A 124,657-nucleotide genomic window follows, 5' to 3' on the forward strand; every position below is an offset into this window, starting at 1 on the left:
CACCAGAACTCCTGGAACCAGTACCTGGGTTGGGCCGAGTACGCACAGAACTCCCTCCGTCAAGCCACAACTGGACTAACACCCTTCCAGTGCGTACTCGGCTACCAACCCCCGCTGTTCCCCTTGGATGGGGAACCCTCCAACGTCCCTGCAGTCGACTACTGGTTACGGGAGAGCGAGAGGGTATGGGACTCAGCTCACCACCAACTGCAGAGAGCCCTGCGCAGACGCAAGAGGACAGCCGACCTTCGGCGCTCCGACGCTCCAGTCTATCAACCGGGGCAGAAGGTCTGGCTGTCCACCAGGGACATCAGGATGCGTCTGCCCTGCAAGAAGCTGAGTCCCCGCTTCATTGGCCCGTTCACCATCCTTCGGCAGATCAACCCCGTCACTTACCGTCTCCAACTCCCAGCACAGTATAGTAGAATTCATCCCACTTTCCACGTTTCTCTACTAAAACCTCACCACCCTTCTGTTGTTCCCTCCACAGAACCTGACGTGGCAGCCGCCGAGCCCCCCTTCCACTCATCCTGGAGGACGGCACAGCTTACGTGGATCATGAGATCCTGGATTCCCGGCGCCGTGGTGGTCAGCTCGAATACCTCGTTGACTGGGAAGGTTATGGCCCCGAGGAACGCTCATGGGTACCCAAGAATGATATCCTTGATCCTATCCTATTACAGAACTTCCACGCCAATCACCCGGACAGACCTGCCCCACGACCTAGAGGACGACCACCACGGCGTCGAGGTCCGCGGCCCTCAGGAGCGGACCGTGGGAGGGGGGGTACTGTCACAGACACGTCAGGTTCCACCTCACTGCAGTACCCACGCACTCAATCACCAGCCTTCTAATCACCGCCACCTGCACGTCATTAACCCTGCAATCACCAGCACCATAAAGCCACCACACTCACACACACTCACTGTCCGGTCTCGTTCGCACTACGACATATGTCTGCTTACCTTAAGGACTCCCAAACGACTTACCTACCTGCTCCAGCGATCTCCTTCGTCTCCTGGTCTCCCCGTGTGCAAACCTACCTGTGTGTGTGAGTGTCTCCATCGTCTTCCTCCATTGCATCTCTCATCCTGCATCTGCAAGTTGAAAAGGACAGTATTATATCCCATTCATCTCTCATCATGCTATATCTGCTTGTTATCACTCTGTGCTCTACTACTTGTGAATAAATACTTAACTGGATTGCTTCTACTTCAGTCTCCGTGTCTCTGTTGTAACAATAATCAGACCATGAACCCAAATACTCAAATGATCTATTTGACAAGTAAGACTTGAACCACTTGATGCCAGTGTTATTGTTTTGTCTCAAGACGCACACAGTAATGTTTTTTTTCTAGGGTACGTTTATAAAAGCTACTTAAATACCCTAATTGAACTAAGACCTAATCCTGACTTAGTCTAAGCCCTGTCTGTTGAATCCGGGCCGAAGTATAGCATTCTAAATATAGGGTGCATTATTTCAAAAAAATGAAAATATGAAAAACTACTAGATTTGCGATGCTAGTAGCTGTAGAAATTCAGCTCAATCCAGTCTTTGAAAATGGTCTATTGCAGTCTTTTAAAATAGTCTGAATGTATGCTGTACCTGCCTTAAATAAATGTAACTATGTTAAACATATTTAATTAGGGTCAGTTTAAGTTTAAGACATCATTTTCAACTAAAAACGGAAAACTTTTTATGCGTTTTGTCCGTTCATTTACACAACAACAGTAGTCTGGGTAAACCCAGCCTGATCTGCCGGCGATTTGATTTCGCTCTGCAACTCAGTCTGGAAACCCGTACATTCACTTCTGCTGCGCTGTTACACTTTTGCGGGAACCAGTCACAGACTGGCTTATCCACCTTGCTCGCTATTGGCGGGTATAACACGATGACGATAGAGAAGCGACAGCAAGCAGCTTTCAAACTCTATCTGATCTACCCGTCACTCCAATATAACAATGCACAATCACAGTGACGCCGATTGAGTTAAGCATTTACCTTATCTGAGAGAAATGTAGCAGAGCGTTGATCCGACAGTCTCTTCATAGGAAGATTACAAACGGCGAAAGCCAATTGATGACACACAACGATTCTCTGCTGTTATTTTGGTGGTTTGCTTCACGATGTGAGTACAGGAGTCTTACTTCAATGCCCCTTGATTGTAGACAATATTTGTATTATTTGCTCTATATGTTTCGTCTCCCTGCTTCTTGAATCTCGCACCGCCTGAGCTGACTGGAATTCTTTTTGGTTGTCATGACAATGACGTAGATTAGGGCGGCTATATTCCACGTTCATTTACACTGAACCAGAACAGTATCAGAGTCGCCTTTTAACCTCTCGATGATGCTGAATGACTTATTTAGTTAGCAAACAAATTGCTCGAGTGGGTGTAAATACCGATCACTTTCATGTTTTTTTGCACAACCTGCAAAAATCGCTCGATGCCATTGCTGCTTCTGCAAACCGCGGATCAATGCTACAAACCAATACAAACTAACCCTGCGTCTCAATCAGCTCCCTAGTTCCCTAGGTCGTGAATCAGTATATCATGCAAGTGAATGTGGCTGATACCCTGATCAGTGCCCTGACTACTGAACTAGGGAGCTGATTGAGACACACGGTAAACCTGTCTGGAGTTTTCGCATCGCTCTGCAAAGTACGTCACCGGGATCGTTGATCTGATTGGTTGAAGGACTATCCAATTGCGTGACTAATGCTCGTTGATCACGCCTCTTGTGCAGTAGGAAATACATAGAAAACTCCCCAGACCAATGTTCAATTTTAAATTGAGCTTGGTCTGGTGACAGCCACACTACAACAACAGCTTTTGGTGGCCTGAAAATGCAAGATTTTGAAAACAGGTTTCAAAGTGCAAGTTTTTGAAAATGGTCTCTGTCAAACAAGTTCTCTGTCTACAATCATTTGTATGATGGATTGGCCACATATGATTGTTTGATAAATCACACATGAATGATTTCTGTCATGAACTGCATTGTTTTATTGCTTAGTAATGTTTCCTGCACTTAAAATGTTAGTATGCTTTTTACATCAAAATTTGTCATCATTTAGAAATAAAATGCTTATTTTGCAACCCTGATTTTAGCCCTCTGATTTGAACACTCTGTTTCAAGGGGCGTGTCTGTGAGACTTCAGTGTAAACGCCCACTGCTATCATCTTTTCATTTGAAATAGCCAAGTATTACTGTCTCTTTTAGCACATTTTCACTATTACAGCTCTTATGGTTAAAGGATTAGTTCACTTTCAAATGAAAATTCGCCCAAGCTTTACTCACCCTCAAGCCATCCTAGGTGTATATTGCTTTGTTCTTTGTGATGATCACAGTTGAAAATACATTAATAAATATCCTGACACATCTGAGCTTTATAATGGCAGTGAAACGAACCATCAAGTATGAAGCTGAAGAAAGTGATCTAATCCTTTAACTAATTGTAAAAGGTGTTGATTATAGCACTATATTTAGATCTATGGCATTATATTTAGATAGTGGCATGAAAGGTTGCATGATGAGTTCAGAACTCATTCATTGATAAACTAGCGCTGTTTGATTGACAGCTCCAGCGATTGTAAAGGGAGCGTTCTTTGATCGTTTTCTATATATAATTTAATCACTGTTTAAATAACAGATTATTGGAAACACTTTATTTTAGGTTCTTTTAACTAGTTGCTTATTAGCATGCATATTACTAGAATATTGGCTATTTATTAGTACTTATTAAGCACATATTAATGCATGCCTTATTCTGCACGACCTTATTCTACATTCTTAATCCTACCCAATACCTAAACTTAACAACTACCTTACTAACTATTAATAAGCAGTAAATTAGGATGCTGGTGAGCAATTTTCAGTGGCTGCTTGGGGTATGTCCATCATAGCCTGGTGGATAGTAATATTGTCACGGTGGCTCACACACGAAGACGAGAGACAGATCCAAGTGCAGGTGTTTTTATTAGGGTAATCCAAAATCGTAGTCCACAAACAAGCATGGGTCAAAAGCCAGGTAATCAGTCCATCAAAAAACAAGAACAAAACACGGGAACAGGAAACAACACAGACCGGGGAATGTGAACTGAAAACTCCAGGATGTGAACAGAAACAGACAGGGTTTAAATAGACAGACACTGATTACATAATACATGACAGCTGGTTGTAATGATGTGATAAAGGGATAATGAGTCCGGCAGTGCGTTATGGGTAATGTAGTGAATGCCATGGGTGGAAATGAGAGTCCGGAATGGAGTGCCCTCTAGTGGCTGAAAGGGCACTCTCACTGGTGATCATGACATTACCCCCCCTCAAAGGAGCGGCTACCAGACGCTCCACCAGACAAAACACAAAAAACTCAGGAGGGAGGTGGACCGGAGGAGGATCAGGGGGAGGATGGTGGGCCAGATCCAGGGCGCCCCACTGAAAGCCAGGGTGGTGCTGGAGGAACTGACCAGGCTGGTTCCAGAGGGTCTGGAATCCTGGCTGATTGCCAGGGTGGCGCTGGAGGAACTGACCAGGCTGGTTCCAGCGGGTCTGGAGTCCTGGCTGATTGCCAGGGTGGTGCCGGAGGAACTGACCAGGCTGGTTCCAACGGTTCAGATGGCCTGGGCAGTGGCGGCAGGGCAGAAAGCCTGGGCGGCGGCGGCAGGGCAGAAGGCTTGGATGACGGCGGCAGGACAGAAGATCTGGGCGGTGGCGGCAGGGCAGAAGGCTTGGACGGCGGCAGGGCAGAAGGTTTGGACGGCGGCAGGGCAGTAGGCTTGGACGGCGGCGGCAGGGCAGAAGATCTGGGTGGCAGCGGCGGCGGCAGGGCTGACCAAGGGTGCTCCATGGCCGTATCAGGGAGAGCGGGCAGCTCGGTGACGGTTTCCGTGGCCGGCTCTGGCTGCTAAGGAAGCAGGGCATGGCGCTTAGTTAGCGCCGGCGGGGAAAGGCGCTTAGTTGGCGCCGGCGGGGAAAGGCGCTTAGTTGGCGCCGGCGGGGAAAGGCGCTTCGGTGACGCCGTCAGGGCAAGGCGCTTCGGTGGCGCCGGCAGGGCAAGGTGCTTGGAGAACCCACGAACAACCACTAGAGTGGTCTCCAGGCCTTGTAGGACGGAGGAAGCCCTTTTCCTCCTTCTCCTCCGCTTATGAGGGTGAGGCAGTGGCTCACCCAAAATGGACTCACTGGCTGGAGCGGACTTACTGACCGGAGCGGGCTCTGGAGCAGGCTCACTGGTTAGAGCGAGCTCACTGGTTGGAGCGGGCTCTGAAGTGGACTCACTGGCTGGAGCGGGCTCTGGAGTGGACTCACTGGCTGGAGCGGGCTCTGGAGTGGACTCACTGGCTGGAGCGGACTTACTGACCGGAGCGGGCTCTGGAGCAGGCTCACTGGTTAGAGCGGGCTCACTGGTTGGAGTGGGCTCTGAAGTGGACTCACTGGCTGGAGCGGACTTACTGACCGGAGCGGGCTCTGGAGCAGGCTCACTGGTTGGAGCGGGCTCTGGAGTGGACTCACTGGCTGGAGCGGACTTACTGACCGGAGCGGGCTCTGGAGCAGGCTCACTGGTTAGAGCGGGCTCACTGGTTGGAGCGGGCTCTGAAGTGGACTCACTGGTTAGAGCGGGCTCACTGGTTGGAGCGGGCTCTGAAGTGGACTCACTGGCTGGAGCGGGCTCTGGAGTGGACTCACTGGCTGGAGCGGACTCACTGACTGAAGCGGGCTCTGGAGCGGGCTCTGGACCTTGGGGGAAGAAGGGAACCTTCCTCCTTCTCCTCCTCCTCCTCCTTTTACCAGGGTTAAGCAGAAGCTCAGTGCCTACCTCCCCTGTGACTTCTGGAACGGATTCATGGGCTGGAGCATGTACACTGCCTGGTAGATTAGGTTGGGTCCCCTTACCCCGATCTTCGAGGTAGTAGACGAACCCCCAAAAATCCATGTCACCCAATCCATCTATCTCCCTCGACGGCAACGGGTCATCCAGACAACCGTTGAAAAGGTCAATCAGACACGCATCATTGTAACCTAGCCCTGCCGCCAAGGTCCAAAACATTTGTGCCAATCCACCGACCTGATGACCCTGTTGCCGCAGGGTGATTAGATTGCTCCGGCGAGCCATCCGTTCCCTCACAGTGGTAGGAGGAGTGATGTGGATCCCCATCCTGCTGGATAGTTAGATGCTGGAGTTTTCAGATGCTGGCTGAAAGGGCACTCTCACTGGTGATCATGACAAATATATTATATTTATATTTTACACCTCTTGCATTTATATTTTTTCCATGTTGTACAGTTTATTATTAGCTATGCATTGTTGAAATAATGTAACAATTGTAATTTCATAAAACATTTATTGAAAATCATATCTCTGACTTAATAAAATGCAAATCTTATACAAATATCAAATCTTGAAATCATTAGATTTAAAAAAAAAAAAAAAAAGTTAACTCTTTAAATTAAGGTACACATATTTACTATTAACGAGTTGCTTATTAGACATGATGTTACTAGCATATTGGGTGTTTATTCTGACATATATTTTAATTTTTCAGTGCATTTGTGTGATTGTAAACAGGACTTTTATTTTAGTCTAATGGTGTGACGTCATAAGGCTGCGTCGCGCTCGTGCATCTGTTGTGATTCGGCTGAAGAAAGGTTTGTGTTTTAAGTGTTTAACTTTTAAACCTGTAGAAACAGTTCAATTGTCTTCCACGTTTCATAAACGACGCAGAATGAATGATGTGTTTTAAATGTAGCACTGCATTGCTTTATCTAACATTTATTAACGTTATGTGAGTAGTGAGTAACAGAATGAAAACACGAGTAACATTAAAGACTCGTCTCATTTCCATTCTTGAGATAAAGGACAAAACGTGTCCTACACACAAAAGCTCTCTTTATGTTAAAAATAAATACATTCATAAAAATAAAAATGCTTAAAATGTTACATCTAAAGGAAATCTGGATACTTCCAGACCAAATTCATTGCTTTTATTTAAAAAAAAAAAAAAATGTGTTAGTGTTATTTTTAATACATGATCTATACTTGGAAAACATATGTAATTATTTTGTCTTTAGCATGAGGTAAAATTGCCAAACAAAGTGTTTAATGCAACAAATTAAAAATATATACATTTAAATTGAAAGACCTGTAATATATCAAACAATAAAATAAGTCTTGAATTCTATTTTTCCCATAAATGCCTATCAAAGTTGTGTTCTCATTTTGCATCAACGCTCTCAGGATTTGTTATAATTCTATTTTTTATATTTTATACAATGTTGAAGTCTCTGCAGTAACAGCTTTAACATGTCAACTCCTTCATCCTGGTGTAACAGTTTCTGTAAACAGTTGTGGGATAAATCTGGGCATTTTTGATCTGTTTATTAAGGCCGCTACAACTGAGAAAGAAAACTAAATTGCTCCACTGTACAACATGTGGTTAAGGTGGAAGAAAAATCAGTTTTGTCAGTCAGGTAAAACTTTATGTCTGATGGTTGACAAGTGCTCTCAAAAAGTCTATATAATGTGATTTAATATGGGAATTCTTCTAATGTTGTTTCATGATTTTATTCACATATACTGTATATGTGGCTGCAGCTGGACCTTTGTCAACACCGTCAGTGATGCTGCCTTCACCCACTCTCGGGATTATCGTAAATACGAATTTCTGAGGTAAAAATTGCACATGAACGCCCTCCCATTTCAAAACTTGAATGCAATGAGCTCGTAATCACGACTTCAGAAGTGGGAATTATTACATTTCCGATAGCATGTGAACAACAATTTTTTTCAATTCACTGTGTTAAAATATTAAAACATAAACTGAACTACATGATATCATGTCTTATTCACCTAAGAACATTGATTATATATGTTTAATATTAAAGTAGGGTAGAGAATTAAGGAATTTAGGAACTGAATTGTTCATAATAACCATAACCCAAGGGGAAAAAAATGATAATTTTTCACTTAGCTGCTTTACTGAACACCAATATTGCATAAGTGATTGTATTGGATTGGATTGGATGGCTCAAATTAAAATTTGCTTTTTTAATGCGTCTGATGGAGTTGACACGTTTTGTCTCTTATCTCAAGAATCAGTGTAAAGGCCTGTACACACCAGGACAAATATCGCACATGTTTTTCGAGACGTTTTTTGTGTTCATACCCAAGCGATTTTCACTGGCGATGCGCAGAGTGAACGTGCAAATTCACTCCCTGACAGTATGTGGCGCTTGTGCTTAACGGTAGTGCAAATAAACATATTTATGACATTAATAACATTAAAGATAAAAATGCAAATATTAAATGGCATATATAAGACATATGAGAGATGGTAGTCAGAAACGCTAGTGCAAATAAACATATTTATGAAATTGACATTCTCAACTATATTTCTTGAATTAAAAAAAACAAACAAAAAACAATCAAACAAACAGTAAAAATACAGAAATAATACACATCTATTGGTGTGGCCAAGAACTGGCAGGGCACTGATCAGGGAGTCGGCCACATTAATTTAAATGGTATACTGATACACGACCTAGGAAGCTAGGGAGCTGTTTGAGACGCAGGGATAGTTTGTAGGGGTCTTCCTCGTCTACTTACTTTCTCTTTGTCGTCTTGGTATCAATGTGTGCTCAGCAAGACCGTTTTGTGCTTGAGCGCCACCAAGTCGTGTTTTACTGTAACTTCAGCATCTCCAGGCACGTGAACAAAAGCACCACTCTCATTGGTCTGCCAGTTTTTAACGCGGCGCGTCAAACCAAAAAAACGAACCCGAGGCGTTTTTAAAAAAATGACGCTTTTACGCCTCGTGTTTTTCGTGTTGGTGTGCACACTCACATTGGCGCCATTTGTTTAGTCACAAGGCATTAAACGTTGGCGATAATCGCGCGTGATATTCGTCCTGGTGTGTACAGGCCTTTAGTCTATATAGTTTGTGTTCTTCTATTAGTTTGTAGTGCTAGTTTTGAGTGTTTTTGGTATAATCAGATCATTGAAGTCTACACTCAGAGATGTAATTTGGATTCATTTTCCTTTCTGTTAAATATTCTCATCTTATACATGATAGAGTGTCCAAAAACTCCTGGTGAAGTGACTGACATACATTATAAAGATGGAGTTTATTAAACTGGAAAGTGAAGATATGAAGATTGAAGAAGTATTCAGTTTGAAACATGAAGATACTAAGGAACAAACAAAGATGGAGTTTATTAAAGAGGAGAGTGAAGATATGAAGATTGAAGAAACATTCAGAGTGAAAAAAGAAGAAACTGAGGAACAAACAGGTTGGTTTTCATTCTCAAAGCTGAACTCAGTCATTTGATCCTTATTAACATGTCCAGCTCTACAGAAATTGATATTTTTGAAGAACGTCATACGCAATTCCCAGGGGGGAACTTTTTTAAAATACCCCCTTCATTTTTGCTTAGTTTCTGACACAACACAAAGTTTTATGTAAGCTGTGTAAAAATTCAAATTTACAGTCTCCGCATAAATGGGGGAAAAAAAAAATGAGAGAGGCACGACCCTTTCCCAAGTGTGGATATCTGCATGTTGGAGTAAACTTGTTCACCTTTCAGTGATATTTTGCAGTTTAAAACTTAAAATACTGAGTTCTGCACGCTCAATCCTCTCAAAATAACAAGCTATTTTGATAATTTTCACAATTTTAATGCCCCCAAAATATTTTGTTGTATGAATATCTGAACATGCAGTATATCAAAAGAAAGAACAGACCTTCTGCTTTTAATTTCTCCCTGAATCCCCTCAGAACACATGATCCACAGACTCAACTTTAATGCTGTAAACGCTGCACAATGTTTTAGCTCTTTACAACGTCGGACACTATGCTAATTGTTCAAAATAGAGGTTTAAACCCTTTGCCGTCTACGCCCTCTGCTGGCATTTGAAACTGAGGGCTTAAATACAAAAATGGTAACGAGAAGCTAAACACTGCCCAGGCAGGCCCAGTGGATAAGGGATGTTGGACAGGGGGAGCATGAGTGAGTGGTTCATTCTAGGGTGTGTAGAATCATGGTTTCCACCTGGTATTAAGATGCGTTTTGGTCAATCGGATTACAAGTGCACTATGCTAAATACAGGTGTAGTCTATTTTCGACCATTTCCATAGGTAGTTGAAATGCCTATTCAACCGGATTGTTTTCGTAGTGGAAGTGCTTGTGTTTGAACAGCTGCAAAAGACCGTCTACTGACCTAATGTTTAAACATTATGGGAAGCGCATGCTAGCCAAACATGATTTAAACTTTGTCAGCTAAAGACCCAAGTTTGACACAGTGGTTAGCGTGGTACTGCAGCTATCAGCAGAAACGAAAGCTAATGCTCTCTGTACATTTTTTCGTTGTCTCAGGGCGTTCATATGTACATTGCGTGAGCTTATTTTGTCCATTGGATCGAAAGATCTGGGGGAAAAAAACACATTCACCTGCCCATAGACCCTCCCCTCGAAGAAATCAGAACAGAAGTGGTTGAAAGAGGACAAAAGAGATGGATTAAAGTACCAGGTGTGTACGGGAATGTGTCTACGATCGACCTAAACACATCTTAATACTAGGTGGAAACAGGGCCCATGACTGCTAGCTCTGTAACCACCAGATTTGGGAGCTCCTGGACCAGAGGACTTAGGTCAAGGGGTTCTGGAAGTGTAGTAGTGGACACTAGAGTCCCCAAACTTGTGACTCCAATATGCAGCATGAATAATACAGAAGTTCACACAACAAATATAACTCTCAAAATGGATTATTACAAACTGTTTGTGATGAATAGATCATGAAGGTATGGCATGTATTTTGTGGATGTTTGCTAACATTCGATGAATGAGTTTGATAGCGTGCTGCAAGGCTAACGGGGCTAAAGCTACACTCTGTTAGAGAGGCTCAATAAGAATAAAGATGCATTTATGAATTTTACAGACTACAAGTGTTTTCAGGTTAAAAATTAAAATAATGACATGGCTCTGATCTCCGTGAATACAGTAAGAAAAAATTGTAACTTTAACTGCATTTAATAGTACATTAGCAACATGCCGACGAAACACATTCAGAAAGACATTATGCAAACATCACAAAATATATCATGGATCATTAACAGTTGGTATCGACCATTTTCGCTATTGTCCTAGCTTGCTTCTTGACAATACCAGCAGAACTTCTGATGAACTTCCACATTAATACTGCCTGGCCTTGAACATGGGCTGGCATATGCAAATTTTAGGGGGTATAAATATTAATGATCCCCGCTGCAACATCACAGCCGGTGTTATGTTGGGATTCTCCCCTTTTTCAGTGGTCTTTTGCATGTACAAGATTTATATATGAAGGAGGAAACAATGGTGTTTGAGGCTGTCATTTCCATGTACAGAACTCTTATTACTCAACTATGCCAAGGTAAATACAGTTTTCCATTCTATGGCAACTTTAATAAATGATGGTGCTAAAATCCTGATTGAAATTGTACACAAGTACCATAGCATAGTGAGGGGGACTCTATTTCCTAATATTTTAGGGCTGAATGGCATATTCAGGACTGGTCTATAATAACAACCCAGTTTTGTTGCATAATGTTGGTTTTGATGTATTTATACATTTGATGTCTGTTGCTTTGAAGCATTAAACTGTCATTAACATGTATTTGTCTTGTTTTCGCTTTAGACCTGATGGGACTGAAAGAGGATCAAGAACTGAAAGAAACAGACGAGAAGGATCAATATAGGAGACATGATTTCATGGATGTAGAAAAATCCACACAGACTGAAACAACTTCATCACAAAATAAAAATCAGAAAACCAAATCTAACAGTGACTTCGCTTTCACCTGCTCTCGCTGTGGAAAGAGTTTTACTCAAAAACCTAACCTTAAAATCCACATGAGAACTCACACTAAAGAGAAGCCTTACACATGCCAACAGTGTGGAATGAGTTTCAGTCAGAAAGCAAACCTTAATTCCCACATGAAAATTCACACTGGAGAGAAGCCGTTCACATGTGATCAGTGTGGAAAGAGTTTCCGACTTAAATCAACCCGTAATTCACACATGAAGATTCACACTGGAGAGAAGCCTTTCACATGTCAACAGTGTGGACTGAGTTTCACTAAAAAAGGAAACCTTAAACAACACATGAAAATTCACACTGGAGAGAAGCCGTTCACATGTCAACAGTGTGGAACGAGTTTCAGACTTAAATCAACCCGTGATTCACACATGAAAATTCACACTGGAGAGAAGCCTTTCAGATGTGATCAGTGTGGAAAGAGTTTCAAACATGAAGTAACCCTTAGTTTCCACATGAACATTCACACTGGAGAGAAGCCATTGCATATGATCATTGTGGAAAGAGTTTCCTACATAAAGTAACCCTTAATTTCCACACAAAGACAAAACACTCAGGTGAGAACTGTTTTGTGTGTCATTAGTGTGGAAAGAGTTTCAGTTGTGAAGCAACCCGCGATTCATACATGAAGTTAGAATTGCATTCCACACATAAATCCACAGAAATGCATTATTCAGTACTGTAAAGTGACATGACTGGGGGATTTTTTTCCATGCACTGCATGCAAACGTGATTTATAAACAACAATAATTAATTGGTGGTGTGTCATAGAGGGAAGGTATGTTCCATCTAGATGGTTGCAGCATGGGGACTACAAACCAAGATGGCCAACCCATCTGGGGACTACACTTGCCAGGTTCCTTGGCGGTGGAAGCACTGTTGCAAGCGAAGGAGAAAAGTTGAGAACAGAGAGACGTTCCCTGCGTTCCATGCCTATGCCCTAATCCCTTGAAAGGGTTTACCCTCCGGAGTGAGAGCTTCGAAGGGATGAAGGGTGTAGGGGTCAAAAACTCTTTTTTTTTGGAACGCACTTCTGCGTCATCTTAACGAGACAATCAAGGAGGGGCCTTCGTCTTTTTTCCCCTGGTTTACCCTTTGTATTAAAACACATTCATTTACTGTAGTAACATTATAAGCTACTGCCGGTCTTTTATGTTAAATTTAATGTATATTGTGTGTATGTATTTGAAACGTTTGAATGGACTAATAAAGGGAGCTGTAAAGTATTTTTGTTGAAGTACAATGTTGTTTTGAGCACAATAATGTACCAAATCTAACTCGTATAAATATTACAGTAGTATAGAAAAATACTATACATATTTATAGGTAAAATCGAACTCTGTATCTCCTGTACCTATTCTGTGATGTCAAACAACTTCCCTGTGCAAAGGATCATGGGGGCCCAAAGTGTCTATCAATTGTACCCTTCGAAATCCTTCATTCCCAAGAGCCCTTTTAAGTGGCCAGTTTTGACCTTCATGTCTTCAATATAGCGGCCATGATTGTTTTCACTCCAAAGTGCCCTTTGGAGGGCGATATATCCCGTTTGGAACACACCCTATGTGTGTCTGGATACAGAGAGAAGCTGAAATAGTATTTTTTATTTTCTGTGTACAGTCTGAAGTTTAAGTTTAAGTTTATTAAAAAAAGAAACCAGTTGCTTGATCTCTGCCTGGACTTGATTTGTGAAACACACTTTGGTGATACCCTACCCCTCCTGATGCCACAGTGATTATCTATTATCAGTTGGTTGATACAGCCACAAAATCAACTATACTCTCCCCTAACTTAGACAGTTGTGCAGTTTCATCGTGTTGTGAGGAAATGTAAATCCAAGTTTTATTGTCAAAACATTTACAATTAATCATTTAACAGACGCTTTTATCCAAAGCCACTTACAAATCAGGAGAGCAGTAGAAGAAATTAAACTGACAAAAGGGCAACAATATGCAAGTGCTGTGACCAGTCCCAAGTTAGTCCAGCACAGTACATGTAGCACTTTTTTAAAAATAGATATAGAAAACATAGTGAACTCTAATGGTAATGTCCCTCAGGGACAGCATATATTAGGAGAAAAGCAGAAGATCTAATACTGGGCTCTGTTGCACTCCATACTTGTGTTTTAAGATGTCTGTTTGTTTACACAAAATATTAGCATTTGGATAAATCTGTGAGAGAGCTTTATTCACAGAGGAAAGCTTAATTCCCAGATGAGAATTCACCGTTTTCATGTGAACGCTGTGGAAAGAGTTTGAAACATAAAGAAACCCTTAATTCCCACATGCAGAGAGAACAGAGTAAGCCTCAACACTCAGAACCCTTTCACCTGCAAACAGTGTAGGAAGAGATTCACATATAATAAAACACGTATGCAAACTGTGTGGGAAGGGTTGCTCAGACAAAGGAAATCTTACGGCTCACATGAAAACACACAGCAGAGAAGCCATTTGTGTGTCTAGAGTGGAAAATGTTTTACATGTGAAATAACCCTTACCTATCACATGTGGCATCAGAGAGAACTGTTTTAATTGTCAGCAGTGTGGAATGAGTTTCCCAGACAAGAGACGTCTTAACTGGCACTTAAAAATGAACTCCCAAGAGACGTTTTTCATGTGCCATGACTGTAGAAAGATTTTCAGATTTAAAGGAAACCTTAAGACTCACATGAGAGTTCACACCGGAGAGAAACCTTACACTTGCACTCACTGTGAAAAGAGTTTCAGTCAGAAAACACACCTCCAGCTCCAACTACACCGTGTGACTCAAGCCTGTAACCTTCATGTTATCAGTCTGACTCTCTTACCAGTAGGTCACGACTGACCCAGGGTTCTTGGGGATTTGCATTCTCTTCATGGTTGGTGACATTAACATCTCCAGCTTCAATTACGTCACCATTGGCAAAGCACATGTCACAGCAGGTCACTATAGTGGGAACAAAGTTGGGGTTCACCTCCAGAGCTTTAAAAAAATTGACCTCCAGCGTGCCTTTAGCATGCCAAAATCCTGATTAACAACACATCTTGCCCTGGAGTGATGCCTGTTGTAGTGAGCTTCAGCAGGGGTAGCAACAGGCTCACAACAGGGGCTCATAATGCATATTGGGGATATCAGGCAGGGAAACCCCCATCTCCTAGGATGCACCAGTCCTCAGGTGGGTACAGTTGTTTGCAATAAATTGCGCTGTGTTTCAGGAACCATGCATTGTGCACAGAGCCAAGAAAGCCTATGCAGCCTCCAAGAATTTTCCTCAGTTGTCAGACACAGCCTGAAACTTCAGTTTCCTGTTGAAGTAACAGGCAGCGTTGACTGATGGGGGCTTTATAAGAATATGTCAGCCGACAATGGCTTCGACTGCCACTCTGAAAACAGGACAGCCTGCCAGCCTGGCAAATCTAGCATTCACATCTTGCTCTTCAGCAAGCCTTTTGGATGTCAAAGGCTGAACCACCCTGTAGGATGCAGAATGTGCCAGCCAGTAGATGAACAATAGCACATCCATTTCTTTTGAGCACCCCTGTTGAACCTCATATGAGGTGCAGGATGGATGCAGATCAGGGCGGAGTTCAGACTCCCCATCAAAATACAGCCTCAGGATCGGGACTGTGCCATTAATTTGAGAGTAGCATGTCGGGTTTCCACTCTACAAAATGATCAATAAACAATATAGTGTCATGCAAGTGTCCTCTATTTTTTCCTGATGTACAATATTTAATTAAAATTGTGAAATATTTCTGCTTACATCTGTCGTAAAGCCAACACTGAAACTTTATTTAGTGTCATTTCATTTCACTGATGTTAGTTTTTTCAACTGCTTACATACATTTTCAAAAGTTTGCCTCTTTTTTTTCAAAACTTTACACACAAATCCAAGAATTGCACACACAAAATGCCTCACACATCTCTCTCTCTCTCTCTATGTGTATTATATATATATATATATATATATATATATATATATATATATATATATATATATATATATATACACGCAGTCAACTCACCTATGTTTCTCGACAGTTCCGCCTGGTTACTTTCCTAACCAGAAATACAGGGGGAGTACTCAGGGTTCGGGCCAAATACCGAGCTCAGAGCCCTATCCTTGGACAGCACACAGATTATTTGTAACTGTGAACTCGTGAAATGACAAATAGGTATGTTAGGGTGTACTCACACTAGGCACGGTTGCCTTGAACCGAGCCCGAGAGCGATTGTCCCCACTCCCCCGGTGGCCCAAGCGGGCCAGGGCTGACTAAACGAACAGCACCAGGGCACTGAACGGAGCACTCACACGTGTCAAACGAACCAGGCTTTGAGGGTCAAACATGCTCGGGCACGGTTCAGAGCGCCTAGTGTGAGTACACCCTAAGTTTTCTTAAACGTAACAAGATAACACTAATGCTGTGCGCTCAAGTGTAAACCACATCCTGTAAAGATGAAAGATGACGCATGTTGCATTGTGTGTGTGTGGGTGGACATGGGTTCTGGGAGCTATATTGTTGTGTGTAACAGTTAGGAAATAAATGTCTAGTTAAGTAAAAATCTGACAAAATGTACAATAAAAAATGTGTGAATTACTAAAGCCATTGAGGCAAACAGGAAATTCATCAATGCAAGTAAAAAAAGGGTGATGGACACAAGTAACATAGCGTTTGACGCATGCAGGTAATATGTTAATGCAAGTAGAAGCCACATGTGTGTAAATAAAGAGATAATGTGCGTCAGAAGTGAATATAAAAACAGGGGCCCTTAGAGCTCTCTGATATGTGTAGAAGATCTGTTGAAGAGAGAAAGAGCTTACAAGCAAGCAGCAAGCGGAAGCCGGTGCCAGACCACAGCCCTCAGAAGATCAAAGGAGACACATGATTTGCTTAGAGAGAACATATACTGAATAGAGAAGAGGGTAAGCTTTAAAATGTAATTATTTATCTGGCCCAAGGAACTTCCAGCCTAGCTGGCATAGAGTGGTGTATTTAGCTTTTGCCTTTGCAAGAAATAATAAAGAGGACTGCCCTCAAACTCTGATAGTATTGTCTCAGTCTGTTTATTGTTTGTAGAGCAGTGGTCTCAAACTCAATTCCTTGAGGGCCGCAGCTCTGCACAGTTTTGCTCCAACCCTAATCAAACATACCTGAGCCAGCTAATCAAGGACTTCAGGATTACTAGACATTTCCAAGCAGGTGTGAGTTGAGTATTGTAGGAAAACATATTTCTGGCCTATGTGAATGTGGGAGTCTTGAAACAGTAAGGCATGTTTTTCCTGGAATGTAGAAAATATAGGGTAGAAAGAAATATAGTATTTGTTAAACTAGCAGGACTTGGAGTTTAGCCTTTTTCTGTTTTATCTTTGTTTGGACAAGCATAAACTGATTACCAAGGAAATTCTAGAGAATTCAAAGAATTTAGTTTAAATTTTGACCTGTGGAGGACAGTAGTACACTTAGCAGTGTCTACACTGCCGGAATCCTACAAGAAGAAGAAGAGTTTGAGCTGGTTGGAGGTAAACTGTGCAGAGCTGTGGCTCCTCCAGGAATTCAGTTTGAGACCACTGTTGTAGAGTGAGAATCCATTTGGGGTATCAGAAGTTGACTGTCCGAAAAAGATAGATTTTTATAAAGATATCCCAACGGACTCTACAAAGTCAGTCAAGGTTGCCAACCAGTCACAACAGAGTGGGCCATGGGAGTGCATTAGCAGGCATAGCTGTCCTCTGAGGGCGAAGAGCCAGCTGTGGTGCACTGAACGGAAGGCTTATGCTGCGTTTCAGGCGGGTTTTTGAGCCCGTAAGTCACGACTTCAAACTACCACTCACGACTTTGTAGCGTTCCAGGCAAGTCACGCCAAACTGCCTGAGTGTAAACAAACCAGCATGGCTGACCGTACAGGGCTTAAGGTCATTTACAATCATTTCTATCACCAAAGGTGCTTACTCCTTGCTTATTTGAGGGAAATGGAGGAGGAAAAATGGCACATAAAGCAAGAGAAGCTGTTATACCTTTTACTTTACATTATTTTACCGTGCACTTGAATAAACACCGCATCCGTAGGGGCTGCCATTGTTGTTTCGCGGGCTATGTGACGTCAGAGCGAGGAAATGGGAGTACATCGATCTAGTACGAGTTCACGGGTGGGAAGTCATGGGTTTGACTGCCGTTCCAGTGCACTTTCACGGGTAGAAGGTTGGAAAAACACGGGTTACGGGTTGCCTGGAACGCGGCATAACCCACCCCAACCAGGAAGGCTTGGTTGATATCTGAACCGTAGGCCTAGGAGGTACGGTAGTGATCAGAAGTAGACCCTGAGATAATATAATCTAAGAAGATAATATTATACGCCTAGCTGACTCCTCCTGAATCTATAAAGGTAAACCTTGAGTAATATGAATAGAGGAAGTGGCTTGTGACCAAGATAGAGTTATGTGGTCGCGGTAGAAACCACCCAGGGGGTGACGCGGCACACCAGTGAGCAGCAGACCAAAGACAGCACAAGCAGAAATATCTCCTTTAATCTAAAGGTGTATATAATACTGATACAATACAGTGAACACAACAGATTACCAATATGAGGTCAATATGTAGTAGCTAATCTACTTTTGGCAAGGCTATAAACAAATGTACTGCAGTGTGTATAAAACAGAAAACTGTATAAAACTGTATGACAGAACTATTTAGTGTGCACTAAATGATCCCAATTATAAAACATACGCATGACATTATTGCACATTTTCAACATTTCACACTTCTAGTACAACATGACAGAACTGAACAAATTAGCATTTTAATACTTCATCAACAAGGGAAGAAGTTGGCCTCTAGATGTCATGTCCTCTATTACAGCCTTTTTATCAGAGCTAATGTGGATTGCACACTTTTTCAGAAGAAGACAGCAGGGTCTCATTCGTAGGATCAAACATCAGGCTTTTGAAGGTTTCTGGGTCCTCATATGGAGCTCTGCAATTGGAGCCATCTTCTTCTTCCTCACCATTGATCCTGAAGGCTTCTGTCATTGTGTTATTTCGATATTTGGCTGGGAGCAGCACATATTTCACATGAGAAGAACATTAAAGGTGCCCTAGAACTTTTTTTTAAAGATGTAAAATAATTTTAAGGTGTCCCCTGAATGTGTCTGTGAAGTTTAAGCTCAAAATACCCATAGATTTTTTTTATTCATTTTTTTAACTGCCTATTTTGGGGCATCATTATAAATGAGCCGATTCAGGGCTACTGGCCCTTTAATTGCTCGTGCTCTCCGCCCACGGAGCTCGCGCTTGCCTTAAACAACATAAAAAAAGTTCAAACAGCGAATATAACCCTCAAAATGGATCTTTACAAAGTGTTCGTCATGCAGCATGTCTAATCGCGTAAGTACAGTATTTATTTTGATATTTACATTTGATTCTGAATGAGTTTGATAGTGCTCCGTGGCTAAAGCTATCATTACACTCTGTTGGAGAGATTTATAAAGAATGAAGTTGTGTTTATGCGTTATACAGACTGCAAGTGTTTAAAAATGAAAATAGCGACGGCTCTTGTCTCCGTGAATACAGTAAGAAACGATGGTAACTTTAACCACATTTAACAGTACATTAGCAACATGCTAACGAAACATTTAGAAAGACAGTTTACAAATATCACTAAAAATATCATGGATCATGTCAGTTATTATCGCTCCATCTGCCATTTTTCGCTATTGTTCTTGCTTGCTTACCTAGTCTGATGATTCAGCTGTGCACAGATCCAGACGTTCTGCCCTTGTCTAATGCCTTTAATAATGTTGGGAACATGGGCTGACATATGCAAATATTGGGGGCGTACATATTAATGATCCTGACTGTTACGTAACAGTCGGTGTTATGTTGAGATTCGCCTGTTATTCGGAGGTCTTTTAAACAAATGAGATTTATATAAGAAGGAGGAAACAATGGTGTTTGAGACTCACTGTATGTCATTTCCATGTACTGAACTCTTGTTATTCAACTATGCCGAGGTAAATTCAATTTTTGAATCAAGGGCACCTTTAAGAAGAAGAAATTTTCTCTGCATTTGTGTGATTGTAAATGGGACTTTTGTTTTGGTCTGATGGTGTGACCTCATAAGGCTGCGTCGCGCTCCTGCATCTGTTATGATTCGGCTGAAGAAAGGTTTGTGTTTAAAGCGTTTCTGGTGTTTAAACCTATAAAAACAGTTAAAGTGTCTTCAAAGTTTTACAAGCGACGCAGAATGATTGATGTGTTTTAAATGTAACGTTGTATTGCTTTATCTAACATTTATTTACGTTATGTGAGTAAGTTAACAGAATGGAATCACATGAGTAACATTAAAGACCAGTCTCATTTCGCTTCCTATATCGTGAAAAGTTTATCATAAACACGAATTCAGTCATGAGCTTTGAATAATTTAGCTTTTGATGCGAATGCAACAAACACAAACATGTATATCACTGGGTTCTTGAGATAAGGAACAAAACGTGTCCTACACACACAAGCTCTCTTTATGTTAAAAATTAATACATTTAACAAAATAAAAATACTTAAAAAGTTACATCTAAAGAAAACCTGGATACTCAGGACATAAATTACTTAAATAATTAAATAATTGTGTTAGTGTTATTTAATACTTGCTCTATTGTGGATCTCACAGTCGGACACATAGGCCTGGAAGTTTAATATATATTTTATATATATTATTAAAACAATGTTGAAGTCTCTGCAGTCACAGATTTAACACTAACTCCTTCATCCTGGTGTAATAGTTTATGTAAATAGTTGTGGGAAAAATCTGGTCATTTTTGATGTTTATTAAGGACTTCGGTAAAGTTGGTTTTATATTCGCACATTCGGACATCCGTATTCAATAGCCTTGTTAATCACACTACGTTGGACATTCAGTGGACATTCACAAGTAAATATGCCATTAAAACAATACTTGCCTATTTTGATCGACTGTGAAAAATGTTGTAAGTTGACAATCGTTGGTTGTCAATATCATGTCGCTGCTTAAAATTCGCAAACATTAATTTATTGCACATTTATTGGAAAGTCTGAATTTATCAGAAGTCCGAATGTGCGAATATAAAACCAACTTTACCCAAGTTTATTAAGGCCGCTACAACTGAGAAAGAAAACAAAATTTGGAAAGAAACATTATTTTTTCAATTTGTGTTAAAATATTAAAACATTAATATGATATCATGTCTGATTTACCTAAGAACATTGATTATATAAGTTTAATATTAAAAGAAAGTTAGAGAATTAAGGAATTTTGGATCTGGAATTTCACTTCAGGCTCCTTTACTGAACACCAATATTACATAATTGACTGTCGTTGGATGGTTTTTCAGAAAAAAACTGTTCCCTTACACAGGTTCATTAGCTGAGAGCTTCGTCTTTAAATATATCAGTCTAAGAATAATATATTATTAAATAAAAACTAACTTAAAACATGCTTTGGTCTCTTATCTCAAGAATCAGTGCCAGTCTGTATAGTTTGTGTTCTTTGTAGTGCTTAGTTTTGAGAGTTTTTAGTCTAATCAGGTCATTTAAGTCCATTTACTCTCACTTTGATTCTCACTTATGCTGCATTCACGGACCCCACAATTCAGTTCGGCAATGCATGATGTCGGCATCCGTGTGAATGCAGCGTTACCAGTGCGCTGAACTACTGAACTAGATCTGATTGAGACACACGCAGAGATTTGAATTTGGATTCATTTTTCTTTCTGTTAATTATTCTCATTTTAAACATGACAGAGTGTCCAAACACACAGAGAAAACTGCTGGTGAAGCGACTGAGATCCATGTGACACACTATTATCAAGATGGAGCTTTATTAGAGATGGACAGTGAAGACCTGAGGATTGAAGAAGTGTTCAGTTTGAAACATGAAGATACTGAGGAACAGACAAAGATGGCGTTTATTAAAGAGGAGAGTGAAGACATGAAGATTGAAGAAACATTCAGAGTGAAACATGAAGAAACTGAGGAACAAACAGGTTGGTTTCATTCTCAAAGCTGAACTCAGTTATTTGATCCTCATTACACACAATTCCCAGGGGGGAACTTTTTTTAAAATTTGTTACTTTTCATATGAAGCAAAGTCTCAGATTTCAAATAAGGTCCATCTTATTATGAGATTCAAAAAATAAATACCGCTTTGGCTTCATTTAATGTGACGTGACAGATCGCTGTAGCTCCTCGGGTAAAAGGCACTTTAAACAGCAGCTGCTGAAACAACGGCAACGTCGATCTGATGTTCTAAATTTGTACGGCCGAATTTAACTGCTACATGTTGACGATCTAATGTAACCGCCTGGTACGGAAGAATAGCTGGTTTGCTGTAGTCGATAATACGTGACAGATTAAACAAGTAAATGTTATGTTTTATGGTTATGTGGCATTTTAATTGTATCTGTATGTCATTTAATGACAAAAGCAACTATTCTCTTGCTTTATTTAAATGTCAAATGATTAAATGATCCGTTGAGTCGTCCTCTTTGTTGTTGCTCAGCGATTTTTGCGTTCTTTAGCTACAGCAGCTGTTGCTTAAAGTCCCTTAAGAGAAGCATGTGATCATCCTCTCCTCTGCTTCAAAAGCGCAAAATAAACATGAACATCTGAAGGTATGTTAAAATATACAGTACAACTTACTGAAATCTGTATCATGTCTCGTGTAATCGCTCAATCAGTGTTTCAACCTCGGAAAGACTCAATAAAACAGCTTCAATGTCACATGACGTCACATTTACCTCAGAAAAACATATTCAGTGACCATAAACTCATTAGTCAGCTAGAAAAGTGAACTCTAGAAAGCAGCATTCTGATAAATATAGCTATGCACCGTTACATATTCATTATAATCATTAATGTTCTTCAATATTTAATGCATGTTTGAATAAATCAGTTATGACAGCCGCGATTCAAATGTTTATTTAAAAAAAAAAAAAACGGAATGAAGTCAAAATACGATTATGTAATTCTAAACTTTATTTATTATAAGAAACGGAGTGTAATTTAAGTGTTTATATATAAGTTAATTTTAACCTTAAATATTATGGTAAAGGTGTACCAGCTGACTCTCATGTGTAGTTTACAGCATTAGATTTTTTTTCCCCTCTAAAAAATTTATCATGTACAGTAACTGATATACTACATACAAAATAATCAACATCGGATCGAAATTCAAATCAAATCGAATCGCAAGCATGTGAATAGAAATGAAAACTGTGACAATACCCAGCACTAGTAAATGCTGCACAATGGTATCGCTCTTTACTACGTTAGACTCGGTGCTAAAAACCACCTGGTATTAAGATGCGTTTTGGTCGATCGGATTGTGGAAGTGGACTATGCTAAATACAGGTGTGAACAGGGTGTAAAAGGTTTTGAGCTTGTCTGCTTTCGACCACTTCCAGAGGTAGTTGAAAACTCGTTCGACCGGATTCCTTTCGTAGTGGACAGCTGCAAAAGAACGGCTACTGACCTAATGTATAAACATTATGGGAAGCGCACAGTAGGATGGGATTTATTCTGTCGACTAAAGACCCAAGTTTGGCACAATGTTCTCACATTCCTGATTTTTTCAGATTTCATCCAAGATGTTCAAGTCTTTCTTTCGTCAGTTGAAATGAAATTAAGGTTTTTGATGAAAACATTCCAGGATTATTCTCCATATAGTGGACTTCAGTGGTCTCCAAATGGTTGAAGGTCAAAATTACAGTTTCAGTCCAGCTTCAAAGAGCTTTAAACAATACCAGACGAGGAATAAGAGTCTTATCTAGTGAAACATTCGGTCATTTTCGAAAAAAATACAACCGTTTATGCTTTATAAACACAAAATATCGTCTTGAACATACTTCCCGTTTCCGCATTCTTCAAAACGCTTACGCCTTATTCCTCGTCTGGTATCATTTAAAGGTGTACACTCACATATAAACGTAAAATAAATAAAAATAAATAAATAAAAGTCTTGTATCATCCATTGCTGCACACAAATGAGGTAAGCTTTGTGTTTTACATCATCTGACGCATGAATATGTTTACAAGACAGCAAACTCGGCGAAAAAGCCAGCAAACTCAGGTTTGATTTGCGGTATGCACGAGCCTATATTGCGGTTTCTGTAATAACTAATATAATGTTTATTTATCATATTTTCTGGCTAGATTAGTTTTCTATAATGTACCATACTTTAACACTCTGAGGTCTGAGGGTATCGCCGGCGATACCACCGCGTTTTTTTTCTTACCAGTGTGAAAGAGACTCAAAATACTCCGTCAATGTTGCACATACAATTAAGAGTTATACACCATTTTAATCTGTTGAATATCTTCTTTCATTTGTGTACAGAGTAAAAACAAAATGCTGTGCTTTTGTAAAATAAAGAAAACTAACATGTAAGAAAGACATAAACATATAAGAATCCATCAATATTTCTCCAAATGTGCATGCTTTAAGCTAAAAGCCTATATGAAATGCCACAGAGGTAACATAATTGTTCAGACACTTTGCATCACAGAAATACATTATATTTTAAAGAATATAATAGAATACCATTATTTTAAATTGAGCTGAGACATGATTACAGAGTTTTTTCACACCCTATCTGACTGAAAGGCCTCATTAATATGCAAGTCATTTCAGGTCATTATTATGTGATTCTTTTGTCTTCTCAGGTGTAAATGGCCCATTATTCATGCAGATTCACGCCTCCACGCATACTGTGTTTCATGACAAAAAGTGACTTACAAAAACTAAATCAATATATTGTTTTATATGAAGGAGTAGGCAGCATAATTTTTACATAATTCTGAAGCAAAAACTCTAGTCTACAAACTCCAATACCCAGAAGTCTTGTGAACACACTTTTAATACTTTTAATACTTTTTTTGGCCTTATTTCAGTGACTTAAGTGTTTTGTTATTTCAATAACCATGCATAAACATTATTCCTTCAAAAACAAAAACATGTACATACATGTTCCTCATATATTATTGTAGCCTAGTTTGTGTTGAATACAGTATAATGACACTTGTGTCATTAATGTGTTTATGAACAAATGAAAAAAGCACAAATGTCAGGGCATGTCAAAACTTCTCCAGGCCCCAAATCAGCCTCAGACTCCAGAGGGTTAACCCAAACTGAATAATTAAAAACAAGTTTAAATGAGTAAATCTTCTATAAATGTTTTTTATAAATTTTTCTTTCCTAACATACTTCAATTCTTGTTAAAACACATCTACACTGCGTTCCAAATTATTATGCAAGTGACATATCAGTAAGATTTCAGTACAATAAACATTCAGATTTTAGTTTTTCTAAGAAAATGTTTGTTTGTTTATTTATCCATGTCTTTTTAGATAACTGGTATCAATCTCAGATCAAATAATTTGCCAGATCTATGGAAACCCTACTTAGAGGTTGTTCCACATTATTAAGCAAGTCACAGTTCTCATGCAATATGGGGAGGAAGAAAGATCTTTCTGAAGATGAAAAGCATGAAATGGTGCAATGTTGTGCAAAAGGCATGAAAACAACTAATATTGTGTGAAACTGAATGGAGATTATCGAAATTATCATAAGATTTGTGAGTGATATAGAGCACAATAGAACTTGGTCAGATAAAGGTTTATTGAGGAGAGTTCCTGTCAAAAAAATTAATTGTATTAAAAGGGCAGCTATAAAAAAGCCAGTGTTGAGCAGCAAACAGGTATTTGAAGCTGCTGGTGTCTCTGGAGTCTCAAGAAGCTCTCCATGCAGGCTGGCAGTTGTGCGTAAAGATGCATTTTAGCCACTCCAAACCAAACCTAACAAAGACAAACATTTACAGTGGGTGTAGAAATACATGAAGACTCGTTTTTAAATAGTTTTATTCACTGACTAATGCTGTACTACAATGGATGGTCTAAATGGATGGATTTCTGGATGGTTGGTGAATGGCCACCACGTTCCAACAAGACTGTGACGTCAGCAAGGAGCTGGTGGGTGATGATTTGGGCTGGAATGCTGGGAAGTGAGATGGAGGGTATTAAAATTACTTTTGCAAGATATGTGGTGTGTGAGCTCATAACTGGCCATTTTCAGCTATGGTATAAAAAGGAGGATAGTGCATAGTACAATGCACTATTGTACAATGCACTGTGCACTATCCCATGCTGCAAAAAAACACCACAGCAATAAAACTGTTTGAAAATGTATTTCTTCACCAACTGTTAATGTTTCCATAGATCTGGCAAATTATTTTGTCTGAGATTGATACCAGTTATCTAAAAAGACATGGATAAATAAACAAACATTTTCTTAGAAAAACTAAAATCTGAATGTTTATTGTACTGAAATCTTACTGATATGTCACTTGCATAATAATTTGGAACGCAGTGTAGATGTGCTGAACACTTTTTTTGTGTGAAATTATATTTATTTTGTCCATCAAAGGTGTACTTTCACTTTAATTGAGCGTTAGCAAAAATAGACCCATCTGCGTGCGGTGTGAACGCTCTCATCTGTTAACATGGGCACCGAAAAAAATACACGCAGCTTACGCTCCGCTGACGCATGTGTTTAGCATTACAATTATTTCTTACTGTATTCACAGAGACCAGAGCATATGCCGTACTTATGATATGCTGCATGACAAACACTTTGTAAAGATCCATTTTGAGGGTTATATTAGCTGTGTGAACTTTATGAAATGTATTATAGACATGCACAGAATCTGCACATTTTTAATCACACCCCAAAACAGGCAGTTAAAACATTGTTGGGGTCTTTTGAGCTGAAACTTCACAGACACATAGTATTAGCAGTCAGATAGATTTGACCTAAACAGTGCTAATGCTTATCAACAAATGACTACATCACTCTCAAGCTATCCAATACAAAGTTGTCATTTTCAAAGAGCTAATAGTATTCATGCCCTCATGATCAGATGCCAAAAGCAGGTCACGTATCACTTTAATAAATGATGGTGCTTAAATACTTAAGTTTCATAGTATAGTAAGTGGGAATCTTTTTCCTAATATTGTAGAGCTGAATGGCAAATTCAGGACTGGTCTATAATAACAACCCAGTTTTGTTGCATAAAGTTGGTTTTGATGTATTTATACTTTTGATGTCTGTTGCTTTGAGGCTTTAAACTGTCATTAACATGTATTTGTTTTGTTTTTGCTTTAGACCTGATGGGACTGAAAGAGGATGAAGAACTGAAAGAAATAGAAGAAAAAGGTCAATATAAGAGACATGATTTCATGGATGTAGAAAAATCCACACAAACTGAAACAAAAAATCAGAAAACCGAATCTAACAGTGACTTGGCCTGCTCACATTGTGGAAGGAGTTTCACCCAAAAACATAAACTTGAAATCCACATGAGAACTCACACTGGAGAGAACCGTTTCACATGCCAACAGTGTGAGATGATTTTCACTGCAAAAGCAAGCCTTAATTACCACATGATGATTCACACTGGAGAGAAGCCGTTCACATGTCAACAGTGTGGAAAAAGTTGCATTTCAAAAGGAAATCTTCAATCCCACATGAGAGTTCACAGTGACGAGAAGCCGTTCTCATGTGATCAGTGTGGAAAGAGTTTCCGAAGTAAAGTAACCCTTAATTACCACACGATGATTCACACTGGAGAGAAGCCATTCCCATGTGATCAGTGTGGAAAGAGTTTCCGAAGTAATGTAACCCTTAATTCCCACACAACGAGAAAACACTCAGGTGAGTTATGTTTTATATGTCATTAGTGTGGAAAGAGTTTCAAACATAAAGCAACTCATGATTTACACATGAACAGTCACACAGGTGAGAGTCCTTACACCTGCAAACAGTGTGGGATCCACAGAAATGCACCATCACTACTCTAAAGTGACATGACTGGGGGATTTTTTTCCATGCACTGTGTGCAGATGTGATCAATAAACAATAATGAACTGGTGATTATTTTCATTATCATCAGTTGGTTGATGCAGCTGCAAAATCAACACTCTCTCCTAACTTGGACAGTTGCAGTTTCATCACATTGTGAGGAAATTTAAATGTAAAATCAATGGATTTAATCATTTAACAGATGCTTTTATCCTAAGTGATTACAGATGAGGAGAGCAGTAGAAGAAATCAGACTAACAATAGGGCAACAATATATCTAAGTGCTATCACCAGTCTCCAGTTAGTTTAGGACAGTACATGTTGCGAGTTTGTTATTTTAATAGAAATAGAAAACATAGTGAATTCTAATGATAATGTACCTCTATATTAGGAGAAAAGCAGAGGACCTAATATTGAACCCTGTTGCACTCCATACTTGTTTTGAGATGTCTATTTGTTTAAAAGTGCCTTAGATTGGAAAATTTTAATTTACCTGGGCATAGTTAAATAATGGCATACAGTGAGTCTCAAATGCCATTGTTTGCTCCTCCTTATGTAAATCCTGTTCATGCAAAAGACTACAGAAAAATGGGCAAATCTCAACATAACAGACTGTGACGTAACAGTCGGGATCATTAATATGTACGCCCCCAACTTTTGCATAAGCCAGCCCATGTTCAAGGCATTAGACAAGCCAGTATTAACGTCTGGATCTGTGCACAGCTGAATCATCAGACTTTATGCAGGTAAGCAAGCAAGAACAATTGCGAAAAATGGCAGGTGAAGCGATAATAACTGTTCATGATACATGATATATTTAGTGATATTTGTAAATTGTCATTAGTGTGGAAAGAATTGTAAATTTGTAAACTGGAGAAAAGCCGTTCACATGTGATCATTGTGGAAAGAGTTTCCAACTCAAAGTATCCCTTAATCTCCATAAAAAGACAAAACACTCAGGTGAGAACTGTTTTATGTGGCATCAGTGTAATTAACATTAACAATAAAATTAATTACTGATTATATTCATTATTAATTAGTTGTTTTTTGTCAATGTAATGAGTTGGTTGATACTGCCACAAAATCAACAATCTATGCTAACTTGGACAGTTGTGCAGTTTCATCACATTGTGAGGAAAGATAAAGCTGAGTTTCAGTGGCAAAACATCCAATGATAATGTCCCTCAGGGACAGCATATATTATGAAAAAAGCAGAGGACCTAATACTGAGCCCTGTTGCACTCCATACTTGTGTTTTAAGATGTTTAGTATGTTGTGATCCATTGTCAAAAGAGCTAATATCACTAAAAGAAAGATGTCCTTGTGGTAAGGCGCCAAAAGCAGTTAATTTATAACTTCATTAAATGATGGTTCTTAAATCCTGACTGAAATTGTTCACATGTACCATTGCATTAGTGAAGAGGACTACATTTCTCTCATATTTTGACCTGAATTGCAGATTCAGGATTGGTCTATAGCAATGCAGTTTTGTTACACAATATTGGTTTTGATGGCTGTTGCTTTGAGCCCTTAAAATGCCATTAACTTTTATCTTTTTTTTTGTTTTAGACCTGATGGCTCTGAAAGGGGAGAATCAAGAACTAACAGACTGTGTATTAACTGATGTAGAGAAATCCGTTCAGACTGAAATGTCTTCACTAAATAAAGCACAGGAGACCAAATCTAAAAGTAACTTTACCTGCTCTCATTGTGGAAAGAGTTTCAATGAAAAACATAACCTTAAATGCCACATGAAAGTTCACACCAGACATTTCACATGCCAACAGTGTGGAGAGAGATTCGTTCACAAAGGAAGCCTTAATTCCCACATGACAGTTCACACTGGAGAGAAGCTGTTCACATGTGAACGGTGTGGAAAGAGTTTCAAAAATAGAAAATCCCTTAATTCCCACATGCAGAGAGAACACCCAGGAGAGAATGGAGTAAACACTCTGAACCCTTTCACCTGCAAACACTGTGAGAAGATCTTCACATGTAAAGCACAACTTGATTCCCACATGAGACGTCACACTGGAGAGAAGCCTTTCTCATGTGATCAGTGTGGAAAGGGCTTCATTCACAGAGGAAACCTTAATACCCACATGAGAGTTCACACTGGAGAGAAGCCTTTCACATGTGATCAGTGTGGGACTAGCTTCTCGCTCAAAGCAACTCTTAAGACTCACATGAGCATTCACACTGGGGAGAAGCCATTCAAATGTGATCAGTGTGGAAAGAGTTTCAGACTTAAGCCAATTCTTGATTCGCACATGAAAAGTCACGGTGTTAAGAGTACTTACACCTGCAAAGAGTGTGGGAAGAGCTTCTCATATAAACAAACATTTGATGCCCACATAAGAGTTCACACTGGTGAGAGCCCTTATGTCTGCAAACAGTGTGGGAAGATTTGCTCAAGCAAAGGAAATCTTATGGCTCACATGAGAAGTCACACAGGAGAGAAGCCATTCATGTGTCTTGAGTGTGGAAAATGTTTTACATGTAAACCAACCCTTGCTTTCCACATGAAGCTTCACTCTAGAGAGAACTCTTTTAATTGTCATCAGTGTGGAATGACTTTCCCAGACAAGAGACGTCTTAGCTGGCATTTAAAAAGGCACTTAAAAATTAACACGCGAAAGAAGTCTTTCAAGTGCCATGACTGTGGAAAGAGTTTCAGATATAAAGGAAACCTCAAGACTCACATGAGAGTTCACACTGGAGAGAAACCTTTCACCTGCACTCAATGTGGGAAGAGTTTCAGTCAGAAAGTAACACTTGACGGTCACATGAGAGTTCACACTGGAGAGAAACCTTTCACATGTCTTAAGTGTAAGAAGAGGTTCGCATATAAGTGTGACCTGAAACGTCATTTGCAAAAAGGTTGTGGAAAGACGCTGTCGTGCTCTGAGAGTGGAAAGACGATTAGAAAAAGGAGCAATATCAAAAATGTTCGACACATTCAATCTGAAGAAAGGCCATTTAGTTGTGATCAGTGTAATAAAAAAATTATTTTGCCATCACACTTACAGATACACAAGAAAAGTCAGGCAGATGTGAGACCACATTTGTGTTCATTGTGTGGAAAGAGATTTAAATGGCTCGGCGGTTTAAAATGGCACCAGAAAATTCGTATCTGTGTGAAAGTAAGGCTGCGGTCATGCCGCAGCTGAATGTGGCCCAAATGTGATTGTCCACCTTAGTGACAATTTGTATTCTTCACTTTTATAATTTTGACGTTTTATAATTTTGACATTTTTCTCTTATACATATGAAGGGTTAGGGTTAGCGTTAGTTCATTGGTTTTTTTTTTTGGTTTTTTTTACATTTGTGAATATGAAATTCATCATTGAAACATTTTTTTGCAGATTATTACATTCACAAAAAGATATATTACACCCTTCTGTCTTTCTGTGATAAATGTTGCTATGTGAATGAAAGATTATAAATTAAAGGACATGAGTGAAATAATGAATGTTGAACTGTGCATTATTTGACTGATTAACATCGTTAGTGAATGTCCAAAGGTTTGTCAAATGGAGTCACAAATCTCGTTAAATTAATTTAAATGTCATTATTATAAGTGTTATTAGTATTAAACCAGTTGATGTCTGCTGTTAAGTTAATCAATTATCAAACTCAATTATGAAGGCATAACTTCTGCCCCTTCCCCACTGGACCACCTACAAAGTGACCACTCATGACGTTGACCCCCTACATTGCGTTGACCTTGAAAAATGAAGATGGATTGTTTTTGAACTTTGACACAGCTTATTTGAGTTCCTCAGGTTTGTTTACGCAGTCTAATTTTGGTTTGCATCTGCAGAGAAATGTGTGCAGACTTTCACATTTTGGTTCATGCCTACATAAATAGACCCCCTGGCATTTTGAAGAAACAGAAAAGAACTGTGAAACATGGCTGGTTTATACTCTTCTAAAACCCCTGAGACAGAATGGGATGAAGAGATGATGGAAAGTCTGTTTTTGGCTCTGAGAAATCCGCATTAAGTTGAGGTTATGGCGGTGGCATCCTACATAATGAACATCACCATTTGTATGTATTTGTACCATTTGTGCAATTTTTTGTTCAAGTGGTACGATCTGGGTCTGCTGAGTTCGCTTTTCTTAATCATAAACAAAATGCTTAAGTGGTGTGACTTGCATGATGGATACAGCAAAATTGAAGTGCAGCTGTTCCACCCTAAAAGATGCACGCACAGCAGTAAATACACTCAGTCATCCCCGCCCATTCACTACAGCTATTATAAGCCACAGTAAATCAGACCCTCCCCACAGAGCATCTTCATAAGCCAAGTCTCAAGTCGAAGCTTCGGAGCAGAATTCTTCAGACAGTTCTTGCCTTCAAAGCAACCTGGATGCTGTGGTGTAAAGCACATCCATCACTGGACTCTAGAGCAGTGGAGACGTGTTTTCTGGAGTGACCAATCACGCTTCTCTGTCTGGCAATGTGATTAATAAATTTGGGTTTGACGGTTGCCAGGAGAACGGTACTTGCCTGACTGCATTGTGCCAAGTGTAAAGTTTGGTGGAGGGGGGATTATGGTGTAGGGTTGTTTTTCAGGGATTGGGCTTGGACCCTTAGTTCCAGTGAAAGGAACTCTTAATGCTTCAGCAAACCAAGACATTTTGGACAATTTCATGCTCCCAATTTTGTGGGGAGTACAAAAGTACAAAAAATCACAGGTAAAATCATACCTAGTTTCTTTTATTAGTGTCTAGCAACATTTAACTAGTATGAACAGCAATGAAGTGTGCATATCAACAGAAATCAGGTGCAAGCATGTTTAACAGATACTCACTCCCAACATTGGTTTGCACTGTATTTTGAAACAGTGCTCGGTTTCAGTTAAAAAATGAGCCTTTGAGTTTCCCAAGACTGGTGAAGCCACTTTTCCATCAGGCCAAGCTGTTTATTTAACCCAGGGGTAGGCAAGTTCGGTCCTAGAGAGCAACTGTCGTGCAGAGTTTATCTCCAACCTTAATCACAAGCTAATCAAGCTCTTCAGGATTACTAAGGCTATAGGAAGGTAAGGTTTTTTTTTTAGGGTTGTAGCTAAACTCTACTGGACAGTGGCTCTCTAGGACTGAACTTGCCTACCCCTGGTTTAACCATTGCATTTCGTGCCAAGCCAGCTGTTATGAATATGGTTTTGTTTTCTACTGTGGTGCTGTGATAACGGAGCTCTTTGCAATGTAATACAAGATGTAATCAGTTTTGGCCTTGGTAACGCAAGAGTTTACAGACAATATGAGATGTAAATAGCGACTGCGCTATGAAGGATGACAGGATATTTCTTTTAGCAAGCTACAGAGAAACTGGCAGCCAGGTATCAAATAAGTGATCGATACTGAGTGGAAATATCACTACCATGATCACTACACACATTTGAGCAGCACGGTAGTTGGTGTATGCAGGAAAACTTCTCATATCCCTTCATTCGAAATGTGGTCCTGAAAAATCTTAGTTTAAAGGGCTATCTGTCCCTTCCCCTTAACCCTACCACTCCAGCCAAAAGTGAATCGAGACACCCCTACCCCTTCGTTTTGGACGTTCACGTGCAGTGGTAGGGGTGTCTCGATTCTCTTTTGGCTGGAGTGGTAGGGATAAGGGGAAAGGGGAAGGGGTAGAAATGGGATTTGGCCTTAATCTCTTGCCAGTACTGAATCAGTTTCTGACACTCTCAAAAAATATGATAGTGGTTCCATTTCCCCAAATAATCTCCAGCAGCTAGAACTCTTCCCTTGGTGTTTTTTTGTAATGAATAATAACTTTTTACCAACAGAATTCTCTCCATGTGGCTAGAATGATTGATTTTTAATAGGATTGACACAATTTTCTCTCCAGTTCAGAGTTTTTAACCGAAAGCCAGCATGCAAGAGGAGGTTCAAGGCCAACAAGCGAAAGGAGGGGTGCAAAGGTACATACAGTGGGTATGAAAAGTATTCAGACCCCCTTAAATTTTTCACTCTTTGTTATATTGCAGCCATTTGCTAAAATCATTTAAGTTCAGTTATTTTAGCTGTGTGCTTAGGGTCATTGTCTTGTTGGAAGGTAAACCTTCGGCCCAGTCTGAGGTCCTGAGCACTGTGGAGAAGGTTTTCATCCAGGATATCCCTGTACTTGTCCACATTCATCTTTCCCTCGATTGCAACCAGTCGTCCTGTCCCTGCAGCTGAAAAACACCCCCACAGCATGATGCTGCCACCACCATGCTTCACTGTTGGGACTGTATTGGACAGGTGATGAGCAGTGCCTGGTTTTCTCCACACATACTGCTTAGAATTAAGGCCAAAAAGTTCTATCTTGGTCTCATCAGACCAGAGAATCTCATTTCTCACCATCTTGGAGTCCTTTAGGTGTTTTTTAGCAAACTCCATGTGGGAGAGGCTTCCGTCGGGCCACTCTGCCATAAAGCCCCGACTGGTGGAGGGCTGCAGTGATGGTTGACTTTCTACAACTTTCTCCTATCTCCGGACTGCATATCTGGAGCTCAGCCACAGTGATCTTTGGGTTCTTCTTTACCTCTCTCACCAAGGTTCTTTTCCCCCGATAGCTCAGTTTGAAGCAACACATTTCAAAAAAAATGTCCGAGCATCAATTCAGCATGTTAGAATGATCAAAGATCAAGTGGCACTGAAGACTAGAAAAATGATGTCGAAAATTTTCCGTCAAAGGAATAAATTAAATTTTGCAACATTTTCTAAATCTCAATATCTTTGACTGGCAGTGTACATTATTACATTTAGATAATAAACAGTGCACAGATTCTCAAAGAACTTACATTTTAACGATTACTTCCCTCACTGCTGACTCCTTCAAGCTGGGGACACACTGAACGACAAGCTGAAACATTCTAAGACTGAAATTGACACACTTAAAAACTGTTTCCTTCGACTGAAGTGGATTTAAATACTTACAGATTATAAACAGACTGAACGCAACTGGCTCTGACCTGACGTGTTTGGGCAAGATCAGTTGAAAGTATCAAATTACATTTATAATCGGCCTTACAGTCGTTAAGTGTGTCCCTGGCTTTAGTCATTGTTGCAGCCTCCTCAAAAAATATATCTTTCTGTACACGAAAGCACGAATAATTTTAAGAAAAAATACAGTAAGGGCATATTTCATGTAGCTTAAATGAATTGCGATTATTAAGTTTTTTTTTTTTTTGATAGTATTTTGAAATTATTAAAATATCATGTATATATTGTAAGTTACAACATTATTTGTTTTAATCATGACATGAATTCATGTCGTTCCAAACCTGTCAAGATTTTCATTCATCTTCAAAACACAAATAAAGATAATTTAATGAAATCTGAGAGCTTTCTGTCCCTCCATTGACAGTCTACACAATTGCCACTTTGATGTTTTAAACAAAAGTTCATACAGATCGTAAATCTAATCTAATGAATTGAGAGGTTTAGTCCAAATTTTCTGAATAAACTCGATCACTTTATATAATGAACAAATTTAATACACAAATGCATATACAAACAAGTACAGTTGAGCTTTCATTTATGTTTGCTAATTAAAGGTCCCGTTCTTTGTGATCCCATGTTTCAAACTTTAGTTAGTGTGTAATGTTGCTGTTAGAGTATAAATAAAATCTGTAACATTTTAAAGCTCAAAGTTCAATGCCAAGCGAGATATTTTATTTAACAGAAGTCGCCTACATCGAACGGCCAGTTTGGACTACATCCCTCTACTTCCTTCTTTAATGACGTCACTAAAACAGTTTTTTGACTAACCTCCGCCCACAGGAATACACAAGAGTTGCGTTTGTAGAGTGTGTTTGTCGCCATGTCGTGGAAACGCTGTTATTTTCATCCCGCAGTCCAATCACCTTTGTTTGGCCTTCCCAGGGACGCTGTACTTAGAGATCAATGGTTACAATTTATGTTTAACTTGGTTCCCGAAAATTATAATTGTGGTATCCTTACTGCAATAGTTAATGTTGGACTGCAGTGCACATAATGGCCACAAGAGGGGACTATGTATATGGGGTGCGTTTCCCAAAGCGAACTATGGTCGTAAGTTCTGTCGTTACCAATAGAGTTCAATGGGACTTGCGACCATAGTTCACCAACGATGCTTTCGGGAAACGCACCCATGGCTGTTTTCCGTATGAGGTACTCTTCTGAGTGAGTGCTAACGTTGTACATTTTCTGTCGCTGCTTGTGGAGATTAAAGAGTTCAGTCTCTCGGGAATTATTGTCTTTTGTGTTAATTCGGCACGACACCACAATAATCCACATGTAAAACTATGTGCAGCACACGTTATGGTAAGAGGCGTGACCTTTCCGGGCAAGGTGCGCTCTCTATGGCTCTGGGTACGCTAAGCTGCTGTCGAATCACAACACAGGAACCGCTGGCACAATCAGAACTCGTTACGTATTTCTGAAGGAGGGACTTCATAGAACAAGGAAGTCATCAGCCCGTTTTTATGACAGTGGAAACAGCGGTATACAGATAAGTAAATTATGTGAAAAATACTGTGTTTTTTTACACGCGAAACATGAACACATGTTATATTGCACACTATAAACACAATCAAAGCTTCAAAAAAAACACGAAAAACGGGACCTTTAATGTTTATATGTGAATAAGTCTAAACTCAAACTATTCATATGGATCACTTTTACAATCTCTTTATGAACTTTTTGAAGTGTCAAAGTGTTAGTTGCATGGTCTGTAAATTGAGGGACAGAAAACTCTCAGATTTCATTTAAATATCTTCACTTATGTTTCGAAGATGAACAACACATTCTTGCATGTTCAGAATGACATGAGGGTGAGTCATTTTTTTTTTCATTTTTGTGTGAGCTAACCCTTTAGGCAGGCATACACTGTGTAAGTTCGAACACTCAGTAGTTTGTGAGCCCTTGCATACAAGTTAGTTAACCCGATAATCAGGTCAAAGCAGTTGGTACATTGCACGACTGCACTACACAGCTTTTCTTTGTTTTAAAAACAGACATTTATCTATTATGGGTCATAATTAGGAGACGATGAGCACATTAAGCTTTGTGCCATGCTGTTTATATTTATCAAGCAGTAAAAATGCCCCTTTCAATGCCCAAAACAAGAAGCTTGCGGATGAGATGATGAGTGGAAGATTTTGGATTGTATTTGATAGTATCGAACAGATTTAAAAAAAAAAAAAAAAAGCTTTAAACATGCCCTTTCAATCCGAATGAAATGTCAATTGGACCCGGCTAATTCATTTCAACTAACGTGATTACATGTGACTTTTTATTCCATCTGTGCTACTAGTCTGATTAAAGTCTGATTATTAGAGCCCATGTAAACACAGCTAATGTTGCTGCTATAGCTTCAGATTTAAAAAAGTTATAGGGTTGCCAAGCAGCCTATGTGATGTGATTGTGTATAATTTGGGACTATACAATAGCTGCATTTACATGGACCCTAATAATTAATTTGTAATCGGACTAGTTGCACAGTCAAATTAAAGGGATAGTTCACCAAAAAATGAAAATTCTATCATCATTTACTCACCCTCAGCTTGCTCCAAAGCTATAAAATAAGATATTTTAAAGAAAGTTTGTTACCAGGCTGCTTTGGGCCAACATTGACTTCCATAGTAGAAAAGTAAAAAAAAACTATGGAAGTCAATGGTGGTTTTTAACAGAAGAAATGTATACAGCTTTGGAACAAGCTGAGGGTGAGTAAATGATGACAGAATTTTCATTTTTGGGTGAACTATCCCTTTAGGTCACATACAACCATGTCATTCAGAATAAATTTGCCAAATCAGATTTTAAAATTTCATTCTGATTGTAAGGGGTGATTTAAACCTTTTCTAATCTGTTCGATAGGACATGTAAACACTTGATCAGATTAAAAACTGAAATTTGAAAGTGTAAAGCATGTGGAATGATGTAGAAATGATGCAGTGGCATACAAAACTAACCACTGTTGTTGAATGAATGCAGTGTAATAAATGACTGTTGTCATAAAATTTCAAAATGCTTCTGTTTAGTTTTAAGCATTTTTACTGCTTGATAAATATAAGCAGCACGGCACATAGCTTCATGTTCTCTGTGTCTCCTAATCAGGACCTGGAATGATAAATATAAAATCTGCTTTTTGAAAAAAAAGCAGATTTCTGCTTTTGAGAAAAGAAGCAATGACAGGATGATGGTTAATATGCACCAACAGCGGGAAAGTCTGTAATTTTGCACAGACAGTGCATTTTAAAATAATTAAATTTCTAAATAAATGTACACATCTATATAACTATATTCAGATTCATCAATCACAATGATTTCATTCTGAATTACATAAAAAGTGTAAATGTATCAAATAGTAAAATTGCTGACCTCTCGAATTCAGAATTATTAACATCTCTTTGTCTCTGTGAGTAATTGAATTGTGAAATTCAACCCTGTGAATTACCTGTTTGTCCTCCTGAGCCTTTTAACGAGAAGGCGGCTTTTATGGCTGGATGCTGATTGACACACCTTTTGACCATGTTCTCACATCCAGGACAACAAAATGATCAAGCAGACCTGAAACAAATGACCCATGATTGAAATCAATTTAAATCCATTTAGTCTTACCTAAGTGATATTGGAAAAAGGAGGGATATTTGTTCACCCAGGATACGCTGCTTCTCCTGGAACATGGTCTGCATGATGAATGATCTCTTGATCCTGGACCCATGCAGTCCACCTGGAGATTATCTGAATGATATGTGGTTGTATACAAAGGGTAATTAATGACTGAACGTTACATTCATACCGATAGCAGCACCATTAGTCCTATTGGTACTGAACAAGTCAGAAACTAATTTAATACCCACCCCTGCTTATAATCATTGTTGTCTTGTTGTTGCTGCACAGGCTGTCTCTCCTCCAGCTGCTGAAAATAAAAAGTATGTTAGATTTATTAGAATGAATAGACTCACACATAACGTTCACGCGAAACCAGTAAGTGGCGACAAACGAGAATATTTTGTTATAAACAACTCTAAATCATTGATTTGGCTGCTTCATTGTCATTACAAAGAGTTTAAGTAAACAAATCGTGAAGTAATTAACCGTATCTGATTAACCGTTAACAGATTTTATTGAATTTTCAATATGGTTCATGTGAGCTTCATGGCGGCCAGGCAGGGTCTAAAATTAACAAACACTCCACTACAGTTGCCGTTTAACGAATATAAGTGATTATTCTGCCGTTTATAGCATTAAACAGTTAACGTTACATTTAAATAACTAAAATAAAAATATAAAACTGCGTCTCAGATAATTTTAACGTTAACGCTACCTCAGACCGCCTCACGGGGACAGCGCTCGTGCGCACATTAACCAAACGGAATTTATTTATGAAATAAATTTAGAAAACCAAAAACACTGCACTAACATTACTCATCACAAGTGATATTTAGTGTCACATGGGCAAAAACGATGAATAAAAGCAGATTTGTAGGGCTTACCTTTTACTCCGTATCCGTGTGCTGGAAGTCGACCGTTACAAAACAAGATGATGCGCATGTGCAGTACTCAGATTCTCCGAAAGTCCGTTTGACTCGCTTGTTTAAAATTTCGAATTTGTCTCGCGCGTGCCACAACATATAATATGTAAACAAGTCCGTCTTGCAGAAGAACATTGTAGCCGGAGCTACTTCTTATTATAGGTGTACCATAATGATTCAGGGTAAGACAAAAACGGTTTGGAAAATGTATTCATGTTGTACATTCCCATTGTATAATTTTTGTAAATTTTGAACACAAAAAGTTACATATCTGGAAAGTTATCAGGAGACCAATGGACCACGTCGCTACAACGGTCTCCGTGGGATTAACCAGCGACGTCTTTTGAGGATGTGCCCGCGACGTTTCTGAAACGTTAGCCAAGATTCTAAAAAATGGAACATTACCACGACGTCCTCACAACGTTGTCATTCAGTAAACCTCTTTTGTTCACAAATATATGAATAATCACAATTTATTAAGTAAAACGTCAGGTAGTTTTGCTAGCAAATATTTTATGAATATGTAGTAGGCTATTAGGTATATCTCACATATAAATAAAACTACATCGATTCATTTAAAAAGTTTGAATCAATTAAATTTACTCATAATATCCAAATGCCATATTAACAAACATAATGTTGGCTTAATGCAACATCTGGAAAGTTATCAGGAGACCAATGGACCACGTCGCTACAACGTTCTTCGTGGGATTAACCAGCGACGTCTTTTGAGGACGTGCCCGCGACGTTTCTGGAACGTTAGCCAAGATTCTAAAAAATGGAACATTACCACGACGTCCTCACAACGTTGTCATAAAGTAATGTCACGCTGACCAAATGACGACGTCGTCACAACGTACTGTGTTTGCTGGGTAGTTGTAATATTATTTTTATTTTGTATTAATATCTGGATTATTTTATATAGGATGTGTTCCATTGAGTTAATTAACTTTCAGTTTATGGGTTTTTTATTCTCTTCAGCTTCAGCGTGCGCAGCTCAAACAGCAATGATTAAGTCATTAAAATGTTTAACGTTACTACACAGTAATATTAAAACTTTAATATTTCTTTTAGAAAATGAATACATTATTTTTAATAACTAGCTCTTATATTGTTCTAGTATTATTTTCATCAACACATAGTTTGATTAATAATAAGGATCATGAACAATAACAGATTTTTTTTTCTCAAATCATCTCATTATTTGAGCTGCGCGCACTGAATGAACACCCGTAAACTGAAGCGCTTTGCTAGAAGGTTAATTAACTCAACGGGACACATCCTATATAGGGTAATTCATATATATTTATACAAGATATACATAAAATTACAACTTATATTTGCACAAAATCATGCACGCATGTACTTGAACTAAGTAATGTAGTCAGCTGGTGTCGTGAATTTGTTCATCCTGTAACAACATGCCGAAACACAGCAACTAGAATTCACAATATTTTCAAATAAATCAAATAAATTTGTAGTTCTGACGACTGTTGAAACGGCTAACAGCACCACATATCCCAGATATATTGTAAACTTGTTGTGAACCTTCTGAGAGCGTTTTGTTGGCCTTCCTCTGGTAGTTGTAGCTGCTGTCACCATAGACTTAAACAGGGCGCGCAGCTGTGACCGGTCCCAAATATGGCGGCGGGCATAGCGGAAGTGACGTCTTTGAAACCCATGTATACAACAATCATGTAATATGCATTTGCGTGACGAATGCATTAGTAGCTAAGTTATATGTGCAGTATAGCTGTAATGACACTCGAGAGCGGGTGAGCTGCTGTAGTGTTAGGGTCGGCGCCATACTCAGTGCGTCATCGACAGTTATATAGTGTTAGGGGCGGGACTATGTTTGGGGGCTCCAGTGCGTCATCAGACCCCCGTTTTAGCTCCGCCCAAAAAATCCTGAACAGAGACTTGGTTAAAAACTGCTTAATGCTCTAACTTCACAATTAAGCACAACACAATTCACAGTCTTTGTAATGTGTTTCAGCAATATATTTTTAACATTTATAATGTGTTTAGAAAGAATTCTCAGAATTGACCACCGTCATCACTCACCACATTCACCGGATCCCAATAACCCGACTGCATAACCTGATATTGCTGAGTTCAAGATGTTCCTGGGTCAACATTTTTGTTGATCCTGGAACAACATTCAAATCAACCAATCACATTTAAGGGACAAGTTTACAGATTATGTCAAGTTTTTAGACTTAAAATCATGAATTGGTGCTTCTACATCAGTGTTATTCATCTATCATTTCCCTCTGATTTTTGGGATAACTTATGGGTAGGGTTAGGTTTAGAGGTAGGAAAAGGGTTAAGACTAAATTTTCAGACTAGAATGTTGTTCCAGGATCAACAAAATAAATTGACCCAGGAACGCATCTAACTCAGCAATATCAGGACGTACTAACCCGACTACTGATTCCACCCACCTGTCAGCAATCAGCTCCAGCCCCTATATACTGCACTCCACCCGTTCACTCACTGTCTGGTCTCAACCTTACCTTGTTGTGTTCCTGGATCTGTGCTACTAACCTGTGGTTCCCATATTGTCCTGGCTCTCCTCAGTCCATGCTCTCCATTGCTTCTTAAATTGTTGATTGAAGAATCACCTGTAAAGGACTGCATCTGTACCCAGACTTTCCTATCCCAAACCCACTTACCTGGACTGCTTTCTCTGCTGTGTTGATCATTCATCTGCTTACAATAAACCTGCTGTTGTTTACATCACTTACCTCTGTGTTCCTCATCTATCTGCTAACAACCTGTTAAGTTTACATGGTTTAATCCATGTGGGGGACTTCTACTTGATAAGCGTTAAGTGCAACAACATTCAGGACAGGGTGGGTTGAGTAGGAGTGAGTACAAATGTGGTGTTGCTGAGAGTAGTTTAAAAAGTGTTTTCTTTATGTATGGAGGAATTCTTTTTTTCAGCAAATGGTGTATATATATTTTATTTTTATGTTTTCTTATTACCTTGGACTACAAAGACAATAAACACCACTGCACTAAAGTGCTATTGTGACTCAGCCATCATTTCTTGTACGGGACCGTTATTACTGCAGCATGCCTTATAGACACACATTTTGCACATGTCACTTAAACAGAATCAGGAAACAGGAAACTCTTTGGTTTCAATTTCTCTTTCTCTGAACTGAAGTGTAGTTGAGCTGTTGTGTGTTAGTGTCTCTGTATTCATGCAGTAAAATGGCAGAAGCCAGAATTTCTCAGGATGAGTTCCTGTGTTCAGTGTGTCTGGATCTCCTGAAGGATCCAGTGACCACTTCCTGTGGACATAGTTACTGTAAGAACTGTATTACAGGCTGCTGGGATCAGGAGGATCAGATGAGAGTCTACAGATGCCCTCAGTGCAGACAGACCTTCAGTCCAAGACCTGCTTTAGCTAAAAACACCATGCTGGCTGAAGTGGTGGAGAAACTGAAGAAGACTAAACTTCCTGCTGACTGTTACGCTGGAGCTGGAGATGTGCAGTGTGACGTCTGTACTGGAAGAAAACACAAAGCCGTCAAGTCCTGTCTGGTGTGTCTGGAGTCTTACTGTCAAACTCATTTTGACCGTCATGAGGAATTTCACTCACGTAAGCCACATAAAGTGACTGATGCCACTGGACGACTGCAGGAGATGATCTGCCAGAAACACGACAAGATCCTTGAGGTTTTCTGCTGCACTGATCAGAAGTGTATATGTGTGCTGTGTATGGATGATCATAAAAACCACGACACTGTATCAGCTGCAGCACAGAGGACAGAGAAACAGGTATGAACTTAAAGAGGTCTCATTATGATTATTTACAGGTTTATCATTTTGTTTATAGGGCCTACTACAATATATTTACCTCATTTAATGTAAAAAAACCCCCCTCATTTTTCTTATATTTTACATTGTTGCAGTGCCTGTTTTCACCCTCTCTCTCTGAACAGTTTTAGTTTTAGTTTCTTTAAAACCTTCATTCAAAAAAGTCAAAGTCTGCTCTGATTGGTCAGCCGGCCCCAGTCTGTTGTGACTGATCTACTGCTTAGAGTGTGTCAGAAATGTAATGCACTTTAACCATAAATGGCAATGGGGAGGTGGAGGCATGCTGGAAGTATTGTCATTAGGATGGCACAATCAGGAATGGGCAGTATTTATGATACATGTATTTCAAATACAAAATAGTATTTCGTAATTTGTATTTGATAGGGTTGATGAAAATGGCTTTGTATTTTGTATCAAAATACTTTAGTGTTTTGTATTTTTAAAATACTGTAAAATACTTTGTCTACAAGATGACATCATAAAAATGTGACCTCCGTGCTTACTCAGTGGTTTGCCCAGACTTGTTGAGATCAGAACAGAAAATTGATCCATATGGAAGAAGGTGGTCAAGAAACGTGCAGGCTGCCAGCTTTCCATCAATTTTTAGCATGAATTGCTATAATTTTTAACAGTTCATGTTAAATTTTGGTGTTTGTTTTAGTAGCCTAGGCTAAATAGTATACCAATTTACATAATGTTCTTGAAAACAATTATACCGAGCAGCTATCCCCTATATTTATGATTAACAATCAATTGATTAATTGGTTAAAAACTAGTCGCTATGAATACAGGTGCCGTCAGTTGTCTTCTTATAAATGAGTTGTTGTCATTGAGTCAGTGTTGCTGATGCAAAGTAGGCCCTTTGTTACCAAACACCAAGTATCTAAATTAGGATACAATTATGAGTCGTTTGCAAACATTATACTAACCTTCATCTGGGAGATCACAGGGATATGTGAATATTTGATCTATTAAAGCCACAATATGTAAATGTTTCGCTTCTAAAGTTTACTAATTCAAAACAAAGGCATAGCTTGATGACACCTTGATTTCACGGAATCATGGGATGTATTGTCTTCACGTCTACAGCCAGTGGAAAAGAATCAGGACAGGACTCAGAAATCATGTTCATGGATGAGATTATTAATGTTACAGAGCAGGACCGAATGCTGTGAGAGCAGTAACGAGCCCACTGGAGCGATTACTAATGAGAGACGAGTGCGACACACAGCTCGACAGCAGCGGATCTTTTATTATGCCACAACCCATTATTACACCATTATTTAACGCCCTAAAAAAGCATGTCTGAACCCATTTTTGTGACATGGCTGCAATTGTTGCTGTTAGGAGGAGACACCGCAGAGAACGGAGAGCATGTGGTGGAAGGATTATTGATTTCTTTGAAATGCCAGATTAAGACCTTATCCGAACATATCGTTTGCCTATATCTATATCTATAGGCCAACATAGCTTGGCAAACTATATTACACAGTATATATGTATGTGTTTGTCAGATTACATGTTAAATTGCGCCTGTGTCGACCCGCTCCTGATGAGAGCATCAGCATCAGGATTCAGCTCTGTTTATTTGTGACCCAAATCTAATTTGCACTGCTCTTGGTACATTGCGTTAGTCATTATGTAAATGATTCTTAAATTTGCATGTCAGCAGATCACGTGCAAAACTTGCCACTCCCATCAACACATTTGTGGAATTGCGCTGTCACGCTAATAGTAAATCTGGCCCTTAATGTGTTAAGTGATATAACATGATGAGTTCTGTCGATGAATGTATCCAAACAGTTGCTTCCCTGTCTAATAAAACTCATAATATACAGTACTAAAGTGTCTTTGATGTTTCCATGGTTTTTCAACAAAATAAAAAACGGGAAATCGAGGGTAATGATGTTAATGATAGGCGACACATGGACACGGTGTGTGTCCTGGTTAAAACTCTGGATTTAGAATTTCTTGGAAACATTTGGGATAATTTAAGTACACAAGTCAACAAAAAATATAATATTGATTTAGTGTTTTTTTTTTATATTTTAATCTAAAAATCCTACATATTTGTGCCTTTAACTGGTTGCATGTGTCAGATTTATTGCATGACTCGGGCAGAGAAAAGCTGTTCCTATCAAACATTGTTTACTTAATCAAGTCAGTGTAATGGTGAAGGGATCGATTAAATAGGCCAATTGATGGAAGGTTTGCGAAGAAATTTCATGCTCCCTTGTAAAAGTATTTTGTAGTATTTTTTTTTTTTTAATACAAAAATACAGTAGTTTATTTTGATACATGGTGTGGCTGCTGTATTTTGTAGTTTATTTTGACATTTAAAATTGAGGTATTTGGTATTTTATTTTAAAATACATTTTGATGTATTTTTGCCCACAATGATTGCTGCTTATATATACTCATGATGATAGACCGGACTGAATGGTTAGACTCCTTAATACGACTGCTTAAACCAGTAGTCCCCCCCCCCCACTCCCATACACACAAAAAATACCATTATCATTTACTCAAGTTATCACAAAGTATCTATATGAAAAATAAAAATATGGTAGCATGTTTAATCATGTGACATGCATGAGCCAGTAAGGTTTGATGTTATTGATGTTCACCATATTTGATTTGGGCTCTAGAAACAGAGACATTCTTCAGATTATCTTTTTTTGTTTTATGCAAGAGAAAATCCTATAGTATGGAAATACATGTGGATGAGTAAACACTAAAAGAATTTACATTTCTGGGTGAACTATCACTGTAAATCTAGGCATTGATGAAATAATGCTGACACTTATGAATGAACCTATAATCTTATCATACAAGTTCTTTAACCCCTCAGTCTCATCACTTCACTGATACTGGATTCATATCTGTTCATGATGATTCATGTGATGTTTCTCCTGTCACTGGTTTGTCCTTTAGCACCAGCTGAAGGAGACGCAGAGGTTGTTCCAGCAGAGGATCCAGCAGAGAGAGAAAGATCTTCAGCAGCTGAGAGAGGATGTGAAGTCTCATAAGGTGAGTCTGGAGAAGAAGAGAAGTTTGAGAAGTCTCAGTCAGGACTCACTGACGCCACTGTGTGTTTGTGATGTGTGTCCTAACAGCGCTCTGCACAGACAGCAGTGGAGGACAGTGAGAGGATCTTCACTGAGCTCATCCGCTCCATTGAGAGAAGCCGCTCTGAGGCCACACAGCGGATCAGAGATCAGGAAAAGACTGCAGTGATTCGAGCTGAAGGACGACTGGAGCGACTGGAGCAGGAGATCAATGATCTGAGGAGGAGAGATACTGAGCTGGAGCAGCTTTCACACACACAGGATCACATCCATTTCCTGCAGGTAACAGAGATCTAGAACTTGAGCTTGAGCAAGAGACTCACAGACAAACATTTCATGAGAGCAGAATGAGCCGTTGAGAGATGAGATCAAACAAAATGCATGTTATTTTTTATTTAGTACTGTCCTGAGTAAGATATTTTACATAAAAGATGTTTATATATAGTTGATAAGAAAAGAAAAAAAAAAGCTGAATTTATTAAAATGACCCCATACATAAGTATGTGAACAATTGGTTCGTAATACTGTGTGTGATTACCTGATGATCCATGACTGTTTTTGTGTTTTGTGATGGTTGTTCATGAGTCTCTTGTTTGTTAAACTGAGCAGTTAAACTGAGCTCTGTTCTTCAGAAAAATCCTCTAGCTCCTGCAGATTCTTCAGTTCCCTTTCATGGGAACATCGACGCTGCGTAATCGCTTTGGGAACGCCTCTGTGTGTTACGTCTTGTAGCACTCGTGAAATCGAACCAATAGTGTGACTGGACGTCAGAGCGGGTGACGACACGGACCAGGAAACTATAAAGCACCCCTGAGAACAAAGAACGCCAGCTTCTGAAGTCTTCGAGATCGTGGCAGAAGCCGGCTCAATTCCATGTTTACAATCCACAAACAACATTATACAGCAATATTATAGGAGGTAAACAATACGGTTATGGGACGATGCCTCAGGTTGAAGAGACGCTTGCAAGCTATCTCTCGCCTGAGTCAGCATCGTCCCTAAAATCCCCGACTTTGCCCACCAGACCCCTGCGTACAACATCAGTCCTGGTGGGCAGGGCTTACGCTTCAGGTCAGGCGGCCGCATGTCTTTACACCATGGCCTTTCTCCAGGCATATCAAGCTGACCTGCTGGGCGAAATAGATGAGAGTGGCGAGGCATCTTTTGAAAGCATAAAGGAATTAAGAAAGGTTACCAACTTATCTCTCCGGGCCACCAAGGAGACGGAAAAATCAATCGGCCGCTCTATGGCAGCCTTGGTGGCCACGGAGAGACATTAATGGTATTACTTAGCCATTTATCTAGGGGTAGTTTGGGATTCCACGATGCAGGCACGTCTGTCTCCTGCTCGGGTGAATTCCATTCTCTCAACCGTGAAAGGGGTGAAATTAGGCCAGTCACTCACTGTAAAACAGTTTCAGAGACTGTTGGGTCTGATGGCAGCTGCGTCCATTGTGATACCTTTTGGCCTGCTGCACCCTTACAATGGTGGCTCAAGACCAGGGGGTTTTCTCCGAGGGGAAATCCTTTTTGCACAATCAAGGTCATGCGGCGATGCCTTCGTGCCTTGGTGGTGTGGAAAAAGCCCTGGTTTCTGTCCCAAGGTCCTGTGTTGGGGGCTCCTTGTCATCACAAAATGCTAATGACGGATGCGTCTCTCACAGGTTGGGGGGCGATCATGAGTGGTCGCTCAGCTCAGGGTCCTTGGGAGGACCATCATCGTTCATGGCATATAAATCACCTGGAGATGATGGCGGTATTTTGAGCACTCAAATACTTCCTTCCACACCTGAGGGGCCACCACGTGTTAGTACAAACAAACAACATTCGGTGGTCTCTTATATCAACCATCAGGGGGGTCTGAGGTCTCGCCAGTGGTGCAAGTTAGCCCATCAGATCCTCCTGTTGTCCCAGGGGAAGCTCCTCTCCCTGAGAGCAGCTTATATCCCTGGGCACCAAAATGTGGGGGCAGACATCCTGTCGAGGCAGGGGCCGAGGCCCGGGGAGTGGAGACTAAACCTCGAGGTGTTGGAGCTCATATGGGAGAATTTCGGTCGCACAGAAGTCAACTTATTTGCCTCGAAAGAGACGTTTAATTGCCCACTGTGGTATTCGCTGACTCATCCAGGCCCTCTGGGGTTGGATGCCATGGTACAGACGCGGCCGAGGCTGTGTCTGTATGCATTTCCCCCGATTGCTCTGCTCCCAGGAGTTCTGGAGAGGGTTCGGCGGGATGGGGTCCATTTTATATTGGTAGCCCCGTTCTGGCCAACCCGGATATGGTCCACGGATCTAATATCCCTCTTAGAAAGTTCCAAGAGATTCCAATCAGGCAGGACCTTCTGTCTCAGGCGGGCGGAACACTGATTCACCCGCGCCCGGAGATAGGGTTAGCTGCTGCTCCCTTTGAACCCTTAGAGGAAGTATCTGAGAGGATCCTCACACTGAAAACCATATTTCTTCTGGCCATAACATCTCTCGAAAGAATTGGAGATCTACAAGCACTATCTGTTGCTCCTTCATGTCTAGACTTTGCATCTGGAATGGTCAAAGCTTTCCTACATCCTAGACCTGGGTATATTCCCAAGGTCCCTACAAACGTCCCAGGGCCGATTGTGCTGCAGGCCTTTTGTCCTCCACCTTTTGCAAATGCGGATCAGGAAAAACTAAATCTTCTCTGCCCAGTGAGGGCTTTAGACGCTTATGTCCACAGAGCTGCCCTGTGGCGAAAGTCTGAACAATTCTTTGTATGTTATGGGTCTCCTAACAAGGGAGGTCCGGCGTCTAAGCAGAGAATGAGCAAGTGGGTGGTCGAGGCCATCTCTCTTGCTTATAAGTCTTCCGGGCAGCCTTCTCCTTTGGCTGTCCGGGCTCATTCCACTAGGGGTATGGCTGCCTCAAAGGCTTTGATTTCGGGGGTTCCCCTCAATGACATATGTGATGCTGCTGGGTGGTCGTCTCAGCTTACCTTTATTAGGTTCTATAACCTTGATTTGGGCTCCACTCCAGGGTCCTCGGTGCTGTCGTCCTGAAAGATAACAGTCACGCAGAGGCGTTCCCAAAGCGATTATGCAGCATCTCGTTCCCTTATTCAGGGAACCAGGGTTACAGACGTAACCCGAGACGTTTTCAAGCATCTTTTGCATATTTGAACCCTTTCCAGCAATGACTGTATGATTTTGAGATCCGTCTTTTCACACTGAGGACAACTGAGGGACTATTAAAAAAGTTTCAAACATTCACTGATGCTCCAGAAGGAAACACGATGCATTAAGAGCCAGGGGGTGAAAACTTTGAATTTTAAGATCAAGGTAAATTATACTTGATTTTTCTTCCGGGAAACATGCAAGTATCTTTTGTTGCTTCTGAAGGGCAGTACTAAATGAAAAAAAAAGATATTTCAACAAAATAAGAAAAATTGGGATATCTTCATCCTGTTCAAAAGTTTTCACCCCCAGACTCTTAATGCATCGTTTTTCCTTCTGGAGCATCAGTGAATGTTTGAACCTTTTTTAATAGTTGAGTTTGAGTCCCTCAGTCGTCCTCATTGTGAAAAGATGGATCTCAAAATCATACAGTGATTGAAGATCATACAGTGAACTGAGAAATTGGCAGGAGCTGGAGGATTTTTCTGAAGAACAGAGCTCAGTTTAGCTGCTCAGAACAAACAAGAGACTCATGAACAAGCATCAGAAAACAAAAAAAAACAAGTCATAGATCATCCAGGTAACCACACACAGTATTGAGAACCAGAGGTTCACATACTTTTGAATAGGGTCATTTTAATAAATTCAGCCTTTTTTTTTTCTTGTCGACAATCTATAAATATCTTTTATGTAAAATATCTTATTTAGGATAGTACTAAATAAAAAATAACATGCATTTTGCATGATCTCTCTTATTTTGTTAAAATTATTCACATTTTCACAGATTGTGCAAATGGTTCACTTACTTTTTCTTGCAACCGTATTGAGCTTCCAGACAGCAACAGATCAAAACTTCACTAATATTTTAACTTTTTAATAAATTGTGAAATCCATGGATTTTGAAATTCATGAACTTGATTGTATCAGTTTCACCCAACTAGATTTCCCATCATCTCTTTACTTATCTTTACTACAAATTTTTAGTAATGTTTCCCAAAATCAGATAATCGTTTTATAATAATTTTCATAACTATTTGCCAGTAACACATTAATGGATTTGAGAGTGAACAGGAAGTGAGACTATATATTAGTAATGCTTCAGTGTATTTAAACAACAAAACTTGACCTTTGGATCTTATCTTTAGAGTCCTTGTGAATTTCAGAGCCACTAACTGCTCAAAAGTTATAAATGGTCAATCTACTCATTGTCTTTGAACTGATTTTCCTGATCAAATCCACTCAACCCTGTCATGTGACGCCATTGATACATTTGATCTGTTACAATTATGTTATTGCCAGATATTTGATCATCAAGTGTTTTCCTAGAAAGTTCACATATGGTGTTAAGTGTCAAACGCTAGAACTTATAGCTCTAACATGATATAATGAATATAATAAGAATGAAGCTGATGCTGTGAAAGTGCTGGATTGAGGAGAGTTACTAAAGATCAACAAGAGCTGCTCAAATCTGACAGTAGTGCAGGTTATTGGCTGAAGTGTGGAGGTGATGAGCTTTGATTTCTGTTTTCTGTAGAGTTTCCAGTCTCTCTCAGCACCTCTTGAATCTACAGACTTAAATGATGATCCCTTCAGTTTTCTCTCCTCTTTTGATGTTGTGAGAGAATCTGTCCTTCAGCTGATAGACAAACTAGAGGATTTCTGCAAAGAGGAGCTCAAGAAGATCTCTGACAGAGGTAAAGTCCTGGGGCCTGATATATAAACGTTGCATACACACAAAAGACACTGAAATTTGCCTAACACAATTTTCCACGCACATATCAGGATTTATAAAAAAATAAACATAGTGTAAATATGTATATCTTATGTATATATACTCTAGACCAGTGGTCAGCGATTGACTGGTAGGTCTTTATCAGTGTCCCAGTAGCTCCCAAAAATAACAGAAATATGAGAACAAAAAGACATTACATTTCTCCAGTCTTTGTACTCTATTTTTGTGTTTATTTGGTAACGCTTTAGATTACAGCCTGGAAAGTACTGCGTAATTACAACAAATTTACAGCATAACATTTGATAATTATGGTGTACCTATAAAGTAAGTATGTGTAAGTATAGTGGAATAATATGTAAAGTATTGGGAATAAAGGGGTAACAACCAGGAAAATAACATTATTTATACTCTAAGTATTTTAGAACTAAGGGGTACTTATACTATTATGATAGACAACAATCTCACACTTGGGAGCTATTTAGCGAGAAAGTGCACTGATTAAGTTGTTCTAAGGCAAGTAGAAAGAACTATTGTAATCTCTTTTAATACATGGGGAAATATGTGTTACGTTACGTGTGGTATAAAACATTGTGCAGATGAAGAGGAGCAATAAAGGCAGGATTTAATAACTAAACTCAGAATATCAGCATACACACGACATACATCAAATGAGAACGGACAGAGACTGAAGGAGAACACAAGGCAAACAAAGGGAACTTAACGAGGTGATTAACTAGACACAGGTGATTCACATGAACTAATCAAACAGAATGGGGAAAACTAGGTCACAGGGGAAACAGAAACATGAGGACTATAACAGTACACCCCCTCTGGCAAGGCGCGTCTTCGCGCCATACAAGGTCGACAATCAACAGAAACAGAATAGTCCATGGGGGAGTGGAGGGTAGGAGGAGCCAAGGGGAAGTCTGGAGAAGGAGGAGCCAGGTGTTGTTCCAGAGAACAACCACGATGAGGCCCCAGGGTGGAGTCGAAGGCGGGAGTCGCCATAGTGGAGAGTTGAGAGGCACCACCCTGGGGACGGCCGATAGAGACGCCACTGACGATGGAGATCCAGGTGGGCTGGCATGCCAGAGAGCCCACACAACACTGCTGGATCTGGAGACTGAGATGGAGCCAGGTTGACGAGCATCTGAGGTGGAGACCGGGAACCTGTAAACTGAGACGGAGGCGGTGAGACTGAGGACGAAGGAGGAGACGGGGGAAGGGGGAGACAGGTGAAACCGAAGGTGCAGGCTGGACGAGGGGAGCCTTGTAGAGTCTTGAGGCTGAAGGTTTCTGGTGGAACCAAGGGAGGGGAGCCACAGGAGAGGTAATTCATCAACAGGCATCACCTCTGGAGTGTTGGGTTCGGAGGCTGGAGGCGGAGCTAAGGCATCCTCTGGTCTAGGTGGAGCTGGTGGCCTGAAGCTATGAATCGGGTCCACACACTTGGGTGATGGAGCTGAAGAGGGTTTGAAGGGTACCAGTGGAAGCAGGAATGATGAGACGGCAGTCAGAGGAGGCAGGAGAGGGAGGCTGGGAGGGAACACAGGAGAAACAGGTCTGGACGGAACCAGCGGGGAAATGGACAGTTCTAGGCTGGACGGAACCAGCGGGGACATGGTAAGTTCAGGGCTGGATGGAACCAGCGGGGAGATGGGACAGTTCAGGGCTGGGCAGAACCAGCGGGGAAAGGAGACAGAGGGAATTAACCTCCTCAAACACATCCAATAATCCAAAAAGAGTTCCAGTGGCCATAGCGATCCCATCCACCGCAGTGAGGTTGTGGGCGGAGCTTTCCTCCCAGCCCTCAAACTCCACTAACACTCCCTCAGCAGCACACAATGTAACGGGCTCACGCACCTGGTCAGACACACCTTGTGGTTCACACCCTGGGGCAATGACTCCTTCCTTCCTCTCTTCAGGTTCGGTCTCGTCCGTCACGGCAGGTTGAAGTCCACGGTCTGCGGTGGGCTTTCGTCTCTCCATCGTGCACGTAGTCGGTGGCGGGTGGCTGGTCTCTGGATGTGGAGTGGGGCGGGTGTCATTGTCACAAAAAAAAATCACTGTTTGGTCTGTTCTTCTGTTATGTTACGTGTGGTATAAAACATCGGCAGATGAAGAGGAACAATAAAGGCAGGATTTAATAACTAAACTCAGAATATTAGCATACACACGACATACATCAAACGAGAACGGACAGAGACTGAAGGAGAACACAAGGTATATATACATGAGGCAAACTAAGGGAACTTAACAAGGTGATTACCCAGACACAGGTGAATCACATGAACTAATCAAACAGAATGGGGAAAACTAGGTCACAGGGGAAACAGAAACATGAGGACTGTAACAATATGCTTTTGTTTCATGTAGTTACAAGAAGTATGACATTGCGGGCCGTAAATTAAAGTGCTGCTTGTTACACTCTTGTTTTATGTAGTTACAGGGTAAGTAGGCTAATTTTAAAAAAACGCAAACAATCTATCACTCAGAAACCTTTATCTGAAAAACAACTTATTTCACAGCAGATTTAAATTTACAACACTTCTTATTAATTTTTCTTGCTTGGCTACCACCTCCTCTTGTTCCTCTTCTTCTTTTTCTTTCTTTCCACTGATGAATCTTAAGAGGGAATCCCATTTGCTATTCTGTATTAGAAGAATACAGTACACCCGGAAATGTGCTCGTTTACTCATCTTTGGCCCTCATGCCATCTGAGATGTATATGACTTTCCTTCTTAAGATGAACACAAACAAAGGTTTTTAGAAAAATATATAATCTGGGAACGCTTTATAATGCAAACTCATGTGTTCCTAAAAGTCGAAGCATCAAACAGCACAAACAGCAATAACTACATTAACCCATACGATCCCAATGGATGAATCAATGTCTTCTGAAATGAAACGATACATATTTGTAAGAAAAATATAAAATATTGAAAATTTTACACTTCTACCAACTGTCACCTGGGTTGAGACTTCATGCTTGGCCTTGATGTAACTTGAAGTGTGACATCATGTTTTTTTATTTTATATCTATATATATATATATATATATATTAATGCTCTTATATATAATAATATTCTTATATATAATAATCTTAGATATAATAATATATCTTATATATAATAATATTAATGATAATGATAATGAGAAACAAACAAGACAGAATAACAGAGATGGCAGTTCTCGCAAGTTTCACATGAATCTCCCATGAGTACATCAAGAAATCTTCACGTTGCTCATTACAATACACTTTGTCGAACAGAAAATCGACTCTCATGCATTCGCTGGTGACAGTCGGAAGCGAAAAGATGAATAGGCTAAACCATGAGAAAATTTCTGAGTGTACTGTATTTTCTTTTAATACAGAATAGCAATGGGATTCCTTCTTAAGATTCATCAGTTGAGAAACAAGGAGCCAAGCAAGAGAAACAACCAAAAAACTGACAAAACGTGTTACTTTCTGTCAGGACTTTAGAATTTTAAATGAAAAGTTGATTTAAAAAAAAAAAAAATGAATAAATGAATAATAAGTGTTGTAGACCTGTTTTTAATTAAGTTGTTTTTCAAATTAAAAGTTTGGTTCCAAAATGCAATAACTCCATTTTGATTCATTTGAGTAAAAAGGTGTTTTATTTACCAAGAAAGTGGCAAGATGAAAACTAAAATTTTCTGTTTCAAACTTTCACATAGCATGTTTTGGTTATACAAACATTAAAAATTTAAATCTACATTTTGATTTTAAAAAGTTTATTATAAAAACATTTTTTTTTCCCAAAATGCAATAAATCCATGACACTTTTTTTTTTTCAAAATGCAATTAATCCATTAATATAAAAGTTATTTTTCAAATTGAAAATACACAACGAAGTAAGTTGATTCACATATATGACAGAGCCTAAACTTTGCCAATATTTATCTTATATACAGGCATTTGACTAAAAATACATTCAGCCGTCGCTCCCAAAATTAATTCAATGGGTCATCTTGTTAATGTTATTGTCACGGGTGCACACAAGAACAAGATGGTAGATCCAAGCGCAGCATTAGTATTTATTGGGGAGTCCAGAAACGTAAATCCAAAGGCAGGCAAGAGGTCAAAATCCAGAATATCAGTCCACAAAAACAAAAAGCCAGAGATACAAAAAGTGCACGTAACAATACAACAAACCACAACCAAGGACAGACACAACTGAGTATAAATAGACAGACACTAATGATGAAACACAAAACAGCTGCGTGCAATGAGTGGGATAATGAGTCCAGGAGTGAGTATGGGAATTGTAGTCCAAGGGGTGAAAACAAGAGTCCAGGATGGAGTGCCCTCTAGTGGCTGACTAGGGCACTCTCACTAGTGATCATGACATTACCCCTCCTCAAAGGAGCGGCTACCAGACGCTCCACCAGACAACAAAAACAAAAAACACCAAAACTCAGGAGGGAGGTGGGCAGGAGGAGGATCAGGGGGAGGGATGGTGGGCCAGGACCAGAGCCCCCAACCGAAGGCCAGGGGGGAGCCGGTGGAACAGACCACGGGGGCTCTAAGAGGGTCGGGGTCCTGGCTGAATGCCAGGGCGGCACTGGAGGAACTGACCAGGCGGGTTCCCTGGGGTCTGGAGTCCTGGCTGGTTGCCAGGGCGGCGCTGGAGGAACTGACCAGGCGGGTTCCAGCGGTTCCAACGGCCGGGGCAGTGGCAGCAGGGCAGGAAGCCTGGACGACGGTGGCAGGACAGACGGCTTGGTTGACGGCGGCAGGGCAGACGACCTGGGCGGCGGCGGCAGGACTGGCGGCAGGGCTGGCGGTAGGTCTGGCGGCCTGGGCGGCGGCGGCAGGGCTGGCGGCCTGGGCTCGGTGACGACAGCGGGCTCGGGCTGCTCCGGGACGGCAGCGGGCTCGGGCTGCTCCGGGACGGCAGCGGGCTCGGGCTGCTCCGGGACGGCAGCGGGCTCGGGCTGCTCCGGGACGGCAGCGGGCTCGGGCTGCTCCGGGACGGCAGCGGGCTCGGGCTGCCCCGGGACGGCAGCGGGCTCAGGCTGCTCCGGGACGGCAGCGGGCTCGGGCTGCCCCGGGACGGCAGCGGGCTCGGGCTGCTCCGAGTGCATCCTCCAAGCATGCAAGGCCGCCAAAACATAAAACCTGTGGACAGCCCTCTGGGCCATCACTGGACTGATAGGGAGAGCCTGCAGGACTGGAGTGAACTCACTGGCTGGAATGGGCTCACTGACTGGCGTGGACTCACTGGCTGGAGCGGGCTCTGGAGCGGACTCACTGGCTGGAGCGGACTCACTGGCTGGAGCGGACTCACTGGCTGGAGCGGACTCACTGGCTGGAGCGGACTCACTGGCTGGAGCGGGCTCACTGGCTGGAGCGGGCTCACTGGCTGGAGCGGGCTCACTGGCTGGAGCGGGCTCTGGGAAAGCCTCCAGGCCTTGAGGGATGACTAAAGCCTTCCTCCTCCTCCTCCTTTTACGAGTGTGAAGCGGAGACTCAGTGCCAACCTCCTCTGAGGCCTCTGAAGCGGATTCACGGGCTGGGACGCACTCATGGGTTGGAGCAGGCCTTGGAAAGGACACACGGGCTGGAGCGGGTGCTGGAGGTAGTCGAAGCAGCCCATTCCCACGCAGATGCAGGTAATTGGAGAAATTCCAAAAGTTTAACCCCCTTACCAGCTCCATCTCCCACTGCGGCAGAGGTTTATCCAGACATTCATTGAATATGTCCTTAAGGACCACATCAGGGAGACCATACCCCTCCGCCCGCAACCAGAACTTCTGGACGAATGCCCGCACTCCCATTCTCCTCTGACGAAGAGTTGACAATAGGGCCTGAGCCTCCTCTGCCCCCATCGATGACCGGAGTCTCCTGCTGCTGGATCCTTGCTTGGTGGTTTGTTCTGTCACGGGTGCACACAAGAACAAGATGGTAGATCCAAGCGCAGCATTAGTATTTATTGGGGAGTCCAGAAACGTAAATCCAAAGGCAGGCAAGAGGTCAAAATCCAGAATATCAGTCCACAAAAACAAAAAGCCAGAGATACAAAAAGTGCACATAACAATACAACAAACCACAACCAAGGACAGACACAACTGAGTATAAATAGACAGACACTAATGATGAAACACAAAACAGCTGAGTGCAATGAGTGGGATAATGAGTCCAGGAGTGAGTATGGGAATTGTAGTCCAAGGGGTGAAAACAAGAGTCCAGGATGGAGTGCCCTCTAGTGGCTGACTAGGGCACTCTCACTAGTGATCATGACAGTTATAAATTATTTGTCATTACCAATTAAAGAGTATCTGGCGCCACCGCGAGGGTTAAATAAACACATTTGCTGAGTACACTGGTATTAAAAATGACTTTTTAAAAAAGCCTTCAGTGTTTACAGTGCGTGAAATGGTGCGCTGTGATTGGTTGAGTGGATATATCGCGTTCTGCAGAGAAAGGAGACTGGCGTTTGTCGCATTTTGGAAAGAAAGGGAGAAAACATGACAGAATAACACGACGGATATCGCATTTTGCGCAAAATTAATAAATGACTTTTCAATACCGACCAGATACAATACTAATTTTGGCGGAAACTCAATTTTTAAAAAAATGGCATTTATCAAGTTTTGGTTTAACGTAGACTGACTCGGTTGAGTGTTTGAATCCATGTGCGGAGGTTTATTAAGCACAACAGCACAAACAGAGAGAGAGATATAGAGAAGGAGTCGTGGTCAAAAAACAGGCAATAGGCCGATAACAGTAGCGACAATCCATCCAGTAAACAAATCCAAAAGGGTAATCCAAAAGTCGAGGTCAGAAACAGGCTAGGAGACATGCACATGCAAACAATCAGTAGTAGAAACGCTTGGTAGAGACAGGATAAACTGGCAATACTTTGTAACATAATGCACAAACAACATGGCTTATAACTAGTGTAGACAGGAAGAGAGGAGAGAAGAACCGTCAGCGTTCAATATTCGGGAGACGGCTCCCTCTGGCGGTTGGAGGAATGGATGACAAATGCAGATGTTACATTTGGAACTAAACTCTTCAAATAAAGGTTTCGGAGTCTGTGATAGATTGTTTGTGGGGTTTTTTATTTTATTTTATTACCCTGTAACTACATGAAATAAGAGTGTAACAAGCATCACTTTAATTTACGGCCCATAATTTCATATTTACCCTGTAACTACATGAAATGAGACTGTAACAAGCACCACTTTAATTTACGGCCTGCAATGTCATACTTACCCTGTAACTACATGAAACAAAAGCATATTAAAAATGATTGCAATAGTTCTTTCTACTTGCCTTGAAACAACTTAATGAGTGCACTTTTTTCGCTATATTGCTTCCAAGTGTAAGATTGTTGTCTATCATAATAGTATAAGTACCCCTTAGTTCTAAAATACTTACAGTATAAATAATGTTATTTTCCTGGTTGTTACCCTTTTATTCCCAAGACTTTACATATTGTTCCCCTATACTTACACATACTTACTTTATAGGTGCATTATAATTATCGGAAGTTACACTGTAAATTTGATGTAATTATGCAGTACTTTCCAGGCTGTAATCTAAAGCGTTACCATTTATTTTTCTGCCAGTGATGAAGGTAAATAGCCCAGATCATGTCTGAGTCTGTAAATGGCTGTTAACAAGAGGCCAGAGACGCTGAAGATGGACGTGAAGAGGAGAAAAATCTGTAGCAGGCAGAACAGCTCACCGTTCACAATGATCGAAATATAGGAAGAAAATATAAATATTGAATTGGGGGTGAGGGGTTATATGAATGTATCTCTTAAGGGAACTTACTGTCTTCAGAAAAGTTTTGATGACAATGGCATTTTATTTTCCTCTTAGTTCCGAATAAAGAAGCTATTTATAAGTGTAGTGCAGCTTTGTTTACAGCGGTAACCAAGGAAACGCTGTATCACTGCTCTTCCATAAGCGCCACCTGCTGTCAGAGAGTGAATTTGCGTCTCATTCAGCCTGTCTGCCGTTTTTGTTTCATGCTTTTTTGTGTGTAGCATATAATTTCACAAAAATAAAGTCAGACCATTATGTTTTTGCTTTAAATCTAGAAATTAAATCTAATTCAATTAAAAACAACTGCTCATGCTACATGTGTAACATCTTTGTTTCGATTGTGATTAAAAATGCAGTGGTTACCTCTATTTTGAAATGGCTAGATATTTTTGTTTATAATAATAATAAATATCTGCAATCAGTATCAGAACTGGCTAATTTGCTTGTAAAAATAAATAAATAAATTAGAATCTGAATTGCCCATGATAAAATACTAAATACAGTCTGGGCTGTCTTTTTCTATCAATTCTTCAACCGGTTCTGTCATAATGGTTGAGGTCCCTCTTTTTCTAGAGTGAGGGAATTAATGAAGTAAAGAGAATTATTTTAAACACTATTTTCATTTTGATATTAGGCATTTAGATTTTATTCCATTCTCGTTGCTTATAAATATTCATGCCAAATTACATAAAGTCAGAGGGTAGATATATTTTAGTAAGATGATAAAGAAGTAATGTTGTTTAATGTATATGTGTAATGGAGGCCAGCTAGTAGTCGGTGCGATTAAACCTTACTCCTCACTAGCGAGTGATTCTAGGGGTTGCAGTCATTAGCCTCCTTGATGGAGCGTCCGACTCCCATGCCGGAGACCCAGGTTTGAGGGCCGCACAAAGTGGACCTTGGTGGAAGTTGGAGACGGTAAGTGACTTCATTAATCTGCCTCTCGATGGTGAAGGGACCTTTGTAGCGGGGAGTCAGATCCCGTGTGGAGAGCCAGACTTGATCTCCTGGATGATAGATGGTTTAGAGGATCGACGGGCATCTGCGAAGTGTTTATGTCTCCGCACAGCATGCTGCAGATGTACATGGGCTGAGTCCCACACTCTCTCACTCACTCGAAACCAGTGGTCAATAGCTGGAACATCCGAGGGTTCCTCCATCCAGGGAAATAGCTGTGGTTGGTACCCGAGTACGCACTGAAACGGGGTAAGGCCTGTAGCGGTCTGTTTGAGTGAGTTCTGTGCATACTCGCCCCACGGGAGGAAACGGTTCCAGCTGTTCTGGTTGTCGTGACAGTAGTCCTGGAGATACCTCCCTATCTCCTGCATCTTCCACTCAGTCTGGCCATTTGTTTGAGGGTGATATCCGGATGAGAGGTTGACGGAGACATTGAGGAGTTTGAAGAAAGCAGTCCAAACACCGGAAGTGAACTGTGGCCCACGGTCGGAGACAAAGTTGCGAAACAGCTGATGGAAGAGAGCTTCTGCGGTTTCCGTAGTGGTAGGTAGTCCTCGAAGGGGAATTAACTTACAAGCCATGGAGAATCTATCCACAGCGACAAGGATAAATGTAAATCCATCAGAGTTTAGCAGGTCAGTGACAAAGTCGTAGATTAAGACATAGATTTTACCCTCTGGGCCTCCCAGCGGAGTGGGTTCGGAAACTGTGGTGGTGCGTATTTGGTCATCCAGGTCCCACTGAATGGAACTTACGAGTATGGCTGGAGGGAAAATGGGCTCAGGTGTAGATGATTCTTCTGGAGCATGGATTTGCGAGAGTGAGTCAGCCTTCACATTCTTCTCTTCTGGTCGATAGGTGATGGTAAACTGAAAGCGTGTAAAGAATAGAGCCCAGCGGGCCTGGTGTGGTTTAAGTCTCTTGGCTGAGGGGAGGTATTCCAGGTTTTTTCCAGGTCTGTAATGACGGTAAAAGGATGTTGAGTTCCCTCCAGCCAATGCCTCCATTCCTCCAGCGCCAGTTCTCTGTTGCCGATGTCATAATTCTGCTCCACTGGGGAAAGCTTCCTGGAGAAGTATGCGCAAGGGTGGAGTTGAGGAGGCTCTCCATGCTGTTGGGAAAGCACTGCTCCTACAACGGTGGTGGAGGCGTCCACTTCTACGATGAACAAGAGTTCAGGGTTGGGATGAGTGAGGATAGGAGCAGTGCAAAAGGCATCCTTCAACGTTTGGAATGCGGAGAGCTTCTGCGGTCCAGGACAGAGACTTAGGCATATGACGAAGCATGGAAGTTAGAGGAGATGACAGGATACTGAAGTTCTTGATGAATCTGTGGTAGAAGTTAGTGAAACCTAGGAAACGTTGGAGTTCTTTGACAGTTTAAAGGAGAGGCCAGGTTTGGATAGCTTGTATCTTCCCCTGGTCCATTTGGATACCATCTGCGCTCACAACGTATCCGAGGAACTGTACTGTGGGGCGATAGAAATCACATTTCTCGATTTTCAGGTATAGATGAAGTTTCTTGAGTTGTTCAAGGACCTGCTTCACATGGTGGCGATGTTCGGCCAAGTTCCGGGAGTATATCAAGATATCATCAATATAGACAATAACAAAGCAATGGAGGAACTCCCGGAACACCTCGTTCATGAATCCTTGGAAGATGGACAGTGAGTTGGACAGGCCATACGGCATGACCTGATATTCATAGTGGCCGGAAGGGGTGATGAAGGCCGTCTTCCACTCGTCCCGCTCCCGGATACGAACAAGGTTGTAAGTGCTCCACAGATCCAATTTCGAGAATATGCGGGCCCCACAGAGTTCCTCAAGAGCGGCTGGGACCAGGGGAAGAGGATAGGAGAGTTTGACTGTTTGACTGTTGAGGTCTCCATCCTTCTTCCCTACGAAGAAGAAGCTCGATGCCGCAGGAGATGTAGATGGTCGGATGAATTGTTATTGGTATATTCGCATACCGGGGGTTCTGGAACTTTAGTAATGCAACTTTGAAAGCAGGCTGGACTCCATCACAGAATCTCACTAGAATCCCATCTGACTTCCGGAGAGTGTTGAGTGAGCCAGGGGCGTCCCAGGATGATGTCAACGGTGGGTCCCTCCAGTACCAGAAACAAGATGAGTTCACTATGCAGACATCCTACTTGTAATGTGATGGGTGGTGACTTGAATCTGACCCTTCCACGTCCTAGCGGTTTTCCCTGAATGGTTTCCACCTTAAGTTCTTCATGATGTTGAAAAGGTAACTCCAGTCCTTTTAGTAGGTTCGGCGAAATGAAGTTCCCGGAGAAGCCCGAGTCCAGGAGGGCACGTACTGGAACAACATAGCTAGGGGTGAGTAGTTGTACTTCAAGAAGTGTTAATTTAGAAAGTGAGGAATTGCATTGGATAGTACTCGCCGTAGGACGTGGAGGACGTGTGGGACATGTACGAATCAGGTGTCCAGATCCGCCACAATACAAACACAGTCCATTTGCAATACGACGTGCACGTTCTTGCTGAGAAAGAGGACTGGAGTCAATCTGCATAGGTTCTGGTCCTGGAGGACAGGCAGTGGGTGAGAGTGGAGAATGAGCGGTTATTTTGGGCATACAAGCTGTAAGTTGTTGAGATATTTTCACGGCTTTCTGCATAAAGCTCTCCAATCCAACTGTGTTATCGTAGATCACCATTTGGGTACGAAGCTGTGGGTTAAGACCTTGTCGATAGGCAGTGAGAAGTGCCGTCTCATTCCAACCACAGGAGGCCGCTAGAGTTCAGAACGCCAGTGTGTAATCGCTAGCCGAGGAACTTCCTCAGGCGGATGAGTTGGTCAGAGACTGATAGCGCTCCTGTGGAGAGACCAAAAACTTATTGGAAACGAGAGCAAAAGTCATCAAAAGAATCAACAAGGTTAGAGTGGGAATCCCAGATGGCTTGAGCCCAGAGTAACGCTCTTCCAGAGAGGAGGGAGATAAGAAACACCACTTTGGATCGTTTATTGGCGAACTTATGAGAATGCATTTCAATATACAAGGAAACTTGGAGTAGAAAACTGCTACATTCAACCGCCTCACCTGAATAGTTGGAAGAAAGGGCCATGGGACTGGCAGAGGCAGATTGATGGTGTGGATCTGGAGATAGAGCCGCACGAAGGGCATGGCCCAGCACTTCTAAGGGATTTTCTGCGACGGGAGCTGAATGCTTCATCTCCAGATGAAGTTGGTATGGTCAGGTCTTCTTGTCAGCAGGTAAACACGGGACACAGAGGTAAGTGAAGGTAATATGGCAGGCTTATTGTAAACAGCAAGAGATCAATACAGACGAAGGAGAATCCAGGTAAACAAATGTATTGATGGAAAGTCTTTGAATGTCTTATCTGTATACTGAAGTCTTTCTTTATTCCAGGGCATGGAGCAGAGCTGAAGAGGTTGATGATGATCGTTAGTGAAGGCAGAGGGGAATCCAAGGATCAGGTGAGTATCGACCAGGTAAGGTTGAGAGCTGACAGTGACTGAAGGGGAAAAGTGCTGCTTTATAGTGCTGGTGAGTGATGATAGGTGTGTGTGGTTAGAAGTCAGGTTATTGGGATCTGATGATTGTGGTGGGTGGAGACGGTGGTGGCTGTGTAGATTCCCTTCCTATGCTCCGCCAGGAAGCATGAAAAGATTTTTCAAGACAATATTTGAGCAAATTGCTACAGAATCAAATGGAATTCTCATATGTGGTGGGGACTTAAATGTCCAATTTCAAGCCAGGCTAGATACAACTAGTCCCAAAACAAAGAATCCAAATGCCAAAATGGTTCAAAGGATGTTTAAAGAATGGAATAAAATCTAAATTGATATATGGAGAGTTTCACCCAATAGAAAAGCAATTTACTTTTTACTCAGCCTGCCATTCTATGTATTCAGTTGACTATATATTTATGAATAACTCAGACAGGCATAGAATAAAAATGTTTTATTTTACATATTTTTTATTTTTACATGTTTTATCTGACACATACCTCACACTACACTTAGAAAACCAAAAGAAATATACACTTTGGAAACTTAATACAACTATATTGAATGATCCAACAATCCAGAATGAATTCAAATTATATCTCCAAAGTAACGAAAATGGCGAAGTGTCTCCAAGCACCCTGTGAAATGCTACAAAGGTGGTAATTCAGGGTAGAATTACTGCTTTCCACAAAAAATAAAAAGATTATATGCAGACGATGTTCTTCTATTCTTGGCAAGCCCCAAGTCTAGCATCCCTAAACTGATGACCCTTTTAAAAACTTAATTTATACTCTGGATATAAGATAAATATCCAAAAGACGCAAACACTTACATACAACTTTAGACCTAATTAATATATAAGAAGGCAATATAAACTTAAATGGAATTCGCCATCGCTAAAATATTTAGGGATAAATTTAACAAAAGATGCATCAAAACTCTTTGACAGTAATTATGGCCTCATTTGTAAGGAGATAAAATCTGATATAGCTAAATGGAATCTGCTCCCACTAGATATGAGTAACTGAATAGAAGTAACTAAAATGAACATGTTACCACACTTACTTTATCTTTTTAAATCATTGCCTCTGGATGTATCACAAAACCAATTTAATGAATGGGATGGGATGATATCAAGGTTTGTCTGGAATGGTAGAAGACCTAGGATAAGGTTTAAGAAGACATTAAAGCTGGCATTTTTGAGCTAGGGCTCTACCTTGTTTTCAGGATTATTTTTATGCTGTACAATTGAAGCCTTTACTATGCTGGTGTTTGCTAAAACAGTGTGCGTGTAACATATGACTTTACTAAAAACTCTCTCTTCTGGCGCATACCACATTACACATCCATAACGTCTTATCAGTACATCTCCCAACTCCCTGAAACCAATGCATGAACACAACATAGCATTGCCTATTAAATTCTCATTCAGTCCATTCTTCTGCCTTTTTTTTCTCAGAAAAAAAATTCAGTCTCTGTGGGAAAAACACAAAAACAAATATTATTAAATTATTTATATTTTCAACAGAAGCAAGGGAGATAAAATGTGAATTGAGAGCAACAAGTCACTGCTCTAAAGGTTCAGTCTTAACAGTGGTCTGATCACCCTGCCCACTCTGCTTCTAAAACTGTCCTGAATCTCTCTTGGCTGTGAAGGAACTGCTCTTCTACAATGTGGGAACGTGGAGTATCAGCAGGACTTTGCAGTGACTCTGCCTGGATTTGGTACATTTTTAATCCAGACTGTCTATCCTGTCTGTAGAACAGGTTTTATTTGTGCTCTGTGGCGTTACCTTTTATTTTTATTTTCTTTTGAAAGTGTTGGGGTTTGGCCACGCTGGTTTCAGTGTGGATGGACTCACTGGGAGAGTGGTTCTGATTTTCCTTCCCATCAAGAGTTGAGCAGGTGAGGCACCTGACGCTAATGGCGTGGGCTCTGTAAGCCATAAGTGCTTTGTGAGGATCCTCGCCTTTCCTCAGTAGTGTTTTAACAGTTCTCACTGCTCTTTCTGCTTCACCGTTGCTTTGAGGATAATGCAGGCTGCTAATCACATGATAGAAATCATAGTCTTTTGTGAAGTCAGCAAAGTTTGATGCTGCAAATTGTGGGCCATTGTCTGTGACCAGAATCTGTAGGACTCTGTGACAGGCAAACATCGCTTTGAGTTTCTCTATCACTTGTTTTGTTGTTGTCAAAGTGAGTGAAGCAACTTCTATGTAGCGTGAATAGTAATCAATCAACAGGATGTAATTACCTTTGTTCCAGTAGAAATGATCTGCTGCCACTCTCTGCCATGGTCTTGAAAGTAAGGGAGTGGTCAACAGGGGCTCTGGGTGACTGTAGCTGTTTTTGACACACGTTTCACACTGACTCACTTTGTCTTTGATTTGCTTTGTTATACCTGTCCACCAAACTGACATTTGCAGCCAAGCACTTAGTAATGCCTTGATGTCCCTGATGCACCTTCTCTAGGACATCTTTCTGCAAACTGCCAGGTATCATAAGTCTATTTCCTTTCATCAGCAAGCCATCTGCAATGTCTGTGTCTGTATTACCAGAATAATGCTAAATGCGGTGGAGCAGTCTTTTTCTCCTCCCATTCTGTGCATACAAGAGAACTTAGCTGTCTGCACACTTCGTCCTCTTCCTGAGCTTTCTTTATTTGAGCAAGCTTAGTCGGTGTTGCTGGCAATTGTTGAATGACATGATCAACACACACTTTAATCTCTTCTCTTTTTAGGTCTGTTTCAGATGGATTATCTTTGAGTGGAGCTCTGGAGAGTGTGTCCGCTGTGATCAGATTTTTCCAGCGGCGTGCATGATCTTGAAGGAAAACGCAGAAGACATAGATGAAATCTCAGTATACGCGAGTATCGAGCCTAGTAGACTTCAGCCCCATGATCTTCAGCTTCAAGCTTCAGAAGCACTTCAGCTTCAGGCACATCAATAAGTATCTCTTCCACAGGTAACTCTATCTCTCTCTTAGCATATTCGTTCATCGGTTCAAGTAAGGAATTTCTAGGTTCTTCCACCCCAGTTTCTCTTACCAGAGTGTCTACATCACAGCTGGACATTGATGAACCTTCACCACTGGTTGTCCTAGACCAGTGGTTGCCAACCCGTCGATCGCGATCGACTGGTCGATCTTTATCACTGTTCCAGTAGCTCACGAAAATAACAGAAATATCAGTACAAAAATAAATTACATTTCTCCAGTCTTTGTACTGTATTTATGTATTTATTTTTATGTTATTTTCGGGAGCTACTGGGACAGACAGATAAAGGTGTGCCGCGTCACCCCCCTGGGTGGTTTCTGCCGCGACCACGTAACACTATCTTGGTCACGAGCCACTTCCTCTTTTCATATCACTCAACTACTGTAAAAGGTTTACCTTTATAGATTCAGGAGGAGTCAGGTAGGCATATAATATTTTCTTCTTAGATTATATTATCTCAGGGTCTACTTCTGATCACTACCGTACCTCCTAGGCCTACGGTTCAGATATCAACCAAGCCTACCTGGGTGGGGTGGGTTAGCCTCCCATTCAATGCCCCACAGCTGGCTCTTCGCCCTCAGAGGACAGCTGTGCCTGCTAATGCACTCCCACGGCCCACTCTGTTGAGACTGGTTGGCAACCTTGACTGACTTTGTAAAGTCCATCGGGATATCTTTATAAAAATCTATCTTTTTCAGACAGTCAACTTCTGATACCCCAAATGGATTCTCACTATACAACAATAAACAGACTCAGACAATACTATCAGAGTTTGAGGGCAGTCCCCATTCTCATTTTATTATTTCTTGCAAAGGCAAAAGCTAAATACACCACTCTATGCCAGCTAAGCTGGAAGTTCCATGGGCCAGATAAATAATTACATTTTAAAGCTTACCCTCTTCTCTATTCAGTATATGTTCACTCTGAGAAAATCAGGTGTCTTCTTTGATCTTCTGAGGGCTGTGGTCTGGCCCCAGCTTCCGCTTGCTGCTTGCTTGTATGCTCTTTCTTTCTTCAGCAAAACTACACAACTACTACCACTACTACTACTTCTACTTCTACTCAGAGAGCTATAAAGGCCCCTGTATTTTGATTGTGATTAAAAAGCAGTGGTTCCCAATTTGAAATGGCTATGTATTTTTGTTTATTATAATAATATTAATAATGAATATCCGCAACCAGTATCAGAATCGGCCAATTTGCTTGTAAAAATAAATAAATCAGAATCTACATTGGCCACGAAAAAATACTAAATACAATCTGGGCTGTCTTTTTCTATCAAGTAGATCTTGTCTTTCAAAAAGGTCGAGGTCAGGGATCTTGGGCTTAAAAAGGTTGGTGACCACTGGTCTAGACCAGGGGTATTCAACTAAAATTTTAAGAGGTCCAGTTAGAGAAAATTTCTTGTAGCAAAGGTCCGGAAGATCATAATGTTAACTAGTTAGTGTGACTAGTTAGTGTGATATATATTATATACATTATAAGTAGCCTAGTAGTTGTATCACTATCTGCATGTAATTGATTCCTGACTGTCAAATCAAATGAATTCAGTACAATTCAAAAACGTTTTGACAATATTTATTGTCACGTAAAAAAGAACTGAACAAATATGTATGACTGTAGATATAATGTTCTCTCATTAGCTAAATAAAATAGAGCTACATTTCAAAATAAGAGAAAATAATAAACAAAAAATTGTGCATGTTCAAACGTAAGCATGTTCTGACTTAAGTAAAGTTGGCCACATATTCACAGGTTCGAATTTCCCGGATCAATAACTCGTGAGCCAAATTACACAAATAACACCTCTTTTGAATTATTTCACACTCCACTGCTGGTTATACTATAACACTTATTTTGGAAAAATGTATTTTTGCATTTACTTTTTTGTATTTTTTATTATAAAAAAATAATGAATAACGTATACCGTAATACACTGCACTATTGACATTTTTCCATAATAAGTGTAGTAGTATCTACTATCAAGACAACAGTGATGTGTGAACTGAATTTGGTGACAGTACAGTGTGTTACAGTGAAGTTATTACATGTATTTTTCATAATGAACTTCATAATTTCCTAAATAAATTGTTGTAGTATAACCAGCAGTGATGTGTGAACTGAATTTGATGACAATGCAGTGTGTAACATTGAAGATATTGACTGTTTTTGTAGTAACGCTTTTCAGGTTTTGCACTTTGCAGACGGTCCCTTCGGATCTGTCTCTCAGCCGTCCGCACATATAGACGTGTATTTTGTCCACTGCGTAGGAAAGCTTGTTTTGAGGAAAATTAAAGGGATAGTTCACCCAAAAATGAAAATTTGCTTACCCCCAGTGCATCCAAGATGTAGGTGACTTTGTTTCTTCAGTAGAACACAAATGATGATTTTTAACTGCAACTGCTGCCGTCTGTCAGTCAAATAATGGGAGTAGATGGGGACTTCTGCTATAAGAGTAAATAAAGCTTGCTTAGACAAATCCAAATTAAACCCTGCGCCTCGTGAGGACACATTGATGTCCTAAGACACGAAACGATCGGTTTGTGCGAGAAACTGAACAGTATTTATATCATTTTTTTACCTCTAATACACCACTATGTCCAACTCCGTTCAGCATCGGTTAGTGGTGTCTGATCGCACTCTGACAACGGAAGTGATGTCTTGCACTCATTGAAGTATATGCGCAAGACATTACTGCCGTTGTCAGTAATGGGTAAGCAGATTGGTAAGCAGATAAACATCAAATTTTCATTTTTGGGTGAACTATCCCTTTAAGTTGTAGCTGCTTGTCTACGTTAAAAAGTTTTCACGAGTTTAAAATCTCAGTTTTCACGAGTTTAAAATCTCACGAGTTTATCTACGTTTATCTCACGAGTTATTTATCCGGAAAATTTGAATCTGTGAAAATGCGGCCAACTTTACTCTCCCTATCTCCATTTCACTCGCCTGTTTCTCTCCTTTCTCCGTCTCACTCGCCTGTTTCTCTCCTTTTCTCTGTCTCTGTCACTTGTCTGTTTCTCCCCATTTGTTTTCTACATGTATCGTTATCTTTCTTTTTCTTTCTACCGTCTTTTCATGTGTAACTTGCCTCTAACTCTCGCATCCGTCTGCACTATAGAGTCAAAGATTACCGCCTGGGATGCGCGGACTTGATTGGCTGAGTGGTATCACGTGGAATAGCTTAACTCGCATGCAATTGGTCCGTGCGTTTCATCATCCTAAACCACTACCGTAAAGACTACAAAAACTGCGCTGGTAAAAGAGAAGCGCCCCGTCAGGTTTTAAATCATAACATTCTGTTTTGGCTGTAGGTTCGGGTCCATACGGGATGGCTTCTGGGTCCGGACCCGGACCGCGGTCCGCCTGTTAGTGACCTCTGGTCTAGACTCTTTAACTTCAGGTAAGTGGATTTCAGGTGATATTGCAATGGAAGGTCGGGTAACCAGGCTTTGTGGGGAAGGTAGGACAAAATCAGTGTCCCTTGAGGCTGTCAATAAGGTACACCCCACAATGTCAGGGGTCAGGGGTTCTTGTTCACCCGCTATTTCCACACTGAACTTCATTGGAAACCGAGGAGAACTCCCAAGGATAACATTCTCTGCATCCTCATCCTCAAAGATATCAACTAGGTCAGCAGCGTAATTGCGAGTCTGGCTGCGAGTGTGTACTTTTTGAGCAGGAAGATCTTTGGGAAGGTCCTCTGTAGTACAAGCCGTCAGAAAGCCACAAGGCAAGAGCAGATCAAGATGGAGCATACGGGTAGGTCCCTTTTTGGGCTCTAGCCTCACAATGTAAACTGGAAGATCCCCAACACGGTTCACAACCACATATACATCTCACTCCCACTTGTCTTCAAGCTTGTGCTTGCCTCGGATTCTAACATTCCGGACAAGAACTCTGTCGCCAGCCTCCAAGCTTGCAGGTTTTACATGTTGATCGAACCGGCTTTTGTTCCTTTTAGCTGACTTCTAAGCATTCTGGGATGAGAGCTTATAGCTCTCCTCAAGACGAGATCTTAAATCCTTCACGTACTGGGAATGTGAAGATGATGGAGGTTCACAGACAGGCAAGCAAAATCAACTGGAAGCTGGGGTGATCGTCCAAACAGGAGTTCATAGGGCGTAATCCCCGTTACCTCATTCCGTGTACAGTTATACGCATGAACAAGAGGTTTAACGTATTCCCTCCACTTAGCCTTTTGCTTGCTCTCAAGAGTTCCCAGCATGTTTAACAACGTCCGGTTAAAACACTCAACAGGGTTGCCCCTGGGTTGGTATGGAGTAGTCAGAGTTTTCTTGATGCCAGCTACATCACATAGCTTAATCAGCTTAGATTCAAAGTCTGGGCCTTGGTCTGAATGTAGGTGCTCTGGAATGCCATAGCAACCCATGAAGTCATTCCACAGACACTTCGCCACAGTCTTGGCCTTCTATTCTTTGTGTTGCTACTGTCCGGCTCAAGTGTAAGAAAATCCATACATAAGAAAACTCCAAAGGATGACATTCCAAAGGATGACTAGTTTGAATATTTACTAAAGGAGCTGCCTTTTCTGGAAGAGTCTTACGTCTTACACACCGATCACAGGTTTTAATGAAGTTCTCAACATTAGCTGCCATCTTAGGCCAGAAGAACCGCTGCCGTACCAAATCCAGGGTTCGCTCTATGCCCATGTGCCCCATGTCACTGTGGAGACTCTTCAAGACAATAGAACACAAGACTGAGGGCAAGACAAGCTGAAGAACAAGTTTATCTCTGTCCTTTCTTCTCCTATACAAAATTCCATCTTCCAGCTCTTACCGATTCCACTCCCGTAACAACAGTGCGAGCTCAGGAAGTTCCTCTCGAGCAGTTGGGGGAACCTTTTCTCCTGTCCCGAGCTGGTGGATAACTTCACAAATTACTGGGTCAGCACAGAACAGCACGATCTGACAAGGCTGCTCTGGCAAACAGCAACCACGCTATCGGGGGATATTTCTGCAACTTCACCCGGGTCACACAATTGCTCCGCTAGACGGTTCACAGGTTCCCACTCTTCACAGCTTGTAGTCTTATCTAGCACTTCTCCATGACAACGCCGGGACAGAGCATCGGCATCAAAATTGTGTTTGCCAGCACGGTACTGCATCTTGAAGGAATACGTTGACAATGCAGCTAGCCACCGATGGTCAAAACGTCTGTAAGAGGATTGTTATCCGTAACAACAGTGAAGTTAACACCATAGAGATAATCATGGAATTTCTATGTGACACTCCATTTTAAGGCCAAAAACTCAAGTTTGTGTGCCGGATATTGAGACTCACTCTGAGATAGGCCTCGGCTGGCATAGGCAATAACCCGCAGTTGACTATCCTGTTCTTGGTATAGAACGGCTCCCAATCCGATTATGCTAGCATCTGTGTGCAGAAAGGCAACTTTGGATTGGCGAACCCAAGGACAGGAGCAGATGTTAACTTGGAAATTAGTATATCGAAAGCAACTTGACAGTCGGACGTCCATCTCTCCCCAAAGGACTGATTCGGGTCCAGGAACTTCCCAGCAGGACTTTTATCTTTGGTAGACCGACGGAAGGGTGCATAGCCTTGGGTAAGCGTGTTGAGGGGTTTCACTATGGTGGCGTAATCCTTAATGAACCGCTGATAGTATCCTGCAAACCCCAGGAAGGACCGTAGTTCCTTGAGATTTCGGGGTAGTGGCCAGGATTTGATAGTGGATATTTTCTCTGGGTCCGTTTCAACACCCTTCTCTGACACGATATGTCCAAGGTAATGCACACTGGACTGGAAAAATTAGCATTTTTCAGGAGATAACTTCAAGCCGAACTCAGTCAAGTGGGTAAGTACTCTGAGTAAATGCTTCTCATGTTCCTCTAAAGTATCAGAGAAGATAATAATGTCATCTAGAAACACAAGGACTTCCTTGAGGTTTAAATCCCCCATACACTTTTCCATCAGTCTCTGGAATGTACTTGGAGCATTAGTGACCCCTTGTGGCATCCGATTCCATTCCCAGAACCCTAGCGGTGTAACGAGTGCAGTTTTAGCCTTCATCCATTTGAATCTGATAATATCCAGACTTCAGATCCAGAACCGTAAACCATTTGGAACCCGTTAATGCGGAGAATGACTACTCAAGATTCGGCAAGGCATAGGCATCTTTCACTGTTTGCAAATTTAATTTACGATAATCAATGCACAACCTTACATCGCCATTCCGCTTCCGGACCACCACAATTGAAGAAGTAAAGGGTGACTCTGACTCTTGGATGATGCCAGCTTCAAGCAGGTCTTTCAAATGGCTTCGAACAGCTTCAATGTCCTGAGGATGTATTGGCCTAGGTCGATGCTTAAAAGGGGTTTCATAGTGGAGCTTGATATGATGCTTTACCTGGTCTGTACAGCCGAAATCAAGGTCATGATGAGAAAACACTTCACTTGACTGAGCTTGAATGTTACTCGCTCCTTCCATTCAGGTTGAATAGGAGATTCACCGAAATTTAACTCCAAAGTATCTCTCTGGGAACCTCCTGGAACTGAAGAGGTTTTTACGGTGTGCTGGGCCAGGATAGTGAGTGATGTGCCAATATCAGCAATTACTGTCATTGGTGGGATAAAAACATCTTGCTCAGACTCATTCATAACAAGAACAGGAACCTTGTAGGGAGCGTGAATTGGAAGTGTGATGAGACAGCTCTGGACACACAACCCACCAGGAAGTGGTGATGTAGGATGTTCAATTACAGCCCGTTGGACTAAAGATGAGCTCTCTACTCTGGCAGAACCTTCTAGGACAATGGTCTGACCAGCAGGAATCAAAACTGGCGTCTGGCTTAATAACCTCACAACTCCTGTTCTGCCCACCTGTTTCTGCTTCAGTTGCAAGAGCTTTAAGACTGCACAGTATCCTTGGGCCGTGGGTTGAAAACTAGAGATGTCACTACTGATATGTCGTTCATATAAAGGCTCTAGAGTATTCATGCCGATAAGCACAGGTAAAGAACTCCAGGATGTGCATCGAGTACAACAAGAGCAAGAGTCGGTACATCAATTTCTTCTCCCAAAAACTCTTTGGGAAAGGCTATATTCACCTCTACATAACCCAGGTATGGCACTAACTGACCGGCGGCTCCCTCAACCTGGAGTAAGTTGTAAAGTGGTTTCACAGGGCAATTGCTGAGGCTCTGGTTATAGAAAGAGACTGGAATCGTGGTAACCTGCGAGCCGTTATCTAAAAGACTGTGATAATTCTGCCCAGCAATCTGGACAACAGCAAAACACTTTGAGCCCACCAGCCCCTTTGGAAATTGTATAGGTGCATTCTTTATCTTGGACCATGACATTTCTGCACAATTGACAGTCTTCTTTTCTTTCTTGGTACAGATTTGGTCCCTGCTGGCCCTTGTCTGTCCCACAACAGGAACCGGACTCAGTTTAAATGAACAAAGTTGGAGGTATTCTGTTGGTTGCTGGTAAACTGTTTCTTTTTACGAGCAACTAGAGTAGGATTGGGCTCATTCTCACACTGGGGATGGATGTGGCCATCCTCACCACACTGAAAACAATAACCAGGTTTTGTGGGAGTACCAGGAGTTTTTGTGGGTCGATGAGACTGCTGATTAATGGCTCTGGCATGTGGCTTGCTGTGGGAGGGAGTCTTGGAAATAGAGCTGGTCTTTGACTGGCTGGCCGTAAGCATGGCTTACTGTCGCTGGACATCAGCTAATTGTTGTGCAAGTTGCTGGGTAATGTTAATCAAAGAGGTGACTGCCCTTCCGTCTTCAGGGTCAGCACGAGCAAACTGGGCATGAGATGTAACTTTCTGCTGTGTGGACACCAGATGTTGCTTCATTCAGATATATAATCTGAGTCAATAAGATAACAACCACAGCCAGCGCCAGCACCAACTAACAGATCCATATGCCATACACAAAAGCGCTAACATTAGCACCGTATGATACAAACAATGACACTCACCAGTTCTCGTACCATTAAGTCATTAAGTCACACAGCACAGTCTCAACCGAAATGGAGGCATCTAAAAAGGTTGACAGGCATAACAGTTCAAAACCGGCAGTCTAATGAATCAATATAATACATTTACATGGTTAAACACCTACCTGCAGCAGAACAACACATCGACTCCCACACACACACACAAAACAATAGCGTGCAGCCATCTTTAAAGGGAAACGACGCGGCCTCTATGTCAAATCTCGCGATACTTGCATGAATTTCGCAATAGCGTAAACAGTGGGGAGTCATGAGAAGAGAAAGTAAAAGCAGGAAAAACCAGGGTTACAATATAATAAGATTTTTTATAACTCCCAAATTAACAGCAATATGCAATGGTGAACAGAGATTGGGCCATTGTTGGAAGCAATGTGGAGCCCCAATGGCTAACCATTTCCCTATTTTCTGGGCATGTTCCAAAATACAGCATTACTGGCATGAAGTAGTAGCTGAAATTGGGATAAATGGATTGTGTGCACATACCACTGAGTATAAGTGACATATCGCACACCAAAGTGTATGGAAATTTTATTGTCTTGACATTGTAATGACTATGATGACCCCTTGTTCTTTGTTTTCAAAAAAAAAAAAAAAAAAAACATAAAGTCATTATCTAGAAGTTAAACAAAAATTAAATGAAATTAGATAGAAATGTTTATAGTGGATATGCTGCTTTTGAACACTTTTACTGTGGCATTGTGGCAAATTCTATGTGCCTTCAGTTCTGGTCTCTCAGAGTCGAATCTCCAGGTCCCAGAAGTTTGAACTTTATTGACAAGCAACAAAGGGAGATGCCAGCTGCACACCTGACCATCTCACTCGTAACACACACTTTTATACAAGTTTTTTTATACAGCGTCTGAAGGCTCAGTTTTTCAAGCCATTTCTTAAATAGTGATTCATGATTCTGGTACATCACCCGTTCAAACAAGGTACCCTGCAGGAGCTTTGGGATTGGGTTCCTGTGGCACAGCTAGATCTCCCCATCATCCCTGGGTCAGGGATTTTGGTGGCGGTCTTGACCCAATTGGCTTAAACGACAATGGTATGGAGCATGGAATAAGAGAATGCTTGGTTGTCCTGACTCGTCTCTGGCTGGAACGGCCATGTGATGAGCTGCGGACAAGGACTTGGGGAGACCTACAAGCTTTGCCACGGTGAGAGCGCGAAGTATACATGAACTGCACGTCTACCCCGATATTCGCAACCAGAAGCCTGCTTCAAGTTCATTGGTCAGAGCCTGCAGCAAATTCATCTGTTCCTCCAAACCAAACAAACTTGCCAGAAGGAGGCCTGCTGCATCTGTTGCAGGATGGTGAGAGAGGTGGAGGGCAATGGCATGGACATTCTTGAGGCCTTGTTGGATGGCAGTGATCAGTTACCTACACTGGTCGAGGCGGCAATGCATAAGATGCTCCAGGGATGCGAGGGAACCGGATAAGATGATATTGTAGGACATCCACCAAAGCTTGAATGGTAGGTTACATCGACATAAATATCCAAGTCACACATACCATTCCTGCCATTTTTTGTTTAGGAAGGACCCTTTGCGAAAGAGATATCGGACGATGAGATAGTTGGAAGATGTTCAATTGTCACGATCATCGTCAGTTCCTGTCAGTTCCCAATACTTTTGGAAACAATTTATAACATCGTTCGGGCCAAGTGAGACTCCCCATCTCCCTTTGGCAGGCTGAGTCAATTTAGGGCGGAGGTGAGTGCTGACAACACTCAACTGTTGGGTTCCATCTCCAAAGGCGAGATCCAAACAAGCCTCCAACAGATTCCGAACCTATCCGCAGCAGGCCCAAATAGGATTGGGAAGCAGGACATTCTCAAATGGGACCCATCATGCGAGACCCTCACTGTGCTGTTGTGGTGGTTCACAGGTGTAATACCCACTTGCCTAAAGAAAAATCTCACATGAGCACATTGTGTCAGTTCTTAGGCAGATTAAAGCAGACTCCCACATGATGGGTCTGATCCAGCAGATCTACACGGACAGTACAACCCATGTTGAGGTCGGGGGTGGGACCACTCCAGATATAAAAGTGAGAGAAGGTGTTAAGCTGGGGGACTCAATGTCGCCCTTGCTTTTCAACCTGGCCATGGATCCCCTCATCCATGGTCGCGAACATTACGGCAAAAGGTACACCGTGGCAGGTCATTCGGTTATGACTTTGGCTTTTGCTGATGACCTGGTGCTGATTGGAGGATCATGGAGTGATATGGCCTACAACTCGCTCCTGCTGGACACGTTGTCAGAACACCGGCCTATGCATTAACCCAAGGAAGTGCTGCAGCTTCCTGATCAGTCCCTGCAGTGGCTCTTTCTCTGTAAATGACTGCACCCCATGGATTTTGGGGAGCAAGGCCCAGCAGCGGACAAGCATAGTTGACACAGTAAAATACCTAGACATCAAGTTCCACCCCTGGGGATTAGGACCCGGCGATCAGGGAAAGGTGGGTTTGGCTTTAAGGCTGTAATCCGTTGAATCTTTCCATCTGGTGTGGAGGGGCTAGGTTGGGTGTTATGCTGTCCTGGTCCTGTGATGGGATGTCAGGTTCCATGCTGTCTGTGCAACAGCCACATTATCATTATCATCAGAATTTGAATGTATGTAAATCTGGGTGTCATCTGTGTAAAAATGAAAGTTAAGAGCAAGTGATCTTAGAACTTTACCAAGTGGAAAACTGTAGATGCAAAAGAGTAAAGGTCCCAAAACTGATCCCTGAGGAACACTAGATTTTACCATACTGACTTCAGACCTGCAACCACCCATAGCAATAAACTGCTTTCAATCAGAAAGGTAGGACTTAAACCAGTTTAGTGCAGTATCAAAACACCAAAGACAGTCTCTAAGCAGTTGAGTACCTAAAAGAAGAATCAATAAAATCAGTGAAATCAAAGGGCTCAATAGATCTTCATTTGTGATAATTAATTATGCGAGCAGAGGAAATGTTTATGTCAGGCAGTTACATATTAAAAAAGATAGCCAGGTTATCAGACATCCCTCAGGTGGACATTTGAGACACAGTGTGGCCATTGTTATGTGTAGGACAGTCCACAAAATGGTTCAAATCAAAGCACTCCAATACAAACAAAAAGTCTTTTGTTATTGTGGAGTCTTTTTTGTCCATGTGGATATTAAAATCAACCAGGATAAGAGTTCCCTCAAATTTGAGGCACAACAGAGACAGCATATCTGCAAATTCCGATAAAACGTCTTTATTTGTGTAGCATCTGTAGTGGATCAGAATTTAGCAGGCATACCATAAACAGTGTTTAAGCTTTAACTCATTGAACTTTGGTTTTTATAAATCTCGCATTGGCTCTGGCCTGGCGGACATTTACAGACCTCCTGGACACGTTTTATGGTCTTGTGATAGATCCCCGAACATCTCCCGTGCGACTTCAAACAATCATGGTCAACTCGGATCACATTACCATGGGCCATGTGGTGACATGGCATTCCAAAATCCAACACGCATACACAGAGACACACACGCACACAAGCATGAGGACTTTATATACAAATATGACTATGCCAAAATGTACCTGAGGTGCATGTCTAGTGCATGTATGTTTTCTTAGTGTTTAGACTTAGCTTAAATGACTGTAGTGGTGCTAGTGTCATTTCTAACGATTACTTTTGACTTGAAAATTATAACTTCTTTGATATGCTTTCATTATATGTCGAGTTTGGGTTCGTTGTAACGTTCTTGCTCTCCCTTATTCACCCATGTATATTTCATTGTGGTAAAATGCATTGTTCTATTTTAATGGTCCTATGAAGAAAAGTATCCACTGATTTGATAAGCTCATAAATTATGCAAATCAACCCCCGAGACAAGACAAAGGAAAGTTTGCCCGCTGAAATGGCAACACAATTATTGGCCGACAATTCCCAGGAGGCGGTCTGGTCTGTTGTCTTTAAAACACCATGACATGTGTCTCTTTGTTGCACAAGTTTTCCTGTCGTCACGACCGCGTCACCTTCATCACCCGGGGAGACGGACTCTTTTTTCTTTATTTTCCGGTTATCTTACGCTCAAGTTAAACCTTTGCTTTGGAAAATCCGCCTTTCAGAAAGGACCAATCACTCCAAGCCCAGCACTGAAACTCTGCGAACTCCAGCACTCAATCTGACCAAACTCATGCAAGTAACCTGTTAAAATTCATTTAAACTGATTTCTTTGATGGCTCTCAAAGGTTTTTAACTGAATGTAAATTGCCACTTTTCTGATCACTCTCTCTTTTCCTGCCTTTACTTTCGTTTTGTATGTGTGTATCCTTTTTGTGCCTATTTAACCGTATAACCTTTGTATTATCCGTTTCATATATTAAACACATTGTATTCATGCCAGAGTTGTTCTGCTGCTCATTCAGAAAAAACCAAGTCACTTTTTCGTTGTCGAACCCGTAACTTTTCTTTACGTTTGATGCTATCCTAGAAAGTTAATCTCGTGGCCAGAGAATAAAAATTCCTTTATAATAGTCTAAGAGGAGACTTATAGTTTGGTGGACAAACTTGGACCGTCTCTCTAAACAACTATTAAATTAGAGCTGATCATATATGTAACTGGTTATAAGTTGTTGTAATTAATTAACAATATATGTGCATAATTCCCTCTTGGGACGATATATGGATCATAATTCATCATAAAGCTTTATGGTTTATTATATTCATATATTTTACCCGTAAATTGATTAAACCTGTACACAAATCGTTACATTTGTCTTTGGAGACCTGTAGACTGTAGCTATGGCAGTAGTGGGGGTGCAGAGACATTCAGAACAAGACATTCAAATGAGCTAAACTGAGGAACAGCCATGGGACTCATATTGTATTGTTGGTTATGCAACACAATAAATACCCCCACCTCTGCTAGAGGGTTGCGGAAGATCAAATAATCCATAGCAGGCAGGAGCAAGTTTATTAAAAAGAATACCATCGGACTCTTTGTGCCATGTTTCAGTAAGGCACACAAAGTCCAGTTTTTGTTCTGTAATTGTCACGGATTGCACACAAACAAGATGGTAAGATCCAAGCGCAGCGATGTTTATTAAAGGGTAATCCAAAGTCGTAATCAGGCAGGCAAAGGTCAAACTCCACAGAAAACAGTCCACAAAACAAAAAGCCAGAGATACAAAAAGTGCACGTAACAATACAATAACAAACCAAAAACAAAGGCAGAAACAACTGAGACTAAATAGACAGAACTAATGAGCAAACACAAAACAGCTGGGTGCAATGAAACGAGGATAATGAGTCCAGGAGTGAATTATGAGAAATGCAGTTCAGACAAGTGACAAAAGTCCATGTTGGAGTGCCCTCTGGTGGCTAAACAGGGCACTCCAACTCAAGATCATGACAGTAATAATGTCAGGTAAATTACAGGCTTCTTGTTAACAGAGCCGCTTTCAACAGATGCGAGGACTTAAATGAAACCAGAGGGAACTCCTCGCGTTTAAGTGCTTTAAGTGCAAAAATTAACCCCAGTAGGCCTACACAGCAGCCTTTGAGGTTTGCGTAAAAATGTAGCACAAGTAACGGCATCAGATGATATGCATGTAAAACTGCGCCTTAAGGAGCAATGTATGTAGTGCTTGGGACCCAATATTCTAACATGTCTACTGTCATGGATTGTGCTGGTATAACTCACACAAACATGAAGATTACAGATTACAAGGCAGTCTTTAATAAATCTACAACAAGAGAGAGGAACATAACATACATCCAAACCTGAAACGAGACCTGACAACAATGAACAGAAACAAGGGAACTTAAATACAGGTGCAAATGAAGTTGATTAACGATACACAGCTGACAGTGATGAACTCAGAAATCATGACAACAAACAAGGCAGGAAAAACAGTGCAAATGAAAACAGAGTCCAAACAGAGGTGACTGTGACATCTACACAGAGCATGTGTACTTCACCAGATAAAGGTTTTCCTTTAGGCTACGTGCACACGAAGCCGGAGCTTACCCTAAACCGATCTTTTTTTTCCTCGTCTCAAAAAATATCTGCGTCCACACAAAACCACTGAAATGACTCAAAATTGTGTAGTATACATGCCAGACCATTATGTGTCGCTGTAATTCTGCCGCAGAAATGCACTTAAAGCAGCGAAGAAGACTCGGAGCATGAGCATAAACCTTGCGCGCTGAATACAAACTATAGCAAAGCTTAGAAATAATGTTTTATTTTGGTTCAGTAGCTTCTGCAGCACAAACGCAAGCATGTAGAGTCTGCTATTGCTGTTGTTGGTGCTGTTTTGTGGTGTTAGCGCGTCTGACTAGGGTCGACACGTGGGGCGATGACATCATCGTTTCAGAAAATATACGGATTGCCCCATCCACATGACAACGCAAAGACGGCGTTTTCAAATTTTTCCACTCTGGGACCCAGTTTCAAAAAATAGCAGTTTCACCTTTCGAAAACGGCGGATCCGTGTGGACGAAACCCCTATCCGATAAAAAAATTGTGCGGATTCACAGAAACGCGTCTCCGTGTGGACGGGGCCTTAGATTCAAAAGTGGGTGGGCGGTGTAGCCATGCAGGAGGTATCCACAGCAACCTCGCAGTGGTAGTGTAAGTCCTGGACATGGCGGCAGGAGAGTTGATTCCAGCAAATGACTGTCAAAGATAAAAGCAATAATCCAACTGGTATAGCGTGATTCTGTATTACAGTAATAACATAAACTTGTCTTTATGTGCTCCAAAACCCTCACAGCAACTCAAAAAAATCAAAAATTAAAACAAACAGGAAAGAGAAGTGGCAGCCAAACGCACCAGCGTACCCTTTCAGCCGAAACCAGAAGCGTTAAACCTCCTCAAACATATATTTACCTTATAGGCAAAACGGCATAAATTTGATTTAAAACAATTAAAAATACTATTTGACCAGATGAAATGAATGAGAATAAAGATTCACACCAACATTAATAACTATAAAGATAACTATAACGATAACTGTATTAGTGTCCACACCAGCGGCCGATATCGATCTGCTTATTCTGAGCATATGCTTGTCTGCCGCTTTAAATGCTTGAGTTCTTTAAAGCAGGGTGAATTCCAATTGGCTTTGTTTTTATCATTCAACTGAATAAAATCTAAAAAAATAAAATAAGATAATATCATTCTGAAAGTGATTCCAACTAAATTGTTTCTCTGTGCCATTATCATTATAGATGTGGTGTGGACTCTGCTGTTCTTTAATATTAAGAATGATTTTTAGAACTATATCATTATCTTGGTGTGAACAGGCCTTAACTCGTCCCTGAAAACAGTTTTGGTTTTATGGATATTTGATAGCCTACACTGCGTTCCAAATTATTATGCAAGAGACAAATCAGTAAGATTTCTGTACAATAAACATTCAGATTTGAGTTTTTCTAAGAAAATGTTTGTTAGTTTATTTATCCATGTGTTTTTAGATAACTGGTATCAATCTCAGACAAAATAATTCGCCAGATCTATGGAAACCCTACTTAGAGGTTGTTCCACATTATTAAGCAAGTCACAGTTCTCATGCAATATGGGGAGGAAGAAAGATCTTTCTGAAGATGAAAAGCATGAAATGGTGCAATGTTGTGCAAAAGGCATGAAAACAACTAATACTGTGTGAAAGAGAATGGAGATTATCAAATTATCATAAGATTTTTGAGTGATTTAGAGCACAGAAGAACTCGGTCAGATAAAGGCTTATTGAGGAAAGTTCCTGTCAAAAACATTAATTGTATTAGAAGGGCAGCTATAAAAAAGCCAATGTTGAGCAGTAAACGGGTATTTGAAGCTGCTGGTGCCTCTGGAGTCTCAAGAAGCTCTCCATGCTGGCTGGCAGTTGTGCATAAAGATGCATTTCAGCCACTCCAAACTAAACCTCACAAAGAGAAACATTTACAGTGGGTGTAGAAATACATGAAGACTCATTTTTAAATAGTTTTATTCACTGACTAATGCCGTACTACAATGGATGGTCTAAATGGATGGATTTCTGGATGGTCGGTGAATGGCCACCACGTTCCAACAAGACTGCGTCGTCAGCAAGGAGCTGGTGGGTGATGATTTGGGCTGGAATGCTGGGAAGTGAGATGGAGGGTATTAAAATGACTTTTGCAAGATATGTGGAGCTCATAACTGGCCATTTTCAGTTATGGTATAACAACGAGGATAGTGCATAGTACAATGCACTATTGTACAATGCACTATGCACTTTCCCATGCTGCAAAAAAACACCACAGCAATAAAACTGTTTGAAAATGTAGTTCTACACCCACTGTAAATATTTCTCTTTGTCAGGTTTGGTTAGTGGTGTCTAAAATGCATCTTTACGCACAACTGCCAGCCTGCATGGAGAGCTTCTTGAGACTCCAGAGACACCAGGAGCTTCAAATACCTGTTTGCTGCTCAACACTGGCTTTTTTATAGCTGCCCTTTTAATACAATACATTTTTTTGATAGGAACTTTCATTAATAAGCCTTTATCTGACCGAGTTCTGCTGTGCTCTAAATCACTCACAAATCTTATGATAATTTGATAATCTCCATTCAGTTTCACACAGTATTAGTTGTTTTCATGCCTTTTGCACAACATTGCACCATTTCATGCTTTTCATCTTCAGAAAGATCTTTCTTCCTCCCCATATTGCATGAGAACTGTGACTTGCTTAATAATGTGGAACAACCTCTAAGTAGGGTTTCCATAGATCTGGCGAATTATTTTGTCTGAGATTGATACCAGTTATCTAAAAAGACATGGATAAATAAACAAACAAACATTTTCTTAGAAAAACTAAAATCTGAATGTTTATTGTACTGAAATCTTACTGATATGTCAATTGCATAATAATTTGGAACGCAGTGTATATATATTTTTTAAAACAAGACAAGGATGCTGAATGATACTTAGCAATGTAATCTGATGGCACAAATGGCATTTATAGTCTGTATCTCATATTTTCCAAATGTCTTGTATGGTTAAATGTGGAATCACATGGATGGGAATATGCATATGGATGAGCATATGCACAGTAAAATTAGGCATTGTCAGCTCCATATATGATGATTTCGGGGAGGAGACATATGTACACACAATCTTACACTGACTGGGTTTAATAAAGGGAGTTTTGTGCAAATCTAGATTTTGTTTACACGCACACTTTTAGGATGAAATCTAAGTAAAGTTTTATACACGAGGCCCCTGGCTCTCAGAAATGATCCTCCATCATCTCATATCATGTAGAAGATCATATTAGAAATGTCTTAGGAATGGATGAAGAGATAATCTTCTCTTGACATGATAATCATACTCGTCATGTCTGTTGATGTCCACAGTCACTTTCACCAACATTGTTCCCAGGACCAGGATCGACTTCCTACAATGTAAGTCACTAAGAAAACAAGCAGAAAATCTCACTGAGTGTGTTCATGTTCTTCCTGTAGAAGGAGAAAGAAAACATGACAGAAGAAGTTTTAGAGTTGATCATGTAAATGATGATTTGCACAGGATATCTGGTAAACTGTACTGAGACACTGATGATATATTGAACATGAAGAGTTCAGATACATTAAAAGATCAGATTCATAATTCCCGATTGTGATGTGTTTTATCTCCATCAGATTCCCATCGGCTCACTCTGGATCCAAACACAGTGAATAAACGCCTCCATCTGTCTAAGAGGAACAGAGAGATTACTAACACTGACACAGAGCAGCCGTATCCTGACCATTTAGACAGATTTGATGGACATAATCGTCAGGTGTTGTGTAGAGAGAGTGTGTGTGGACACTGTTACTGGGAGATTGAGTGGAGTGGTGGTGTGCTTGGTGCTGTGTCTATATCAGTGTCATATAAGAGCATCAGCAGGAAGGGACAGCATTATGAGTGTGTGTTTGGATCTAATGATCAGTCCTGGAGTTTGTTCTGCTCTTCCTCCAGTTGCTCATTTAGACACAATAACATAGTGACTAAATTCCCTGTAGAGTCCATCAGCAGTAGAATAGGAGTGTATGTGGATCACAGTGCAGGAACTCTGTCCTTCTACAGCGTCTACAGAGATACAATGATCCTCATCCACACAGTCCAGACCACATTCACTCAACCACTCTATCCTGGGTTTGGGTTTTATTATAAATCATCAGTGAAACTGTGTTGATGAATCAGAATAGACTGTAGAGAGATTCTACCCATAATGCTTTGAGCTCATGATGAATCAGTGAGATGTTATAGAGTCTTATTTTCTCTTCATTACATTAATACTACAGCTGAACTTCTGTCAGTGAAATAACATGTCAGAATAAATGTGTGTAATGAATTCTCTTATTGGGCCTCATTTATTAAACAAACGTATGACAGAAAAATGGGTGTTCGGCCATTTCTACACATTTCAACTGGACATTTATCAACATGGACGTTAGTGGTGGATATGATCAAATTTCATGTCAGGTCTCAGCTTGTGCACCCAAGTTTTTAAATTAGTGTGAACTTGTGTGCAGCATAGTAAATATGCTTGAGAATTGTAACAAGAGCATTTTGTTATTAGAGATTATTTTCTTAACCGACAAACCAAAGCTCATTATTTGATTATTAACCTTTAATCTTAGAATGTCAAATTAAAATGAAATGAAATTAGAATAGATCTTTGTGACTGTTTTGACTGTGCTACTGCTTTGAACATGATTAAAAAGTGATTATAACGTTTAATACAAATAAATAAAGGTTTGTTCTGACATTATTCATCAGAATACCACTTCTCCTGAATATAAATACCTTTATAAAATAAGTAGTTTTAGATAATGTAGCATCTGGACCAATCAGCAACACAATTATTCATTGTATTTAATGAATTACCCATAAACTTACTCTATCAAAGTTCTGTGAACCCATCCCCCTAAACTTTCTACCAGCATCCCAAACGTAGCTAAACCACAAGCAGAACTAGGTGTCCTGTTATAGATACATGGAACTTTTATGATCAGAAAGAATGTTGCAAAGACTAGTGACTCTGACTTCATTCTTTCTGAGAAGGACAAATAAACTCTCTTAATCCTATGTATTCTCTATATAACCACTTGGGAAATGTATAAACATGTATCCAATTTTCCCATCTCATGACTTTCCTTTTATAGGCTTTATTCTATGTATTAATTCTCTCTTTTGAACTATTTTGGTATTAATGTTCCAGAGTTGCAAATGTATAGATAACTGAAATAACATTGGTAGCATGTTTGGTATCTACAGACTCCAACTTTCGTTTCCTATTTGGTAATTTATGTTACATGTTACTAACTCTGTGACACATTAGTATTAGAAGAATCTAGAAGGTTCTTCTCTCATTCATCCAATCCATTTACTTATGCTAATATATTGCTACAGAACAAAGACTCGTAAAACTTCCCTCCGAGGGGGCAACTCCTTATTGGCTCAGACACCTTAAGAGGGTGTGACATTTCATCCCTTATATTCACTGATCACAAGATCAAACCTCTCTTCCCTTTTACTGAAAAATGCTGATGTTAAGATGACGTTGTAAGAAGCTAGAAGCTTCTAAGGAACCCCAAGCTTGTGCCAGGCCTCAGCCTAGACCTTCCATTCACCACAGATCCTCTGAATCCAGCCGGTTCTCTTTCGTCAAGTCAATATCAGCAAAGATTCAATGGGAGCCTCCACAAATTGCATCAGGACAGTTTTAATTCAACTTGAAGAGACATGCAAGTATCAAACTTAGTCTCATTATCTGATACATTAAGTATCCTTACCCCTTTTAAAGAAGGGCCTGTCAAAACTAAACTGATGGTTTGCTCCATCCAGCTACAGAACACCTAAAACGCTTGGGACACATTCTTGTCAGTGCAGAAATGGCGGACTGTGTACAACTCGCTGTGAACTCACTCAGGGCAGTTCTATGTTCAAACGTCAGTGTCTGTCAACATTCGTGGGCGGGGCCTGTGGTTGTTGTGACATTTTTAGCACTATAGGGTGGTTGTGTACACACACTGCCAACACACATTTATGTCCAAACACTAGGGATGGGCATTTTTCCAAAATAATGTATTCAAATTTGGGCTCGTAAAAAAACGAATATTTGAATAGTCATTTATTTAAACAAAAAAATATAAAGAACAAAAGGATTTACGTTCAAGCAGCGCGAATGGGAAAAATGCTAATAAAGCAGACAGTGCCAGTTATCATACAAAATGTACATAATACACTTGAGTCAGTATATGGTTATCGTTTTAATATTGTTTCACATGTTCATGTTGAGAAAAACAATAATATCCACATGCTTGGGTGAGCTCCTGCATCACACACAGACACCAACACTCAGAATATGAATCTCAACATTGGTGACATTCAAAAGTTTAATGTCACAATGCATGCTGTGTGCCAGCATAGTACAAAACTCCCAGCATGCACTGCAGCATGAATAAATTATGCAGCTTAAAGGATTAGTTCACTTTTAAATAAACTTTTGATGATAATTTACTCACCCCCATGTCATCCAAGATGTCCATGTCCTTCTTTCTTCAGTCAAAAAGAAATTAAGGTTTTTGATGAAAACATTCCAGGATTTCTCTCCTTATAATGGGCTTCAATGGGCACCAGACGGTTCAAGGTCCAAATGACAGTTTCAATGCAGCTTCAAAGGGCTTTAAACGATACCAGACAATGAATAAGGGTCTTATCTAGTGAAACGATCGGTCGTTTTAAAAAAAATAAAAAAAGTTTACGTTTTATAAGCACAAATGCTCGCCTTGCTCTGTTCTGGGATGCGCGTTCGTGACGTCACGTAATACGCAATTACGTTAAAAAGGTCACGCTTGACATAGGCAGAAGTACAGAGTCGTGTTTACAACTTGAACGTGCAAATACTAACCCTGCGTCTCAATCAGCTCCCTAGTTCCCTAGGTCGTGAATCCGTATATAATGAAAGTGAATGTGGCTGATTCCCTGATCAGTGCCTTGACTACTGAACTAGGGAGCTGATTGAGACACATGGTAAGTTAAACGCCGTTTACAAAAAAAGGTAAAACAACTAATGGTTCTTCCATCCTGTGTTGTCAGTGCCATCAGACTGTCATACCCTTCTCCATCAGAACAAAAACACCTCTAAAGGGGGTCGCACACCGGACGCGCACATTATATTCGCGCAAGCTCAATTTTGACTCGACTCCTGATAGAAGAGCTGCACAATGGGAGTGTTTTACATCAACAGGGAAACGTTACATATGCTTTAATATTTCGCACTGAGGTTAGTGTACATGGAAAATGCCACAACAGAGCAAAATAAAAGAAAAGGCTACGTTTATTATAAATTTTTAGACTTTATTCAAGCTGTTAAAGTGAAAAACTAATGTATCTTGCAGCACAGGGTGAAGTCAGTATGTACATTAACGACGATTTGAGAGAAATATAATATACATTTAATGTAAAACAATGTACATGGCGCTCTGTGGTGCGGCAGGATTTTGAGTCGTAGCTGGGCACCGCGGACAGGCGCCGAATGTCGCCGCCGGTGTGTACACTCATAGAAAACAATGCGTTCGAATTTTAAAGACGTGGCGCGGTGCTGAGCTTCGCGTCCGGTGTGCGACGCTGTTGCTTAGTAACGGTGGAAATCCATTTTGTGCGGTAATACAGCGAGATGGAAACAGGGACCCACCGACTGATTCTAATGGCGGGATTGAAATGGTCCAGTCGTGGCAGCATTGAGATTCTTCCTCTGTTGGCAATGGTTGGCATTTGCCACATGTGCACCACCACGTCTGCCCGATGCTGGAGAGGTGTGTGTCGCCGCAGCAGTCTCTTCCATCTGCCTAATTTCTTCCTCTGTGTATTCCGGTTTAAAAAGGTAGGGCAGGGTGAAAAACTCATCTCCTCCTTGTCCGACATTGTTGTTTTGCCTTTTTTTGTAAACGGTGTTTGACTTAGTATTTGCACGTTCAAGTTGTAAACACTGACTTGGTACTTCCGCCTATGTCAAGCGTGACCTTTTCAGCGTAATTGCGTATTACGTGACGTCACGAATGCGCATCCGAGAACAGAGCAAGGCGAGCATTTGTGCTTATAAAACTTAAATTTTATTTTTTTTTTTTTAAATGGCCGATCGTTTCGCTAGATAAGACCCTTATTCATCGTCTGGTGAAAAGACGATGAAAAGACGTAAAGCCCTTTGAAGCTGCACTGAAACTGTCATTTGGACCTTGAACCGTCTGGTGCCCATTCAAGCCCATTATAAGGAGAGAAATCCTGGAATGTTTTCATCAAAAACCTTAATTTCTTTTCGACTGAAGAAAGAAGGACATGGACATCTTGGATGACATGAGGGTGAGTAAAATTATCAGCAAAAGTTTATTTAAAACTAAACTAATCCTTTAATGGTATTTTTTATAGCCTCCATTATTGAGATTTAAGTGCTGATTTTTGATATCTGTGTGTCTAAATGCTGTAGCTTTTTTCAGTGCATGGTGTTAAAAAAATGTCAATATAACTGATTCTTGTTTAAACTCTTGCTGTAGTTTCACAGTAGCAATAATGTGAAATTTTAGTCTGTTAATAATGTAACAAGTGATTAAACAGTGAATCAAGAGACTATGTGATGGTTATATATCTTCATCAGTACATAACTATCAGCACTCAATGATCTCTTTTTTCTTTCTCCACATTTGTTTCTGCCATAACAAATGTGGCATGCAAAACCAGTTAGAGCAGCCAGAGAAAAAACAAAACAAAACAAAACTGATGTTTAAAATGTAAGGGTCAAGAGCTCAACTAAAGCAAACACTGATCTCATTAATGGTGACATCAACCCAAACATTTTCAATTCAACATCTAAACTTCTGTTAATTCTCAATAAGATCTTCAGCAGAAATAAAGTCAAACTGATTAGTAATAAGTGTAATAATGTGTAATGGATGGAAAACAGATGTAGTTCTCGTGTTTCTACTCATCTCTGAAGGTGCCACCAAAGTCGCTGGGACCTTCAGTTAACTGCAAAAAAGGGTCTACTTTTATTTGTGTTTGCTCACATTAAAGGTGCTACAGAGGATCTTTTCGTCGACTGAGAGACTGTTAGTGAGTTTTTGAAATGAGCGCATGCGTAAGAACAACCCCCCTCCTTCACAGCTCATTTCGAGGGAACGCCTCCCAAAACTCGTGCACGAGTATTTGAACACGAGTGTTTATCACCGGCATTCGCTGTGTCGTGTTAGTGGATTCATTATGTCGGACTCACCGCAGGTAACTCATAATCTGCAGTTGTTACTCCTGTCTACTGACAAAAACATTGCATGCAGCGCCTGTGGAGTGTGGAAAGTTACTGGAGCGATGATCGCGTAAACGATTGGCTGATGTTTTTAAGGCCCTACCTCGTGCAATGATGATTAATATTAACATTATTCCTTTCAGTGCACCTAATAAATAGTCTTTTATCACTTAGTAAAGACAGTTTCAAGTAATATTGCAAAAATGTATAAAACAAAACATCCTCTGTAGCACCTTTAACAACAAAACTTTGTGCTTTTGTAAAATAAAGAAAACAGTGTGCGCTGTCTGCCGTCTCAGTCTCTGTCAAGTTTTTTTTTTTTCTGAAACACATTTCAAAAATGAACAAACATATAATCACAGGGCAAATATATTTCATAATATAAAGTTGATAACATCTGACAAAGACTGCATACTTAATCTTGGTGATGATTATGTTGTTATCAATAACAAATCAACATTACCTGGATGCAGTCTCTTTTGGTTTTTTCCTTGCCATAAACAAAGGTGTTTGATAAACACAGTTACAGTAGCCATGGAAAGTATTATGATAAAAAGTCAAGGGTCAAGAGCCCCACTACGATATTGAGATATTAAGATATATCAAACACTGATCACCATGATGGAATAGTGATTCCTAAATAATAAAACATCAACATCTAAACCTCTGTTAATTCTCAGTAAGAACTTTTGTAGAAGTCTGACAGAAATAAAGTCAGTCTGGTTAGTAATAGGTGAAGCTGGCAATGCTGTTTGTGGAGTTGTTTAATCCTCCTCTGCTGAGATCTTGGGAGATTTAATGTCTTCTTTAATTTCAGTTGATTTCATCTAAGCCTGTGGCTGGAAGTCAGTTGTATGTTTGGAGAAAATTCTTATAACAGAAATCTGTTATCTGGGTGTGCACTCATCATCACTGTGAAAGTGTTGAGAAACAGGAAGTAGAATTCAACATTTTGAATTCGCAATGAGCTCACCTATGTGACCCTGCCTGTGCAAACCCAGCTAATTTTTTTGTTACATAAAATCATCCCACATAATGTAAAGAACATTCTGTGAAAATTAGGGCTGTTGATTTAGCGCATTAATTAGATAAATTAAAGTAACAAGCTAAAATTAACACATTTAACACACTTCCCTGCCCCCAGGCCTACGTAGGTCATCTGACATTTCATAAAGTTGATGAAGGTTGTTAAATAATTGCCTAATATAATATTCAGACTAGTGCTGCAAGGATATTGCACAGCACCAAGATAACACTTTCTCATCTGAGCTGTCAGCGGTCTGTCATCGGTTGTCAATGTTAAATATTTGAGATCAAATCAAACTAGGCGGGCTTTATGTTCAGGGAAACTGCTGAGCGCGACACTTCAGTTAGCCATCATAAAGTGTGAGATAAGATGTAAGTAGCTAAACTACACATTTCTTGATAACTGTTGCTTGAAATGTTAAACGACCAACAAAAATAATCAGGGATGCAAACTAATAAACTTCAGTCTATTGATTTTGCCGTTTTGAGTAGTAGTTATAATTTATGTGATTAATGTGATAATTAGTGGTAGCATAACTGTCAATGTGAGGGGCCAAGAAACAGTAACGAAGCCATTTCCATCATATATTAGGCATAAGATTAATAATAAATGCATTGGCCCAGTTTCACAATCCTGGCTTAGGCTAAGCCCTATTTCAATTAGGGTATTTAAAGGAACACTCCACTTTTTTGAAAATAGGCCATACATAGATCCATTCAGCCGATCTCCGGGTCTGGCGGTACCACTTTTAGCATAGCTTTGCATAGTTCATTGAATCCGATTAGACCGTTAGCATCTCGCTCAAAAATGACCAAAAAGTTTCAATATTTTTCCTATTTAAAACTTGAATCCCAAGAGTCTTATAGCACATAATTCCATATTTATTTCTGACCTTGTTTTATTTTGTCTTCTTGTCATTCAGCAACATTCACTTTATTAAAGAATGCTTTCAAAACATTTATATGTAATTATTAATTGATCATAAATGTATGGAAATATGTTTTCTTTATGTATGGGACTGTACAATTATACACATTGTACACACAATGAAAATAACTGAGGACACAGAAGTGAAATGAATGAATAGATCTTACCAGGTGACTCATCAACTTCTGATGAAATGAGAGGTTCTGTGAAGATACAAACAAAATGTTTTTGTTGATATTTTAAAATACATATATTTACTAATTATATCTAATGATTGCCATGTTAGATATTTGTAAATCTACTTACCCGTGTCACTCATTGTCTCACTGTTTGGTATTACTTCTGTAGAAGCTAAATAAATAAATCACATATGTGTTATTTTGAAGCCTACAGGGTTTGTACACAACTCAGTAACATAAGTCAAGGGTCATTTGAGTCATTTGCAGTTGAAGTGAAACCTTTATGCCCTTTTTTATCTGGCAAATCTAGTGCACGTCACATAAGCATCTTACAGACATGACACAAGATGACGATCTTAGTTCCTCGTGCTCTTCTGAGGTGTTTTTTATTTGTCTTTGTGGCTCAAATTCATGATGGTTTGTTTCACTGCAGAATTCTAAAGCATCAGAGCAACACATCAAGAATTGACAAACCATTTCCAGATTTTCCAACAACACGGGTCAGTTCAGTTCAGTTCCAGCAAACTGAACTTTTTCTAAAAATGAATTCACTCAACTTTCTGAGTTATCTTTTTTTTTGACAAATGGAAAGTTGTTTGAGCTTAATGTTTAGTTGGATTAACTTTATGAAAGTAAAGTGAACTTACTTTTTTTAAGTTTTCAGTACAAACCATAGACTGTACAAACATTTCAAAAATGTTTTTTGTTCACTCAACTTTTTGAGGTACTAATTTCCACTGACTTATTTAAAAGTGCCCTAGAATAAAAAATTGAATTTATCTCGGCATAGTTGAATAACAAGAGTTCAGTACATGGAAATGACATACAGTGAGTCTCAAACATCATTGTTTCCTCCTTCTTATATAAATCTCATTTGTTTAAAAGACCTCTGAAGAACAGGCGAATCTCAACATAACACCGACTGTTACGTAACAGTCGGGTTCATTAATATGTACGCCCCCAATATTTGCATATGACAGCCCATGTTCAAGGCATTAGACAAGGGCAGCCAGTATTAACGTCTGGATCTGTGCACAACTGAATCAACAGACTAGGTAAGCAAGCAAGAAAAATGGCAGATGGAGCAATAATAACTGACATGATCCATGATATCATGATATCTTTCTAAATGTTTTTCTAAATGTTTCTTTAGCATGTTGCTAATGTACTGTTAAATGTGGTTAAAGTTACCATCGTTTCTTACTGTATTCACGGAGACAAGACTGTCGTTATTTTCATTATTAAACACTTGCAGTCTGTATAATTCATAAGCACAACTTCATTCTTTATAAATCTCTCCAACAGTGTGTAATGTTAGCCGTTAGCCACGCAGCACTATCAAACTCATTCAGAATCAAATGTAAACATTCAAATAAATATAATACTTACACGATTAGACATGCTGCATGCCGAACACTTTGTAAAGATCCATTTTGAGGGTTATATTAGCTGTGTGAACTTTTTTTATGTAATGATAGAGTTGAGAGCTCAGGAGGGGGCGGAGAGCACGAGAATTTAAAGGGGCCGCACCCTGAATCGGCGCATTTATAATGATGCCCCAAAATAGACAGATTGCTGCTGACGCTTCACTCACAGTGCTTGATCAAATAGGGCTGCGTTTCCTAATAAGCATTCGATAAGGCTCACAATGCATTTGGGAAATGGAACCCTGAACAATGCTTATCAGATGACTGAGAAACAACCAGGAGTTATTTCACTGTATTTCAAAATGTTGGCATCAATAAGATTTTTTTAATTAAATTAATCATTTTATTCTGCAAGGATGCATTAAATTTTACAGAAGTGACAGTAAATGCTTTTACATTGTTATAAAAAACAAACAAACAAACAAAAAACGTTTAACTTTGTTAATCAAATCTGAATAAAATGTATGGTTTCCACAAAATTATGAAGCAGCACAACCATTTTCAACATTGATTTTAATCAGAAATGTTTTTTGAGCATCAAATCAGCATACTACAATAATTTCGAAAGGACACTGAAGTAAAGATGCTGAAAATTCAACTTTTAACACAGGAATAAAATACATTTTAAAATATATTAAAATAGAAAAGAACATTTTAAATTGCAATAATACAGTGGTTCCCAACCACATTCCTGGAGGCCCACCAACACTGCACATTTTGTCTCCTCAATCAAACACACACACCTGATTAGGGTTATCAGCTCATTAGTAGTGATTCAAAGATCTAAAATGGGTGTGTCAGACAAAGGAGACATGCAAAATGTGCAGTGTTGGTGGGCCTCCAGTTGCCTGGAAAATCCAGCCTCACCACTGTACCAGCGGATGAGTCTGGTCGGCCATTGAATCAATTTGATTTCTAGGGCGGAGCAAATCCGAGCAAACAGGAAGCGGAGTAAACCAATCAGAGAAGGGCGGATATGACGTTAGCAAAGCGACAAGAGAGTCAACAGCGAAAAGTAAATAATTAATGTGTTTTTGGTCATTTAAAACTGAATTCACGGCTGAATAGAACAAACTCTCGGGTCTCCCGTGCGCAATCTTTGTTGATATTGAAGGGACTTTCGCCGCACTAGAGTGACGCTGTTTGCGTCACTGAAATAAACGAATCTGATTGCACGGTACGGTTTGGAGTTGACTCGAATCGCGACGAAGGGCAGATTGACCAGACTGATATATCTTGTAGAAGATATATCAGTCTGGCCTTGCCAGGCAAGGCTTCCAGGAATGTGGTTGGGAACCTCTGCAATACTGTCACAATATATTACTATTTTTTGTTACACTTTACAATAAGGGTCATTAGTTAACATGAGCTAATAATAAATTGCACTTCTACCGAATTTATTAATCTTTGTTAATTTCAACATTTACTGATACATTATTAAAATCTTGTTAACATTAGTTAATGCACTGTGAACTAATGTATTTCCATTAACTAACGTTAATAAAGAATGTATTGCTCACGGTTATTTCATGTTAGTTAATAAATTAATGTTTCATAATGAATCTTATTGTATAGTGTTGCCCTGTTTTTACTGTGTTTTCGATCAAATAAATGCAGCCTTGGTGAGCAGAAGAGAATTCTTTCAAAAACATTAAAAATCTTACTGACCCCAAACTTTTCAACAGTATAGTGTACATATAACATTTATTATAATAAGGCTAGTTTGTGCAGCTAAATTTATTTATATTGAAAGTTAAAAGTTGGATTGTGCCAAGTTCTGTAATTGTTGTTGTTAATTAATCTGTCAGAAAAAAATGTGCAAAAGTATTACCTTTTGGGGTACAATAGCTTGTCACTGGTAGCCCTTTACAAAAATTAACAATGGCTTTGCTACAGTAGCTAGCTAATCATACACACGACTAATTGCAGGAGAGCAAAAATCACAAAATCTTTTAGTGGTTATGAAAATGTATTCAGATTTATCATGTTAATGATGCATTCACTTCATAAATCATGACACACTGCTTTCCCCTAAAGCAGGGGTAGGCAAGTTCGGTCCTAGAGAGCCGCTGTCCTGCAGAGTTTAGCTCCAACCCTGAAAAAAAACCTTCAGCTGCCTTTAGCCTTAGTAATCCTGAAGAACTTGATTAGCTTGTTCAGGTGTGTTTGATTAAGGTTGGAGCTAAACTCTGCAGGACAGCGGCTCTCTAGGACCGAAATTGCCTACCCCTGCAAGGAAAGTAAATGTAAGTTCAAGTGCATGCTTTTAAAAGTAAAAGGTAGCGGTATTGTTATCGTCAATACTGGCCCTTTATTTACTTGGTATCGATATCGCCCACCCCTATTTGTTACAAAACGAACATGAAGTGAATATTATCTCTCAATAGCCAGCAGTCAAATGGAAAACACTGTTGCATTAGTTATTGATCAAACTGAATATCAATAAATAATCAGATCAGGTATTGTTATTAAATATTGTACATAAATAAATCCTATCAAATCCATATGAAAATAGCTCGTATTACATACATACAAAAGAAAATTGCACTAAAACAACTGTAGACCCGCTCTAAACCATATATGGTTCATCTTCACGCAGCAGCTGTATATAACTGGTCTTATTCGCATGTGTGCAAGAATCAACAAACGCTGACTCTTTAAATTTGTTTCTCATGTGATCATAAATGAAAAAATATATTCCTTTATTATATTAATTTTAATACTACTAATGTGATCATCAAATGTACAATAATGCTCTTGAGCATTAACGTGTCCTGTTGGAGAAATGTTTTCAAACTCAAAATGACTCATTATTTTATGTACACTACCTAGAAATATTCATATACAGGTCCTTCTCAAAAAATTAGCATATTGTGATAAAAGTTCATTATTTTCCATAATGTAATGATAAAAATTAAACTTTCACATATTTTAGATTCATTGCACACCAACTGAAATATTTCAGGTCTTTTCTTGTTTTAATACTGATGATTTTGGCATACAGCTCATGAAAACCCAAAATTCCTATCTCAAAAAATGAGCATATTTCATCCGACCAATAAAAGAAAAGTGTTTTTAATACAAAAAAAGTCAACCTTCAAATAATTATGTTCAGTTATGCACTCAATACTTGGTCCGGAATCCTTTTGCAGAAATGACTGCTTCAATGCGGCGTGGCATGGAGGCAATCAGCCTGTGGCACTGCTGAGGTGTTATGGAGGCCCAGGATGCTTCGATAGCGGCCTTAAGCTCATCCAGAGTGTTGGGTCTTGCGTCTCTCAACTTTCTCTTCACAATATCCCACAGATTCTCTATGGGGTTCAGGTCAGGAGAGTTGGCAGGCCAATTGAGCACAGTAATACCATGGTCAGTAAACCATTTACCAGTGGTTTTGGCACTGTGAGCAGGTGCCTGGTCGTGCTGAAAAAACGAAATCTTCATCTCCATAAAGCTTTTCAGCAGATGGAAGCATGAAGTGCTCCAAAATCTCCTGATAGCTAGCTGCATTGACCCTGCCCTTGATAAAACACAGTGGACCAACACCAGCAGCTGACATGGCACCCCAGACCATCACTGACTGTGGGTACTTGACACTGGACTTCAGGCATTTTGGCATTTCCTTCTCCCCAGTCTTCCTCCAGACTCTGGCACCTTGATTTCCGAATGACATGCAAAACTGAGCAACAGTCCAGTGCTGCTTCTCTGTAGCCCAGGTCAGGCGCTTCTGCCGCTGTTTCTGGTTCAAAAGTGGCTTGACCTGGGGAATGCGGCACCTGTAGCCCATTTCCTGCACACGCCTGTGCACGGTGGCTCTGGATGTTTCTACTGTGTTTCTCAGTCCACTGCTTCCGCAGGTGCCCCAAGGTCTGGAATCGGTCCTTCTCCACAATCTTCCTCAGGGTCCGGTCACCTCTTCTCGTTGTGCAGCGTTTTTTGCCACACTTTTTCCTTCCCACAGACTTCCCACTGAGGTGCCTTGATACAGCACTCTGGGAACAGCCTATTCGTTCAGAAATTTCTTTCTGTGTCTTACCCTCTCGCTTGAGGGTGTCAATGATGGCCTTCTGGTCGGCAGTCTTACCCATGATTGCGGTTTTGAGTAATGAACCAGGCTGGGAGTTTTTAAAAGCCTCAGGAATCTTTTGCAGGTGTTTAGAGTTAATTAGTTGATTCAGATGATTAGGTTAATAGCTCGTTTAGAGAACCTTTTCATTATATGCTAATTTTTTGGGTTTTCATGAGCTGTATGCCAAAATCATCAGTATTAAAACAATAAAAGACCTGAAATATTTCAGTTGGTGTGCAATGAATCTAAAATATATGAAAGTTTAATTTTTATCATTACATTATGGAAAATAATGAACTTTTATCACAATATGCTAATTTTTTTAGAAGGACCTGTATAAATAAATGCTTTTAATGGTAGTTATTATATAAAACAAAGAAATCATGAAATCAAAAGTTTTGCTAATTTATTTAAACACATTAATCATCAATGTTTTCTCCATATTGGCTAGTTAGTTTTGGTTATTCTAAATGTTTCAAAGCCCATGTAAAGAAGAGCATAAATGTAAATAACAGCTCATTTGTATATGTCTACATATTTACATGAAGAATAAGCTTTGAACTTACCACTAAATATGTGGCTGTTTAAACTCCCAATGTTAACAGGTTTGAAGCCTCGGAATGGCGTCTCTTCTTTTTCTTTCTCTTTTATTTTAAGGTGTGTCTTCTTTGCTAACACAAGTACCTTGTCTCCACTAATATGAAAAACAAACCCACTCCCTCTTGTGGCGCAAAGCATCATCAACAGGACGGTAGCCACAATAACTGTCCAGGTCAGTGGTTCCCAACCACGTTCTTTTTGTCTTTGTGGGGTCCAAGTAAATGACAATGACACAAATTCAATCTTTTATATGAGACTAAATGTTGACTCAATTTACTATCGTCCTTCCCTACACTATACACCAGAGATGGGCAAACTCAGTCCTGGAGGGCCACTGCATAGTTTAGCTCCAACCCTGATAAAACTCACCTACCTGTAGTTTTCTTGTAATCCTGAAGGCACTGATTACCTGGCGATTTTCATCGCCATAGTAACTTATACTCCACTGCTTTTATTAATCCATTACACACACGCATGTTTAGTTTAACAGTTGTTATTAAGCATTTAGTTTCAATGAATATTAATATATATATATATATATATATATATATATATATATATATATATATATATATATATATCATATGTAATATAAATAAGGTGTAAATATACTACATTTAAATATGACATGTGACCTTGTATGTTTGAGTCTATCGCTATATATTATCTATTATCAACTATATAAACTTATAATCTTCACAACTTTCACTTGCACTGATAGAGAAAGATCATTTCTTTTATTTGTCCTCTTTCACAGACAAGTATTTCCATTAGTGTAAATGAATTTAAATTTTTCATTTTCAGCAAAGGAGTTTTGAATCACGCTGGCTCTCTCGCGAGAAGTGAATCACAGTTTCTCTCTGTTGCAAGGCATGTGATTGGCTGTTCACCACTGATGTCACGCATTCATGTGCACATGCTCCACAAACTCAGGATCAAAGCCTGAGTTGACAAAGAAAGTTGATGATCAGCATCATGGTACCAACAAAGCCGGATTGGATGGTTTTGTTTTGTCAACTTGAATCTAATCCTATAACCCTGAGTTTGTTCATCTACCATCATGGTTCAGGCCCCTGATCTTGAGAAATGTAATTGATTTGATTTGTAGGTTATATGTTTCAGTGCCTGAAATCAGATCAATAATTGTTTGCAGTAGAAGTGAATTTAAATGCGAATAAAGTTCTCAACCGAAACATGGCTGAAACATTTGAAATAAAATAACTATGTATTTGGTTGAATTAATAAAATGAGCCACATTAGGTTACATGAACTTTGGTATTAAACTATTGAACTGTAAGTTTATTTTTTAGGGTCCAGAATAATGCCTTATTAAGCATTAATTAATGATGAACGTGATCACAATTAAGCATTACTTAAGAATGAACACACTAGTAATTAATGATTAACTTTACATTTTAAGGGTCCTGAATTATGCATTAGTTAAGCATGGACACAATAGTAATTAATGATTTAATTAACATATAGTAGGGCATATTAGCAATTACAAATTATTAAACATTTGAAAGATACACATTTATGCTATAAATAAATAAAAATAACCTAGTGATTAATGATTAACTGATTGTACAGTAAACGGCTTTTAGTCATTATCTATAACTTAAGCCATATATTATTTTTGTGTAGTGATGTAATTATTTTTCTGTGCCATTCTATTAAGTTAACCGAACAATAAACTAGTAATTATGTTTAATTACTGATGGTTTTCAGTTATACAACTGCATCTCACTTAAATGCTGCGTTCATTCAATTTAATATCCTTAAGCACGTAACAGGGACCTTCCGTGACTTGATAAATAAATATTAAAATATTGTCAAATTAAAAGAGTAAGGGTTCCAACTAGCGTTATAGTACTCAAGACCGGTCTTAAGACCATTTTTTGAAGATCTCGGTCTTGTCTTGGTCTCAGACCGGTCAAGACCACAACTGCAGGGATATTGCTAAATTGCCTTTGGATTGTCTGATTTATTTGTTAACATCATTCATTTGATTGTATGTAAAACTTTCTGCTTCAAATGCAATCAATAACTTATTTCTAATTTCATTTATTTTGTTACTCTTGTGGTGGGTCAGAAATCAACAAGGCATTGTGTCAAAAATGTCACCAAAATTAATACAAATTAATACACCCCCCCAAAGTCTTGGTCTTGTCTTGGTCACAACTTGGTCTCGGTTTAGGTGGTCTTGACTATAACACTAGTTCCTACATAGTTTGGAAAAGTATGGACATTGATTTAAGTAATTCCCAGGTCTGGAAATGTATGGGAAAAAGAAAACGGGAAAAATATTTGTATTTCCACACTATTTCTTCTATTCAGTTTTCTAAAATATAAAATTAAAATTTTTATTTATCTTACAACCAGAGTTATTTCATGGCAAATGTTTAGTGATCATAATTGTTGAACATGATTGAATGAAAGGAGCACATTTTTATTAGGCAAAAGTGTTATTATTTACCACTTCACTAAATGGTTATTCGGCAGAATTTTTCATTATTCGGAAAGCCATGGATAATGGCTTCAAATCGAACAAGGTATTTGGCTTCATACACACCACTAGTCTTTACTACCTTTCTGGTCCTTGAATATGGAAATATCATTGCAGTTTATCAAAAATATTTTCATTTCTGTTTCAAAAATTAACTAAAGTCTCACAGGTTTGGAATGAGTAATTAATGACATAATTTTCATTTTGGGGTGAACTAACCCTTTAAGCTTGTGGAACAGGAGCATGCAGCAATGGTCCACAGCTCCTGTACTGATCCCAGCAGCATGCTCCATCCGACCACAAGACTGTACATCTCAAAGTATGTCAAACACCTGGCCAAACTCCAGTTCTTTATTAAACAAATCCAGAGAAACTCTTTGAAAGACAGCAACTCTGGGACTTCTTGACAGAGGGTAGTGAAACAACCAGTGTGCCAGGGGTAACAAAGACACAGGACCACAAAGAAACGGGTGGAGAAGAGAGGACAGCAAAAACACCAAAGGCCTTAAACTTGACACATCAGTTGCTTGTGCAGATTTTGTAAAGGGTCCAAACTGTCTTCACATACACACAGGCTTTCCTGGAGTACCAGGGAAATATGTTTATTGTCCTGCTAAAATATTTTCTGTTTACCAACCTCAGGGCATGCAGAAAGAGATGACATGGAAAGAGTTTAGACATTTAGACACAGCCTACATTTTACGAGATGGGTGGCAGAAAAACAGAAATGAATGATATTTCCAGATCTTTTGCCCCTAAGTAATATTTAACATTGGTATTTATGTTTTGATTTTATTATTCAGTATGAGATTGCAATATGTATATACTGTCAGAGTTCAGTCTATACATTTCTCTCTATATTATTTTGTGTTGATATTTACTATTTTTAAAAAGTGATTAAAGCATTTAATAAAAACAACTGAAAATCTCTTTAAGTTCTGTGTGTTCCTGTTCATTTTATAGTTTCTATGGTTTTGGAAACATTTAATTGATCACATAACTTAATTGTGACTTAAACTAAAACTTCATTCACTACCTGAATATTACTGAGTTAAGTTTAAATGTCTCTTATTTACATTGCAAAAAAAATAAATTAAAAAAATAAATAAAAATTAATAATAAAAATCATGTGCAATAATATTTTTTTAATAAATTTAATGCTCAATTTTCTTTTCTTTTTTTAAAGATTTTAATTAATAGTAAAATTCTATCATATTGAATTGAATAATCCTTATATATTATTCAATAAAAATGTTATTCAATAAAAATGAGGGATTATTGAATTTAATTTCATGGGACTTTTACTATTAATTAAATACATGCAGCTGTACTGCATTGTTGAATTGTATAATTTTGTTCAAAGCACGTTCAAGTTCAAACCGGTGCGCAACGTTTTGCTACGCTTTCCGGGTTGAACGACATGTTTCCTGGAAACAGTGTGCAATGGGTTTGAGATGCGTTTTCTCTTGTTTGGTAGGTGTGTCAGAAATGTCAGCCCAATCAGCGGCAAGATGTATATAAACCACGCGGTATTAAAGAGACAGCTCACACAATGGGTATTAATGTAACATAAAAATGCTATACTTATATATTTTGCTATTGTATTGTGAAGTGACACTTTAATAAATTTTTCTATTATATAATGGTAAATATTACAATATCATAGCACAACAATAGTGACCAGCAATAATGATAAGCCTAATGATAAACCTAATACTTGAACAGTTCCTGAGGAAGGAGAACACACCACGTGCTTTCGGGCATAATCAAGATGGCTGGTATTGAGTCTCTGTGTCCAGCTTCTTCCTGACCGACCGTCTTCAGGTCTGACCACACCAGGAAGGTGGCACGAAAATTGACCATTGTCATCTGACACCATGTCAAGCTAGAGAATTGGATGATTGTCTCCTGGGTGATGGTTCAGTCTGAGAGAGATAAGTCCCTTGAACCCATGTACAAGGGGTTAGCAAATAGGTACAATGATGCAGGGGTGGAGAAGGACAATTACCACTGGGTAGACAGGTGAGAAATATCTGCACCTATTTCCAATATGACCCATAACATATATGACATTTCTGACTCTCTAAAAGTAATTGTCAGCCAGTGGAAGTATTCCCATCAGCAGAGGATCTGGATGAAGAGAAAGCTGTTCTATGGCCGGGCTCAACTCTTGTAAGCACCCCCATGAAGACTGTGGCAGTTTCTCCCTCAGCCAGAGCTGATAGACACTATCTCGGATCTACCGTCCCCCAAGTATTTCCAGCTTCATCCCTTTTTCGTTTGGAAGCCTGAAAATGACACCTTGATGGCTAGAGTGAGAACTAACTATACTCTGCCATGCATTAAGAAGTGTAGGCAGTCACGGGTCACTTCTGCAGGAGTTGGTAGACCACATGTGGAATAGACAGTGCAGTATCAGGCCAGCTTCAGATCCCTCAAGCAGTGTATGATGCCTTTACTGATGGGCATTGCTTAGTCTCTGGGCAAAATGACAAGGAAACATGTATAATAGTTTCCCTGGAGAGGCCAACCCAGAGTTATAATATCAATAACATTATAAGATACAATTAATTATTCATATTTCACATTTGCTCTAATCTTTTATATTATAAAGATATCTGTATAATTTCTGTTTTACCATTTTATAGATAAATGCCAACCCAACTAAAGCATTTTATTGTGATTATAAAAAGAACACAAAGTAATGAAAAGAAATGTGTAGAAAAATTACAATTTTAGTAACAATGTAGCATTAAAAAAGATAATTTGAGCCGCTAATCTTACTCCTACCTCTAAACTTACCATAACCATTTCTACCCAAACCTACCCATAACCAAATATGTACAAAATATAACAGACAGACAAGTGGAATCACAATAATTTATTGCAAAAATGTGAAAAATGGTACCAAACGTATTTAATAGATTTGTATGAGGTACAGAGCAGAATTAAGTTATTAATCAATAAAATCTTATTTCTGACCACTCCATGAAGGTGCGCGTTTCTCATTTAAACGTACACGACACGTCACAATCTGTGATGAAGCAGGCGAGAGCCATTGAGCACTTGATATCACTGCCGTAAAACGTGTCTTAACGCTTCTTGAGGTGAACATTTTTTTAATTCATAACGAGTGCGGGATTTGATGTTTATGGTCGCTGTTGACAATGAAGATGAAGATCTCTGGACAAAGGGCTAAATTTGGATCAGTTCCTCACAATCGTACTTATTCTAAAGTTTTGGATGACAGCGAACACATAAAATGGATGACTTTTGTGAATTTATTTTTCATTATTTTATGGTTCTATTGTCAGTCACAGCATAGGACTATACGGAGAAAACGCCTCACAAAATAAATATAACATGAAAATTAATGGTTAAACGATTACAGAAATGTTACTCATTTTTTAAAAAACTCAGGTTTTAAAGGTACAATTTGTGATATTTTTTTCCGCTAGAGGTCGCTAGAAGCCTATTCAAAACAAAGGCGTAGTTTGATGATGCCAAGTTTTAGAGCGGAAACTTGGGACATGTGGTCTCCATCTCAACGGATGGTGCAAAAGAATAGGAATTGGAGTCTGGAAGAACTCATGTTCGTGGATGCGATTATTAACGTTACTGTAGTATGAAGCAGAGCAGGACCGAGTGTTGCGGGAGCTGAACGAGGAGCTGGAGCGATTGATCAACACACGCCTCAAGAGCAGCGGGACTTTTATTATGACACAGTCGCCGGTGAAATACCCCTTAAGTTCTTGTTTTCACTTGTGTAACATTTCTGAGCGTTTCCCTGTATCCCGTCTGCCTATCTGTTCTTGATCCTGTCTGGTTACCCGTTTATGATTCCTTGCTACATACCTCTGGACTGTTTATTGTTTCCTGGACTGTGAATGATATCTGCCTGCCTCGATCTACTGCCTGTACCCTGACAACGATTCTGCCTAGCCCTTGCTGTTCCTGTTTGCCCCTGCTTAGACCCTGCCTGTACGACCACGCTTACTTTTGTAATAAAGCTTGCAAATGGATCTTACCATGAGTCCCGCTACGTTACAATTTCAAGGGCAATTTGAGATTTGTTGTACTTTGAATGCAATATTTCTTTGTAAAAGGCATAAAGTTAATCTTAATGAGATAACTGTTAATCGTAATTCAAAGTTAAGGATTCATTAGTATGAATATGCATTGAGCCAAAAACTATAATAACATCATAGTTGATAATTCAATATACTTTTTTTTTTTGTTGACAAAAACATCACATGTTTTGGGCTTGACTGCACATTTTTGGACCACATCATATTACAGAATTTTAACTTGCATAATAAAACATACTAAAATACTAATGATGTGCATAACTGTACTAAAATTTTGTTTATTTTCCCCAAATAAATGATTGTGTTCCCTTTTGTCACTACCAAAGCAATGATGTCACTAATGAAATGTGGTGAAGTTTCGGTAGTGACAATTTTAAATGCTTTTGAGCCTGGCTCATATATGCTAATTAGCACATGGTTAGCAAACAGCTCTGAACAGTTGTACACAGAAAAAAAAAATTTATTGAATAACCCACAAAAAACAATGATGTCGTTTTGGTTGTGACTGTTTTGGTAGTGACAATTTAGATACTTTTGGTCTCACTGGACGTCAGCTCCATCTGAGTCAGACATCACTTCACCTGTGCTGTGGACTTGAGGACCGTCTTTTGTTCTCTGGCCCTCCACCCCTTCAGCTTTCTCTGCCTTCGGTCGCTCTAGCTTGCCCTCTGGCCTCCGGGTCCCCACTTTGATCTCGTCACGGCTCCATCGCGGCTGCCTAGATCTTCACCATCTCTCTACCACCACTTCGGCTCTTCAGCTGCGAGGTGGGCCCCATGTCGTCCTTGCCATCTGTCATCCCCATGGCGGTTTCCATCAGTACTCCTCCATGGCTCCTCCCTCTAGCTACGTTGCAGTGGGGCATATCCCTGGCTGTGGCCTGGATTAAAATCCAGCATCCCCTGCTCAAGATCATCCCATGGCTTCCTCCACCTCCATCACCACCTTGGACTTTTTTTTGCTCCTCCTCCTCCCTACATCCCTTTGCCATCTCCTCATCCTCAACCTTCATCTTTGTGCACTTCATACAAAATTTGTGACAACTAATTTTGGAATCTAAGCAGGTAAGCAGGCCTTTGGTATTGTATGAACTCTAATTCCAAAATGTCATGACAAATAGGGGATCAGTATTCTCAACTTTCATTCTCAGATGTTGCTGATTTGTGTTTTTTCTGAAAAGGGTTTATTAGTGTTTCAAAGTTCTTTGTAAAGCCATATACATTTATGACCATTGTTCACCTTCCATAAATGGTATATTACACATATAGGGCTTGAAAGTTCTGAGAACACTTTTGTCAAGATACTTTTGAACAGATCTAGAGTAAAAGGCATGTGACGCTTAATCTCAGGTTTTGACCCTACAATATCTGATTTAACCAACACTTGGTGTACTTCATGTGCTTTAGAGAGAGGGAGAAAAATAGGGTGACTGTTTTATGTTATTAGATTTACGTCGTGTTCCAAATTATTTTGGAAGTGACATATCAATAAGATTTCAGTAGAATAAACATTCAGATTTTAGTTTTTCTAAGAAAATATTTGTTTATTTATCCATGTCTTTTTAGATAACTGGTATCAATCTCAGACAAAATAATTTGCCAGATCTATGGAAACCCTACTTAGAGGTTGTTCCACATTATTAAGCAAGTCACAGTTCTCATGCAATATGGGGAGGAAGAAAGATCTTTCTGAAGATGAAAAGCATGAAATGGTGCAATGTTGTGCAAACAGGTATTTGAAGCTGCTGGTGTCTCTGGAGTCTCAAGAAGCTCTCCATGCAGGCTGGCAGTTGTGCGTAAAGATGCATTTCAGCCACTCCAAACCAAACCTCACAAAGAGAAACATTTACAGTGGGTGTAGAAATACATGAAGACTCATTTTTTAAATAGTTTTATTCACTGACTAATGCTGTACTACAATGGATGGTCAAAATGGATGGATTTCTGGATGGTTGGTGAATGGCCGACATGTTCCAACAAGACTGCGACGTCAGCAAGGAGCTGGTGGGTGACGATTTGGGCTGGAATATTGGGAAGTGAGATGGAGGGTATTAAAATGACTTTTGCAAGAAATGTAGAGTTCATAACTGGCCATTTTCAGCTATGGTATAAAAAGGAGGATAGTGCATAGTACAATGCACTATGCACTATCCCATGCTGCAAAAAAACACCACAGCAATAAAACTGTTTGAAAATGTATTTCTACACCCACTGTAAATGTTTCTCTTTGTGAGGTTTGGTTAGTGGTGTCTAAAATGCATCTTCACGCACAGCTGCCAGCCTGCATGGAGAGCTTCTTGAGACTCCAGAGACACCAGGAGCTTCAAATACCTGTTTGCTGCTCAACACTGGCTTTTTTATAGCTGCCCTTTTAATACAATTCATTTTTTTGACAGGAACTTTCCTCAAAAAGCCTTTATCTGACCGAGTTCTGGCGTGCTCTAAATCACTCACAAATCTTATGATAATTTGATAATCTTGATTCAGTTTTACACAATATTAGTTGTTTTCATGCCTTTTGCACAACATTGCACCATTTTATGCTTTTCATCTTCAGAAAGATCTTTCTTCCTCCCCATATTGCATGAGAACTGTGACGTGCTTAATAATGTGGAACAACCTCTAAGTAGGGTTTCCATAGATCTGCCAAATTATTTTGTCTGAGATTGATACCAGTTATCTAAAAAGACATGGATACATAAACAAACAAACATTTTCTTAGAAAAACTAAAATCTAAATGTTTATTGTACTGAAATCTTACTGATATTAACTTCCTGCTTCGCTACTGTTCGGACGCCCTTGCTTACAGCTCCGCGCTTTGCTCTATTGCTTTTATATTTTATCTCCTAATTTTAACTACAGCAAATCAGCACAGTACCCAAACGACAAATCTTGGCACCAACAATCTTTTTAACTGGAAGAATTGCTACAAAAAAGGGGAATTTTAATCCAACCAGCCTCCCACTGACAGCAGCCATCAGCTTACATTCCGGAGAAGGGAAAACACAGCTGCCTACATCCAAAAGAATTAGAAATAATATGCCTCCTCTGGTTGAAGAATCTACCTGCTGCACAAACTGCCACAGACTTCTACAAAGGATTGCAGTTCTTGAAACAAAGTTACTTGCGGGACTACCAAACCAGAAGGAACACACAACAGAGCTTCATCAGGGACGTCCTCAGCACACAGTCGGTGAGTCCCATGAATCTAATGCCCCTAAACAGACCACACTGAGTGCCGAAATTGATCAACATATTAATCGATGGCACAAACAGGGAGCGAGACCCAAAGGCACTCGAGACATCAGATTGTCACGAGTATCACATATTAATGCAGTAGCATCCTCTACCCCAAACACTAGCTCCCTACCACCGCCAATACATCTGGAGAACAGATTTGAAGTGTTAATGAATGTGGGTGAGGAATCCCCAAACATGATCACGCTCAAGTTCGAGCAGACAGCGGCACTCGGCTCATAGAGCAGCCGAGCCCAGGACTCTGATAGTGGGTGACTTTATTATCAGAAACATTAGCAGAAGGGATACAACTACATGCTGCCTTCCACAAGCAACAGTTTCTGCTGTAAACAGGGAACTTAAGAGCATTCTGATGAAATATAAGACTGCAAATCGACTAATAATCCATGTGGGGAAGAATGATATTCGGAAAGAGCAGTCAGAACTCCTTAAGAGGGATTTCAATGAACTTTTTGAAATGCTTAGAAGACTAAAAGTTCAGTCGTTCATCAGTGGACCACTCCCAGCAAGAGGAACAAATAGATTTACACGGTTGCTTGGGTTTAACACATAGCTGCAAAAAACCTGCAACTTAAAGGGACTGAATTTCATCGACAACTTCAATCTGTTCTGGAGTCAGAGACAATTGTTCACACATGATGGCCTGCACCCAAACAAACTGGGCTCAAGAGTGCTAAAGGACAATATCTACAGTACTTCTCCCTCCATCATCCTTCAGCAGTGTGTGCCAATCTGAATGGCACAAACACACCTGGACAGAGTACAACTGACCACAGGACTTCATTTCAGCACCTGAATGAACATGCGGTTGACACTTCCCACAAGGTCAATGATAACACCATGCAGCCACAACAACCACTGCTCACGAACACAATCCTAACTGAGCCCTGCCCACAGAGCTCACCGAGAGACAGTGACGTATTAGAACTGCTCCAAGATTCAGCACCCAAGGACGACTTTCTGGAAAACAGCCAGGGAAGCCAGGACAACATTACAGCCTCCGGTAACACCAGAGCAACAGCCCCTCTCACAAGACACGTTATCCCTCTCTCCAGCATCCCCTCTTCTGTGCTTCTCAGAGAAAATGGAGGAACTGGTGTATGCTGGAACCAAACTCTCCCACTCTTTTGCTGCGAGCCCCCAGATATCAACAAAAAAATGAGCCCCGAAACCACCAAAGCCTGTGGGCCCAGCTCGGCCTCCCCCTCCTCCTGCGAGAGCTTTCCGGCCCCTGCCACAACGCCAGGGCCCTCACCCTCCTCCATCTGTTCTAGGTGAACCAAAAACAACCGATAACAGCTCTCAGTGATGTGTGTCGGGTCCCCGCTATGATAACAGTGACTTTGTCAAATGTTTACAGAACAAGCGGGAACATAGTGTGCCTGTTGCTTTCTCTATTTCTGTTTTATTACGTGATAGAAAGCCTAAGGCCTTCTCAAACCGTTTGGCAAACCCATCTAATCTGCTGCCTATTACACACCAAACTAAGATTACTGTAGAGACACAGATTAAAACTGTTACTTTCTCCAAAAGGGGAGATTGAAACTTTGTGTATCAGTTCGAAGTGCCTTAACAGGTAGAGCTAGGCAGTGGTCCTGACATGTGAGGAAGATCCATTTAGATACGCTCTGACAAAAAAAAAGAAGAAAAAAAAATAAACTCCCTGAAACTTCCTAGCTCTTCCATCCAGATAGCGGAATTCAAGTCAAGTCAAGTCACCTTTATTTAGATAGCGCTTTTTATAATGCAGATTGTGTCAAAGCAGCTTTACATTGATAACTGGTACATCATTTTGGCTGCAAAGCAGCTCTTAAAGAATAGTGTCAATGCAGGCAGATCAAAGCACTGTTGAATATCAAATGTCAAGTCAAATGTCAAGTGTTCCCAACTAAGCAAGCCAAAGGCAACAGCGGCAAGGAACCCAAACTCCAACAGGTGACATCAGGTGGCAAACAAGTGGCAAAAAATTGGCAAATAGGTGTTAAAATGGAGAAAAAAACCTCGGGAGAAACCGGGCTTAGTCAGGGGGCCAGTTCTCCTCTGGCGAACAGTGCTTTGTTATGAATCAGGTTGCTATCATAAGTCTGATAGGATCGCAACAATCAAAGTATTTATTTCAGTTCCATCCAGTTGAGGATCGTATTCATAATGCCGGTATGGACGGTCTGTTGAGGAACTGCGGCACTGGCTGTCGTGTTGATGATGTCTTCACAATGGATGATCTAGTTGACTCGATCTCTGCTGATACTTCAGGGCTGCGTTGTGGTCGTGTCCAGTTGAGGATCGTATTCATCACGCCGGGATGGACGGTCTGTTGAGGAACTGTGCTACTGGCTGTCGTGTCGATGAGGCCTTCACAATGGATGATCTAGTCGACTCGATCTCTGCTGATACTTCAGGGCTGCGTTGTGGTCGTGTCAAGGCGCAGGTCCTTAGTCTCAGCTGGATACAGCCCGGATCCGGTTGACTACGGTAAACCTCGGGATAAACAGAAAGACTAATATTAGCGTAGATGCCATTCTTTTTCTGATGTAACGAGTACATCTGGTGTTATAGGAAGTGTTCCCGGTTCCCGCTGACCTAATTTATGCAGCCTAATAATCCTTTAACAGATTTTAAAATATAAATTGATAATGTGTTATGTGTATGCCAGGTTAAAGAGATGTGTTTTTAGTCTAGATTTAAACTCTAGACTAGAGTCTGCTTCCCGAACAATGCTAGGAAGATTGTTCCAGAGTTTAGGTGCCAAATAGGAGAAGGATCTACCGCCTGCGGATGATTTTGATATTCTAGGTATTATCAGCTGGCCTGAATTCTAAGATCGCAATAAACGTGAAGGACTATAATGCATTAAGAGCTCGCTCAGGTACTGGGGAGCTAAACCATTTAGTGCTTTGTAAGTAATTAGCAAGATTTTAAAATCTATACGATGTTTAACAGGAAGCCAATGCAGTGACGACAGAACTGGGCTAATATGGTCATACTTCCTAGTTCTAGTAAGAACTCTAGCTGCTGCATTTTGTACGAGCTGTAGTTTATTTATCAAGCGGGAGGAACAACCACCCAGTAGAGCGTTACAGTAATCTAACCTTGAGGTCATGAACGCATGAACTAACTGTTCTGCATTTTTCTTTGAGAGCATATGTAAACGTAGTTTATATATATTTTTAAGATGGAAGTTTTTTTAAGCTCTGTTTTTACTGTTATTTCTATTTATGTGTTCCATTTTTATTATTATGTATTTGGTTCTTTATGTAACGCACTTTGAATTACCATTGTGTATAAAATACTATACAAATAAAATTGCCTTGCCTTAATAGAGTCTCTTATTTTCTCTTCATTACTTTAATACTACAGCTGAACTTCTTTCAGTGAAATAACATGTCAGAATAAATGTGTGTAATGAATTCTCTTGTTAGGCCTCATTTATGAAATGAACGTATGGTTGTTTCTACTCAACTTGGCATTTATCAGTATGGACATGAGCGGCGGCTACGATCAAATCTCACGTCAGGTCTCAGTGTAATCTGGCAGAGAATTGTGATTAGAATTATACTGTGATGTATAACTCTTGTGAAATATGTTAAGAAGTGTGAGTAAAGTGATAAATTAACTGTTTTGCTGTTTAAAAGTGTTTGTTTTTGCTAACTATGCAGACTCATGTGCTACGAGCTAAAAGCTAATCGATTGCACATGAGTCATTCTAAGACATTATTCTTCATTAATATAGTTATATTTCTTTTAAGGAAATATGTTAAAGAAGGAAACAAGTGTGTGACGTGACCAGCAATGACGTGCCACAGTGGAAACAATAAAGTGGTACATCCTATAATGGTCACCTTAAAAAACTCACGCTGGGGGGTCAGCCAGAATATTTTAAACTTAAGTGCGAAATGATTAATTGGTTTTTCTGCCTTGTCTTGTCTTACCCTTCTGTTTGTTGGACTGTATAAAATCAGTGTCACACCTGAAGGATTTCTGTAATTGTGTGTTTTTGATGTTTGGCTGGGAGCAGCACATATTTCACATGAGAAGAACATTCAGAAGAAGAAGAAATTCATATGAAGTTCAACACACACAATGAAGTTCAACACACCCACTTTTAATCATATTGTGATTATATATTTTTACTTGTATCATATATAATCATATTTCTCACTGTTTGCATTTTAATGTTGGTATAAATGGTTTCTAAACACAGACAGTTTTACCTTTGAGACAGAATCTCACACTCGTTCATTAGTTTGGACAACATGTATTTAAATAAGTATTTCACCGAGAAATCAACTCTGAATTCATCTGACATGAATTTTAAATCTTCTCTGCATTTGTCTGATTGAAAACAGGACTTTTATTTTGATCCAATGGTGTGACGTCATAAGGCTGAGTCTGCTGGGATTCGGCTGAAGAAAGGTCTGTGTTTTAAGCTTTTATTAACTTTTAAACTTATAGGAACCGTTCAGTTGTTTTCAACGTTTTACAAGCGACGCAGTTTAACATGTATTAACGTTATATGAGCATACAGAATGAAATCACACGAGTTACATTAAAGACGCGTCTCATTTCCCTCCTTATATCGTGAATCAGTTTATCATAAACATTCAGTCATGGCGAGTAGTGAGCTTTGAATGAATGAGCTTTTGATTAAAATGCAGCAAACACAAACATGAATAGCACTGATTCTTGAGATAAGGAACAAAACATGTCCTACACGCAAAAAAATAAATACATTCATCAAAATAAGTTAAAGAAAATCTGGATAGGCTACTCAGGACATTCATTACTTTAATTTTTAAATAATTGTGTTAGTATTATTTTAATACATGATCTAAATTTGAAAAATACATGTAATTTAGCCTGTCTAAATTTGTTAATTTTTAAAGAAACGTCTTTTTCCCCCGGTTCATTGTGTTAAAATATTAAAACAGAAACTGAATTACATGATATCATGTCTGATTCACCTAAGATCATTGATTATATATGTTTAAGAAAAAGAAGAAAGAAAAACATTTACAGTTTTTATTTATTTTTTTCATTTAGCTGCATTACTGGTGATATTACATAATTGAAGATTTTACACTGTTGTTGGATGGACCAAATTAAAATATCATGCCTTTTAATCCATCTGATTGAGGTGACACAAATTAAACTATGAATTGAGTAAATGTAAACACATTTCTGAGAAAAATATTTTCAAAACAAAAATGTTCCCTTGCGTGGTTCATTAGCTGAGACCTTTGTCTACAAATATATCAGTTTAAATAATGTATACAACAAAGACTAACTTCTAAAACATGCTTTGTCTCTTATCTCAAGAATCAGTGCTAGTCTGTATAGTTTGTGTTCTTTGTAGTGCTAGTTTTGAGTGTTTTTAGTCTAATCAGATCATTTAATTTATTAACTCTAACTCTGACACACTTACCAGTGCGCTGAACTACTGAACTAGATCTGATTGAGACTCCCTCTGGGATTTAGATTGGAGGTGTTTTTTCTTTCTGTTAATTATTCTCATTTTATACATGACAGAGAGTCCAAACACACAGAGAAACTGCTGGTGAAGCGACTGAGATCTACGTGACACACTATTATAAAGATGGCGTTTATTAGAGAGGACAGTGAAGACATGAGGATTGAAGAAGTGTTCAGTTTGAAACCAGAAGAAACTGAGGAACAAACAAAGATGGCATTTATTAAAGAGGAAAGTGAAGACATGAGGATTGAAGAAGTATTCAGTTTGAAACCGGAAGATCTTGAGGAACAAACAGGTTGGTTTCATTCTCAAAGCTGAACTCTATCCAGTGTTGAGCATCAGTTAGTGTAATGCTTGATTTATAATCAGAATATAGTCACTTAAATAGTAAGGCATTGCATTAATTTAGTTATTCAAGCGTAAGACAGCATAGAAAATAAAGACATACCTCATTGTTCCTCGGCTAAATTCAATTTGACCATCAGTTTTCACACTTTCTGTGATGTTAAACGACATAGTTTAACAGACAGAGATTTAAGACAGTTTAATTTGGTCCATGCTCGAAGTCCTTTGTTCATCAGAATAATCGTGTCATCGCGTTCAGATACACCACTGTATCAGTGTCCAGTTTGCACATATAATTAATTTGAAGAAGATTTGATAAAAATGTGTGCATACACCGTGCTGGTTAATGTTTGGTGCAGGAGAATGTGTGAGATGATAACATTAAACACGAATACTTTATTCTGTATGAGCTATGTGTCACGTGGCTAGTGTTGTTAAACACAACGCGAAGCTCCGCGCTGAAACCGATCATATGCGCGCTCTGATGTATATCATAATAACAATTGTATTTTTCATGTGTTCATATTCAAACGTCAGTTCTGACTGCATCATGAGCAAAATACAAACACTCATGTGCTGTTGTGCTGAGGGAAACGTACATACGGCTCGCGAGTTCGAACGCAAACGCAGAGGTGAATGAGTTGCACTTTTGTGACATGTAATGTGTAATGCGATCTTATGCAAACATTTTCCATTTGTGCTGGTAGATTACAGCAAAACAATCCACATGCACCCTCTGGTCGCAGGAAAATGCATTTTTGTGTTTTAGCACTGAGGAAACGAGCACCAACAATATGTCTCTGAATGACGAGACTGAGGCGAGAGAAGTGATACTTCCTCATGCATAATACAGCAATTATAATCTTATACATACTACACCACAGTGATTGGATTGAATGTGCTTTTTCTCATGCATAAATGCAGAAACTTTTGACATCAGCATGTTCGACCAGCCCATACATTGAGCCAACCAGCAATCTGAATCTTGCGTTAGTACACGATGACTTCAGATTTTCAGATCAACATTGCTTTTAAAACCGGAAGACAGAAATCGCTCAGAAAAATGCAAAAATATCTAATTTCAAATTCTAAATAAAATTGAGTACCTTTAGTGTTTTCAATAAGCATGTAACGATTCACTGAACTCGGGATGCGATACGATTCACGATACTGGTTTCACGATACGATTTTCTCACGATTGTTTGTACAAAATGAGATTTAAGAAAGATAAATGAAAAAGTTTCCTTTTATTATTCCATTCTCACTCAGACAAAATGCTGTACATTTCTTTCTGAAACTGAAATATCTTTATCAAATAACAAAACTAAATTGAAATATTAAAACAAATCCCAAATAAAATAAATAATACAAATAAAATAAATCTTTTCATATAAACAAACTCAGGCTTTTGCCAGTGCTCTTTCCTAGCTTTTTTTTACATGTTTTTTTTAAGAAATATCAGCATATCCACATTTTCTGGGCAAAGCTGAGATCTCTGCACATTCACAATGTCCCCTGCTGATGAAAAAACCCTTTCACTAGGGACAGAGGTGGCTGGTGTGGAGAGATATGCTTTTGCTATACTGGATAGCAGTGGGTATAGCCTAGCATTCTCTTTCCACCACTTGAGTGGACAGCTATTGAGGGAAATGGATGTTTCAGCTCTGTACTTATTCATTTCTGCATCAATCTGACTGATGTGCTGTGCAACTGGTTCATCGAAAGTCCCTCCAAGGAGATCTTCCAATGCTGTTTTCTTGGAAGGAGGTTGTTTCAGCTCTGCTCCTGCTCTGTCTGTCTGGCCAAGAGGCTGCTCTCCTGCAGGGGGGTGACCACTGGCACAGGAATAGCAGAAATAAAAAGACTAAGTAAAATCTAAGTACAACATTGACAGGGGTTTCACATTGTTATAAAGGCAAGATTTTAATATCATTTGTTATAATTTGTATCATTAATACTCAGTTTACACAAACACATTTGGAAACACATTTAGAAAAATATGCCATAATAATAAACAAATTATTTAAAAAAAATCAATTTAGAGAGAGTAAAATAAATAAAATTCAGAGAAAGAGTAAAATAAATACAATTTAGAAAAAGAGTAAAATAAATACAATAGGCTACCTGGTTCTGCAACATCAGTACAGCTTTCTCCTTCAGTCTGTGGAATACATCATCGCGTTGGTCTGTCTCTAGATGAGGCAGAGCCCGGAATCTGGGGTCTAATGCGGTGCACTCCAGCAGGTGGTTGTACTCTGAAGTGTATCTGTTGTAAAGATTGTTCAGTATAGCTCTCTTTATGTTCCTCACAGTGGGGGAATCTTCTTCGTTGGATGCCATGTTATGCTCGATCATATGCTTTAAGGGCACAATGAGAGACACAGTGGGTTTTTTTTCGTCACACAGCACAGTGGTGGCCGTTTTGAGTGGCTTTAGAAGCTTCACTATGTCCTCCGCATCACGGATGTCTGAGCCATCCAAAGTGTCGATGTCACGGACATTTCGCCGAACGTCGTTGCTCAGTAGAGTTGCTGTCACAGCCGCTTGCTGTTCGAGATAGCGTTCGATCATATCCAGACTGCTGTTCCAGCGCGTAGCGACATCGATGATTAGCTTATGCGGTGGAAGCTCCAGCAGTATCTGTTTGGCTGCGAGCGCAGCTGTGGCTGTGGAGCTTCGGTGAAAAAAGGCAGCAATACGCCTCACTCTGCCCAACAAACGGCTCACGCGGGGCACACTCAAACCCGCTTGGCTGGCTAAGTTCACAGTGTGGGCAAAACACCTGACATGGGGGGCCAGCCCAGCCTCTCTGACAGCAACATCCATATTCCTCGCGTTGTCCGTGACCACAGCAATTCCATGGTTGGCCTTTTGAAGCCCCCATTCACTCACAGCTGATTTTAAAACTTCAGCAATATTAGCTCCGGTGTGTGTTTCGAACAATGGGCGAGTTTGGAGAACAAAATTAACCATCTCCCACTCACTGGTTATCACATGGGCTGTGACCGTAAGATAACTCTGGGTAGCCCTGGAGGTCCAGCCGTCGGTTGTAATTGATACACTATATGCTTTTCTGAGGGTCTCAATTACCTTAGATTTTGTTTCCCTGTAAAGCGCTGGCATGACAGTCTGGCTAAAGTGGGGGCGTGATGGGATGGTGTATTTGGGCTCCAATTTGTTGACGAGTAGCCTAAATCCTTCATTTTCTACGACAGAAAACGGCCTCATATCTTTTGCCATGAAAATGCCGATACACCTTGTGATCTCCTTGGCTCTCGCACTCGTCGCCGCGAGTGGGCTGCAAATCCGCCGGTCAGTGTGGTTTGGCCCACTAGCAGGTTTTTACGTGCAGACGGCGGTGACAGGAGCTTCTCACGGTGGTGACGGTTTGTATGCTGCATCATGTTTGTTGTGCTATTGGTGTATATTAACATCTTCTTGCAGTATCTGCACACAGTTTTTGTTTTGTCCGTTACCACCTCACCGCTTTCATTTTTAATCTTCGGAAAGCCAAAATGCCGCCACACATCCGATTTGAATGAGGTTGGTGCATCCTCAACATCAACGTCATCTACACTTGCCGCCGCCATTTTTGCTACTGTTTAAAGTTACAGCTTGTTCGCTGCTATCGCGCCTGCAAAGCGAGGTCAAAATATAGGCTACTGCTTCAGCGCCCCCCTGCTGTTTAAAACGTGTATCGCGATTCGTTTAACATCTCAACCGACACGAATCGTCACATATTATTATCGATTTTCAACCGACTCGGAGTGCATCGTTACATCCCTAGTTTTCAATGATGTGCAGCCTATACATATCTGTTCACAGCTCAAAAAATGTGTTCTGGGGTTTCATGACCCTTTAAATAAGTGTTTTCTATCAAATGTTGAATTTCCTAAATTTTGAAACATCCGGTTTTACAATGGGGACAATCTTAGAAGGATGAACAAATAATGTTTGTGGTCATCACATTAAAAATAACATTTAAAGTGCTGGAAAATAAACGTGTGTGTGTCTAATTACAGTCCCAATAGCTTTGTCTTTATTGCAATCAATAAAACTGGTTTATTGGCAAATTAGGTAAATGTGAAACTGCATTAAAATATGAATACAACATTAAAAAGTCAACCACTGATGGTTTTGTGTCAATGTACATCGACTACAGAAAGAACAGCTAAAAGTTCACCGGAAATGCCCAAGCTGGCTTAACAACAACTAGGAAGTAACCGTGCATATAGTCCATTATCCCTGAGGGGGAATTTAGGCATTACAAGTAACACTCCAAACAATAATAATATAAGTATGACCATAATAACAGAAATATCATTAAATGTAAATCATTAAATACAAATACAAATAAAAAGTGGTTAATACATATCCTTATATAAATGTCCAGCAGAAAATGAATGATATTTTGCAGAAATTAATGATATTTTTGAAGAACGTCATGCGCACAATTCCCAGGGGTGAACTTTTTGAAAATAGCCCTGTAGTGAACAGCACATTCTAGGGCCTGGTTTATGGCCGGGCCACTCTCTGTCCATAACAGCGGACAAAGGATTGCTACATTTTGATTGGATCTTGGTGGACTAACACAAACAAACTGTCCAACGCCATCAGATAAAGTTGTAAGGACAACATCCAGACCTTTATTTGAGAGCAAGAAGAAAACCTCTTGTACCAAGCCGGGGAAGGACAGGACTTCTCATTGGTCCACAGGCAGTTTCTGCCCTTCACCCATCTAGAGACTACTTCCTAAGGTTGGCCAGAGACTGCCATAAAAATTCCTCGGGACCTTAGCAGCAATGGGTGAAACAAAGAGAGATCACAAAGATCCATCCAAATCCATTCAAAACTATGTTTGAAAACCTTAGAACTGATGCAAACTACACATCCACTTCATACTTATTCACAGAAATAAGTATTCTCAGTGACAGCTATTTGTAGTGCAACATCTGACACAAATACAGCTGTTAATGTACAATTGAATGAATGCATGACAATTCAATCTTTTTCCATCATGTTTAGTCTCTATTTGTTTAGAATATTGCCAAAGATATTCTGGTGGTGGTTTGGAAAGTGAGAAATGCATTGGTAAAATTTAAAGACACTGCAAAGACTTCCAACTTTGTGCTTGATGCAAATGAGTTCCACAGGGGAGAGAAGGGTGGGTCACACTCTGTGTGTCCCCTCTGATACCAGCAGCCAATCACAGCACTCGAATGGAGAAGCGCCAAAATGCAATCTCCTCCTCATCGGAAAGGGATAAAGGTACCCTTTCAACAGACACTCCTTGTTCTGAGTCTTAACTCTGTAAGGAGTAAGACATTAACAGATATAGCGTTCTAAGTCCCGGCTTGCGAAGCTGAGACACAACAGATACATCGTTCTGAGTCTGCCCTGCGAAGGGAGAAGACATAACATGTACCATTCTGACCCTCTGGTCCATCCAGAAGAGACAACAACAGATCCCATGATCTGAGCCTACAGCTTGTGAGGCAGCAACAGAGACGACCACGTTCTGAGCCTCTAGCCTGCGAGGAAAGAGACGTTAACCAACACTACGTTCAGAGTTTCCGTCCAGCAAGACAGTAACGACATCTGCAACAAGGTTAAGCTCAGGAGCGCAAACCTTCAATCCAAGGTACCTTCGTCTGCGTGTTCCAGACTGTTAAGGACCTTCTGCACCTACACCAGGGCCTCATCTGCGTGTTCCAGATTTTAGGACCCTTTGGTGCTCCAGGAGATCAGCATCCCATAGAGCTTCGTGTTCAAGACTGTTGAAACAGATTCTGGCTCCTCTCCCCACTGCATTGTCACCCAGCACAACCAGTGGAAGACGTCACTGTCATCGGACTCAACCACGTGGAACGTAAATATCACTTAGCCAAACCTCTTTCCAGAGACCTTGGCAGTGCTGTATATTATCAGTATATAATTTCTTAATTCCCATTAGATGATATAGCTGATGTTAGTTAATGACAAATAATCTCTTGTTTATTTGTTTGGTGCATAAGGTTCTCCATCTTCTTATTTTCAGAGAAACAGTTTATCTTTCCATAAGATAACGTAACTCTTCCATAGCCACACTCAACTTAATCACTTGTATTTTTATGTATCTTGTGCACTTTATTCCTTTATCATTCATAGTATTCATTTAGTAGTTGTGTTAGTTATTCTTGTTTATCTTTTTGTTAATAAAATTTATTTTATTACACTTGTGTCTTCCTTGTGCTGATAATACAGAAAAGGCTCTACAAGTTAGCAATATCACCAATCTTTCAAATAAATCAGTTGACCACCTAACATTAATTCTAAATGAATGAAAAGCCCCTGTTGAGAGTGTTCTCATACTGTCAAGGTAAAAGACCTTAAATAGTGCCCTGAACTAGGGTAGTGGTTATCTGATACTCATAACCACACCTTAAGAGACGTTTGATCCAAAATCACAACGTCAGCGGTGACATGAGTACCAATCCCTATTTTACTTCGCGTCCTTGGATGGACAAAGTAAAAATCACTACAGCCCCCTTCGACTTGTAGTTAATTTTTGACTCAACACAAAGTTTGTTGGACCTAGAAAGCTGTGTGAAAATTAAAAATAAAGAAAAATTAAGTCTCCGCACAAAAAAAAAAAAAAACAATAAAACGCAAAAGTGTATGAGATGACAGAGAGGCACGACCTTTTCCAAAGTGTGGGTATCTGCACGTTGGAGTCACCTTTCAGTGAAATTTTGCAGTTTAAAACTTAAAATGCTGAGTTCTGCACGCTCATAGATCCTCTCAAAATAACAAGCGATTTTAATAATTTTCACAATTTTAATACCCCCCAAAATATTTTGTTGTATGAATATCTGAACATGCAGTATATCAAAAAAAAGAACAGACCTTCTGCTTTTAATTTCCCCCTGAATCCCCTCAGAATACACAATGGTATCGCTCTTTACAATGTCGGACACTGTGCTAATTGTTCAAAATCTGCTTCTGCGCCCTCTACTGGCAATTGTAATGATACATAACGTATATGTGTTATTTATTGTGTTTCTTACATTGTAGTATAACAGTCTTGTTCAATAAAACGTCTCAGGTTACGTATGTAACCATAGTTCCCTGAGAACAGGGAACGAGACTGTCTGTTAGATTGAACAATCTGGGGGGAAAAAAACATACATTTACCCGCCCATAGACACTCCCCTCAAAAAATTAGGAAAGAAGTGGACAAAGAGACAGATTAAAGTACCAGGTGTATTCGGCAAGCCAACCTAGGTGTATATGGCTTTCTTCTTTCTGATGACTTAAAAATCCTGACACCTCCAAGCTTTATAATGGCAGTGACGGGGATCAGTGAGTATGAGCTGAAGAAATTGCTTCCATCCACTATAAACGTATGCTCCGGAGGGTTAATAATACAGTGTTTGTGTAAAAAAAAAAAAAAAAAATCAATTAGGGATGTTCATTTCGGTTAAATTTCTCGACCGACAACCGACGCTCGTTATCCGATTATTAACCGTTAACTGATAAGATTATAATATTGTATAGCCTATATGATGATAATATGACATATATATGACATTAAATAAAAAATACAATTGACGAGTGTCTGTGTCTTCCACGGGTTTATTTTAACATGCAAACAGCAGCATAGAACAGATAAACAACAGAACCTGGATTCACATTATCAAATTGTCACGCACCTGCAGTGTTTCTGACAACAGAAAAAAATAATTTAAATAAAAGGCATAAAATAAATAGGCCTACACTAAATATTTTTCACTTAAATGTTTAACAAATTAAGATGACAAAACAAAAACATGGTGAATCCATTGAAGCTTTGAACAACCGGTATTTTAGACATTTTTTTCCGTCAAATAAAAATAGCAGGCCAAACTCAAGGATTGTTATTGTTATGACCACGGACGGTGCACGTGTGCATACCGAACGCGTCTTTCCGCGCTCATGGGCAAAGGAGTTTCTTTGAAAGGCTCGCGCACGAGACTGAGCGGAATGCGGGAAATGAAGTATACCAGGGCCCTAAATTGTAATGGACTGGAGCTCACGGTTCACATCGAGAGAAATGGGAACGCGGGGGCACCGCGATGCGACCGCAAAAGGCACTTTCACTTTCGTGATCAAAGTGCATGCCACTGATAAGCTTTGTAAATGCAGTAGTACAGTAGCTATACACATACAAATTAAACGCGCAGGTCTCCTCTCGTGCGTCCTCCCCACTGTGTCGCCGGTCGAGGCAATAATTTTCGTTTCGCTTTTAGATATCTCTTTTATAGATGCCATCAATGCTTTTAACTTTCTAGATGTAATTACCGAACTCAAAACAGTCCATAAACTACAAATCCTCACGAAAACTTCAGTCAAGCCAGCTCGCACGTCAATCTGAGAGATCAGCCTCTTACCTTAAAGTGTCAAATTTCTCGGTTTCTGAATGGACGGTTTTGCTTGATTGACAAACGCTAACATTCGGCCACGATTTATATACCATCGACCTGTCCTAAAACGTTAGCACGCTGTGATCGATTGCTTGGAGATTGTGTGTTTCTCCATTCGAGAGCGCATTTCCTCTTCTTCACATCTGCGACAAAACAGTATGAACGAAAGCTCACAGAAACGTGAAAATGGTCTCATTTGAAAGAAAATATCCTAAGCTAAAAGATGATATATTGTGACTGATTGAAGCAGCCCTTATCAAAAGTGCGGGGGTCGATTTCTGTCTTTTCAAAACTGTGGGGGTCCTGATCCCCCTGTCGAAATGGTCAGTACTTTTTTTCGCTCGCTTCATTTTGCTTGTTGCTTAGCGAAATATGTCTGGCACGTGTGAAACGCCCCGCGAGTTAACAAATAAGCATATATGTATATATAGCATATTTTTCTTTAACCATGCAGCAAACAGCAAAAAAAAACGTTTAACTGATAGTATTAATCGGTTAAAATTCTTACTTTCGGTTAACGGTTAAACGGTCAATGTGAGCATCCCTAAAATCAATATTTAAACAAGTTATGAAGTAAATTTTCTAGCTTCAGCCAGACTGCCTTCTGGCTTTCTCTTGCAGTTCACTGGCAGAAGCTAGATATTTTACTTGTAATAATCTGGACCAGAGGACTTGGGTCAAGGGGTTCTGGAAGAGCAGTAGTGGACTGGGGCTTGCAAACCTAATTAATAAAATTAAACAGTAAAATTCTACTATTGTGTATTATCAGTTGGCTGATAAAGCCACAAAATCAATGATACCCTGCATTAACAGTGGACAGTGCAATTTCATCATGTTGTAATCTAAGGATATATTCTGAGAAAAGTAGAGGACCTAATACTGAGCCTTGTTGCACTTCATACTAGTTTTAAGATGTCGATATGTTTACACAAAATATAAGCAGATAGATTTAACCTAAACCATGTTTATGCTTATCAACAAATGACTCTCAAGTTTATGCTTATCAACATGACTCTCAAGCTATCCAGTAAAATGTTGTGATCCATTGTCAAAGAGCTAATAGTATTTATGCACTCATGATCAGATGCCAAAAGCAGGTCACGTATCACTTTAATAAATTATGGTGCTTAAATTCTTAATTGAAATTGTTTACAAGTACCATAGCAAAGAGAGGGGACTCTATTTCCTAATATTATAGAGATGAATGGCAAATTCTGGACTGGTCAATAATAGCAACCCAGTTTTGTTACTTTCATACTTTTGATTTCTGTTGATTTGAGGCACTAAACTGCCATTAACCTGCATTTATCTTTTTTGCATTAGACCTTGATGGCACTGAAAGAAGAGAATCAAGAACTGAAAGAAATAGAAGAGAAAGATCTACATAATAGTCATGATTTCATGGATGTAGGAAAATCCACACAGACTGAGAAAATTGAATATAACAGTGACTTAACCTGCTCTTGTTGTGGAAAGAGTTTCGCTGAAAAATATAAACTTAAAAACCACATGAGAGTTCACACTGGAGAGAAGCCTTACACCTGCCAACAGTGTGGAAAGAGTTTCAGTCAGAAAGCAAGCCTTAATCGACACATGAAGATTCACACTGGAGAGAAGCCGTTCACATGTCAACAGTGTGGAATGAGTTTAAGTAATAAAGGAAGCCTTGATCGACACATGAAGATTCACACTGGAGAGAAGCCTTACACATGTGGAAAGGGTTTTAGACAAATCAGTGTGGAAAGAGTTTCACTGATAAGGGAAACTTTAAACAACACATGAAAATTCACACTGGAGAGAAGCCATTCACATGTGATCAGTGTGGAATGAGTTTCAGACTTAAATCAACCCGTGATTCACACATGATGATTCACACTGGAGAGAAGCCTTTCACATGTGGTCAGTGTGGAATCAGTTTCGTTGATAAAGGAAACCTTAAACAACACATGAAAATTCACACTGGAGTGAAACCTTTCACATGTCAACAGTGTGGAAAGAGTTTCAATGATAAAGGAAACCTTAATCGACACAAGATGATTCACACTGGAGAAAAGCCTTACACATGTGATCAGTGTGGAAAGAGTTTCAGACTTAAATCAACCCGTGATTCACACATGATGATTCACACTGGAGAGAAGCCTTTCACATGTGGTCAGTGTGGAATCAGTTTCGTTGATAAAGGAAACCTTAAACAACACATGAAAATTCACACTGGAGAGAAGCCGTTCACATGTGATCAATGTGGAAAGAGTTTCAGACTTAAATCAACCCTTGATTCACATAAGAGGATTCACACTGGAGAGAAGCCGTTTGGTTGTGTTCAGTGTGGAAAAAGATTCACTGATAAAGGAAACCTTAGACACCACATGAACAGTCACCCTCGAGAGAAGCTGTTTACACGTGATCAGTATGGAAAGTTTCTCCAATGTAAAGTAATCCTTAATTCCCAATTTCCCAATAGAAAACACTCAGGTGAGTTATGTTTTATGTCATTAGTGTGGAAAGAGTTTCAAACATAAAGCTACTCATGATTCACACATGAATAGTCACACTTAGACAGTTGCAGTTTCATCACATTGTGAGGAAATGTAAATCCAGGTTTTATTGGCTTTACATTTGATCATTTAGCAGACATTTATCCCAAGTGACTTATAGATGAGGAGAGCAGTAGAAGCAATCAAACTGACAATAGGGCAACAATATTCAAGTGCTGTCGTCAGTCCCCAGCTAGTCTAGTACATTATATACATGTAGTGAGTTTTTTTAATAGGTATAAAAAAACATAGTGA

The 124,657-nt window shown here is 40.0% G+C and overlaps 3 protein-coding genes, 1 long non-coding RNA gene and 1 pseudogene across 9 annotated transcripts; 4 read left to right on the forward strand and 1 right to left on the reverse strand.

The window, feature by feature from the left end:
• The first annotated feature begins 6,292 nt into the window (after positions 1 to 6,292).
• Positions 6,293 to 13,077, forward strand: LOC125245200 (gastrula zinc finger protein XlCGF7.1-like). Of its 5 annotated transcripts, none has more exons than XM_048155714.1 (5): positions 6,293 to 6,648; positions 7,333 to 7,470; positions 7,595 to 7,669; positions 9,072 to 9,288; positions 11,672 to 13,077. In XM_048155714.1, exons 4-5 carry the CDS (start codon positions 9,117 to 9,119, stop codon positions 12,373 to 12,375), a joined length of 876 nt encoding a protein of 291 aa, XP_048011671.1. In that variant the 5' UTR covers positions 6,293 to 6,648; positions 7,333 to 7,470; positions 7,595 to 7,669; positions 9,072 to 9,116; the 3' UTR covers positions 12,376 to 13,077. The 5 variants fall into 5 exon arrangements, with proteins under 5 accessions (XP_048011671.1, XP_048011670.1, XP_048011673.1 ...); XM_048155715.1 differs by lacking the exon at positions 6,293 to 6,648 and having other exon boundaries at positions 6,693 to 7,470; positions 11,672 to 12,408; positions 12,623 to 13,077; XM_048155713.1 differs by lacking the exon at positions 7,333 to 7,470.
• Positions 13,078 to 21,666: 8,589 nt separating this feature from the next.
• On the forward strand, positions 21,667 to 31,197 carry LOC125245183 (oocyte zinc finger protein XlCOF6-like). 2 transcript variants are annotated; one of them, XM_048155686.1, is made up of 4 exons: positions 21,667 to 21,838; positions 27,013 to 27,561; positions 29,278 to 29,733; positions 29,818 to 31,197. In XM_048155686.1, exons 1-4 carry the CDS (start codon positions 21,682 to 21,684, stop codon positions 30,876 to 30,878), a joined length of 2,223 nt encoding a protein of 740 aa, XP_048011643.1. In that variant the 5' UTR covers positions 21,667 to 21,681; the 3' UTR covers positions 30,879 to 31,197. The 2 variants fall into 2 exon arrangements, with proteins under 2 accessions (XP_048011643.1, XP_048011642.1); XM_048155685.1 differs by having other exon boundaries at positions 29,278 to 31,197.
• A 6,906-nt stretch (positions 31,198 to 38,103) lies between these two features.
• Positions 38,104 to 39,286, reverse strand: LOC125245214. The gene is made up of 4 exons (XR_007179455.1): positions 39,189 to 39,286; positions 38,553 to 38,611; positions 38,348 to 38,433; positions 38,104 to 38,259 (listed from the first exon to the last, which is right to left on the reverse strand). It is a non-coding gene; the product is annotated as an uncharacterized LOC125245214 (long non-coding RNA).
• Positions 39,287 to 42,396: 3,110 nt separating this feature from the next.
• LOC125245189 (tripartite motif-containing protein 16-like) lies at positions 42,397 to 84,425 on the forward strand. The gene is made up of 6 exons (XM_048155693.1): positions 42,397 to 43,016; positions 45,990 to 46,085; positions 46,172 to 46,405; positions 50,804 to 50,963; positions 83,605 to 83,652; positions 83,890 to 84,425. Exons 1-6 carry the CDS (start codon positions 42,447 to 42,449, stop codon positions 84,423 to 84,425), a joined length of 1,644 nt encoding a protein of 547 aa, XP_048011650.1. The 5' UTR covers positions 42,397 to 42,446.
• A 38,774-nt stretch (positions 84,426 to 123,199) lies between these two features.
• LOC125245195 lies at positions 123,200 to 124,651 on the forward strand (annotated as a pseudogene).
• Positions 124,652 to 124,657: the final 6 nt, after the last annotated feature.

Source organism: Megalobrama amblycephala, linkage group LG14 (genome assembly GCF_018812025.1).
Source record: "Megalobrama amblycephala isolate DHTTF-2021 linkage group LG14, ASM1881202v1, whole genome shotgun sequence".
Taxonomy (NCBI): Eukaryota; Metazoa; Chordata; class Actinopteri; order Cypriniformes; family Xenocyprididae; genus Megalobrama; species Megalobrama amblycephala.

What these genes read in the sequence shown, in the direction of transcription:
- LOC125245200 (XM_048155714.1), top strand. Translation starts at nt 9,117, where the DNA reads ATGGAGTTTATTAAACTGGAAAGTGAAGATATGAAGATTGAAGAAGTA. An exon ending in AGAAACTGAGGAACAAACAG is followed by an intron (nt 9,289 to 11,671) that starts GTTGGTTTTCAT and finishes TTTTCGCTTTAG; the next exon opens with ACCTGATGGGACTGAAAGAG.
- LOC125245183 (XM_048155685.1), top strand. Translation starts at nt 21,682, where the DNA reads ATGGACAGTGAAGACCTGAGGATTGAAGAAGTGTTCAGTTTGAAACAT. An exon ending in AGAAACTGAGGAACAAACAG is followed by an intron (nt 21,839 to 27,012) that starts GTTGGTTTCATT and finishes TTTTTGCTTTAG; the next exon opens with ACCTGATGGGACTGAAAGAG. An exon ending in CACAACGAGAAAACACTCAG is followed by an intron (nt 27,562 to 29,277) that starts GTGAGTTATGTT and finishes TTTTTGTTTTAG; the next exon opens with ACCTGATGGCTCTGAAAGGG.
- LOC125245189 (XM_048155693.1), top strand. Translation starts at nt 42,447, where the DNA reads ATGGCAGAAGCCAGAATTTCTCAGGATGAGTTCCTGTGTTCAGTGTGT. An exon ending in CACAGAGGACAGAGAAACAG is followed by an intron (nt 43,017 to 45,989) that starts GTATGAACTTAA and finishes TTTGTCCTTTAG; the next exon opens with CACCAGCTGAAGGAGACGCA. An exon ending in CAGGATCGACTTCCTACAAT is followed by an intron (nt 83,653 to 83,889) that starts GTAAGTCACTAA and finishes TATCTCCATCAG; the next exon opens with ATTCCCATCGGCTCACTCTG.